Below are 144,179 nucleotides of genomic sequence, written 5' to 3'. Positions count from 1 at the left end.
TTGGCAAATTGTGAGAACAGCAAGAAAACATCTTTCTGTACTTCCAAATGACTAATGGTCTGACATCATTTTTCAATGTAAAGTCTGTACAAATGGTCCTTAGGTTTACTTTTTAAGAGGGGAGGGGCAAAAAACAGTAGGGGAAAATAGTGGATGGTATGGTAAAAGAAATATATTGCAGTTTATTTATGAAGAACAGGAGCTAACCAGGTACAACCAATCTGCTTTAATCAGTGGGTTCAAGTCCCCTGCAAATTCAGACTCAGTGGAAAGGCTAAGCTCCTTCTCTAGGAATGTAAACACTTCGCAAGGTTGGAGTGATCTTTTCACATCACAAAATATATAATCCTCCTAAAGTGGGTCCTTAGAATTTGTGGTTGTTGTGCTTATCAAATAACTGAAACAAATAAATCAGCTTTTTCCTGTTGGGGTCAGTGACTTTGTGATTCTCCTGGGGGATGGAGGGGAACACACGATGCTCATCTGGCATAGTTTTGTGCACTAGCAGACAAGCTGCCCATAATAAACTGTCTCCCGCACATGCTAACATTTCTTTTAATTATAAAACTGTTTTATTATGGAAATATTCATAGGTACTTGCTGTGGACTGAACTGTGTTCCCCCAAAATTCACATATTGAAGTCCTCACCCCCAGGACCTAAGTATGTGAGCATCTGGAGAGAGTTTAAGGAGGTAATTAAGGTTAAATGAGGTCACTGAGGTGAGCTCTAATCCAATATGACTGATCTGTTCATAAAATTAGGGCAGAGATATGCACAAAGGACTAGGAATATGGAGAAGAAGGTCTTCTACAAGCCAAGGAAGGAGCCCTCACACTGAAATCAACCACGCTGACACCTTGGTCTTGGACTTCCAGTCTTCGGAACTGTGAGGAAGAATGTTTCTGTTGTTTAAGCCACCCAGCATGTGGTACTCTGTTAAGGCGGATTTAGAAACAAATGTAGTACCCCCCCAAATGAAAAGAACAGTATAAGGAAATCCATATGCCCATCACCAAGCTTTAATGATTTACTAATCTGTTTTATCACTTCAAGTTTTTCCTAGAGTATTCTAAATCCCAGATATCATATCATTTCACTGATAAACAGTTTTACTGTGACTCTTTTTGGAAAAAGATTTATGAGGCCATTATCTTACTCAACAAAACTAAAAATAATTTACCTGTAACTCAAGTCATGTTTCTATTTCCCCAATGGTCTCAAAGAAGGTTTGTTTACAAGAGTTTAAATCAAAATCCAAACTCCATTTGCATTAGTTACTATTTCTTATAAGTCTTTTATTTTAGAGAAACCCTGGTCTGCCCTTGTGTGTGTATATGTGTGTTACTTATGGGGGAAAAATGGATAGTTTGTCCTGGAGAACACCTTACCTGATTCTGCTGATGTTTCTTTGCAGCACGATTTAATTTATTCACCTCCTCTCCATAGTTTTTTTTTTTTTTTTTTTTTTCCCCCCCCCCGAGCAGACTGAGAGGCTTGTTTAGATTTAGGTTCAATATTTTAGGCAAGAATATTTTATCAGGGTTTGAAATTAAAATGGTGAAAGAACCAAAAGTTTATTTTCTATTTGAAATGCACTAAACTGAGCATGGTGGTGCATGCCTGTTATTCCAATGACTTGGGAGACTGAGGCAGAAGGATCACAAGTTCAAAGCCAGCCTCAGCAATTTAGTGACACCCTAAGTACTTAGCAGCACATTTTCTCAAAATAAAAAATAAAAAGGCAATTTAGTGACATCCTAAGCACTTAGCAGTATACTTCCTCAAAATAAACATTAAAAAGGGCTGGGATGTGGCTTAGTGGTTGAGTGCCCTGGATTCAATTTTTTTAACAAAATGCACTGAACACATAAAAATTGTCCTAGGTAGAGACAGATTGATTTTGCATAACACTTGGACAGAAAAAAGGAAAAAAGTGAAAGAAGCAAAGAATATGCAAAGGTCACCACTTTCACTAAAAATCTATCCCAGAATGGAATTTCCTGACTTCAGGAACAACTACTATATATTTCTGAGGTTAAAAAAAAAAAAAAAAAAAAAAAAAAAAAAAACATTGAATTGTTTTGCTTTAAAGCTATGTTGGTATGGCAGCTGCCCAGTCTCCCAACAAAAGTGTGCCAAGCCCACCACACTTGACCCTTTGGGGGCTTCTTCTGGCTGTGTTAGAAACAGCTGCCTCTACTGTATTAGTCCTTCTAAGCCTTCCCTGTGACTCTGGGTCTTCTGAAGTACTATTTATGTCAGCAGAAGACTGGGAATGACCTACATGTCTACCAAAAGGGGATTTGGTTAATAACTTATAGAATACTAAGTGGTAAATACTACAGCAAATACTGCATGATTAAAAAATTGTTTGGAACTATTTGTGCTAATGTAACACCAATTCTAAGATCTAACATGAAATGAAGAAAGATTTAAAGATTGCATGTAGAGTAGCTACCATTGATATAATACAATGCTTATTATATGCCTGAAATAGTATTGTAAAAACACATGTAAAACTAGGAAGGAAATTTGGAGGATTGGGTAGCTGGTGGGGAAGATAAATTTGCTTTTCACTGTAGACCCTATTTTAGGCTATGTGTAGCAATTACTCTTTTAAAATTTAAGTTCATCAATGGCTTGGAAAATGGGATGTACTGCGTGCTTGTCAGTGATAATAGAGCTGAGTCAGGCGTTTTGGGTTCTTGCTTGTGTTTATCAAGCCCAGGAGATGACAGACAGCAGTGGGGTTTCCATTTGAAACACTTTTCAGCTTGCATTTGACCACTTTGAAGAGGAAAACCAAACAGACTTTTGGAACAGTTTTCAAGAATCAAACGTGTTCTATGTTTCAAAGGACTTTAACTCACAAATAGACCTTTCTCCAGACTGACATTCTCCACTTTGAGAAACTAAAACAAGTAGCTTGCAACAAAAAAAAAAAAAAAAAAAAAAAAGCATAAATTATGATTACTTATGATCAAACATGCAATGTCAAGTCTGGAAGAAAGAAAAAGAAACTTCCAAAATAGAGTGTGTTAGTGTTTCCATAAAACATGCCATGTTATACATTGCAGGGTACCAGGGAAGGAAGTCTATTAATAGAACTGAAAAAACAATAATAAGGGCCCAAGAGGGCCTGGTCATTTTTAAAGATATGAGAGTGAGCTCTCAACTTTATAGTTTCAGAGCTGTTAAAACACCTGCCAGCAGGACTTCTTATTTGTGTGAGATTTTTTTTTTCCATTATACTGTGTGTGGAAAGATATTTTCAAACAAAGTGTAAAAACCATTCAAGAAAACCCAAAGCCACAGTTATGAATCTCGATAAAGTGGTTCAGAAAAATGTGTTTACAGGTATGAAAACATTCCTGTGTGATTTTTATTAACCCTTGAGTTCCCATGCCATGGGGAAACCTAGCTGCAAAGGTACCATCTATAGAAAATAACAGCCGCTTAAGCACAAGTCATGCAAAACATTAAGAAAACACAGCAGGGAGATTTTAAAATAGTTAACCACAGATTTAAATCCAAGCTTCAAACTTCATCCCTCAGGTGACAAGGACATGCACTCATTAAAGGAGATGCCTCTGTTTCTAGGCTCCTGGAATCTCTCTGACTTTAGGTGTCATGGCCCCAGATTATCCTGGAGGGACTGAGTCCTTCCGTGTCTGGATCTTTATTCTAACTGCTGATTCCATGAAAATCCAGCCCAAGTATGTGAACATCTGGGTGGTGGGACTTAGGAACCTTGTGTTTCTTTGCCCTACTAGCTAATTAAATTCCTCATTTGTTCCTTTGGGTTAAAGGATTGGTACTGGATATGTGAAAATATTACGAATTGTTATGATTTTGATGTGAGGTGTCCTCCAAAAGTTCACATGCGAGACAATGCCAGAAGGTTCAGAGGAGAAATGATGATTTTTTTTTAAGAGTCTTAACCCAATCAGTGAATTAATCCCCTGATAGGGATTAACTGAGTGATAACTGAAGTGGTACGGCGTGACTGCAGGAGGCAGGAATTTGGCATGGCTTGTGGGTATATATTTTGGATCTGGAGAATGGAATCTCTCTCTCTCTCTCTCTCTCTCTCTCTCTCTCTCTCTCTGCTTTCTGATAATCATGTGAACTGCTTCCCGCTGCCTCACTCTCCTATGATGATGTTCAGCCTCATCTTGAGTCCCGTGGAATGGAGCCGGCCTTCTATGTATTAAGACCTCTGAAACCGTGAGCTTTCTAAGAAACTTTTTCTCCTCTATAATTGTGCTGGTCAGATCCTTTTAATCACAGCAGCAAAATAGTTGACTAAAACAGAAATGTACTGGCATGGTCAAAGGCTCCAACTGCAACCAGATGGGCTCGTGTGTGAATCTCAGTACTACCACTGGTGGCTAAAAAGCTGATCCTTGAAGGGCTAGGGATATAGCTCAGTTGGTAGAGTACAAGCACAAGGCCCTGGGTTCAATCCCCAGCACAGCAAAAAAAAATAAAAAAAAAAAAAAAAAAAAACTGATCCTTGAGACTAGAGTCAAGGTTGAAAACTGTAAAGCAAGTCAGTGAGTCCAGAGGCTCCTCCCTCTAGACCAGGACCACTCCTCTGGGCCTCTGTGTCCAGCTGGAAAGACAGGCATGTGAACTAGAAATTATAAGAATGATCAGAACTTGAGAGAAATGGGATTTGGGGGCTATGACCCAAATGGGAAAGCAGGTGGCTTTTCAGTTAGGGTAGAGCCTCTGAAGAGGAAATATTCTGAGTCTTAAAATTAAGCTGCCAGGTAGGTGCTAGAGGAAGGCCACTGTGAACAAAGAAGAAGAAAGAAAGAAAAAAAAAAAAAAAAAAAAACAGTAGGTGGGAAAACTCCTAGACCCTGGCACACAGTGTGACAATAACTCATCAATCATCTTGCATGAGTTTGCCACTATTGAGGACTTGGTAACTCCACAAGGCTGCCATAGATGCAATGCTTCTCCTGTAACCAGAGCTTGCCACCCTGTGATTGTAGTAGGTCAAGAAGTTCTCAACCTTCTTCCTCTGTTCTAAGACACCTTTTGCTCCTTTCTTCTCTACCCATCTTCTGCTTCATTCTTCCCAAGAGTAGGGACTATTAATCTGGACAAATTACAGTGTGTTGATTAGGCCATGGTTACTAGGGATCAGGACCAATCTGTAAGGAAGGCATATTATAAGGCATATTATACACATATGCCCTGATTCTAGATATCTCTGCCCCATTCCCATCCCCAGGTATTCCTAAGTATTGCTTGCACTTTCCTAACCGAAGTATAATATTGGATAATCCCTTCTAGTTCAGTCCCTTCTAAACCCAGTTTCCACAACAGGAGTTGTAAGGCGCAGAAGAAACTCCATAAACGATGCCTGGATTGAATAAGGTCCTGGCTGAGAGAAACTCCATTGTCTTGCTTACTATCACTTGTATTTGGCATAGTGCTGGATTGCTGATGCTAGTTTTAACATATTTATGATTCAGGAAATGATTTTCCTATAAAGCCATTATTAGCATCAAAGTTGGCTTATTGACAAATTCCATCTCATACTTTTCTCAACTGTGGAATGATTTGACATGATTGACCTCCATCAATCAATCAGTTCTTTCCAGCAACAAGTCAGCTTAGAAAAAAGTATGAAAAGTATGTCCAAGTTTGTTCTGAGGCACCTTGAACTGGGAACACCTGCTCTTACACAGGCTGACTGGGATTCAAAAAGAACCCAGGTGCTTCATGGTTTGGGGTCTGGGGAAGATTACTGTCACTGAGAGGTGGATCCCAAGGTTAGTGAGCAACCTGAAACAGAACAATCTTTTAGTGGTGCAGATTTCCACAGATGTGGATGGTTCTGGACCAACAGTGGTAGCAGAAACCTTCCAGTTCCCCTGGTGGTCTCCACCTGTAGCACAGGCCGCAGCACTGCAGTGTGACTTTAGGAATCCGTCCTGAAAGCTCATTCCAGATTCTTTCTCTTCATCTTCCTAACAATTCCAAGAAAGCACATAACAGTGTCTGCATTTTGTACTGCAATTGAGGAAAAAGGGGTGAAAAGAGCAGATATGACAAAGGCACAGAACAACAGAAAAGTGGACCTGGTGAAGAGAAGGCATTTCTGGGCTCCTAGACTTATAGTAATACCGACCTCTGTCTTTCTCATGTCCTCCAGAAATCCAGATGGCTCCCCCACACCCTTCTGTTAGCAATCTGCTTGGGTATGGAGATCTACCCTTTCTAAATATAATAATTACTCTCAGCAGACTTACTTTCTTTCTCTCTTTCTCTCTCTCTCTCTCTCTCTCTCTCTCTCTCCCCACCCCTCCATCTCCTGCTCAAATTTTCCTCATATCTTATCACTCCTGACATGTTACATATTTATTGTCTGTGAACTCCTTAGAACACAATCTTCATGACAGCAAGGATTTGTATTCATTGCTGTTTTCTCAACATCTAAAATAATAACTGGCTCACACTAGCTAACAATGGTAGAGTCTTTACCTGTGCTCAGTATCTGAGATGCACTCATTCATCAAATTCTTATGCCAATCAAATGAGACAGATGCTACATTCAGTTATCCACATTTTACAAGTGAAAACACTGAGGCTTAGAGAAGTTAAAGAATTTATCCAAAGTCACGCAAGTTATTAAATGGCAAAGCCTAAATAAAATCCAGGGCAATTTATCCACATGTCCTGCATTCTTCAACACACTCTCTTGCACATAGAAATTTTACCTTTCCAGTTCTCTTCCTCTGATCTCTAGCAAAGATAATGCCAGCACTACCCTTATTTTTGGAAAATATTTAAAATTATTTTTGAGTGATATTTGTAATGTGAAATAGTCACAATATAAAAGGATAATACGTCATAGTGCTCAAAGAAACAAAAGAGACACAAGATATATATGATCAGAGTAAATCCACTCCAAAGATTTTCATTCTCATTTGATTTTTAAAATATCTTTTTTCTCCACTTAAATGACTTCTGAGAAATACTTCAAAATGATCAACTTAGTTGAAAAACTCAAGTCATTTTCAAGGAATGTTAGATTTTTGATCAATCAGCACTTGTGGATATATTTGCCAGGATGTCATGGATGGTATTGAGGAAGGCCTCCCTTCCCCATTAAAAAGACCTCTTGAGCAAGCTTGCTGTTACCTGAAATAGTGCCATTAGCTGTGGCTCTGTTAAAATACATTTCCTGAGAGAGACAGCCCTTCAGTCTTCTCAGTCTTTTATATGACTATATCCAATTATTCATGAAAATAATTTTTTTCCATGGGGAGAAAGAACAGGAGATCCTCATTCCTGAGTGAGGCAGGGATCATAAAGGACAGTGAGGAACATGAATTGGCAGGTGTCCTGCTACTTAGCACATCTAAAATGGAAACTCAAATGAATGTGGCAACAAAAATTTAACTAATTACTGAATTTTTTCTTTGTAGGCTCCGAGAGGGCAATGACTGGACCTGTTTGTTCAGTTTGTACCCTGAGTACCTCATAAATGATCATCACTTGGCAAGTAGGAAAAGCTCAGTCAGTCCCCACTGGGTGGAAGGGTGTAGGGTTCTTGACGCCTGTCTCAGGCTCTTACCTCCCCTGCCTCCTGCCTTCCCATTGTGCAAGGAAAGCTCTGCCTTCTCTCTCCCACCAACTTTCTCCATTGGAAGTGCATTTCTCCTTTCAATTGTCCCAGCAAATATGCCCACAGGGAATTTTATGAAGACTTTAACACATGTAGACAATGAAAGCTTCTTCAAAAATTTGAAAAGCTAGTCATATCACCTTTCATTGTAAAATGTACCATGTATTTATATCCTTTCTCACTATCTGGATTATAAGTCTCACAGGCAGAAGCTTGGCAATTTTGCCTCTTCAATGCTTTTAATACCCATGTAAGTGTTGGTTGGAGTTTCATAAGGAAACTTCATGTTTAAATTCTAGCAAATTAAAGGGAAGTGAAAAAACTATGACACCAGGTACATTATCTTACTGCTTCAGTGTGTCTTAAAACAGGGATTTGAAAGCACTGGGTTAAATTAGTGTAGTTGGCATTAATAACACACTGATCTCAGTGGAATAGCATAATTGATTTTTAAAAACCCGGTAATCCTCATTTATCTGGGCAAGCAGTGTATAATTATACACACATACACTAAGACTTCCTTGGGAAAATTAAGAGCAAAAGTGCATAGCTTAAGTACCATTATCATAGCATTAAAACAGCCTTGCCTTTTCTGATTTAGAAGATCAGCGTTTGTTGGTAGTGAGACCAATGAAACTCAGCAACATAACCCTTTGGGTTATGTTGAAATTTTTATTAATATGAATGCAAACTGCATGATTTTAACATTTTTTTGAGGTCGCATTATTTATTCTTGATATCTATTTTCTTTCCAAGGATCCGTTCTCCCAACAGCCCAAAGCATATTAAGAAAGTGCATAGAGTCCTCCCTGGTCCTGTAGTATACTCAATAAAAGAGAGAAGAACACACCCTTTAAAAGATAATGCAAGTTTATAAAATAAGAACTTAACTCTGGCTTCTTACATCTTGGTTTTGAGGCAGTGCTAGAAAGAATTGTATGTACACTTCACATGGGAAACTATTTGAGAATCATTTTGCTTGTCCGTTCAGGACATTTTTCTAGTTATTAGGGTTACAGAGCAAGGTTGTGCTTTTGTCCATCCTTACCCATCACCACCTTCTAGGAAAACCACTTCCAAGCTTTTCTCATGTGATGTTTAGAACACGTGGAAAAGTCAGCACTTACAGGTGCCAGGCACTATCTGAGCAGCCCATACATGTTTAATCCTTAAAACAAATCCCTGAAGCTGATGCTTCTATTTTATTCCTCATTTGATGATGAGGAGACCAAGGGAAAGAGCTTTCTTGCCCCAGCTGAGAGGTGGCAGAGCCAAGATTCAAACCCAGGCATCCTGCAGTTAGTTTCCCCAGCTCTAAATCCCTGCAGGGTACCTCCTCTTACTTAATAAGCACCTAACAAGCCACTAGATCCTCACGCCACCTCTACTCATGCTGTTATCCTTCCTATTTCTTTTTATTGAAAGCTAACTTAAGGATGATACCAGCTTGGATTCTTCATTTCAACTCAGACAACAAGAAATCACATCCTTGGACTCTCTTTAAAACCATGTTAATGTTGTGTGCTCTGATACTTAAACTATGAGTTATTAAAGACTTATCAGAGGTTTATGTCGCCCTTGCATTACCCTCATGGATTCTTGGGTCCTACTTAAGAGCTTATCATTTTCCCATAAACCAGCTGGAGGAGCAGGGACTATGTCTTGTCACTCTTGAGTGCTGCTCACCTCTGAACCTCATTATGACAAGTCACTTTCTGAAGCTGGCCTGTAGTTCTAGATAAATGATCATATGAAGTTTTAAATAAACATACAATATTTACATTATGCTGTTTCTTAAAATGATTTATCGTCATCTTCTTTCAGTCCTGCTCTCTGGACATAAAAGACACAAGCTTTTGCCGTTTACACAAACCAAATCCTCTGTTTGCTCTGATTAAGCATTCATGGGTCTTTAATATTGTACAGGCTTAAGATTTGGGATTATTCCCTTTGGGAGTGGTGGAATTAAATACATTAGCCTTCAGAGATAAGGGAGGGCACCAGAGTTTAATTGCCATTAAAATAGATATGGTGTGTAACAAAAATAGAAGGCAGGAAAACAGTCTGCATTCTCATTTTCTGCCACGGTGACTTGCAGCCCTCTTGGAAAGTCTCCAAAGCTGATAGCCTGAAAGATGTAGGAAATAGGTGAATATCGTGCGAGAGGGCAAGAAATTTCTGAGTCTCTGAGACTCTGTGCCTAGGAACACATTATTGTGAAGAGAGGGAAACTTGAATTTGCCCACCACAAAGAACTTCAGCTGTCTCTGAACCAGCACAATTATCAATTAGTGCAGTACCATGATATCACCCCAAACTCCCTTACATCTCAGAAGGCATTTCAGAAATGTGGAGAGAGAGACCACCTTCCTTTTTGACCCCAATCAGTGACTGAACAAAGAAGAACTTTTCATAGGTAACTCCAATTGGTGCTTGTTTATTTTTCACTATTTCATAATTGACTAATTAGTCAGTTTTCTTTTTCTATTCATGAATATTGTAAATGGATCTTTGGATCTTGTCACAATTCCTCAGAAGCCACTAGCCATGGGATTGGACAACTTGTCCCGTAAACTGAGATGTGACAGAAATGCTCTTTTAAAAAAGCTGTGTGTGAGTTATATGTATTTAATTTTCATTTAAAAATCTTTAACTTTTCTGGCTATTAAGTTTAAAGCTCGATTGGGAGGAAGAACAAAATGAATTCCTGCCCTTTTGACTGATGAGAATCAAGAGAAACATTTCAGAAAATAGGAGTTTATCAGAATGGGGTACATCCTGAATTAAAAATAAATTAGCCGGCTTCATTTATTTGAAATTCTAGAAACAGCAAAACGAAATCAATCATGACAGAAAGCAGATCAGGGATTGTCTGGGGCCAGGACTGTAAGAGAGGAGGAGGAGCAAGGAACAACAGGAAAGGAGCACAGGGAACTTTTTGGGTGCTGGAAATATTGTAAATCTTAACTGCAATAGTTGCACAGATTCAACTCGTCAATGTGTACACTTAAAATAAGTGCATTTTATTGTATGTCAATTATACCTCAACAAAATTGATTTTAAAAATATACTGGCATGAATTACGGAGGAGTCATGGGAAAACTTTCTAAATCATCTTTTACTTTAATATAAAAGAAAAATAGTTGAGCTAATACTCCAGGAGTCATTAACGGTAGAATGGACTTTTTTCCCCCCAAACAAAAATAATATATATCCATCAACCTTAAGTGCTGCAGCTGACAGGCTGAGCTGTTATTGCCAACTGCTATCTGAGAAGTTTCGAGCTGGCTCTGGGGGCGCAACATCAAGCCTTCTGCCCTCCCCCAGTCCGCGCACAGTTTTCGTTGCTGCAAGTGGCGGCGTGTTCATTCTCAGTAACGCAACACGGGGCAACCAAGTAAGTTGCAAGATGTGCTTTAATCTCCTACAAGAACGTGGAAATACGTATCCATCAATCTCGTGCCCGGTGTGTGTGTGTGTGTGTGTGTGTGTGTGTGTGTGTGTGTGTGTGTCTTTCTTTTTTTTCTTCTTTCCCCAAGTGGCAATTTTGGAGCATTACATGTTTCCGTTCCCCTAGGTAGGAAAGTGTGCGTGGTCAGATCAGTTCCAGCTCCTAAAAGGAAGAGTAATCCTCGAGATCTAGGGGCCAATGGAGGAGCTGGGGTGTACGGGATGCGCGTCAATGGAACTGGCACCGTAAGGTTGCAGCCTGATCCGGAGCTGGGTGCTGCGCAGAATCCCGGGACCCTTCCGCCACCCGCAGGGCGCACCTCCCTGGATACATGCACAGAGTTTGGGTTTTATGATTCAACAGTTGATAGTGAGCATTCCCCCCAGAGGAAAAGCAGCCAGAGCCGAGCCATTTCTTTCTCTCTCTGTGGTCTTGCAGGCTCTTGGAGTGTTTACACTAAATTCCAGGCCCTGGAAGAGAATTTACAGCCTTATCACTGGGAGTTAAAGGCAATGTGGGCTGGGGGGATGCGTGTCTTGCTTGCGCTTTTTCCAAGGCAGACTTTTTGACTTCGTGTAGGCGGGTGGTTATTTTATTCTCTCTCTCTCCTTCTCTGCCTGAAGTTCTTCTTTGAAGATTTCCTGTCATGTTTACTGGGATAATGAGGATTTATTTTTTGCTTTTATTCCAATATTAATGCCAGGAAATGATTTCAATAGGAAAATATTCTCTTTAAAAACCACAAATTAGATGTAATCAATGTAAAGATTGCTAACAGGTATTTCCTTTTATAAAAAACTTTTTGACTATTAAATTGGTGCAAAAGAATATTTAAAATTATTTTATGCTACCATGAATAGGTAGCATAGAAGAATATATCTAGTTCCTTTTAAGACCCTTGAACTCCCCAGGCCAGTGTTTCTCCCTGCTTCCTATCCCTTTCCTAGCCTGAATCTTCCATTAGCAATCCCTTACTATCTTACTATGTAATTTTACCATGTGTTTTCACCTGTAAAATTATATATATTCAAATTATATACATGGTATCATATACATGTTTTTTGTAGGTATTTTTTTTTCTCCAAGTGTCTTTGTTTTCCTAAGAGTCATCTATTCTGCTGCATGTAGCTATAATTCATGCATGTTCATTGCTGTGTTTGTTCTTCCTTTGCTGGTATACATTTGAGTTGTTTCCCATGTTTATTCAAATAGTGCTATCGTTTAATTTTTTTAATCATTTCTCCTAGTTCACACTCTAGAATTTCTCTGGACCTATCTAGGATTGGAATTACTGGGTCATGGGTGTGTACATCTGCACTATTAATACCAAATGGTTTTCTATACTGGTTGCACAGATTAACACTGTCACTAGCCACAGATAGATAAATAGATATAAATAGTCCACAGCTTCATCAATACTTCATATTATCAGGGGGTTTGTTTGTTTGGCAATTTAGTGGTAACAAAACAGATTCTTCTCATGATTTAACTTGTATCTCTACAATTACAGTACTAATGAGATTATACATCTTTTCCTGTTTACTGACTGAGTTTTCCTCCTCCATAAAAAGTGTGTTTTCCTTTGTGCATATCCATGTGTATTGCAAATATCTTTTCTTGATTCATAACTTTTTCTTTTACTTTCTTCATGGCTAATTTTAATGAACGGAGGTTCTTTGGTTTAATGGAATTTAACTTATAAACCTTTGTTTATATGGTTTGTGGTTTTTTGTGTCTATTTTAAAACTCCTCCTTGATTCTAGCTTATAAAGTCTCCTATATTGTCTTAAGAGTTTTATAATTGTCCTTGCACATTTAAGTTTTTAATCCACTGGAATTTATTTTCATATGGGGCAGAAGGTACAGACCAAATTTTGGGAACCATATCAGTATCTAGTTGTACAAGCATTATTTATTCAAAGTTCCTGAAATGTAATTCTGCTGTCATAAACTAAATATCCATATGCCAAAGTAACAATTTGTGTCCTCCCCAAAATTCATGTGTTAAAGTTCTAACTCCCAATACAGTGGTATTTTGAGACAGGACATCTGGGCAGTAACTAGGGTTACATGAGGTCATGAGGGTGGGATTTTATAAGAATAGGAAGGGAGATTGCTCTTTCTCTGTTATGTGAGAACACAGTGAGAAGGTATCTATCTGCAAGCCAGGTAGGGATCCTTACCAGAAACCAAATTAGCCAGCACCTCGATGTTGAATTTCCCAGTCTAAAATCAGTCTCTGAAAGTGTGAGAAATAAATGTTTAAGTCACCAGGTCTATAGTATTTTATTATGGTCTTTCAAGCAGACTAATACACCATTTACAGTTTTCTTTTTGGCTCTTTATTCCTTTGATTAATTTGCCTATCTCTAAGCTAATAAGATATTGAATTAATTATGCATTATAAATTGCTATATATGTTAAATTAAATTCTCTCTCGCCCTTTAATTTTCCATATATATATATATTAGAATGAACTTGTCAATTTCACAGGAAAAAAAAATTAGAAAGGCCTTTGGGACTTTTACTATAATCATATCTAAACATCAACTTGGGGAGCACCAATCTTAATGACATTGAAGTTTCCAATCCATGAACATAGTATATAATATGATTTAAGACTTTTCCAGTGTATTTAAATAAATATTTGACATTTTAGTCTAAAAGTCTTAAACATCTTTTCTTTTCTTTCTTTCTTTTTTTCTTTTTCTTTTCTTTCTTTTCTTTTTTTTTTTTTTTTTTTTGGGCACCAGGAATTTAACTCAGGGGCACTCCACCACTGAGCCACATCACCAGCCCTATTTTAGAGATAGGATCTCACTGAATTGCTTAGCACCTCACTTTTGCTGAGGTTGACTTTGATCATCACAGTCCTCCTGCCTCAGTCTTCCAAGCTCTGGAAAAGTTATATTACTTAACGAGAAATATAGAAATGTAGAAATCCAATTGATTTTTACACATTGATTTTTTTTTTTTTGTATCCAGCAGCTTGTAATTCTTTATCCAATGATTATTTTCTTCTACACAATGATCTTATCTGGGAATCAAGACAGTGTTGTTATTATTCAATCTTTAAAACATTTTTATTTACTTATTTAATTTTACCTTAATTGCATTGGAAAATGCTACTAATACAAGGTTGAGCACAATTAATAATAATCAACCTTGTCTTATTTTTTTACTTTAAAGGAAAACTTTCAATACTTTACAACTAAGTATAATATTTACTATAGATATACTTTATCAGGTTCAGCAAATTAGTTCTATTCCTTCTTTAATAAGTTTTTTTTTTTATTGTTGATGTTTTTGCTTTATTTATTTATTTTTTGTTGGTGGTGGTACTGGGAATCACGAACCAGGACACCCAGCTAAAGGGTTGTTTTTGTTGTTAAATGAATGTGTATTCAATTTTGTCAGAAACTTTTTCATTACTGAGATAATTCTGTTTATTGTGATACATTTCTGTAATTGATTTTCTAATGTTAAGTTAAAGTTAACCTAGCAATCCAGGAAAAACTTACCTTGATTGTGATATATACTTTGTTTTCTATTATTGGATTTGGTCTGCTAATATTTCTCTTAGTGTTTGTCTATCTAATGTTCCAAGTCATTCCTTAGAAGTAAAATACTTTAAGCACTCTCTTCCCAGCCCCAGTGATACTGAACCAGAAGAGAGTTATTAAAACTACATTCTGCTTTGTAACTTCCAAACAAAAACCTTTTTCACAAACATCCTGGAAGTACCACATAAGTTTGGCATTTCAGTCCCCAAGTATATTCTGAATTATTTGAATTTTAAACCTTGAATTCATTATTTGAGCAACTTTTCAAGCAGCATCTGAAGCATCAAATTTCTTACACATTTTCCTTCCCTCCAGGCCAGCCTGGGCAACTTAGAGAAATCCTATCTCAAAATAAAATATATAAATGGTTGGGGATGTAGCTCAGTGGTAAAGTACCCCTGAGTTCACTCCCCAGCCCTACAAGAAAACAAAAACAAACAAAAACTTCCTATCAAAGAAAGGATAGAACTATCTTACTGAGTCTGATAAAGGATAAACATCACACATAATGGTAAACTGTAGAGAGCTTTCCTTTCAAGTTGATTTTATCCTCGTGTGAATTGTGATCAACTTATTTTTGTGCTTTCAAGTGAGTGTTCTTGTTGGATTGCCAGGCTTGCCCAGCTTTTCCTCACAGTTGAACCATTCCTTTTTTGAGGACAGGTCCTGCAGTCTCCAGCCCTCACCTGTTCCTCTGTGGTGGACTTCCCTGGGCCTTCCTGCTTAAGGCAATCACAACCACTGAAAAATTCCAAAACATTTGTCTAGCTTTGCAGTCAGCTTCTCACAAGGGAGGAAACAACACTGGGTTAAAGATGCACCCCCAGAAAACAAAGTAAGTGGCAGATCCCTCACATGAACTCCTGAGCAGTGATTTAGGAGAAGGATTCCGTCTGAACTTTCCCCAGGTGTCTGTCTGTCTACACCTCCAAATGACTTTTAAGAGGAATCAAGCTTTTCACTTTGTTAATTGTTCTTTTGGCCTGGGATCCCTTTTATGGTAATGGGCCGGAGACCTTCCATTTTATTAGAAGTGTCACTAGACATAGTTGTTTGGAAATGAAAATGATTGAACAGGGCCATTATGTGGAAAAATTTTTGAAAAGTGAGGGCATAGCAAAAACAAACACTATTTTAAAACCTGCATCTACTGACCTTGGGAACTGGAAAATCATCATTTTCCAAGTCGTGCTTCACAGCCTGCAGTTGTTCATCTGCACACAGATGAGCAAAACACACTCCCCACTAGGGGCCCCTAAATGGGCTCAGCTAGTGATGGGACTTATGCTCCTGGTCTGAAACCCTGGGCCACACTTCTTGGTTTCCTATGCAGGATGAAGAGGGGGCAGACAAAAACTCCTATGCCCAAAGGATCTCTTTGGGGATCTATGAGAAGCCCTTCCAATTAATTCATAGAGGAGGGGGAAAAACCCATGTTATTGAGATTGTGATTTATAGATGAAAAGTTTAAGATTAGAAACATACGTGGACACCCTATGTAATCTAGAGTATGCTGTTTAACCAACCATAATTAATTATTACAATATTTTGAGTTTGCTTTAAAGTACTCCAGCAGAAGGGGGAAGTGTAGAGACAGGGAATACATGAAACAAGAATGGCAGTCTGTGGGTCATAATTGAAGTTGAGTGATAAGTAGGTGGGAGTTCATTATGCAATTCTCTCTAATTTAAAGAATTTTGAAATTTTCCTAAACTTAATTTTAATTCAGTGATTAGGAAGAAGAGGAAGATATCAAACTTATGTTGTTAACACAGGTGGGCTTTGGTTCCTACCTCTGGTGGGTGCGTTGCTCAGATCCCCTTCAGGAATGAAAGCCCCAGCATCTGGGGCCCTCACCATAGGAAACCCTTGCCACCAGCCTGGGTGTGGATTGTCTTTGAAGGAGAGAAGTTACTTCACCCAAGGCTGCACATTTTTCTGGGGGCAATCTCTGCTGTGACTGACTAATGTGGGATAAGAAAGGCTTAGCTTCCTCATTCCAATACCACACCCTCAGCAGCCCCATAGGCTTGGCAGAGGCCTCCATTGAGACCACACAGCAACTTCTCTCTCTGGCCCAACCTGCATCTGTCCCACCCCTCCATGGGTGCTGAAACCAAGGCACTTCCTATTAAACCTTCTCCAAATGTATGTGTGTTTCAGTGAACCCAAACCTTGACACTATTACAAACCTAGGGTCTAAGAATGTTCGGGTGGCAAGGAACCTAAGCACTTTCTCAAAGCAAATCCCTCGTTTTGCAGGTAAGGGACTTAAACATGGAAGAGCGTCTATGACTTCTCCAGCAATAATTGCTTAACTAGTTGATGCTAGAAATGAAATGATGGAACTTATCATTTCTAACTCCCATGGGCCAGTTCATCACCCTGTTCTAAATAATTCATGGATTTATGTCAACTCATTTTGAAAATAAGTTGCTTATTTGATACTGTTTGATCTTGCATTATATTGACCAAAGGACACCAATGTATCATATATTTTTGACAGCTTGTAACAGAATAATCAATTTAAGATAGTTAGCACAGGCACTTGTTGGGAGCTATGCCATGTGGACTAGCCAAGATGGCGCCTGGCAGCCAGCCAGGAGTTGTTTTGATCACATCAGAGGTATGAGTGCACAGGTGTTCCCGAGTGCGCCTGCTTGCACCTGCTCATGATTGGACAGCTGGCTCCTCGCCTGATTGCTATTGGCGTGGCCCGGCCCTCCGCCTCCTGGAGGGAATATAAGCGAGTAGTGGGTGGGGGTGAGAGTAAGAGCAGCAACTAGCAGAAAGAAGCAGAGAAGCCGTTAGCAGAAAGGAGGAAGAAGAAGAAGCGGCAAGCAGATAGAAACAGCGAGTAGGGGTAGTGGGGGAAGATCGATCGAAGAGCGGAGAACTGAGAACACATCTTTAAGCTGCAAATCACAGATCCCAGTACACTGGACATATCACTAAAGCACCTTAGGTAGACACACCCTTAGTTCACAGGATGTAGGACGCACCTTTGAGCAGAAGCAGCAGAACTAGAAGACATGGATCTCTGAAAGTGTAGTCTCTCTCTCTTAAGCAAAGTCTTTCTCTCCGATAAGCAAAGCCTCTCTCTCTCTCTCTCTCTCTCCTCTCAAAGCAAGTAAACCTCATTTCCTCTATCCTCCATAAACAAGCAAGCAAGGAAGTAGCACAGAAATAGAAGTAGTTTCCAGTCCACCACCCATGGAGACTCGCGCAAATTGTTGCTGCAGGCGGTGACAAATACCCGTGGATTTGGCACCGTGAAGAACCAGCAACAGGCACTTTTTTCTTATACACCAGGAAGAAGAGTATAGCAGTTGGCGATGTCATCAGAAGCCCAGAGTCTTCCCATCTTTCTGCTATAATATGTTCAGTGTGTTGGCTTTTATCTAAAAGTATTTAGAAGGCTGCTGTGACTCCAGACATCACATTCTTTCAAAACAATGTGAAGGCAGAAAAAACTGTTTTATTTTGCTTGTAGTTAAGGGGAAAATCTTTCTCAGAAACTCCTCAGCAGACTTCTTTCTGTTAAACTCCTGGGATCTAATGCCCAGGCTTTCTTGGTAAGGAAGGTTGAGACTCATCCAATTATTTTTCATGAGGTCTTTCAGGAGATGATCCCTGATTACAAAGAAGATGGAGAACCATAAGATCACAAGACACCATTGTGATTGCCCCATCTGATAAAAAGTTTCATCCTCTAAAACCACCTGCTAAACCAAGAAAATGTTTTTATTGCATATAATACCATAAATAAGTACTTTTAAGATAAGTCCTTACCCAGGAAATTTACTTGACTAGATGCAGTTGCTTATATTAAACTGCAAACTTGAAATATGTGTTCTTTTCATAATTCATTGAAACAGGGACACAATTGCTTTAAAACAAAAAGGAATGCATTTTATTTTTCCAGCTTTTTTTTTTTTTTTTTTTTTTAGAAATACACATATACATTGTGGAATGATTACCATGATGAAGCTGATTAACATCTGTCACCTCTCCTAATTGCTGCACACATGTGTGATGAGAATATTTAAGATCTCTCTCAGCAAATTTCAAGTATGCTGTGTAGTAGTATTATCTACATATTATTAAATCCAGAACTTACTTATCCTGCATTACTGAACCTTTTTATCCTTTGACCAGCATCTCCTGTTCTCCCTAGTCCCTCAAAACTACCAATCTACTCTCTAGGACTACGAGATCACATCTTTTAGATTCTACAAATAAGTGGAATCAAGTAGTGTTTTTATTTCTGTGGCTTGCTCATTTCACTTAGCATCAAGTCCTTCAGGTTCATCCCTGCCATCACAAATGACAACATTTTCTTATTTTTTAAGACCAAATAATAACCCATTTTATGTCACATTTTCATTTTCCACTCTTCTGTACTTGGACTCTTAGTGTGATTCCACATCTTGGCTATTGTGAACAATGCTGCAATGAACATGGAACTGCAGATTTCTCTTAGAGATACTGATTTCCTCTTGAAAAGAATGTATTTTATACAATCTAACTAACATAAACCTTTTGCTGTCTCAGTGTGAGTTCTTTACATTTACAATCATGCTTTGATTTATAACACAAAAATATTAATACTGTGAAAATGATTCAAGGGTCTCTATCAATAAAACTTTAGAACTCTCCATTAGGAGAAAAAAATTGCAATTATGAGGCAGAGGGTAAGAAAAGTAAACCCAGAGTTAGCTTATGTATTAACAAAATTATAGACTTGGTGGAGGGAGGAGAAACAAACTAGTAATTTTTAATTTTTCCATCTTTGCTTGACCTATGGCTGAGTGTTCTCTACCATCTGCCACCAGCAGATAGAACTGTCTACTCCTCTTTTGGTATTATCACAGGAGACTTATATTGGTGCTTTGTTATAACTTCCCAGCCAGACGTTGAGTAGAGAGAGCCATTTGTTATATTATTCATCATTTGCTGTATTATTTAAAATGCTTAGCAGCATTCTTTTCACACAGATAAATGATTATTATTTTAGACACAACCACCAACTAGGCAATACCAGCTGATGAAAGTTTATGATATATACAAATACTAATCAGTGTTTTAGCTACAGCTTAGGGGAACTCTTTTCCTAAAGGTTTGATTTTTAAGTCCTCTGTTTTTTAACACTTACTTGACTTAATGCAACATGGATAATGAAATAGAAATGATCCCAACATTTTAACATGAGAACCTGTTTAGACTTTAAACCCATGCATTCAGCCATTCATTATTATATTCAAAAAAGCTTTATTAAACATTTATTCTAAGCCAGGCTTTGTCCTTGTTGGAAAGACAAGCTATTCTCTTTCCTATTCCAGATTTACCTGTTTGTGTTTCATCTTGGATAGCCTTAAAGTTATTCTAGATCTTCTAATCATGTGTCATGATTGTGTGAAGAAAAAGTCAATCAAGGATTAAAACAAAGCAAACAGATAGTATCCAATAAAATAAAGTTGCAGATAATGTCTCGGGGAGATAATCCATTGAAGGATAATTTAAAGTAGTCACTTTTTACAATCCAAATGGTTTTGTTATACTGAGTGTCTGGCTCTGTCCTTGTCAGGGGGCCACTAAATGCAGTTATCAATGAGCTGGATGCCTGTAGTCAATAGATGCCAGCTAAGGGAGCAAACAGGGAGTGAATATTAGCCCAAGAGCTTCCTACCATATTGGAAACTCCTTGAACACCAGGACTCTTGCACAATCATATTCAGGCCTCCTTCAGCACCCACCACAGGGTGCCAGTGCATAAGAGGAGTCACAGATATTGGCAACCCATAATCATGGCATCTTTCCTCGTCTCTCCTCCTACTTACCTTTCTTCCCATCGTCATTAATTACTCTGCCATTGAAAAACTTCATCTCTCTTCTTTTTCTTGTCTTCAACACCTGCCCTAATGCCTGACAAGACCCACAGGTGCTCTTGAACCTTGCCAATGGCAATAGAACTAAATCAAAGTAATACTTCTTGACTCTCAAGGATGCTAAAACCTGACATAGGTTGATGAGAAAGGTAGTGAAGTCATTTCTCTGGAAGGTCTTTCAAAATGCAGAATTATCTAGAATGATTGAGTTATACACAGTGCACTCATGTTCATCACAGAAAATTTGTGTATCTAGGAAGCCTAAAGAAAATACTTACTTCCATAATCACACCATCTAAAAACAGCTATGATTCATTTCTTTTTCTGTTTCTATCTAATTTTTATATGGATCTATCCATATTCTTTCATCTACTCAGTCACTGAATTCTCATTAGGTATACTCTATGGGGAAACAGACAATGAACAATATAAAAAACCAAAATGATGTGGCATGGTAGAGGATGACAAGTATATGCAAAATACTGTACAGGTTAAGGATGGTAGTCAGAGTGGTACTGGGGTAGAGTGGACGGATTGTGATTTTAAATGGAGTGGTCAGGGGAGCCTTCTCCAAAAGGAGATATTTGAATGAAGATGTAATCTGGATCATTTTGAATAGACTACTGTGCAATTTACTTTGATCATAACACTATTCTTTTAAAAAGGCATATTTAATAATTGTACATTATTCTACCTTTGCATTAACATCACTTTATTAAACTCCATGGTTGGACAATTATAGCAATTCTACTTATTTTCTCTGTGGTGTACATTCTTAAATATAAGATTTGTGACAGCTCTGTTAAAGTATTGCAATAGTCGGATAAAACTAAGATTAAGCCCAGGAAAGAGGAGGAAGTATCAGGGGAAGAATATTAACTTTTTGTTAAATGTGTTTGAATATGTTTTTCTACTCACAGTTTATGTTTAATCTGCTTGTGGTGATTAAACATAAACTGTGTTTATGTTTTAAACACATGTTTAAAATGACATGTTTAATTTGGGTTAAATTCTATATATTCATTGTTGAAATTTTGGAAAACACAAAAAAGCAAAAGAAAAAATTAAAAAGTCCATAATCACATCTTTCAAACTAATCTTATATTGGCAGTTTTGTCAAAACATTCACTTACCTAAAAATTTGTATCATATTAAACATGCTATGTCATAATAATTTTAATAAACTGTGACTATTTCTAAATATTATTAAATACTTTGAGTCTATATACATATTATGTATATTCTTTTAAAAATATTTGTTGATGCCCAAATTTGTAAGAAATGTGTAATATTCTTTTTTAACCATTCCATTAACTATTCCCATAAACTGAATTAGCTATAATTATTATAACTACAATCTATTATATTATAATCTATATCATAATTATTTATAAACTGCATTATCTATCATTATTATAAAATCATTTCATATACATCTTTACACACATAGCTTATTTCCCTATATAATAAAGACAAAAATCAGTCACATGTATTTCAAATAGTTTCGCTAGTTTGTTTTCTTTTTTTTTTTTTTTTTTCTTTTTATTGTAAACAAATGGGATACATGTTGTTTCTCTATTTGTACATGGCGTAAAGGCATACCATTTGTGTAATCATAAATTTACATAGGGTAATGTTGTTTGATTCATTCTGCCATTTTTTCCCTTCCCCCCCTCCCCTCCCACCCTTCCCCTCCATCTATACAGTCCTTCCTTCCTCCATTCCTGCCCCCCTCCCTAAACCCAACTCCAACCCCAACACTAACCCTTCCCACCCCCCATTATGTGTCATCATCCACTTATTAGCGATATCATTCTTCCTTTGGTTTTTTGAGATTGGCTTATCTCACTTAGCATGATATTCTCCAGTTTCATCCATTTGCCTGCAAATGCCATAATTTTATCATTCTTTATGGCTGAGTAATATTCCATTGTATATATATACCACATTTTCTTTATCCATTCATCAATTGAAGGACATCTAGGTTGGTTCCACAATCTGGCTATTGTGAACTGAGCAGCTATGAACATTGATGTGGCTGTATCTCTGTAATATGCTGATTTTAAGTCCTTAGGGTATAGGCCAAGGAGTGGGATAGCTGGGTCAAATGGTGTTTCCATTCCAAGTTTTCTAAGGAATCTCCACACTGCTTTCCAGAGTGGCTGCACTAATTTGCAACCCCACCAACAATGTATGAATGTGCCTTTTCCCCCACATCCTCGCCAACACCTATTGTTGCTTGTGTTCTTGATAATCGCCATTCTAATTGGGGTGAGATGGAATCTTAGGGTGGTTTTGATTTGCATTTCTCTTATTACTAGAGATGTTGAACATTTTTCCATATGTTTGTTGATTGCTTGTACATCTTCTTCTGTGAAGTGTCTATTCATTTCCTTAGCCCATTTGTCAATTGGATTATTTACATTCTTGGTGTAGAGTTTTTTGAGTTCTTTATAGATTCTGGAGATTAGCGCTCTATCTGAAGTATGATTGGCAAAGATTTTCTCCCACTCTGTAGGCTCTTTCTTTGCATTGCTGATAGTTTCCTTTGCTGAGAGAAAGCTTTTTAGTTTGAATCTATCCCAGTTATTAATTCTTGCTTTTATTTCTTGTGCTATGGGAGTCCTGTTGAGGAAGTCTGGTCCTAAGCCGACATGTTGAAGCTCTGGACCTACTTTTTCTTCTATAAGATGCAAGGTCTCTGGTCTGATTCCGAGATCCTTAATCCATTTTGAGTTTAGTTTTGTGCATGGTGAGAGATATGGGTTTAGTTTCATTCTGTTGCATATGGATTTCCAATTCTCCCAGCACCATTTGTTGAAGAGGCTATCTTTTCTCCATTGCATATTTTTGGCCCCTTTGTCTAGTATGAGAAAATTGTATTTATTTGGGTTTGTGTCCGTGTCCTCTATTCTGTACCATTGATCCACCTTTCTATTTTGGTACCAATACCATGCCGTTTTTGTTGCTATTGCTTTGTAGTAGAGTTGAAGATCTGGTATTGCGATACCCCCTGCTTCACTCTTTCTGCCAAGGATTGCTTTAGCTATTCTGGGTTTTTTATTCTTCCAGATGAATTTCATAATTGCTTGCTCTATTTCTGTAAGGTACATCATTGGGATTTTAATTGGAATTGCATTGAATCTGTATAGCACTTTTGGTAGTATGGCCATTTTGACAATATTAATTCTTCCTATCCAAGAACATGGGAGATCTTTCCATCTTCTAAGGTTTTCTTGAATTTCTTTCTTTAGTGTTCTGTAGTTCTCATTGTAGAGGTCTTTCACCTCTTTTGTGAGATTGATTCCCAAATACTTTATTTTTTTTGAAGCTATTGTGAATGGGGTAGTTTTCCTAATTTCTCTTTCTGAAGATTCATCGCTTATGTATAAAAATGCCTTAGATTTATGTGCATTGATCTTATATCCCGCTACTTTACTGAATTCACTTATGAGATCTAAAAGTTTTCTGGTGGAATTTCCTGGTTCCTCTAAGTATACCATCATATCATCAGCAAATAGGGATAGTTTGAGTTCTTCTTTTCCTATTCGTATCCCTTTAATTTCTTTGGTCTGTCTAATTGCTCTGGCTAGAGTTTCAAGGACGATATTGAATAGAAGTGGTGAAAGAGGGCATCCCTGCCTTGTTCCAGTTTTTAGAGGGAATGCTTTCAGTTTTTCACCATTAAGAATGATATTAGCCATGGGCTTAGCATAGATGGCCTTTACAATGTTAAGGAATGTTCCCACTATCCCTATTTTTTCTAGTGTTTTGAGCATGAAGGGGTGCTGTATTTTATCAAATGCTTTTTCTGCATCTATCGAAATAATCATGTGATTCTTGACTTTAAGTCTATTGATATGGTGAATGACATTTATTGATTTTCTGATGTTGAACCAACCTTGCATCCCTGGGATGAAACCCACTTGATCATGGTGCACTATCTTTTTAATATGTTTTTGTATGCGATTTGCTAAAATTTTGTTGAGAATTTTTGCGTCGATGTTCATTAAGGATATTGGTCTGAAATTTTCTTTCCTCGATGTGTCTCTGTCTGGTTTAGGAATCAGGGTAATATTGGCTTGATAGAATGAGTTTGGGAGAGTTCCCTCCTCTTCTATTTTCTGGAATACTTTGAGAAGTATTGGAATGAGTTCCTCTTTAAAAGTTTTGTAGAACTCGGCTGAGAACCCATCTGGTCCTGGACTTTTCTTTGTTGGAAGGCTTTTGATGACTTCTTCTATTTCATTACTTGAAATTGGTCTATTTAAATTGTGTATGTCCTCCTCGTTCAGTTTAGGCAATTCATATGTCTCTAGAAACCTGTTGATGTCTTCGAAATTTTCTATTTTGTTGGAGTATAGATTTTCAAAATAGCTTCTAATTATGTTTTGTATTTCGGTCGTGTCTGTTGTGATATTTCCTTGTTCATTCCGAATTTTAGTGATTTGGGTTTTCTCTCGTCTTCTCTTTGTTAGTGTGGCTAAAGGTTTATCAATTTTGTTTATTTTTTCGAAGAACCAACTATTTATTTTGTCAATTTTTTGTATTGTTTCTTTCGTTTCAATTTCGTTGATTTCAGCTCTCAGTTTAACTATTTCCTGTCTTCTACTACTTTTGGTGTTGGTCTGTTCTTCTTTTTCTAGGGCTTTGAGCTGTAGTGTTAGGTCATTTATTTTTTGAGTTTTACTTCTTTTATTAAATGCGCTCCATGAAATAAATCTTCCTCTAAGTACCGCTTTCATAGTGTCCCAGAGATTTTGATATGTTGTTTCTTTGTTCTCGTTTACCTCTAAGAATTTTTTAATTTCCTTCCTAATATCTTCTGTTATCCATTCATCATATAGTAGCATATTGTTTAATCTCCAGGTGTTGGAGTAGTTTCTGTTTTTTACTCTTTCATTAATTTGTAACTTCAATCCATTATGATCTGATAGAATACAAGGTAGTGTCTCTATCTTCTTGTATTTGCTGACATTAGCTTTGTGGCATAATATATGGTCTATTTTAGAGAAGGATCCATGTGCTGCTGAGAAGAAAGTGTATTCGCTCTTGGTTGGATGGTATATTCTATAAATGTCTGTTAAGTCTAAATTATTGATTGTGTTATTGAGATCTATGGTTTCTTTGTTCAATTTTGTTTGGAAGATCTGTCCAGTGGTGAAAGAGGCGTGTTAAAATCACCTAGTATTATTGTGTTATGGTCTATTTGGTTTCTAAAATTGAGAAGGATTTGTTTAACATACATGGATGAGCCACTGTTTGGGGCATAGATGTTTATGATTGTTATATCTTGCTGATTTATGCTTCCCTTAAGCAGTATGAAATGTCCTTCTTTATCCCTTCTGACTAACATTGGCTTGAAGTCCACATTATCTGAAATGAGGATGGATACTCCAGCTTTTTTGCTGAGCCCATGTGCATGGTATGTTTTTCCCCATCCTTTCACCTTTAGTCTATGGGTATCTCTTTCTATGAGGTGAGTCTCTTGCAGGCAACATATTGTTGGATCTTTCTTTTTAATCCAATCTGCCAGTCTATGTCTTTTGATTGATGAATTCAGGCCATTAACATTCAGGGTTATTATTGAGATATGATTTGTATTCCCAGTCATTTGGTTCATATTTAAAATTTTTGACACATCTTGGTTCCTCCTTTATTTGACAGTTCCTTTAGGATAATTCCTCCCTTTGCTCATTTGCTTCTTTGTTTTTTATCTCTTCCTCATGGAATATTTTGCTGAGAATGTTCTGTAATGCTGGCTTTCTTTTTGTAAATTCTTTTAGCTTTTGTTTATCATGGAATGATCTTATTTCATCGTCAAATTTGAAGGTAAGTTTTGCTGGGTATAAGATTCTTGGTTGGCATCCATTTTCTTTCAGAGCTTGAAAAATGTTGTTCCAGGCCCTTCTAGCTTTTAGGGTCTGGATTGAAAAATCTGCTGATATCTGTATTGGCTTCCCCCTGAATGTAATTTGGTTCTTTTCTCTCACAGCCTTTAAAATTCTGTCTTTATTTTGTATGTTAGGTATTTTCATTATAATGTGCCTTGGTGTGGGTCTGTTGTAATTTTGTGTATTTGGAGTCCTATAAGCCTCTTGGACTTGATTTTCCGTTTCATTCTTGAGATTTGGGAAATTTTCTGATATTATTTCTTCAAATAGATTGTTCATTCCTTTGGTTTGTTTCTCTAAGCCTTCCTCAATCCCAATAATTCTCAAATTTGGCCTTTTCATGATATCCCATAGTTCTTGGAGATTCTGTTCATGATTTCTCACCATCTTCTCTGTTTGTTCAACTTTGTTTTCGAGGTTAAATATTTTGTCTTCAATATCTGAAGTTCTGTCTTCCAGCCGTTCTATCCTATTGGTTATGCTTTCTATGGAGTTCTTAATTTGGTTTATTGTTTCCTTCATTTCAAGGATTTCTGTTTGGTTTTTTTTCAATATCTCTAACTCTTTATTGAAATGATCTTTTGCTTCCTGAATTTGCTCTGTTAACTGTCGATTGGTGCGATCGTTCAATGCCTGCATTTGCTCTTTCATCTCATCGTTTGCTTCCCTAATCATTTTAATTATGTACATTCTGAACTCCCTTTCTGTCATTTCTTCTGCCATGCTGTCGTTGGATTTTATTGATGTAACATCTAGATTTGTTTGGGGCATTTTCTTCCCTTGTTTTCTCATATTGTTCAGGGATCAGTGGGTCATTAAGATATTGCAGATTTCCTCTATCAACTTATAATGTCCCTGAAGATTGCTAGTATATCCCCTCTTATCCTTCAGTAGCCTGAAGTCTTGGAGGAAGTTGATAATGCAGAGCTCCACGAAGAAGCTGCCTCTCTAGGGTGGTGACCCTCAGGTGGCGTATATTCCCTGCTAGTGGTCAGAGGTGTCTCCACTTGTTGACCAATGGTCATCCAACGGGGAAGTAGGCTGCGGGCTGAGGCAAGGCCTGTTTGTGCCTATGTCTCTGGCTTTACCGTCCCTGTGGGAAAACCTCCCCCGGCCGGGAAGAGTCACTCGGTGGGGACGTCTCGCTAGTCAGTTGCCCTCCTAGAGGTTCCCCTCAATCTACAACTACCCCCTGGGCTGGGCTGTCTTCTTCTGCAACGATCCCAGGGGCCCGGACCTACGTCCTGGGCCTGGGAGCCTCACCCTTCGCAGGCGAGTCTCCTTAGGCTGCCTCTCCCAGAGAATCTGCCCACCGCCCTGGAAACTTCGCTCCGCCCCTAGGCGTGTCTCTGTGCGGCTCTTCCAGCAAGAAGCCACCTAGCTCCTGGGACCCTGCTCTGCACCAATCGCCTGGCTATGCAGCCCCTCCCCTTAGCCACCACCTGGAGCCCCGTACAATAGCTCCGAGACACAGAGACCCGCCACACACCTCCTCCTCCGGACAGCCGCCCGGTTTCCGACGCAGTCACTAGGAATCCAAATAACTCACTTTGGGTCTCCTCCTCCCACCAACCACCCGTAGCCCTAGGCAGTCACTCCAAGTCCAAGTGACCCGCCCTGTTCCTCCTCCTCCTCCTTGGGGTAGCCCCCCGGGTGTTCAGGAGCGGTGGCTCCGAGACCAGGTGACTCACCACGCTCCTTCTCCAGGCAGGCCACCGGTGTTCAGGAGCGGTTGCTTTTAGTCCAATCAACTCACCACTCGCCTCCTCCTCTGGCAACCGCCTGTGGTTCTGATGCAGTCACTCCCAGACTAAGCGTCCCACCGCTCTCCTCCTCCAGGCAGGCCACCAGTGTTCTGGAGCAGCTGCTCCGAGTTCAAACAGCTCGTCACGCAGCTCCTCCTTCGGCAACCGCCCGCAGCTCTGATGCAGTCACTCCCAGGTCAAACAACAAGCCACGCTCCTCCTCCTCCTCCGGGCAACCTCCCGGCACTCAGGAGCGCTCGCTCTGAGTTCAAACAGTTCACCACGCAGCTCCTCCTCTGGCAACCGCCTGTGGTTCTGATGCAGTCACTCCCAGACCAAGCGTCCCGCGCGCTCCTCCTCTTCCTCCGGGCAGTCCCCCGGCGCTCAGGAGCGCCCACTCTGAGTTCAAACAGCTCACCACGCAGCTCCTCCTCTGGCAACCGCCCGTGGCTCTGATGCAGTCACTCCTAGACCCAAGCGACCCGCCGGGCCTCTCCTCCTCCTCCGGGCAACCCCCCGGTGTTCGGAAGCGGTCACTCTGGGTCCAAACAGCTCGCCACGCAGCTCCTCCCCAGGCAGCCGCCCAGAGCCCCAGCGACTGCTTGAGTCCAAGCGCTGTGCTGAGCCGCCTCCTCTACGATGATCCCAGTTGTCCGTGTTTACCGCTCCAGTGGGGGGAGGGGCGTCTCGCCGAGCAACTCCACTTCACAAATTCCCTGCGTTCCGGGGCTACTGCCCCATCCGGGACGCCTCCCCAACAGGAGAGACTCACCCGGCAGCTTTGAGTTGGTCCCAAGTCTCTCACTATCTCCTCTTTTGAATCTTGCGTCCTGGAGCAGCGTGAAATCTGTTTTCATTTTAGTTTTATTTATGTCGTTTTTTGGCTTAAAGAAATTAAATTTATCAATCCTCTCATTAAGGGCTTATTTCTGTGCTTTTAAGTTTTAAAAGACCTTTAGCACCCTGAGGTTCTTTTCTTTTTTTTTTTTCTTTTCTTTCTATTTTCCTTCCTTCCTTCCTTCCTTCCTTCCTTCCTTTCTTTTTTCTTTCTTTTCTTCCTTCCTTCCTTCCTCCCTTCCTTTTTTCTTCTACTCTTCTCCCTGATGGAATTTATTCTGGCCTATAGTATGACATTTAGTGAGCCAGATCTCTTTCTTTATTTTGGAATGGTTATGACTTTGTTAACCTCGTGTAAGCCGTTCTTTTCTTTCTTTTGTTATTCTGTAAGTCAGGAATGATCTGACTATTCCTCAAAACCACATGCAGTGAAGGTGGTGCTTCTATGGGCGTTCCCTAACAGGGCAGAAGAAACTATGCCCAATCTCTCAAGAAAATGAGACATTGAAAAGGGAAAGAACTGGGCAAGAACTAAGTACATATAATTACAGAATTTCAATAAGATATGCTAGGACAAGGTCTAAATGCATAATTCTAGGGAAAAAACACTTTAAATATAACCTTGGATTTTAAAACATGTTTTCATGGTTCTGTTAAGAGATAAACTAATGAATATTAAAGAGTTTATCTGAGCAAACAATAGTTTATGAATTGGGCAGCGCCAAACCACAAGCAGTTTGAATTCTGCCAGAGGTGGTTGAAGGCAAGTCTTTTACAGGGTGGGTGTGGAAGCAAAGCAGAAAAACAAAAATTATTTGGTTAACATTGGAACAATTGCCTTATTTGGACTACAATGGTGGGAAATTCAAGAAAACATAATGCCCTGCTAGCTGCCTGTGATTGGCTGAGTTTGTTTTGTTTTCTTTTAAATTAACCACTGGTCAGAAAACCAGTCTGAGTTAGGTTTCAATTCTGCAAGAATCCAGGCTGTTAGAGCCTTTTGATCAAATGGTGTCCCCTGTATTCATTTTAGCAGTTCCTTAGGAATTATGCAAATTAGAATCACAAGCTTTAGAAACTTGGTGGCCCAATTAGGACTGTATTAATGAGTGTTCTCACTGCTCTGAGAGTGTAAGGAATGTAATAATAACAGGAACTGCCATTTAGGGGGCACTTATCACATACAAGGATGTCATTTTATTCAATCTTTGTCATACTCCAGTAGAAGTACTGTTATTATTCCTCCTTTACAGATGAGGAAACTGAAAATTAGCAGAGTGGAAGAAAACGTCATCATGAAAAAAAGACTTGTCAGCTTTTTTCTCAGCAAAATTTAGTCAATTCAAAAGTAAAAGTAAGGTCATGAGAAAACACCCTGATTTGATGCATCTTGTTATTTTCTCCAACTTCTCTTCTCCATGGACGTTCTTGGAAAACTTGAACTAGTTTAAATCATCCTTGCCTAATAACAACTAGTAGCAACAAATATACAACACCGTTAATGCTTGCAGTATAAACTTTCAAGGAGGCACAGTCTGTATCTTTGCCATTTGGATGGCAAAGAAGTGCTAAGGGGTGAAGTGCCAGAACTAGGACTTAAAACCATGGCTCCTAACTGCCATCATTGCTTTCCCTGATTTTCTGCAGTGCAGGCTTTAGAGGGATTCCCTATGGGAATTTATTTGATCTGATCCTCGCAGTAATGATTGATCATTATTATCATTATTACTACTAATATCTGACCATCTCTGACCTTTTCAGCAACTAACATACCATATTCTAAATTACTGTTACTGTAATGACTTCAGCCATCAGATGCTTTATTATACATATTGAACATGAAATACTCTAGATGGTTTTTCGTCAGTCCATCTTTTAGTGAATGAGTTATATAATACATAGTTTTCTCATTTAATGTGTCTTTTTTGAGGGTTTTTAAATGTGTCTCTTGTGAAGACATAAGATTATTTTACATGATACTGATGTTAATAAATGCATCATTATAGATCTGATTACTTAATTCATTAAAACTATCTTCATTTTTTGATAGTGCATACATTTACACAAAAGATAGCTTTCCTTTATGTAGATAAATAGAAAATTTTCAATAACTATGTTAAAAACAACTTCCAAGCTTTTCCCAGAGAATAGTAGTTATTAAAGGCAATAATTAATAAAAGGGCACCCTTAAGTATTCATCCTTCATAGATTGTTCAAATGCTACCTCTTTTGTGACCCTCCTCTGAAATATTTCTCTCCTCTGAGCACCATTATTATAGTTTTTAACATTCCACCCTAGTACTAATTCCACAGGTTACTGGGAACAGTACCTAGTTGTACACATGTCTATTTAGATTACAATCTCCTTTAAAGTAGGATGCATGTCTTATTCTTTCTAGCTGATTCCCTGATACAAAGTGCTAAATTGAATGAGAGGTAATCAATAAAGGTTCAAATAGTGAATGAACAGACAAACTGGAAGAGCTTCCAGTGGTTACCTAAGTAGCATATGCCAAACAAGAATGCAAGTCTTCCGAAAAATTGATTCTGAAATAGAACAACTTAGGTGCTTTTAAATACAACTAAAAACAGATTATCAAATCTACTATGGTAGAAACAGGATGTGTGTTGTAATATGGTTATATGAAATTTCTGTAAAGAATATGCATTTTCCAACTATCATTTTAAAATTCCTTGATACCAAGGTCAATAACTTTTTAAAAAATCCATGTGCATTTATATTTGGTAGCTTTACAATTGACTGATAGTACAGAAATAATACTGGTTAAAAAAACAAGGTAATATTTATATGACATTTTCCATCCGGTAATTTCAATGAAATATTATGACTCAAAATATATGTAATCTCAAAATTATGTCTTTAAGATCCCAGGAAGAAGTTCTTTCTGGAAACCTATATGATTATATCACAGCATTTTAGAACATGAAAATACCTAAAAGATCATGTAGTTCAAACTACTTAATGATATTGTTTCTCAATAAATAACATTGGGAAATATTAAGATATTACTATTCAATGCAGTTAAAGTTCTTTCCTCTTCAAAAGGGAATGGCAGGTTCTTGGATATTCTAGAACTTTTCTATACATAAGTACAGATACTCTGACAACACCAATGCAAACAAGCTATGGAGTGGTACTGTCCTGATAAATCTTGGAAATAATTTTCTAGTATCTAGATCAATCTCTGTATCAAATAATTTAAGTAAAGGTTACAGATAATATGTCAAAATCCTCAACCACTTAGATTCAACAAATGTTAACTTTATATTTCTTACTGTTGACTTTCAAGAAATAAAAATAACTTTGGAGACCCTTTGCTGTTGTCACTGCACCAAAGCCTGCTGGGGTTCCCACAGACTGGATTTTGTCACTCGCCCTCATCAGAAATAGAAAAATATGGTATAAATAGGAAAAATGAATCTAATTGCAGTTTGGCCAAATATGGGGAAGGCAACTAATCTGCTTCTGCCCATCTTATAGGAAAGTCACAATTTACAGGACCATTATAATTCACAGGAACCCAAGGCAGGAAACATATATATGTAGATTTAGCCCAGCTACGCCAGCCAGAGATATGTTACAATTTCAGATTTTCAGTTCTTGCTTGTGCGTGCCCAGGCTTTGGGACAGTTCCACAATTTCCTTTCTCAATTGCAGAAAAAATGATTTATTAGGAAATTGGAAGATTATGGCTTTTACTTTTAAAGGGGCTGTTACAGTGTCACTCGCAACAACTGCCTGCCTTTTTCTCTGTCCATCCTTCTGAATGTCCTCATTACTGTTTATATTCCTGTCCTTTAAATTTTTTTTCACATATGTATGTTCCATAAGCAACCAATAGCATTATTTTATGTGTAACTAAATGTTCTGTGATGAAATTGTAACTGGTTTATTAAGCAGTTTCTACTCAGTAAGATATAAACTTCAATCCATTTTATTTTTCTTCACTCTCTCCTTTGTGTTCTGTTAAATCTCTCCTTGACTTTTCCACAACCTCAACAGACGTCAGAACTTTCCAGTCATTTCCAATTCTTAAAAATTCTGCTTAAAATTCCAGTTTCATCCTATTTAGATCTTAGCTCCTTTATGCTACTTTATATTAGAATATAACTTATACATTCCCTAAGATCCACAAATATTAAGACTGCAGCTCAATTCATCTTATGTATTTATCCACCCATGTGATCACCACTCAGATCAAGACATAGAACATTCTGCTCACTCCCAGGAAGTTCCCTGGTGTCCCTCTCCAGGCAGTTTCCACTGCCCAGCCTCCCAACATGTAAACACTTTTCTCATTTCTGTCATAGATTAGTTTTGCCTGGCCTTGTGTTTCATATAAACAAAACCATATACAACGTGTTCTTTTGTGTCTGGCTTCTTTCACTCACCACCATGTCTTAAAAATCCACCCATGCTGTTGCATATATAAGTAGATCATTCTTTTTATTATTGCTGAGTGCTATTCTCTTGTGTGAATATTCACAATTTATCCATATTCCTGTGATAGCTTTATGGTGTTTCTAACTTTATAAGGTTTCCCTGAACTACAAGTCTTTTTATGAACATCTGCATTCAGTTTTCTTGAGAAGGTCAAACTACTGTCAAAGGATAGGATATGGTTAACTTTAACTGCCGAACACTTTTTGAAAGTAGTCAAATTTTATACTGTCAATCAGTAATATATGAAGGTTTCAGTCATGGAAGTCATATCAACTCTTGATAGAATCACTATTGTTACTCATTGTTGTCATTGGCTGGTAGTAGCTCATTGTGGATATTTCCCAAATTTTTAAGTAAGGAAACCAAAATGGCTAATAGAGATTGTTGTTTATAGTCCGCAGAGTATCTCTAGAAGGATGCACAAGAATTGAAATATGCTTATTTTTCTTTGATAAACACTGGTAAGCCCCTGTTTGGCTGGGGCACAAGAATAAACAGTAGAGTTCTCACTCTGCAATCTCCATTTACTTTTGAATATTGAGACAAATAAATGCATAGCCTATTGGGGAAAAAATAAAGATTTATTTATTTTTACAAATCACTCAATTGTGCACTGAGTGGGGGATGTCAACTCTGCTTCCTTCTCAGACAGTCTTGTGAGTTTGATGATTCTGAGTGAGGAGAAGGTGCTTGTTATCACCCATTTGCACTGCTATAATAAAACTGAATTGCTTATGAACAAATTTATTTTTCACAATTCTGAAGGCTGGGAAGTCTAAGATCTGTGCACTGGTAACTTTGGTGTCTGCTGAGGGATAGTCTGGTTCTGTGCTTCTCGATTTTTAAAATGCCTACAAAACATCTAGACATCTTCCAAAATACAAACTCAGAATCAGGAAGTCCTGGTGAGACCAGAGATGATACCGGTGTTCCTAGTCCCACTACCCCCACCCTTGTGTTGAAGATTGAACACCCAAGAAATGCAGAGGCAAGTTAGAAAGCAAGTTTTATTTAAGTAAAGGAAAGCGATAGACTTTTTGAGAGAGAAGGGGCCCCAGAGCTGGGTATCTGAGGCAGTTGGGGGTGTTCTGCCCTTTCATCCTTTCTTCTCATGCCCCCTCCTCCTCTTATCTTGCTTATGTGGCCAAAAAGTGAGAAAGGAGATTTCCAGGGGTGCCTCTCCATATCTGCCCAGAAAGGGAGGAAAGGAGCTTCCCAGGAGGTGCTTCATTAACAACTTCTTGCTGGAAGGAACAATTCCCTATTGGCAGGTAACCTTGGCAACAGGTTGGAAGAGGGGGAAGTGCTTTGGGGGTATTAGTATTTTATTTCCTTTGGAATCAACCCCCATCTTCCTGACCCAATCATGCATTGCCTACACTGCCCTTGGGCACACACACACCCATGAGGTTCAGAAATTCTGCATTAATTGTTTTTAATTGTGGTAAAATACACATAATGAAACTGACCCTCTTGGACATTTTACAGAATATATTTTAGTAGCATTAAGTACATGTGCAATGCTGTGCAACCATTACCACTGTCCATCTCTAGAACTCTTTTCATCTTGCAAACTGCATATCCACAAAACTCTAGCTCCCCACTGCCGCCTCCCTGCCTGGCCCCTGGCAATCAGCATCCGCTTTATTTCTATGAATTTGACTATTCCAGGTACCTTCTATTAGTGGAATCATGCAGTGTTTGTGTTTGTGTGACAGGTTTATTTCACTTACCATAATGTCCTCCAGGTGAAACCACCATTGTAACATGTATCACAGTTTCCTTTGAATCTGCATTTTTAGCAAGCTCCCAGGTGAGGCTAGTGCTGGAGCTACATGGACCACACTTTGGATAGAAAGACTGCATTGAGGAGGTAATAAAACAACTTTGTATTCTGCTGGGGCCAAATTATTCATTTGGGTCAAAAAGAAGAAGCTAATTTGCCTTTTGCCATGGTTACTATTATCTGTCAGCGTGACTGGGTTATGGTAGCCAGATGTTTGGTTAAACCCCAGTGTAGAATGACATTGTGAAGGTATTTTATAGATGAGATTAATATTGAAATTAGTAGACTTTGAGGAAAGCAGGTTTCCCTCCATTAAGTGGGTGGGCCTCATCCAATCAATTGAAGACCTTAAGAGAAAAAGACTGACGTTCCCAAGGGGAGAGAGCATTCTTCTTCCAGTCAGCTTTCAGGCCTACATTGCAACATCACCTCTTCCCTAGGTCTCTAGTCTGCCAACCTGCCGGAAAGAATTTGAACTTGACAGTCCCCACAATTATGTGAGTGTGTTTCTTAAATAAACCTTTTTCTCTCTCTATCTGCACATCCTATTGCTGGTTTCTCTGTTGCACTTGCCTGCTATGGAATCACGCTATATGTTCCATTATGCGACTGTAACATGGTATCATATTTGCATGTTGTTTTGACTCTTGCTTTTGACCGGTGGCCATCCTTAGTATATTCCTGATTTTACCCATGGTGATAGACCTAGGTCTAGTTCAGTGGCTTTCAAAGGTTCATGTAAGTTAAAACCACCTGGAGACTTTGTTCAAATGAGAATTACTGGGCCTCACCACCAGATCTCTGATTCAGTAGATGTGGGGTGGGGGAACTGATTTTTCCCAAGTGATCTTAATGCTGTTGGTTCAGGGGCCATACTGAAAACCACTGTGCTAATTGATTCATTTTAATTGCTATGTGATATTCCACTGTGCAATGGAAGACACGCTATACATTGTAAATTGTATAAAACACTATTTATTTTTTGATGGGCATTTAAACGAGTTCTTATTTCAAAATGGTGTAACGAAGATTTTAGTTTTCTCAGCCCCTTTAAAAGCAAAGCCTCCACCCTGGTGCTGGTGGTGACTAGTCACCAGTTATCTCATTAGCATACGAAAGACATTTTTATCATTCTTGAGATCCTAAGGGCTCTAGGAGCTGTATGGGAGGAAAGGACAGAGACCCAATATAAACTTCACAGCATCACGGGTAGTATTCTGGCTATTCGGAGTCTGTTATGATTTGAATGATTGTCTGCTCCAGAGTTTATACTGAAACGTAACTGCCCAATTCGGCAGTGTTAAGAGGTGTGGCCTTTGGGGGTGATTAAATCCTGAGGGTTCTGTCATCATGAATGGGATTAACACCTGTATAAAAGGGTTCAGGTTCAAAGAGAGCTTTCTCTTGCCCTTTCCCCCTCTATCATGTGAGGACAGAGCCCCCCTTCCCGAGGGTGCAACAGCATCCATGCTTTCTCTTGGAAGCAGAGAGCAGCCTTTTCCAAACACCAAATCCATCTTAACTCTGAACTTCCTCGTCTCAAAAACTGTATAATTTCTGTTGTTTATAAATTATCCAGATGGCAGCACAAATGGACTGAGATAGGAACCTTTGAAATGGCACATGAATTTTAGATGGGTTGTCCTATTTTCTAAACAAAATGTTGGGTTTTGATAGGTATAGCATTGAATCCGTAGGTCTCTTTTGTTAGTATTTGTTAGTATTGGTATCTTAACAACATCTTAAGTCTTTCGATCCATGACCAAGACCATGATATTTATTACTTGCTTTCCATTTTTTGGTTTCTTCTTTAATTTCTTTGTACTTTTCAGCACAAAGTACAGTGTCTTTTACTTTCTTGGTTAAGTTTATTCTTATTTTTTTTATTTTTTGGTACTGGTGATTGAATCCAGGGGTGCTTTACCACAGAGCTGCATCCCCTGCCCTTTTATTAACTTTTTATTTTGAGACAGGATCTCAGTAAGTCCCTGAGGCTGGCCTTGAACTTGCAATCCTTCTGTATCAGCCTCCTGTCTCAGCCTCCTGAGTTGCTGGGATTATAGGCCTGCACCACTGTACCTAGCCGGGTTAAGTTTATTCTCAAGTGTTCTTTTGATGTTATTATAAATGGAACTGATTTTAACTTTCTTTTCATATTTGTCACTTTTATCATGCAGAAACACAACTAATTTTTGCCTGTTGATGTTGTATTTGCAACTTCTTTAAATGCATTTTTAAATTTGTGTGTATAAACATTAGGATTTTCTATATGTTAGATCATGTTATCGTAAACACAGCTAATTTACTTTTATATTTTCTAATTTGGATGCTTTTTCTTTCTTTTTCTTGCCCAATTGCCCTGGCTAGGACTTCTAGTCCTATGTTTAACAGAAATGGTGAAAGCAAGCATCCTTGTCTTATTCCTGATCTGCAAGGAAAACTTGTCTTTCACCATTATTTATTATGTTAGATAGATATGGAATTTTCATATATGACCTTTTATGTTGAGGTAGTTTCCCTCTATTCCTAGTTTCAGTGTTTTTAATGATTAAGGGTGTTCAACCTGGTCAATGTTTTGTGTAAATTAATAACTTTGTAGAATTTGTTTCTTTCAGTTAATATAGTGTGTTACATTGATTTGATTTTGGTTTTGTATGTTGAATCAACTTTGTATTCCAAGACTAAATCCCACTTGGTCATGTTGTGTGATTCTTTTAACATGCTGTTGAATGCTGTTTGTTTTTTGAGTATTTTTATATCAGTATTCACCAAGGATATTGGTTTGTAGTTTTCTTGTAGTGATTTTTTTCTTGCTTTGGTATTAGGTTATAATTAGTTTAGAAAATTTCCCTCCTATTCAGTTATTCTTATAAGAGTCTGAGGAGGATTCATGTTAATTTTTAAAGTATTTGGTATAATTCAACAGTGAAGCCATTTTGTCCTGAATTTTTCCTTCTGGGATGTTTTTTATTACTATTTAATTTCTTTACTATCAGTAATATTTTCATATTTTCTATTTCTTCATGATTCAGTCCTGTGTGTTTCTAGGATTTTTCATTTCCATCCAGGTTAACCAACTTTGTTCATAATATTGCCTATAATTCTCTTTATGTCAGTAAAAGTAGTAGCAAAGTCTTTCATTTCTGGATTTAGTTGAGTCATCTTTTTCTTGGTCAATGTAGATCTAAATATTTGACAGTTTTTGTTGATCTTTTCAAAGAAGCAAGTCTTAATTTCACTTTTTTTCCTCTATCATTTTTCTATTTATCTTGTTCATGCTCTGATTTTTATTTCTTCTTCTTTCTACTAGATTTGGGTTAGTTGGTTCTTTATCTAGTTCCTTAGTCTGTAGAACTGTCAAGTTGAGATCTTTATTCTTTTAATAATATTAACAATCATTGCTCTGAATTTTCCTCTTTGCACTTCTTTCACTGCATTCCAAAAGTTTGGGTATGTGGCTTTTATTTTCCTTTGTCTCAAAGTATTTCCTAATTTCTCTTGTGATTTCTTCTTCGACATATTGCTTATTTGAGAGGGTTTTATTTGATTTCCACGTACTTCTGGATTTTCCAGTTTCCTGTCAGCTATCAATTTCTAGTTTCATTCTACTATTATGGGAAAGGATACTTTGTATTATTTCAGCCTTTGAAAATTAATTTAGATTTGTAGCTTTGGTGTGAGCTCTATCTTGAGAAACATTCCATGTGAACTTGAAAAAAATGTGTATTTTACTGTTGTTGGAACAAGATTGTTTTGTGTTTTGGGTCTATAGTGTCACTCAGACCAGCAGTTTCCTTATTGATCTTCCATTTGGCTCATCTATTCATTATTAAAATGGGGTAATGAAATCTACTATTGCTATTTATTTCTCCCTTTGATTCTGTCAGTGTTTGCTTCACAAATATGTGATCTCTGGTGGTTGGTGCATATGTTTATGATTTTTGTTTTTAATCCTTTAGTCTATAGGTTTTTTTTATATATATATATACACATATATGTATATATATGTATAGATATAGGATATATATATATATAGACAGAAACTAAGGGAGATAAACTAAAGAGTTTAATTCATTTATATTTAAAATAATTATGGCTAAGGAAGGGTTTACTATTGTCATTTGTTTTCTGAATGTCTTATGTTTTATTCATATCTTATTCTTATTTGCCTTTCTTTGTGCTTTTATAGTGATACATTTTGATTATTTTCTCATTTTCTTTTAGGTGTATTCTATAGACATTTCTCTGTGTTTATCATGGGACTCACATATAACATCCTAAAGTTATAATGATTGATTTTAAACTGAAAGCACCCAGAAACCACCCTGAACACAGGAACTCACACAAGAAACTTCATTAGCAGACAAACTGTCTGCTCTTAAGGGTGAAAGAGAGAGGGCGAGAGAGTGAGTGAAAGTGAGAGAGAGAAAAGAGAGCAAATAGCAGAGGAATTACCCTTAAATAGTGAAAACCTGTGAGCTAATTGGACCAATGACTGACAAGAAAGTTAACAATCTGGATTATAATATGGTGTGTGGGGAGGGGGCAGAATTGGGGAGAAATAGCTGCAGGCTTATTCCTTACAATAACAATTTAACTTCAATTACATACAAAAAATCCTTGTCCTTTATAAATGCTCTCACCTGCAATTTGTCACTGATGTCACAGATTGTCTTATTTAGTGTTACCCACAAATATAGCTTTATAATTTTTATATTTTTGTCTTTTAAATTCTATAAAAGCATAAAAAGTAGAAATACAAAATTACAATAATACTGGTTTTTATATTTGTCCATGCATTTATTTTTACCAGAGAAATTTTTATTTTCATATGGCTTTACATTATTGTCTAATATCCTTTTATTTTAATTTGAAGAATTCCTTTTAGCATTTCTTCTATGGCAGGTCTAGTGGTATTAAACTCCCTCAGCTTTTGTTTCTCTGGTAATGTTTAATTTCTGCCTCATTTTGAAGGATAGTTTACCAGACACAAATTCAATTCTGGGTTAATAGTTCTTTTCTTTCAGTACTCTGAATATATTATCCTACTGCCTTCTAGCCTATAATCTGTCTATAGAGAAATCTGAGAATATTATTTAGGAGTCTTTTATAATTAACTATAGTCTTTTTTTCTTTCTCTCTTTATTATTATTTTTTAAATTTATCTTTTAATATTTTACAGATTGCATTTTGATTCATTGTACACAAATGGGGTACATCATTTCACTTCTGTGGTTGTACATGATGTGGATTCATACCATTCATGTAATCATACATGTACATAGGGCAATGATGTTGTCTCATTCCACCATTTTTCATACCCCCCCCCTCATTTCCTTCTACATAATCTAAAGTTCCCCCATTCTTCTCTCACTCCCCACCCCCACTACCCACATTATATATCATTCTCCACTTATCAGGGAAAACATTCAGCCTTTGGTTTTTTGGGCTTGGCTTATTTCACTTAGCATGATATTCTTCAATTCCATCCATTTATCTGCAAATGCCATAATATTATTCTTCTTTATGGCTGAATAGTATCCATTGTGTATATATACCAGAGTTTCTTTATCCATTCATCTGTTGAAGGGCATCTAGGTTGGTTCCACAATCTAGCTATTGTGAACTGAGCTGCTATAAACATTGATGTGGCTGTGTTACTATAGTTTGCTGATTTTAAGTCCTTCGGGTATAAACTGAGGAGTGGGATAGCTGGATCAAATAGTGGTTCCATTCCAAGCTTTCTGAGGAATATCCATACTGCTTTCCAGAGTGGCTGCACCAATTTGCAACTCCACCAGCAATGTAAAAGTGTGCCTTTTCCCCCACATCCACGCCAACATCTATTATTGTTTGTGTTCTTGATAATAGCCATTCTAATTGGAGTAAGATGAAATCTTAGAGTTGTTTTAATTTGCATTTCTCTAATTGCTAGAGATGTTGAACACTTTTTCATATATTTATTAATTGCCTACATGTCTTCTTCTGTAAAGTGTCCAGTTCCTTGGCCCATTTATTGATTGGGTTCTTTGTATTTTTGGTATAAAGTTTTGTAAGTTCTTTATAGATTTTGGAGATAATCTTTTCCACATGCACTTCAGATAGAGCACTTTTCTCCCACTCTGTAGCTCTCTCTTCACATTCTTGATTGTATCCTTTGCTGAGAAAAAGCTTTTTAGTTTGAGTCCATTCCATTTATTGATTCTTGCTTTGATTTCTTGTACCTTGGGAGTCTTGTTGCGGAAGTCTGATCCTAAACCAACATGATGAAGATTTGGGCCTACTTTGTCTTCTATTAGGTGCAGGGTCTCTGGTCTAATTACTGTGTCTTTGATCCATTTTGAGTTGAGTTTTGTGCAGGGTGAGAGATAGAGGTTTAATTTCATTCTAGTGCATATGAATTTCCAGTTTTGCCAGCACCATTTGTTGAATAGTCTATCTTTTCTCCATTGTATGTTTTTGGCTCCTTTGTCTAGTATGAGGTGACTGTATTTATGTGGTTTTGTCTGTGTCTTCTATTCTGTACCATTGGTCTGCCTATTTTGTTGCCAATACCATGCTGTTTTTGTTACCATTGCTCTGTAGTATAGTTTAATGTCTGATATTGTGATACTTCCTGTTTCACTTTTTCTACTCAGGATTGTTTTGGCTATTTGAGGTCTTGTTGCTTTCAAGATTCTCTTTGTCTTTGACTTTGAACGAGTTTGATTTTTCTGAGTTTTTTCTTCCTGGAATTAATTTAGTTTCTTGTGTTTTTGTATTCATGTATTTCCTCAAATTTGGAAGTTTTTAATTGTTACTTTTCTTTTTTCTTTTTCTCTCTCTTTTTATTCTTTCTTTTTGGTACTGGGGATTGAACCTAGGGGTGCTTAACCACTGAGCAACACCCTCAGTCCTTTTTATATTTTTATTTTGATACAGGGTCTCACTAGGTTGCTGAGTCTGGCTTTGAATTTGTGATCCTGCTGCCTCAGCCTCTGGAGCCACTGGGGTTACAGGTGTGCACCACTGCATCTGGTTTAAGTCATTATTTTTCAAATAAACTTTTCTGTTTCTATCTCTCCCCTTTCTGGAACTCCCATAATATGTATATTGGTATGCTTGATGGTGTCACATAAGTTTCTTAGGTACTGCTTAGGTTTCTATGTTCTTTCTTCTTGATAATTTCAATTAAGTTCTCTCCATGTTTGTGGGTTCTTTCTTTTGCCTGTTTGGCTCTTCTGATGAGCCCTGCTAGTGAATTCAGTTATTGTACTTCTTAGCTCCAGAATTTCTGTTTAGGTGAAATTCTGTTTGGATATTTTTAATATTTTATCTTTCTGTTGATATTCTCATTATGTTCTTTATTGTTTTTCTGATTTCCTTTAGTCTTTGCCCACAGTCTCTGTTAGCTCTTTAAGTGTATTTAAGGCAATTTAAAAATCTTTGTCTAATAAGTCTAAAGCCTGTGTTTCTGCTGAATTGGTTCCTGGATTTTTTTTTTTTTTTTTTTCCTTTTAGTGGGCCTTTTTTTTTTTTTTTTTCTCATACCTTGTGATCATTTGTTGAAAACTTGGCTTCTCTCAATTTTAGCCAACTGATGAAAACCTTACTAATTAGCCTCGCAAAAAGAGTTAAGATCTTCCCATGGCTTTTCTGGGCATGTGTCTGCCCTAGGCCTCTGAGTGTGCTTTCTCCTCCAATTACCTTATAAACATGGCTACTTTCATGTGTGTTAATTTCACAAGTCCCACTTCTGCTTTTCCTTGGGAAATTAGATGTTCTCTTGTATAAAGATACCCATAATTTCTTGCCCCCAGGCACCTACAGGTCTGTAATTTTCACATGCCATAGTGGCTTGCACTGCTTTCAGCAACCTCCAACCTGGTATCTAAATTATGCCACCATAGCTCCACAAGATATGGCAAGGAAGTGCCACTATTTTCCTTCTGATCCAAGTGAGGCAGCAGGAGTTGACTAGTTTCTTCCTGACTGCATCACTCTGCCACAGGAATGAGGTACAGTGAAGGTGAACAAGGTGCTACAAAATCTAAGGTTCTGGGAATGGATTTTTTCTGATTGGCTGTTCACTTGGTTGGTGCAGACGCTCGATTTGTTTCTAGAGCACCCACCAACTGATTTCAGACAGTCTGTTGTTTACTTGATGTTTTCATGAGGGAATAAGAGCCTAGAGTTTCCTAGCCCACCATTTTACTATAGCACAAAATTTGATGTTTTCATCATTCGGATTTTATAGAGATCTTTTAATTTGTTTTCCTGTCTTTTCCTTTGGTGCCTGCAATGAGAAAACATTTAAATAGTTTCTAGGTTGAAGTCTCTTTTTATTTTCTAGTTTTCTTATCAATTTCTAGTTTTACTAAAGATCCTACTTTCTATATTTTTATTGTTTAATGTTTTACCTGGCTGAATATATATACTCATTTTTTTTTTCTGAATATTTCAAGTGAACATGAAGGTTTATTTTCTGTTCTCTGGGTAAGGAATGCATATTTACAAGTTATCTCTGTTAATAATATTTAGATCTACTTTATTCACCCTTAATATAAAAAAGGAAAGATCTTGCAGGCACAGAGAAGCAGAGATCAGAAGATACAGAAAGGGTCCTAGTGGTGATTTCAAGGCCATTTTACCATTCTTCATTCCTGTCAAAGTGTTATTATTGTTGTTGTAGTTGTCATTCTGCATCATGCTCGGGATAGAACCCAGGATCATGCATGTGCCAGGACTGTGCTCTACTACTGATCTATACCCTCATCCTCCCCTGCTGTAGTTTTCATGTGACAAATGTTTCCCATTTGACACTCAGGCAGTTTCAAGCTGGATTTCTGTCACTTATAGCAAGACCATTGATTATGACAATATTCCTGCTCATTAATACTTTCCTTGGGATTTCCGGTGCCAGCCCAAGCCCTGCAGACACCACTGCATCCCACAGGGTCACCACCACTCTGTGGATCCCCGTCTACCAATGCATTGGGACACCTCTGTCACCATCTTGGATTATCCCTGATGCCATTGTCACCATCTGTAGTTAGGGCAGCTTCCATCCTGGGACACCTGTTGGAGACTAGAAGTTCATTATCATAGTACCTACAGTTTAGCCACTGCTGCTGCCACCAACTTGGGACCTGGCCACTTACATCCAGGGATATCAGCCAGGTCCTGAAAGATCATTACCAAGGGTCCTGCAGACTTGGTTTCATCTGAGGTATCCCTGCTAGGAGTGGTAGTAGCCACCAGCTTGCTGCAGAGGGAGGAGAGAGCATTGCAAGGGGTTAGTAGGTGGGAAAAAGGTGTGAGGGCATCTTGATCCTGGCTCCTTCAGCCAACCAGCCTGGCACCTACTGGGAACTCAGAGACAACTCGGGAGCACTTGTTGGGACCCAACATCAGTCTGGTCCGTGACTCCACTGAGCACCTGGTTCCATCAGTTTGGCAACCAACAGGGCCCTTGGCTCCTCAGTCCCGAGTTCCCAACCATCCCCTGGCCACCAATGGGCCCAGTGCCTGCAGCTATGTGGTTGGCACACAGTTTTCAGTGCCTGGTCCTGATTTGCCCAATACAGAACAACTTTCCAAGATAGGCACACTGGTCCTGGCGCTCAGCCCTCAAGACCTCCAGGGAGAGAGGCTCCTGAGTGGGAAGACAAAAGGGCAGGGACGGGAGAGATACAATTTGGAGACTAAATTATAGACCAGGAGTTGTGGGGTCCACAAGTACAGGAAGGTGCCAAGACCAGGCTCCTATGTCACATGCATGGGCCCCAAAGGAGAGTCCTGGGGTGCAGTCTTCCGGAGGGACTGGTAATTACTATACCCTGCCTCCAAGAGTCCCGCCTCCAAGTCTAATCCTCCCACCTTAATATCTCTCCCCATCCTGAGGATAGAGTTACCAACAAACTCCAGACAAACCCACCTACCAGAAGAGAAGGGAGACAGAGAAGATATTGAACTCCAACAGAAACAATTGTTCAATTTTCCTTCAAGACTCTTTTTTTCTTTTGTTCATATTTTTTCTTTTTTCTTTTTTCACTTTCTGCTCTCACATCCCCATCTTCTTTGAAATCAATTGCCTTTCATGCATTAGGCTACTGTAGGCTGGGGGGTTTGAATCTTATAGTTTTGTTGTAGTTTTTTTTCCCTTTTTTTCCTCTTCTTTATCTGTTTCCTCAGAGTCTCTTTCTCCCATTACTCATGCTAAAAAACAACTTCTTTTGATTCCACTTTTCACTCTTCCTAAGATCTAGTACCTCTATATTCTCACTTCTTACCTCCTTAACATTACATCCTACACTCCCCATCCTCTTTGCCCATCATTAGAAATTATACACCATATTGCAAACCTATTGTTATGCTGTAGCTACTAATCAAACTCATCATCTCTGTTTATTATGACAATATTGTTAACATCTTAATAGGGGTTATTTGATTTAAGGCTGCATATTGTTTGTATTGGGTGCTGATAATATTGATTTCCCCTCTAAAGGTAAGATACTGGAAACCTTCAGGGACACTCTAAACCTATAGGGGGGAACTGTAATACCTTGGATCCACACTGCTAGAGGGGAAGATGCATGAATAACATAAAAAACAAGGGAAGAAAGCACCCCAAACAAACCAACATGCTATATTAATAGAATCCATTGATAGTATGAAGTAGAAGAAATGTCAGAAAAGGAATTCATAATGTACATAATTAAAATGATCTGTGAAGTAAAGGATGATATAATACAGCAAATTCAGGTAACAAAAGTTCACTTTAGAAAACAGTTAAAAGAGCAAATACAGAAAGCAAAAGATCATTTCAATAAAGACAGATTCTGAAAAAAAAAAAAAAGAAATCCTTAAAATGAAGTAAACAATACACCAAATTAAAAACTCAATAGAAAGCATCACCAACATACTAGATCACTTGTAAGACAGAACCTCAGATAACAAAGACAAAATATTTAATCTTGAAAATAAAGTTGACCACACAGAGAAGATGGTAAGAAATCATGAATGGAACTTCTAAGAAATATGGGGTACATGAAAAGACCAAATTTAAGAATTACTGGAATTAAGGAAGGCACAGGATACAAACCAAAGGAATGAACCATCTATTCAATGAAATAATATCAGAAAATTTCCCAAACCTGAAGAATGAAATGGAAAATCAAATACAAGAGGTTTACAGGACACCCAATGTACAAAATTACAACAGATCCACACCAAGTCACGTTATAATGAAAATGCCCAACATACAAAATAAAGATACAATTTTAAAGGCTGTGAGAGAAAAGTATCAGATTACATATAGGGGGAAACCAAGATAGATATCAGTAGTTTCCCAGCCCAGACCCTAAAAGCTAGAAGGACCTGGAACAACATATTTCAAGCTCTGAAAGAACATGGATGCCAACCAAGAATATTTTTTTTTTTTTTTTTTTTTTTTTGCGGTGCTGGGGATTAAACCCAGGGCCTCGTGCTTGACAGGCAAGCAGTCTACCAACTGAGCTATATCCCTAGCCCCAAACAAAGAATCTTAAATCCAGCAAAACTATCCTTCAGATTTGGTGACAAAATAAAATCCTTCCATGATAAGCAAAAGTTAAAAGAAATTACAAAAAGAAAGCCTGCACTACAGAACATTCTGAGCAAAATATTCCATGAGAAAGAAATGAAAAACAACAATGAAAGTCAGTAAAGGGAGGAACTACACTAAAGGAAAAGTCAATCAAAACAAAAACTAAGTCAACTTAAAAATAAAAAAATAAGCCAAAATGACCAGGAATACAAATCATATCTCAATAATAATCCTTAATGTTAATGGCCTAAACTCATTAATCAAAAGACACAGACTGGCAGATTGAATTTACAAAAACACTCAACAATATACTGCCTTCAAGAGATTCATCTCTTAGGAAAAGACATCCACAGACTAAAGGTGAAAGGATGGGAGAAAAAAAAAAATGTTACACACATGGACTCAGTAAAAAAAGCAGGGTTTTCCATCCTCATATCAGATAAAGTGGACTTCAAGCCAAAGTTAGTCAGAAGGAATAAGGAAGGATATTTCATACTGCCTAAGGGAACCATAAATCAACAAGATATAACAATTGTAAATATTTATGCCACAAACAATGGAGCATCTATGTACATCAAACAAACTCTTCTCAATTTCAGGAATCAAATTGACCACAACACAATAATACCGGCTGACTTTAACATACCTCTCTCATCACTGGATATATCTTTTAAACAAAAACTGAACAGTAAAACCATAGAACTCAATAATACAATCAATAATTTAGTCTAAAGAGACATATATAGAATATTCAATCCATCAATGAGCAAATACACTTTCTTCTCAGCAGCACATGGATCCTTCTCTAAAATAGACTATATGTTATGCCACAAAGCTACTCTTAGGAAAAACAAAACAAAAAAAATAGAGATACTATCTTGCTTTCTATCAAATCATAATGGAATGAAATTAGAAATCAATGATAAAATAAAAAATAGAAACTACTTCAACACCTGAAGATTAAATAATATGCTATTGAATGATACATGGATAACAGAAGACATCAGAGGGGAAATAAAAAAATTCTTAGAGGTAAACGAGAACACCGATACAACATACCAAAATCTCTGGGACACTATGAAAGCAGTACTAAGAGGAAAATTCATTGTTTTCAGCTCAATTAAAGAATAACAAGTCAACAAATAAATGAGCTAACATTACATCTCAAAGCCCTAGAAAAGAAGAACAGATGAATACCTAAAGCAGTAGAAGACAGGAAATAATTAAAATCAGAGCTGAAATCAATGAAATTGAAACAAAAGAAACAATTGAAAAAATTGACAAAACAAAAGGTTTGTTTTTTGAAAAAATAAAATTGATAAACCCTTAGCCACACTTATGAAGAGGAGAGAGAAAACTCAAATTACTGAGATCATGATGAAAAAGGAAATATAATGGCAGACACTATTGAAATACAAAACATAATTAGGAGCTACTTTGAAAATCTATATTCCAAGAAAAAAGAAAATCTCAAAGATATCAACAAATTTCTAGAGACATATGATCCACCCAAACTGAATCAGGAGGACATACACAATTTAAACCAATCAATTTCAAGCAATGAAATAGAAGCCATCAAAAGCCTACCAACTATGAAAAGTCCTGAACCAGACATATTCTCAGCCCAGTTCTACAAAACCTTCAAAGAAGAACTAATATCAATACTCCTCAAATTATTTCATGAAATAGAAAAAGAGGGAACCCTTCCAAATTTATTCTATGAAACTTGTATTGCCCTGATACCAAAAGCAGACAAAGACACTTCAAGGAAAGAAAACTTCAGACCAATATCCCTGATGAACATAGACACAAAAATTCTTAAGAAAATTCTGGCAAATCACATACAAAAGCATATTAAAAAGATAGTGCACCACCATGAAGTAGGGTTCATCCCAGGGATGCAAGGTAGGTTCAACATCTGGAAGTCAATAAATGTAATTCATCACATCAATAGACTTAAAATTAAGAATCATATGATTATTTCAATAGATGCAGAAAAAGCATTTGACAAAATACAGCACCCCTTCTTGCTCAAAACTCTAGAAAAAATAGGGATAGTAGGAACATACCTCAATATTGTAAAGGCTATCTCTCCTAAGCCCAAGGTCAACAAGATTCTAAATGGAGAAAAATTGAAAGCATTCCCTCTAAAAACTAGGACAAGACAGGGATGCCCTTTTTCACCACTCCTATTTAACATCGTCCTTGAAACTCTAGCCAAAGCAATTAGACAGACCAAAGAAATTAAAGGGATATGAATAGGAAAAGAAGAACTCAAACTATCACTATTTGCTGACAACATGATTCTGTATTTGGAGGACACAAAAAATTCCACCAGCAAATTTCTAGAACTAATAAATGAATTCAGCAAAGTATCAGGATGTAAAGTCAACACTCATAAATCTAATGCATTTCTATTCATCAGTGATGAATCCACTGAAAGAAAAATTAGGAAAACTATTCCATTCCAAATAGACTAAAAAAAAAAACTTGAGAATCAATATAACAACATAGGTGAAAGACCTCTATAATGAAAACTATGGAACACTAAAAAAAGAAATTGAAGAAAAACTTAGAAGATGGAAAGATCTCCCATGTTCTTGGATAGGCAGAATTAATATTGTCAAAATGGCCATACCACCAAAAGTGCCAAACAGATTCAGTACAATTCCAATTAAAATCCCAATGATGTACCCCATAGAAATAGAGAAAGCAATCATGAAATTCATTTGGAAAAATAAGAGTCCCAGAATAGTCAAAACAATCCTTAGTAGGAAGAGTGAAGCAGGAGGTATCACAATATCAGACCTTAAACTATACTACAGAGCTCTAGTAACAAAAAGGACATGGTATTGGCACCAAGATAGACAGGTAGACCAATGGTACAAAATAGAAGACACAGGGACAAACCCACATAAATACATCATACTAGACAAGGGTGCCAAACACATACAATGGAGAAAAGATAGCCTCTTCAACAAATACTGCTGGCAAAACTGGAAATCCATATTCAGCAAAATGAAATTAAACCTCTATCTCTTGCCCTGCACAAAACTCAACTCAGAGTGGATCAAGGACCTAGGAATTAGACTGAAGACCCTACACCAAAGAGAAGAAAAATTAAGTCCAAATCTTTTATCATGTCAACTTAGCACCAGACTTCCTTAAGAAGACTCCCAAGAAATAAAAGCAAGAATCAATAAATGGGATGAATTCAAACAAAAAAGCTTTTTCTCAGCAAAGGAAACAATGTGAAGAGAGAGCCTACAGAGTGGGAGAAAATCTTTACCACACACACACTTCAGGTAGAGCACTACTCTCCAGAATCTATAAAGAACTCAAAAAAACTTAACACCAAGAACACAAATAACCCAATCAACAAACGGGCTAAGGAACTGAGCAGACATTTCACAAAAGAAGATAAACAATCAATCAACAAATAAATGAAAAATGTTCAATATCTCTAGTAATTAGGGAAATTCAAATCAAAACTACCTTAAGATTTTATCTCACTCCAATTAGAATGGCAATTATCAAGAATACAAGCAACAATAGGTGTTGGCGAGGATGTGGGGGAAAAGGTACACTCACACATTGCTAGTGGGATTGTAAATTGATGAACTACTCTGGAAAGCATTATGGAGATTCCTCAGAAAACTTGGAATGAACCAACTATTTGACCCAGCTATCCCACTTCTTGGCCTATACACAAAGGACATAAAATCAGCATACTACAGTGACGTAGCCATGTCAATGTTTATAGAAGCTCAATTCACAATAGCTAGATTGTGGAACCAAACTAGATGTCCTTTACTAGATGAATGGATAAAGAAACTGTGGTATACATACACAATGGAATATGACTCAGTCATAAAAAAGAATAAAATAATGGCATTAGCAGGTAAATGGATGGAGTTGGAGAATATCATGCCAAGTGAAATAAACCAATCCCTAAAAACCAAAGGCCAAATGTTTTCTTTGAAAAATTGATACATAACAGGATGTGGGGAGGGGTTGAGGGAAGAATGGAGGAAGGTTGGATTATGTAGAGGGAAATGTGTGGAGGGGAGGGGGCAAGTGTAGGAAAGATGGTGGAATGAGACAGACATCATTACCCTATGTACGTGTATGATTACACGTATGATTCTACATCGTGTACAACTAGAGAAATGAAAAATTGTACTTCATTTGTGTACATTGAATCAAAATACATTCTGCTGTCATGTATAACTAAATAGAATAAACAATAAAAACATGCTTTCCCTGTTTTTAGTGTTTGCCAATCTGTATTTTCTCATCTTTATTTCTTCAATTCTTTCTTCTTTTCCTTTCAAATTAAATATAATTTTGCAAACTCCTTCAAATTATCTGCAAGGAGAGGCAAAGTATAAATGTGTAAAAAATATCAAAGAACTTCTGATAGATTACTTTTTAGCCTCTGCTATAGCTGTTGTAGTGGTAATTTGTGACGTATAGAAAAGGTAATTTGATTTCTCGATCCTTGGCCCTGATGCCAATCCAATAACAAGGACACTGTTTTGAGAAAAAGAAAAAAAAAAAAAAAGTTTACTGCTTTCCTCACAAAAGAGAAACTTTTATGCCAAAGACTGAGATTCTGCCCATCAGAGGAACAAGGGGCTTTTATAGAGGGTGTCCCTCAATTGCTGATGCTGGCATCGAACTTGCGATCCTCCTGTCTCATCCTGGGATTATAGAACATTCAGCTTTCATTCCTTCTTCAAATGATGGTGGCACAACAGGATAGAAATGTGACAGAGTTGGAGAATTGGAACATTTTTTCCTGGACAGCTGTCAAATCTGCAGTAGGTTTGACATCTGTTCATCCACAGTGGAGAATCTCTAAAGGCTCTTTAAGGAAAAGACAGAACAGAAGGAGTGAGTTCCAGAGACTCTTCCCATTGGATCAAATCTCTCTTTCTTCCACTCTTTTCTTCTGGGAAATGAAAACCCAAAGTTTAAATAAATAATAACCAAACAAATCAAGGATCGATAAATGGGATGGTATCAAACTAAAGCTTTGCTGAGCTTCTACTCAGCAAAGGAAATAATCAAGAACGTGAAGAGAAGGCCTACAGAATGGAAGAAAATCTTTGCCACATGCACCTGAGATAGAGCATTGATCTTTAGGCTATATAGAGAAATCAGAAAACTTAACACCAAAAAGACAACCCAATCAATAAATGGGCAAAGGAACTGAACAGACACAGAAGAAATATGGTCAACAAATACATGAAAAATGTTCACCATCTCTAGTAATTAGAGAAATGCAAATTAAAACTGCACTGAGATTTCATCTCACTCTAATCAGAATGGCAATTATCAAGAATACAAGCAACAATAAGTGTTGGCAAGGATGTGGGGAAAAAGGTACACTCATACATTGCTGGTGGAGTTGCAAATTGGTATAGCCACTCTGGAAAGCAGTATGGATATTCCTCAAAAAACTTGAAATAGAACCACCATTTGACCCAGCTATCCCACTCCTTCATTTATACCCAAAGGACTTAAAATCAGCATACTAGAACAAAGAAACCATAGATCTCAATAACACAATCCATAACTTAGATTTCATAGACATATGTAGAATATTCAATCCATCAATGAGCGAATACACTTTCTTCTCAGCAGCACATGGATCCTTCTCTAAAATAGACTATATGTTATGCCACAAAGCTACTCTTAGGAAATACCAAAAGACAGAAATACTACCTTGTATTCTATCAGATCATAATGGAATGAAATTAGAAATCAATGACAAAATAAAAAACAAACTACTCCAACACCTGAAGATTAAATAATATGCTATTGAATGATACATGGATAACAGAAGACATCAGCAGGGAAATAAAAAAAATTCTTAGAGGTAAATGAGAACAAAGATACAATGTATCAAAATCTCTGGGACGCTATGAAAGCAGTATTAAGAGGAAAATTCATTTCATGGAGCACATTCAAAAAATGAAGAAAAAGTCAACAAATAAATGACCTAACACTACAGCTAAAAGCCCTAGAAAAAGAAGAACAGAACAACACCAAAAGTAGAAGAAGACAGGAAATAGTTAAAATCAGAGCTGAAATCAATGAAATAGAAACAAAAGAAACAATCGAAAAAATAGACAAAATAAAAAGTTGGTTCTCTGAAAAAAATAAACAAAGTTGATAAACCCTTAGCCACACTAACAAAGAGAAGGAGAAAACTCAAGTTACTAAAATTCAGAATGAAAAAGGAAATATCACGACAGACACTATTGAAATACAAAACATAATTAGAAGCTATTTTGAAAATCTATACTCCAACAAAATAGAAAACCTTGAAAACATCAACAGGTTTCTAGAGACATATGATCCACTCAAACTGAATCAGGAGGACATACACAATTTAAATAGATCAATTTCAAGCAATGAAATAGAAGAAGTCATCAAAAGCCTACCAACAAAGAAAAGTCCGGGACCAGATGGGTTCTCAGCTGATTCTACAAGACCTTCAAAGAAGAGCTCATTCCAATACTTTTCAAAGAATTCCATGAAACAGAGGAGGAGGGAACCCTCCCAAACTCATTCTATGAAGCCAATATTACCCTGATACCTAAATCAGACAGAGACACATCGAGGAAAGAAAATTTCAGACCAATATCCCTAATGAACATAGATGCAAAAATTCTTAACAAAATTTTGGCAAATCGCATACAAAAATATATTTAAAAGATAGTGCACCAAGATCAAATGGGTTTTATCCCAGGGAGGCAAGGTTGGTTCAACATCTGGAACCATCACCATATCGACAGACTTAAAGTTAAGAATCACATGATTATTTCAATAGATGCAGAAAAAGCATTTGATAAAATATAGCACTCTTTCATGCTCAAAACTCTAGAAAAAATAGGGTAGTAGGAACGTTCCTCAACATTGTAAAGGCTATCTATACTAAGCCCATGGCCAATATCATTCTAAATGGAGAAAAACTGAAAGCATTCCCCCTAAAAACTGGAACGAGGCAGGGATGTCCTTTTTCACCACTTCTACTCAACATTGTCCTTGAAATTCTAGCCAGAGTAATTAGACAGACCAAAGGAATTAAAAGGATACGAATAGGAAAAGAACTCAAATGATCCCTATTTGCCAATGACATGATTCTATATTTAGAGGAGCCAAAAAATTCCACCAGAAAACTTCTAGAACTCATAAATGAATTTAGTAAAGTAGCAGAATATAAAATCAATGGTCATAAATCTAATGCATTTTTATTCGTAAGTGATGAATCCTCTGAAAGACAATTTAGGAAAACTACCCCATTCACAATAAAATACTTGGGAATTAATCTGACAAAAGAGGTGAAAGACCTCTACATTGAGAACTACAGAACACTAAAGAAAGAAATTAAAGAAAAGCTTAGAAAATGGAAAGATTTCCCATGTTCTCGGATAGGCAGAATTAATATTGTCAAAATGGGCATACTACCAAAAGTGCTATGCAGATTCAATGCAATTCCAATTAAAATCCAAATGACATACCTCATAGAAATAGAGCAAGCAATCATGAAATTCATTTGGAAAAATAAGAGACCCAGAATAACTGAAGCAATTCTTAACAGGAAGAATGAAGAAGGGGGTATCAAAAACCAGAACTCCAACTATACTACAGAGCAATAGTAACAAAAATGGCATGGTATTGGCACCAAAATAGACAGGTAGATCAATGGTACAGAATACAGGACACAGACACAAACCCAAATAAATACAATTTTCTCATACTAGACAGAGGTGCCAAAAACACACAATGGAGAAAAGATAGCCTGTTCAGCAATTGGTGCTGGGAAAACTGGAAATCCATATGCAGCAGAATGAAACCCCTGTCTCTTACCCTGCACAAAACTCAACTCAAAATGAATCAAGGACCTTGGAATCAGACCAGAGACCCTACCCCTTATAGAAGAAAAAGTAGGTCCAAATCTTCATCATGTTGGCTTAGGATCAGACTTCCTTAACATGACTCCCAAAGCACAAGAAATAAAATCAGGAATCAATAATTGGGATAGATTCAAACTAAAAAGCTTTTTCTCAGCAAAGGAAACTATCAGCAATGTGAAGAGAGCCCACAGAGTGGGAGAAAATCTTTGCCACACATACTTCCATACTTCAGATAGAGCACTAATTTCCAGAATCTATAAAGAACTCAAAAAACTTTACACCAAGAATACAAATAACCCAATCAACAAATGGGCCAAGGATATGAACAGGCACTTCACAGAAGAAGATATACAAGCAATCAACAGATATATGAAAAAAATTCAACATCTCTAGTAATAAGAGAAATGCAAATCAAAACTACCCTAAGATTTCATTTCATCCCGATTAGAATGGTGATTATCAAGAATACAAGCAACAATAGGTGTTGGTGAGGATGTGGGGAAAAAGGTACACTCGTACCTTGCTGGTGGGGATGTAAATTAGTGCAGCCACTCTGGAAAGCAATGTGGAGATTCCTTAGAAAACTTGAAATGGAACCACCATTTAACCCAGCTATCCCACTCCTTGGCCTACACACAAAGAACTTAAAATCAGCATACTACAGAGATACAGCCACATCAATGTTCATAGCTGCTCCATTCACAATAGCTAGATTGTGGAACCAACCTAGATGCCCTTTACTAGATGAATGGATAAAGCAACTGTGATATATATATATATATGTATATATATATATATTCATCTATATATATATATAATGGAATATTACTCAGACATAAAGAAGAATAAATTTATAGCATTTGCAGGCAAATGGATGAAGCTGGAGAATATCATGCTAAGTGAGATAAACCAATCCCAAAAAATCAAAGGCCAAATGATCTCTTTGATAATCAGATGATGATACATAATGGGGGGTGGGAGGGAGGCAAGAAAGGAGGAAGGATGGATAGAGGAATGAGGAGTGGAAGGGGTAGGGGGAATGGAAAAAATAACAGGTTGAGACAAATATCACCCTATGTACATGTATGATAACACAAATGGTATCACTCTACTTCATGTACAACCAGAGAATTGTTTTACCCCGTTTGTTTACAATGCATCAAAATAAATAAATTTTTTTAAATCAGCATATTACAGTGACACAGCCACAACAATGTTTATAGCAGCCGAATTCACAATAGGTAAGATATGGAACCAACCTAGGTTCCCTTCAACAGGTGAATGGACAAAGAAAACGTGGTATATATACACAGTGGAATATGACTCAACTATAAAGAAGAATGAAATTATGGCATTTGTTGGTAAATGGATGGAAATGGACAATATCATGCTAAGTGAAATAAGCCAATCCAAAACAACCAAAGGCCAAAATGTTCTCTCTGATATGAGGATGCTAACACACAATAAGTGGGGAGGGGAGGGAAGAGCAGAAGTTTATGGATTAGACAAAGGGGAATGAAGAGAAGGATGGGGGAATGGGACTGGGAAAGACAGTAGAATGAATGGGACATCACCTTCATATGTTCATATGTGAATACACAACCTATGAAACTCCACATCATGTAGAATATTTTATATTCCAAGTATGTATAATATGTCAAAATACGCTCTGCTGTCATGTATATCTAATAAGAACAGATAAAAATAGGCAAATTAGAAACAACTAAAAACATTAACCTAATAATGTTCAAAGATTGGTTTACTTAGTGAAATACCTTCCAAACGTATTTTCCCTATTTGTTCTTTATGCTAGATTTTAATAAATACCTTAGAGATGCCAAAAAGAAAAAAAGGAAAAAGAAAATGATTTGATTTCAAAATAGTTAAAATAAGTAATTTCAGGTATAGTAAATGGTAAACCTCAGTTATTTAGGATCTTCACTTATGCGGAAATGTGTATGCACTAATATGGCCAGACAGCTATGTTTTCAATACAGTGAATAGTATGTTACAAAGTTAATACAACTGAAAAGACAACCAAGAGGGCTTGACAGTTATTATTTCAATGTTGGTGTTTTTTAAATTGACACAGTATCTGTATATATTGGTGGGATTCAATACAATGTGTAATGATCAAATCAGAGGAATTAGTATTTTCATCTTCTCAAATGCTTATCATTTCTATGTGTCAAAACTTCCTACCCTCCTTTTCCATTTATTTTGAAATGTAACTTATACTCTTGTAGATGAATTATCCTACTGTCCTATAGAGTGCTAGAACTAATTCCTATTTAACTGTTTTGGTACCTGTTATCTAACCTCAGTTATACTGCCTCCCTCCCATCCTTCCACCCTTCTTTTTCTCTAGTGATCACTATTCTACTGTCTTCATCTACAAGGTCAATGTTTTTGGCTAGAGTGAGAACAGGAAGCATTTGTCTTTCTGTGGCTTGTCTCAATTTACTTAACTCAATGTCCTCCCGTTCCACCCACATTGCTTCAAGTGACAGGATATCAGTTGTTTAACAATTAAATAATATTTCATCGCATATATGTGTTGCATTTGTATCCATTCCTCAGTTGATTCACTATATTGGCTATTGTGAATAGTGCTACAATAAACGTGCAAGGATAGGCATCTCTTGGATATAATGATTTTCTTGTCCCTTAATATATATCCAATAGTGGGATTGCTGAATCATATAGTAATTCTATTTTTAGTTTTTTGAGGAACCTCAATATTATTTTCCATAGTGGCTGTACTAATTTACAATCCCACCAACACCTTTCTCTTCATCCATACCAGCATTTGCCTTCCTTTTTATTTTTTATAGTAGCCATCCAAACTGGGGTGAGATTTTACTCATGGTTTTGATTTGCATTTTCCTGATGATTATTGATATTGAACATTTATTTATATAATTACAGGTCATTTGTATAATTCTTTTTGGGAAATGTTTATTCAGATCACTTGCCCATTTAAAAATCAGGGTTTTTAAAAGAAATGTTGAGTTTTGTATATATTCTAGATATTAATCCTTAGTCAGATGAATAGTTTGAAGACAATTTCTCCCATTCTGCTTGTTTTCTCTTTGCTGTTTTTTTTTTCCTTGCTGTACAGAAACTTCTTAGTTTTTCTATTTTTGCTTTTGCTTTTGGTAGTTTACCTGTGCTTTTGGTATTCTATTTGGTATTTATTGCCTGTACCAATGTTTTGGACAGTTTGCTCTGTTTTCTTGTAGTAGCTTCAAAGTTCCAGGTCTTACATATAGCTCTTTGATCTATTTTGAGTTGATTTTTTTATATGGGAAGAGGTAGGAATCTAGTTTTATTCTCCTGCACATATGTAGCCAGTTTTCCCAGTATTACTTATTGAAGAGATTGTTCTTTCTTCATTGTATATTCTTGGGGCCTGTTTTATTTTTTATTAAATTTTTTGGAGGAGGAAAAGTGTATTTGGTACTCAGAGTTTCAGTGGTCTCAGTCCATAGATGGCCAGTTCCATGGCTCTGGACCCAAAAGGAGAGTGTGGAAGAGGAAGACGAAAACATCTTTAGACAGGACAGTCAAGAAACAGAGCTTGGTGCCTGGTTTAGTTAGCTTTTGCATCACTGTGATGAAGAGCCAATAAGAACAACTTGTATAAGGAAAAGTTTATTTGGGGCCCACTATTTAGAGATACCAGTCCATAGATGGCTGACTCCATTGCCGTGGGCCAAAGGTGAGGCAGAATATCATGGGGGAAGGGTGTGGGGGGGTACTGCTCAGCTCACGGCAGGGTTAGGAAGCAGGTGGGGAGTATGGAGGAGAAGGGGCCTTAGTGAAGATGTGTCCTTCCAAGACACTCCCCAGTGACCCACCTCCTCCAGCCACATCCCATCTGCCTACAGTTACCACCCAGTTGTTTAAATCAGAATAGACTAATTAGGCTACAGCTCTCATAATATAATCATTTACCTCTTAATATTAACAGGTGCTTTGGGGGGACACCTTATATCCTAACCATAATAGTGCCTATGTTTGTGGATTAATTTCTTGATTCTTTATCCTATTCCATTGGTCTATGTGTTGGTTCTTAATGCCAGTACACACTGTTTTGGTTACGATAGCTCTGTGGTATGTTTCAAACTCAAATATTGTGATACCTCTAGCTTTGTTCCTTTTGCTCAGAATTGCTTTGGCGATTGGGTCTTTTGTGGTTCCATATGAATTTTATCATTGTTTTTTCTATTTCTGTAAGAATGTCATTGGTATTTTGATAGAAATTTCATTTGATCCATGTTTGAAAAAGTAACATCTTTATTTGGCTGAAAAGTTTTGATATGTATATATAAACCCATAAAAACATCACCTCAATCAAGACAATTAACATATTCTTTGCCCCTGACTTTTCTTGTACCTTTTTATAAATCCCCCATCCTGTTCCTTGCCTTACCTACCACCCCAAAACTAATCAACTACTGATTTACTTTGTCACTATAGATTAAATTTTCACTTTCTACAAATGGAATATTTTTAGGGGGTGTTTTAGTCACCTTTTTCACCACTGTGATTAAGACCTGACAAGAATAAATTTAGAGGAGGAAAAGTTTATTTGGAGGCTCACAATTTAAGAAGTCTCAGTCCATGACAGCTGGCTCCATTCCTCGGGGTGCAAGGTAAGGCAGAACATCATGTCAGAAGAGTGTGGCAGAGGGAAGCAGCTAGGAACATGGCACCTAGAAAGAAGAGAGAACTTTGCTCAATAAGGGCAAAATATAAACCCCAAGACACATGACCCCCCCATGACCTACCTCCTCCAGCCACACCTTATCTGCCCATAGTTACCATCCAGTTAATCACTGATTATGTTATGGTTCTCATAACCCAATCATTTCACTCTAAACCCTTTTGCATTGACTCACACATTAGCTCTTGGGGGATACCTCATAACTAAACCATAATGGGGGGAGCTTCTTTCATTCTACATAGTTATCTTGCAATTCATCTTTGGGTTGCATTTATCAATAGCACATTCCCTTTTATTGATGGGTAACATACTGTTATATCACTATACCAATAGTTTTACCCATTCATATGTTAATGAGCATTTGGATGATTCTCAGTGTAGACTACAAAACTTCCATGAATATTCATCTACAAGTCTTTTTATGAGTATATGCTTTATCTCTTGAGTAAACTCCTAGGAATAGAATGGTCAGTCTATTTAGTTTATTTAATTTTATTTAATTTTTTGCAATTTTTATAGTTGTATTAATTTGCATATTGATTGGATTTGAAATGCCTCCCAAAAGCTCATGTGTTGAAAGCTTGGTCCTCTGTTGGTGGCACTACTGGTACATGGTTGAAACCTTGGGTTGGGGCTAGTTGGAGAAAGTAAGTCACTGGGTGTGTCCTGCAAGGATATATCTTGCCTTGGGCCCCTTCCTTGAGCTCGCTTTTTGCTTCTGTCAGTCATGAGGTGAATAGCTTTGCTCAGCCACACCCTCCCTGCCAAGATGTTCTGCCTTACCACATGTCCAGAAACAATGGAACCAAGTGGCCATAGTCTAAATTCTCTGAAATGGTGGGTTAAAGTAAATCCTTCTCCTTTTTTTTTCCCTCGGGTATTTTTCACAGCAATGGGAAACTGACTAACACATTGCATTTTCCTAATGACTAATAACATTGAGCATCCTTTCCTGTAATGACTGGATATTCATGTATGTTTTGTAATAAAGCATTTTGTCAAATGTTTTCCTTTCAGAAAACTGAGTTGCTTCTTTACTTTCAAGAATTCTTTGTAAAACACTGGGTATAGGCTGGGAATGTAACTCAGTGGTGGAGTGCTTGCCTAGCTTTGCAGGAGTTCCTGAGTTCAATCTTCAGTAACTAACACACACACACACACACACACACACACACACACACACACAATCGTGCATCAGATATATGAGTTGTAAAAATTTTCTACCAAGTTGTGACTTGCCTTTTCATTCTCTAATTATTTTTTTGTTTTTTGAAGAACAGAGTTTTTATATTTATAAAGTTCTATGTATCAATTTGTGATTTTGTGGATTGTATTTTTTTCAGATTTGTGAAATTTTATTTCTTAGAATTTTTTTCTTATTAGTTGTAGAATGTGTTTTGATATATTATACATATATGAGTATAACTTCATTCTGCTTATACATGATTCAGAATTATATTGGCTACGTAATCATATATGCACATAGGATAGTGCATATATGATTCATTCTACTATATTTCCTATTCTCTATTCCCCTTTGTTAATCCAATTAACTTCTACTCTTCCCTACCCTCCCCCTTATTGTGAATTAGCATCTGCATAGTAAAGAAAAAATTCAGCTTTTGGATTTTTTTGGGATTGGCTTATTTCACATAGCATGATATTCTTCGGTTCCATCCATTTACCAACAAATGCCATAATTTCATTCTTCTTTGTGGTTGAGTCATATTCCATTGTGTATATATACCACATTTTCTTTGTCCATTCACCTGTTGAAGGGAGCCTAGGTTGGTTCCTTAGCTTAGCTATTATGAATTGAGCTGCTATAAACATTGATGTGGCTGTGTCACTGTAGTATGTTGATTTTAAGTCCTTTGGGTATAAACTGAGGAGTGAGATAGCTGGGTCAAATGGTTGTTGTATTCCAAGTTTTCTGAGGAATGTCCATACTGCTTTCCTTAGTGGTTGCACCAATTTGCAATCCCACCAGCAATGTGTGAGTGTACCTTTTCCCCCACATCCTTGCCAACACTTATTATTTCTTGTATTCTTGATAACTGCCATTCTAATTGTAGTGAGATGAAATCTTAGTGTAGTTTTAATTTGTATTTCTCTAATTGCTAGAGATGGTGAACATATTTTCATATATTTTTTGACCAATCATATTTCTTGTGTGTTTGTTCAGTTCCTTTGCCCATTTATTGATTGGGTTATCTTTTGGGTGTTGAGTTATTTATATATATATATATATCCTGAATATTAATGCTCTATCTGAGGTGCACATGACAGATTTTCTCCCATTCTGTAGGCTCTCTGATCATGTTCTTGATTGTTTCCTTTGCTATGAAGAAGGTTTTTGTTTGATACTATCCCACTTATTGATTCTTGATTTTACTTCTTGTGTTTTAGGAGTCTTTTAAGGAAGTCAGTTCCTAAGCCAACATGATGTAGATTGGGGCCTACTTTTTCTTCTCTTAGGCACAGGGTCTCTGACCTAATGCCTAAGTCCTTGATCCACTTTAAATTGAGTTTTGGGCAGGGTGAGAAATAGGGGTTTAATTTCATTTTGCTACTTATGGATTTCCAGTTTTCCCAGCACCTATTTGTTGAAGAGGCTATCTTTTCTCCAGTGTATGTTGGAGAAAAGCCTTTGTCTAGTATGAGATAACTGTATTTATATGGGTTTGTCTCTGTGTCTTTTATTCTGTACCATCAGTCTATGTGTCTTTTTTGGTGCCAATACTATGCCATTTTTGTTACTATAACTCTGTAGTATAGTTTAAAGTCTGGTAGTGTGATGCTTCCTGCTTCACTTTTCTTGCTGAGGATTACTTTGGTTCTTCTGGGTCTCTTATTTTTCCAAATGAATTTCATGACTGTTTTTTTCTATTTATATGAAGAATGTCACTGAGATTTTAATAGGAATTGCATTAAATTTGTATAATGATATTGGTAGTATGGCCATTTCCACAATGTTAATTCTGCCTATCCAAGAGCATGGGAGGTCTTTTCATCTTCTAAGGTCTTCAATGTCTTTAGTGTTCTGTAGTTATCATTGTAGAGATTTTTCCCCTCTTTTGTTAGATTGATTTCCAAATATTTTGTTTTGTTTTTTTTTCACTCTCTTTGGAATGGGCTAGTTTCCTAATTTCTCTTTCAGTAGATTCATCACTGATGTATAAGAATGTAATTAATTTATGGGTGTTAATTTTATATCCTGCTACTTTGCTGAATTAATTAGTTCTAGAAGTTTCCTGTAGATTTTTTGGGGTCTTCTAAATATAGAATCCTTGTTGGCAGCAAATAGGAATAATCTGAGTTCTTTTCCTATTCCTATCCCTTTAATTTCTTTGGTCTAATTGTTCTGGCTAGCATTTCAAGGATTATGTTGAATAGAAGTGGTGAAAAGGGCATCCTTGTCATTTTCCAGTTTTTAGAGGGAATCCTTTCAATTTTTCTCCATTTAGAATCATGTTGGCCTTGGGTTTTGCATAGATAGCTTTTACAATGATGAGATATATTCCCTACTATCTCCAGTATTTCTAATGTTTTGAGCATGAAGGGGTGCTGTATTTTATCAAAATCTTTTTCTGCATCCATTGAAATGATCATATGATTAACTTTAAGTCTGTTGATGTGATGAATTACATTTATTGATTTCCAGATGTTGAACCAACCTTATATCCCTGGGATGAACCCTACTTAATCATGGTGCACCATCTTTTTAATGTTTTTGTATGTGTTTTGCCAGAATTTTCTTAAGAATTTTTACATCTATGTTCATCAGGGATATTGGTCTGAAGTTTTCTTTCCTTGAAGTGTCTTTGTCTACTTTTGGTATCAGGATGATACTAGCCTCGTAGAATGAGTTTGGAAGGGTTCCCTCCTTTTCTAGTTCATGGAATAATTTGAGGAGGATTGGTGTTAATTCTTCTTTGAAGGTCTTGTAGAACTTGGCTGAGAATCTATCTAGTCCTGGACTTTTCTTAGTTGGTAGGCTTTTGATGGTATCTTCTATTTCACTGATTGAAAATAATCTGCTTAAATTATATATGTCCTCCTGATTCAGTTTGTGCAGGTCATATGTCTCTAGAAATTTATTGAAGTCTTCAAGATTTTCTATTTTATTGGAGTATAAGTTTTCAAAATAGTTTCTCACTATCATCAGTATTTCAGTAGTGTCCATCGTGATAATTCCTTTTTCATCATGAATTTTGTAATTTGAGTTTTCTCTCTCTCTTCATTAGTGTGGCTAAGGGTTTACACATTTTATTTATTTTTTCAAAGAGCCAACATTTTGTCAATATTTTGAATTGTTTCTTTTGTTTCAATTTCATTTATTTAAGCTCTAATTTTAATTACTTCCTGTTTTCTACTGCTTTTGGTGTTGATTTGTTTTTTTTTTTTTTTTTTTTTTTTTTTAGGGCTTTGGTATATAATATTAATTATTTGGTTATTTTCTGTTCTTTTAATAAATGAGCTCTTTCCTCTTATAACTGCCTTCATAGTGTCCCAGATGTTTTGATATATTTTGTCACCATTCTCATTTACTTCTAAGTATTTTTTATTTTATCCCTGATTTTTTTTGCTATTGATTGGTCATTCAATAGCATATTTTTAATTTTATCATTGATTTATAATTTCATTCCACTAGGGTAGTGTCTTTTTTTGTATTTTTTTTTTTTTTTTTTTTAGGTGCTGGGGATTGAACCCAGGGCCTTGTGCTTACAAGGCAAGCACTCTACTGACTGAGCTATCTCCTTTTTTTTGTATTTTTATGGAATATTTTGCTGAGAATGTTTTGTAGTGCAGGACTTCTAGTTGCAAATTATTTTAACTTTTGTCTATCATGAAAGGTTTCTATTTCATCTTTAGATCTGAACCTTAATTTTGGCGAGTATGTATTCTTGGGTGGTATCCATTTTCTTTCAGAAATTGGTTTATATTATTCCAATACTGCCTAGCTTTGAGGGTGCAGATTGAGAAATCAGCTGAAATCTGAATTGGTTTCCCCTTAAACATAATCTTTTCATGTTATCCCATATTTGGGGAGTTCTGTTCATGGTCTCTTAACATCTTCTTTCCATGGTCAACTTTATTTTCAAGAGTATTTATTTTGTCTTCATGCCTGAAACTCTGTATTTCAAGTGGTGTAGTCTGTTAGTGATGCTTTCCATTGAATTTTTAATTTGGTTTGTTGATTCCTTCATTTCAAGAATTTCTGCTTGATTTCTTTTCAAAATGTCTATCTCTTTATTGAAGTGATCTTTCACCTCCTGGATTTTATCTCTGATTTAATTTCTTATATCATCCTTTACCTCACAGATCAGTTTAGCTATGTTCATTCTAAACTTCTTCTCTGACATTACTTCCACTGAGGTGTCAATGGATCCTATTGGAGCATCTTGGTTTGTTTGTGGTGATGTGCTTCCTTGTTTTTTCATGTTGTTTGTGTGTCTACCCATCTAGCAGTGTGAGTCTGAGGCAGTACAGTTTCTACCCTATATAGACTTCTAGTGTCCCTGAAGGTTTTCAGTACCTTGCTTTTAAGGGGGAAACAAATAATAACAGCAACCAATGCAAACAATATATAGCCTTAAACCAAATAGCTTGCACTAAGATAATTACAGTTTTATTGCAATAAAAGAAATGATGTGTTCAGTTATTGCCTACAATAAAAACAGTAAGTGTGCAAAAGGGTGTACAATTTCAAATGGTGAACAAAGAGAACAGATGTGGTGTAGAATGTGATGTTTATGAGGAAGGAGGAGAGAAGAAAGAAGTAAAAAAATTATAGGATGAGTGAAAGAATAATGGAGGTTCAATTGTTAGCAGGAGAAAAGAGAGAAAGAGAATCAAGGGAAACAGAAGTGAGGAAAACTATATATAAAGTAAAATTTTTAAAAATTAAAAATAGAAAAAAGTAAAAATAAAAGAATACAAAACAAAATTGAAATATACTATTCAGATATCCCAGTCCTGAATAGATGGATGCATGAAAAATAATTGGTTTCAAAAATGGTACAGATGTGAGAGAAAAAAGAAAAAGAATAAAAAGGATCTGGATGAAAAATTGAACAATTGTGTGTGTTGGAGCTCAGAAGTTTCTCAGCTTCCCTTCTTAGCAGTTAGGTAGAGTTATCTAGAGTATGATGCTAGAATGAGAGTGTTAGTCCTGGAGATGGAACTCCTGGAGGCATGGTATAGGCTTAGGTATGCTCCAGTCTCTTCACTGAATGCTAATTGGTCTGGAGATTTTAAGTCAGCACACCTCCAGGGCCCAGAAATTGCCAGTCCATGCTGGAAGACTGCACCCCAGGAATTTTGGGGTTCCACTTGTGTGGTACAGTACCCTGTTCTTAGCCCACTACATCACCTGTGGACCCCATGATTCCTGGTCTCTGATTTAGTCTCCAAACTCAACCTCTCATCCCTGCTCTTTCAAATTCTTGGTTAAGTGTTTCTCTCATAGCAAGCTGGTCCTACAAGCAGCCAGATTGGAAGGGAAGCAGGAAACCAGGTGGGTTTCCACACCCAGTATTCTCCTGTGTAAACCTCTCTCCATGACTGATTTTTTTTCCCGATCACTTAGGCACACTCTGTCACACAATGTAGGTGTGCCTGACTTGTTTTTCATGCCAAACAAATCTGCCAGAAATTAGCTGTCATTGCTGCTGTCCCTCATACCACAGCTGTAAAATGGTTCTTTCCATTGTCTTCTGCACATTGCTGGAAAAGATGGCAGTTTATTTTCCATACAAGGATATTGTGCAGCCCAGCTTATTGTTTATTCAGGCAGTGACTCTGATCTCTAAACTCTCTGTACCCTGCCATGTTTCAGTCCTCCCAAGAATGGGGGTTCCCTTAATTCCCATATTGCTTTACTGTGTTCACAGAGGAACCATTGTGGATTGTGTCTTCAGCCACTGGTGCAGCTGTGGGGCTGGGGATTTTTTCTTTATTTAATTATATTTGATCTCCCAAGTCCCTGAGTTGAGTGTCCTATTAAGTTCCAGTAATTTCCCCCCTAATTCTTGTTCATTCACCCACCTTGCTGAAAATGTGCCTCTCTGCTTTTCTTGGTTTCATACCACGGAGCCACCAGGGAATCGATGTCTCTATTCCACCAGCTTCCTCCTCCCTCTATGGATTGTACTTTGGTATCATGTAAGATAATATCAAATGCCAAAGTCACAAAGGTTTTTTTCCTGTTTTTTCTAGAAGTTTTATAGTTCTAGATTTTTACATTTAGACCCATGAACTATATTTAGCTAACTTTTGTATTATAGAGTGAAGTGTGGATCAAAATTCAGTCTTTGACTTATGGATATCAAATTTTCCAGAATGGTCTGTCAAAGACAATCCTTTCTCTATCAAATTGCTTTTAAATCTTTATAAAGAAAACCCAAACAAAAACTCCCCAAACACTGTCCATATGTAGTCTTGATTACTGTAGTTTCATAAATCTTGAAATCAGGCAGTGTTAGTCTTCCAGCTTTGTTGTTTGTTTTTGAAGAAGCTTTGTATCTCAATGTAAAGTTTAGAATTGGCTTTTCAATTTCTACAAAAAGACATGCTGGGATTTTGACAGGGATAACACTGAATCTATAGGGTCAATTTGGGAAGAAGTGACACCTGAACAACACTGACTCTCTTGGCATATGAATATGGTATGCTTTACTAGTTATTTAGGTTTTCTTTAATTTTTCTCAGCAATGTTTCTTAGGTCTAAATGACTAGGTCTTTAATTTGTCATGTTTATTTTTAAATGTTGCATATTTTTAATGCTATTGCTTGTGGGTAGTTTATAGAAATAGCTGATTTTTTTGTATCTTTCATACTGAATTTGTACTCTGCAACCATGTTAAATTCACTTATTAGTTCTAGTAACTTTTTGTAGATTCCACTGGGTTGTTTTTAAACAGTCAAGCATATCCTCTGAATAAAGTTTCACTCCTACCTTTACAATGTGGATGCCTTTTTCTGCCTTATTTCAATGTTTATTAACTTCCAATGAAATATTGAATACAGTGAGACAGACAACTCCTGCATGATTAAATGACATTAGCTGTAGGGTTTGTTTTTGTTTTCATAGATATAACTTATCGGGATGAAGATGATCCTTCTATTCTTAGATTGCTGGACCATTTTTATATAAGATGACTGCTAGATTTTGTCAAATGTTTTTTCTCACCTGACCACTAATAACATTTGTCCTTTTCTATTTGGGTTGTTACAATTAAATGCCAGAGGCACATTTCTCTTTTTCTTTTATGGTGCTGGGGATTGATCCCAGGACCTCATGCACGATAGACAAGCACTACCACTGAGCCACATCTTCAGTTACCAAGGAGGGTGAGGCAGGAGGATCACAAATTTAAACTTGGCCATGGCAACTTACTGATACCCTGTCTCCAAACAAACAAACAAAAAATGTTGGGAATATAGTTCAGTGGTAGAATGCCCTTGGGCTCAATCTCTAGTACTGGAAGAACTAAACAAAACAAAACCAGAGGCTGAATAGTTTATAAACAAGAGATGTTTATTTTTTAGAGTTCTGGAGATGAGCAAGACTTGGTTTCTGGTGAAGGCATACTCTCTGTGCATAGATGGAAGCTTCTAGCTGAGTCCTTACATGGAAGAGAAGGAAGCTGTTTGGGTGATCTTTAATAAGAGAAGGTCACCAGTTCTATTGCCAAGGATCCACCTTCATGATCTAAGCCCCTCCCAAAGGCCCCATCTCCCAATGCTATCACATTGGTGACTAGATTTTACTATAAGTTGGGAGACCCTTTCATACCATAGGATCACTTCCACCCAAAATGACTATTGCCACCTTTATGGAATACATTGGCCTGTGGATTATTATTATTATTATTTTTTTCCATTTTGAGACATGGTCTCACTAAATTGCTGAGACTGGCCTCACACTTGCTATACTCCTGACTTAGTCTTCCAAGTGACTGGGATTACAGGAGGGCTCCACTGCACTGGGCTGGCTCCTATGGCTTTTAAGCCACTTTAGAATCCAGATGGGTTTGCCTATACCCACCCCCTTCTCTACCAGTCTTTTGCTAGCTATTTTAGAAGCATAGGTCAATAAATAGACTTTTTTTTTTGTCAATTCTCTCACATTTTACCTCTGCAGTTTCAGTCAGTGTGGTTAGCAACTAATCTGCTGAAGTTTATTAAAGACACAAAAATTGTTTCTTTGGTTCAAAGAAGTTTGACAACTTTTATCTCAAATTTAGTATCTAAATTTATGAAATTTATGAACATCTGACATAAAATAGATAACATGCATAATAATAATAATAGCTTTTAGTAATATTGAAAGTGGAAACTGTTTTGTCTACACTGCATAACAACAACTGAAATTATCAGGTAGAACAATGAGTGTGGATGACATGAGAAGGAAAATGCAGACATGTTCTTTCATTCATTCTTCTCTGATGATTACAGGAAAGCAGTGGAGGCCCACTGTTACCTCATAATAATGAAAAATATAAATCTCTAGCTATCATAATAGAAGAACAATATTAACACTTTATACATAACTACAAAATTTTACTAAATCACTTCCTCATGGTTGTAAATAATATATATGGGTTGAATGGATGAGTTCCTCAATTTATTTGACCTCGGTAAAATAAGGAAATTATTCTTTTACTTGGTAGAAGGGCACACCTTTGGGAATTATGCTAAATATGCATATACACTGAAAGTAACATTAAAATGCCTATTGCACATATAGAGCAGATTTCCAGTTCCACAGTATGTCAAAACATACTCAGTTGACAACTGCTTCTATACATATTGCTGAGTTCATGCACATGTTCAAAAGATACAAATAATGACACTGAGGTTCACATGACAATATGGGGCAAAATAGTAGTAGAACCAGTGGAACCATCTCACCACTTTACAGACCTCAGAAAGAAAAGGAGACCAAAGAGAAAATGGGCTGCAAGCTCTTCCTCCCTCTCCCGCTCTGTTTTTTGTTTGTTTGTTTGTTTGTTTGTTTCCTCCAATGAATTTCTAAGTGTTTTCTAAAGAATCTTTTAAAGACAAGTTCTGGGGGGAAAAAAAAAGATAAGTTCTGGTTATCATGTTCCTGATAAATACTTAGGAATACAAATGCAAATTTTTACTGGCAAAAATAAAAGTCTGTGGGTTAAATTACTTCTGAAAACTTTTTACACAACGATTTCCTATTTGGTACCTTTATTTTCTTTGTGCAAATTTTACAAATTTTAGTTAGTTACCTCAACAAACTTCTGCCAGAAACCAAGACAAGACCATTAATCTTATCTGCCAACTAGGAAGCAACATCAGAAATTGAAATTTCCCTCCTTAAAGCAACAGTCCGGTAAATACATTAAGCAATTTGCTAAACCACCTTCTCCAATCTAAGCAGGATGACTAAATTATGTGCTGAATATTAATGCCTCAAATTCTTGATTTGACATATCATCTTCAGGGCATCACATTTTGTACACAGTCTGAAATCAAGTAATATATTATCTCTTGAGATTTAGAAGTTCTCAAGAAAATGTAAATTTTAGTAGCCAAATCATTTTCATCTTTGCAGATTACAGAAGCAGAAATGAAGCTAGTGCTTTAATAATGCTTTTAATTATGTTCAATCTGTTTGCTAATGTGAGAATTTGCTGAAGAATTGAATAATATATTGCAACCTACTAGACGTAGGCTATTACTCTCCCTCACTATTGGATCAACATTCACTAAAATGTGCAATGATGTCAAAGTAGGATTTTTGCAGTAATATTTTGTTTGCCTTAGCCAACTTTTAATCTAAACTATTGGGGAAAAGTCAGCACTCATCCAATATGTCTGCAAGCTTTTGACTAGTTAACATGTTAAGAAAGGGCTGTGTTGTCCAACTATTAGATAAGCTTTTTGGCAAAGAAAAAATATTTGTCTATGAATCTGTGGGTGAAATGTTTCCAAAAAGAAATTATAAATGGCTCCTATTTTAGGTCTCTTCTATTATGAATGACAGGTTTAACATTCTTAGAACCTTAAGAATATAATCTTAAAAGTCTTTAAAATCTTTAAAAGCCTCTAGGGATTACTGTACATTAATGAATCAGAGTCAGTAAATTATCTATAAATTAATCTTCCTAAACAGATTTGCACCCTTTTCAATTTGAAAGCTAAACTTCTGAGTCTCCACTTCAGCAACTTCATATCTGAAGGGCCTACATCTGTAAAAACATTTCTAATGAAAACACTAAGACAACCCCCAGAGAAGCAAATAAAATGAGATTTAAGTATATAGCAGTCCTTCCACAGTTACATTCCTAACAATAGTAGATTCTAATTTGATGCCAAACAGAGGTTATATAACAAAATCAGTGAGCATAAGCAATCTATGTTGGTCTTGTGGCTCTATTCTTTAATTCAACATCTGAAAAGAATATAAATTAAAAAATACGTAAAAGTTATATAAAATGTTATATAGTATAGAAATTAATAATAGAAAAATTATACTTTTATAATGTTTTCAATTTTAAATATAAGATTTTGGATTCCTTTCATATGAAATATCTAGAATAGGCAAATTCATAGAGACAGAAAGTAGCTTAGTGGTTACTAGGGCTGGAGTAGGGAAAGATGGGGAGTGACTGCTAATGAATACAGATTCATTTGGGGGTGATGGAAATGTTTCAGTGGCAATAGTGGTGATGATGAACAACCTTGTGAACATACAAAAAAATGTAAACATACAAAAAATACTTAAAATGGTGATTTTTTAACTTGTATATAAATTATAACAATTTTTTAAAAATCATATTAGGAGGCTGGGGTGGTAGTTCTGTGGCAGCATACTTGCCTAGCACACATGAGGCCCTAGGTTCAATCCTCAGAACCACATAAAAATAAAATAAAGGTATTATGCCCACCTACAACTAAAAAAAATTATATATATATATATATATATATAGTTTAAATATATATATATAATTTTTAAAAAACCATATTCGGTAGTCAGTCAACTAGACACAATGCCAGTGAAACCATGTTTTTAAAGTCCATATATAGCTACCAGATGGCCCTTCCTATAGACTGTAAGAACCAGATGAGTCCATTCTGAATTGGTTGTAGACAACTAGTATGTACTAGAACAGTCTGTGAATTCAGATTCAGGCTGGGAAGTATTGTATGGGGCAGTATGAAGGGCAGAAAACTTGTCTCATCAGTCTAGATTGCCTCCTCAGTTTATGCAGAGCCCCTATATATCCTTAAATCATACACAAACACCCACATCTGCTTACAGCAACAGGAACTCGGATCCAGACAGAAATTATGGATATCTGTAAAGGAACTCTTAGTTTAATGTGGACATAGTATTATTTACACTTTACAGGCATGATACATGATACACCCCCTCCCGTGCAGTACATGCCAGTCTTAGATGTGGTAACTTACAGATTTTCTCCACGAAAAATAATCATAAAAATTTTAAAGGTGAATTTTATTCACCTCAAAATAAATGAGGAAAAGTCTCCTGTTATATGTAACAATTAGGAAATTCGTTTACCCACTCAGTATTCATCATACTTGTTAACTCAGGCACCAACAACAATTCGGTGTAAATATATAAAATGTCATTTACAAATGGGATGACCATCACTGGAAAAGTACAAAAGGTTTTTAAAATTTCAGACTGTCCTAAGTATCTGTAATGTAATTACTTGAGAAGAAACAAAAATATAGTGACTTGAAACAGGAAAAGTCAAGCACTTTCCCCAGTGTGTTTAGAAACAAAAATAAGAGACTACTCAAGACCTCAAAAGATGCATACAATTATGATTTTATTTGTTAAATTACAATAGCCAAAAGATGGCTTTACAGAAGGCAAAATAAACCACACTTACACTTTAGAAAAGTCCTTTTTGTTTCTTTAAATCTAAGGCCCCCTCTAGTGTTTGAAAAGTTACAAGCATCACACGATATAAGTGAAGGGTAAATAGTCAACAGGATTTTACTGAGACCTTTCAAAACAAAAAATATTTTTTTGTTCCATTCATGTGGCCCAAAAATCAATGAGAGAAAATATCTAACCATAATTAAATTTCAAATTCCTGCTATGATTAATTGATTCATTCTCCTCTCATTCAGTAACTTTTTTCTGTTATTTATTGCTGGGTTGTTTTTAGAATATTGATACACTGCTTATAAAGGGAAAAAAAATCTAATATGCACAGGGACTCTAGTTTCCCAAACAAGAAATGTACTTTGTTGAAAACAACAGAAAATTAGTTTAATGGTATCAAATTGCTGATTCTGCTTCTATTGAATATTGGTAAATGTCATGTACTTCCTAAAGTATGTATTTATTATTTGGTAATTAGAATATTTAAACTACTTATTGTAAGACCCAACCTAATCTGTGAATTTGCTAGCAAATTTTCTTCAGTACTGTGTAAAAAGAAGTGGACAGTGTTCCTTTGAGAATAAATGTTGGCTCTGAAGAATATGATGCAAAGGAACTCTTAAAAATTTATACAGACATGACACTACATAAATCCAATGACCTAATTTCATGTGCTTTTGAAAAACTGATTAAAATTAGAGGGAGTAAAAAATAGTTTAGTTTCACGGTTTTAAAGCTAAATTCTTTTGTGTCTGTTTCCATATTCTACTACAGAAGGTTTAAAAGCTCATATTTCTATCACTGGAAAATAAAAAGAAATCTCTAACAAAAGAAAATAGTGCATTCTTGAGTAGGAGACTGACAGAGAAGATCATTTTAAGCTATTCATGTTCTTAAATGTTGAATACACTGAAAGTTGAAAATTCTATAGTTCATCAAGCAAGTTTAATCTGTATTAACTGTATTTAAACAAATGAATAAGGTCACCCAGTAAGATACATGGCTTCTCTGCATTGATACTGCTTGTTTTCAAATTTGTCATCTGCAAATATTACAAGTTAAGAGAAAATGGTCATCTAAAATGAGTTAAATAAACCCAGCTACATTTACAATTGCCTCAACTTTTAAGATATCTACATTGAAATGGAACAGGACACAGCATTTTTAAAGTGCAATGTATACTCTTTTGGCGCATCATGAAAAATTATATAACTGGAAATTACTGCAGTCATTTCTCCAAGAACAAACTTAGTGAAAAGCTGTTTTGAAAGTTAGTCATCAGATTATAAACTGAGAAACACTGAAAAGTCATTTAAAATGACTATATAAAATGCAATTATAAATAAAACTGGTATGGGAGAGGTAGCATAAAGTAAGTTCAACCAAATAAATACTATACAGTAACATACAAAATTATGCTTATAAAAATTGAAAATAGCATTTTAAAATACCCATTTTCCCCACTTTTGAGGGCTTTACAATGAAATTAAAATTTAGACCCAGAGTCTCTATAAAGATTTTCCAAATGTTATTAATTACTGCCATTGTTTTTAGCCAGAACCTCTCTGATCTGTCGGTCGAGTTCACTGATTATTCGATCTTCATGATTATACACACCCGTTCTCATCAAAGTATCCCTTTCTTCTATTAGTCGAGTCAAATAATCATCCAAACCTTCTTCCAGCACAGGACCATGTGAACCATCCATTTTTCCACTTGCAATCTCTCTGGAATCCTGCTGTTTTTGTTCTTGTTGCCTTAACCTGAGAAGTCAAGAACAAATGCCACTCTAGAAGGCAAAAAATACTGTTTCGATTTTCTTAACAGCATATTTAAAAACAAAATGATTCAGTGATAAAGTAAGTTTTGGTAATACTTTCAGGAAGAAAACAAAAACCAATGTATCATTTGGCTAGTTGGAGTCAAAAGGCAGTTTAAAAAAACAACAGTTTTTTGAATTATAAAATGCATGAAAACTCTAGAAATTTTAGAGCTATATAAAAAAAAATCTGCAACAATCTTAATCCAGAGATCATAAAAATGAGTAACATTTTTCTGTATTTTCACTTTTAAAAATGTACATATGTACTTTTAAAATTTTTCTAAAAATGTTAATGAAATATATGCAATGCCTTCTACTATTTTCTCCTTATTTTTTAGAGTGAATGTTTTCCTACATCATTAAGTTTTCTTTGAAATGGCTTGAAAATGTTCCATGATCTATATGAACCTTTAATCATCCTTTATTATCTTTAGATTTGTAATTAAAGTGTTGTTTGAACATTAAATTTTTCTCTAAATTCAATCAACAAAGTTATTTATGCCAAAAACTTTTAGTGGATACTGCCCTGAATCAAGAAGAAAAGTCCATACTATCATTGAGCTTATTTTTAATTACTCAGAAAGTAAAATTCCATAAATGGTTCAAAGGGCATATACACGTGAAGGTTCTATATGGATGTCTTCTAGTTATGTTTTTAATGACTTCATTTGGAGATGAAGACAGGAAGCAGGTTCTAGAATTTGGGTATTTTCAATAAAATACTGTTGAAAATGGGGAGGGAATAATATACCAATTTTGGATATGGAATATATTTTAATTTAGAATGTGTAATTAGGATTCACTTTATAGTCCTTGAAACATGTTTTAATTGCAACTATTCCTAAATTCTGTCTTGCTAAGGTAGAGCAGTTGAGTCTAAGTCCCCGCTTTGACATGGTCTTCAGAATAAATAAGCATTTAAGAAGCAAACCCCCTTCTGAAGTTGCAAAGGGGTGGGAGGGAGGGAGGAAGAATCAGTGAGGAATGAATCCTGCTCTGAAAGAGCAGGAGGACTGGACCCCAGAGAGTACATGACAATGGGCAACAACTTTGAAACATGCAAATGCTACAGTTCCTCAGAAAAGGAAAGGAAAGGAAACTGAAGTATACAGTCCAAGGACACCAATATCTTCATCTGTTCTTACAGAAAAAGTCTAAAAATGGAGGGGCACTATCTGAGACTCAGGTGGGAAATAAGTGGCTAATGAGGTACTGGTACTAATTTTTTCCACCGATTTTGAGCAATGCACGTGGACAGGTAAGGGTAGAAATCTGAATAGTTGTTTCCTCTATCTGAATTCCTATAGCCACCTTGGAGGAAGGAGTCCTTTAGGCAAATTAATGACACACAATGTTGCACTATGTACCACAAAGTTTAACCACTTCCCACTTCTGTTTTTGCATAAAGGATAGATGCAAATTTTACAAAACTGATAAGATTATCCCTATCAAATATTTACTAAAATGAAAAAAGCACAAATCATCAGTCATGATTACAACAGAATTTTACAACCACATAACTGAAGAAACAATGAAAATTATCAAAGGAAACTTGGATGACGATTTTGACAAACGTGCTATGTCTGGATTCCACTCACATACTTCCTGCCACTAGGAACCTTCTGCTTTGTAGAACTGCTGTGTTAAGAAAAGTTCCTTCTTGTATTGAACTCAGCATTCTTCTTTATACTTTTTTTCTGTCCAAGAGGAAAATCCTACTTACTTCTTTTTAATACTGTAGCCTTCCAGATATTTGCCCAAGAGTTCTCTTCTCCACATTCAGTACCCCCCACTCTCCTAACCAACTGAATGACATTACATAAAGTTGCATGCTACCCTGACCACATCCACTGTAAGATTTCTAGGTAGCTGATTTCCCTTAGAGTGCATGTTACATTGGAAAGAACACCTTAGAGAGGATTTTTGCAGCGCTGAATACTGAACATTATTTCTGTTACTGTCCATAACTACACCGACCTTTGGCAGCTAAGCCACACTGTTAGTAACGGCCACTTAAATCCCCCTGGGCTTCCTCATATGAACTGCTTTACTGTCTTGCCTATCATGTAAGTGATTTTTCTTTTCATGTGTACAAAGACTTGAGTCTCTAATATATTAAATTTTGTTAATTTCCCTGAATCCTAATATATGAAGACATTAGTTATGATTTTTCAAACTTGACAGGCAAAAATGCTATCTTCACTTAAGTCACTAAAACAGTGCTTAGCACACAGCAGTTTTTTTGGTTTCCATATTATCTCTATGACAGCAAAACTTTGGAACGCAAGAATTATGTTATAATTCATTAATGTACAGCATCTTCCAAGTCTACAATACTAAATAAATATTTGTTGGCAAATCTATGCCAAAGACCATTACACTATTTTCCCCATGAACATAGCTATAACAAGTCTATTTAGCTCTTGTATTGCCATTCATAGCACTAACACTTCAAAATTATTTTGGGGTAACTATTTCAAGATTATTCCTAATATTGACTAAGAGGAGTTCTAAAGTATAAGAAATTTCAAATTTAATTATGAACAGCGGTGATATAATGACTTATTTAATGAGCACTTACTGTTTGTCAGGAGCTGTTTTAAATGCCTTATGTATGCCTTTCCCACTTTTTATATCTTTAAGACAATACTTTGAAGAAATTTTAATCCCCATTAAAGATGAAAAAATAAACAGAAAGACAAATAACCTTTTCAAGGTCATGCAGCTAGTAAATCTTAGAGCCAGAGTTCAAATCTTATTCCAGAGACAGTATTTTTAACTACTGTGCTATACTGTGATTCTCTGTAGTATCATTTTCATCTTAATCACAACTTTAACAGTGTTTCATGTTTAAAAAAAGTAACTAGGCAATAGTACAAAAATAAATTACAGTAGCTACCTCTTATCCATAGTTTCAGCTACCCATGGTCAACAATGGTCCAAAAATAAGAGCCTAGAAATAAGTAATTCATAAGTTTTAAACTGCATACTATTCTAAATAGCATGAAATCTCAGGCTGTCCAGTTCAACTTGTCCAGGACATGACAAGTAAATTTTATTTATTACCTGCCTGATTCTATCCTTCCCAGCACGTCAACTGTCATGGTATCCCAGTGTCTGTGTTCAGTAACTCTTTCACGTAAGCCTAGCCCTACCACAGTTCTCATGCCATCTCCCTCACTTCATCTTATCATGTAGGCATTGTGTCACCTCACATCATCACAGGAAGGATGAGTATAGTACAATAAGATTCTTTGAGAGTGAGACCACAATCACATAATTTTTATTATAGTATACTGTTATAATTGTTTTATTAGTTATTAATTTCTTTACTATTCCTAATTTATAAGCCTTATTATAAATATGTATAGGAAAAAACAGTATACGTAGGGTTTGGTACTATCTTCTCTTTTGGGCATCTCTTGGGTGTCCTGGAATGTACACCACTTGGATAAGGGTGCACTACTACATAGCTTTCTTTCCCCCTGTATAGCTGTATAGTATTTTTGGAGGGTAATTTGGAGGGGAGGGTGCTTTTTGGCTTAATCTATCTAGTGCATTTATGTTACAGCATAGCACACCTTGTTGGCTTGGACTGCCAAAGCAAAATACCATAGACTGAGTAGCTGAAAAAACAAATTTATTTTCTCATACTTCTAGAGTTTAGAAGTCCAAGATCAAGGTATCAACATGGTTAGTTTGGTATCAACATGGTTAGTTTCTAGGAGACCACTTTCTTGCTTTGTCCTCCCATAGTAGCAGGGAAGGAGGGAAGAGATCAAGCAAGCCCTCTGGTGTCTCTTCTTATCAAAGCATTAATCCCATTATGAGAGCCCCATCTCCAAATTACATAACATAGGAGGTTAGGGCTTCAACATATGAATTTTGGGGGACACGATTATACACACATATATTCAACAAAAGTATTCCATAATATCTTTATGTATAAAAAAATGCAATTACCATATAAGTGGGTTCAGGGCTTTATTCAGAAAATAAATGAATAAACATCAGTTTCAAAGGGTAAACTCTAAGTGCCAAGCTTATTGGGCTCAATTTGAACTACTGTTCTCTTTTATTCAACAAATATTTATTTGATGTCTATAATGCTACAGACTTAGAAGATGTTAAACATTGGTGAATTTTAACACGATCTTGCCTTCTAAAATTTTGCTGTCATATACAGCATTGAAACCAAAGAAATACTACATGCTACACACTGTTTTGGTGGCTTAAATATACCATTTTTGCCTATCAGATTTGAAGAGCATACAAAATTTTATCTTAATCAATGTCTTATTACACTTTATATAGGATCTGCTTTATTCTTGAGGAATCTAAAGTTATTCCCTCCCTGGATCAAATAACCCAATTAAAAGGTTATTCTATTAGAACTTTTGTATTTGGAAGAGGAAAAGAATCTTTTAATTATACCTGTTCAATTCATTTCTTATATCCAACAATTCTTGTCGTTCAGTTTTTACTGTATCTTTTTCCTCAGCAGCCAGGTACCGCAGTCTCATCTGTTCCAATTCCTCTTGCTGTTTTTTAAGACGAGCCATTTGACTTTCTTGTTCTCTCTTGAAACAAATAAAGAAAGAAGCCAGATACCTAATATCAGGAATATATATATTTCATGTGACTCTGACTTTGTGATTATAAACCAATTTGAGAATAACCATGAAGCAGTCATGCACTGCCAACTCTGGTCATATACAATCTAGAAATGCTCAAGTTTTCTCTAAATACTCTACTATTTCTTTTTGCTATCATAATCATTCCATGGCCCAACTGGTGAATGAGGTTAACTGAATATCATAGGATAAACAGAAGGTGAAAGCAAGAAAGTGGCTGATATCAGCACAATGAATTGCCACAGGGACCAGTGGTAAGATCAGTATCTAAGAAGTGGTTATACGAGGATGTACCTACAAAAATTTAATAACTGTCCCTGATCATTAATTCCAATCCCATCTCAGTTAATATGACTTTCTACCCTTTTCTCCAGGCTCACACAGAAATCTATACACATATACTTTTTTTTTTTTTTAAACAAAAATGGAATGAAACAATATCCTCATCTTATATATTTAAAAAATGAACAATTCCTCCAGATGAATAGATAAAATCTTTTAAAAATAAATATGTAACATTCCACAGAATGGATATTCTATGACTTATTCCACCAGTCTCTCAATAACAGAAACTTTCAGTACTACAAATAATGATACACTAAAATACTCTATCATTTAATACAGTTAGTTCATGAATCTTTCTACATATTTCTTTAGAGACAAGTGCTTTTCCCTCTTTAGAACCTCAGGGAGGAGGGTGAGTCAATAGATATGGGTCATATATTTTTTAAAATAATTTATTTACTGAATTATAACAAAGAATACCAGAACATAGTGTATGTTTTGCTGATTTTTCGCAAAATGAGTCACTCACAAAATCATCATCCAAATGAAAAGAACTTCAGAAGTCCCTCTGTGTTTCCTCCCTGTCGCTAATATTACTCTCACCTTCCCAAAGATAATTGTTACCCTCATGCTAACATCACAAGTTTAAGTTTTGACTGCTTTGAGTTTTGTATTAAATTATGCAAGATATATTACTTTGTGTTGAGCTTCTTTCACTTAACATTGTTTTTAAGATTCATTTCTACTGTTCTGTGTAGTATAATCATTCACAGTATTATGTAGCATTCCACTGACTAAATATACAATTTGTTCACTGCACTGCTGAAGGATATTTGGGAAGTTTCCAGTTTTGAATTATAAATAATACTGATGTGAAGATTACACATGTCCTTTGGTACACATTTTGTATGCACTTCAGATTGGGTACATACCTAGGATTCAAACTTCTGAGACAGAAGGTTTGAAAATTTCAGCATTAGTATATATTGCCAAATTGTCTCCAAAGTAGTCATGCTAATTAATATTCTCTGAGTGTTCCAGTGCTCCCTACTTTTGCCAACACTTGGTAATGTCAATTTTTCTTTTCATTTTAACCATTGACAGGTTATGTTGTGGTAGCTGAGATTTTATTTTACATTTTTTCAAAGACCAATGAGATTGAACACATTTTAGTAATTTTAATGGCATTTGGATTTCTTTGTTTATAAAGTTTTTATTCAAATGTTTGGCACTCCTCCCTATTTTGGCTATTTTGTTTTTTCTTTCCTTTTCTGAGGTACTAGGGCCTGAACTGAGAGACTTGTATATTCCAGTTGTTCCTTCCCTGAGCTGAGAGCCTTGTACATTCTAGGCAAGTGCTTTTACCACTAAGAATATACACTACTTTTGGAAATTGTTTTCCAAAGTGGTTGAGCCAATTTCCAATCAGCCAATATTAAGTGAAATTTTAAAAATGAACATATGCTATTTCTAGCAATTCTTTTAAATATAAATACTTTAACTCTTACTTATACAAGAAACATTCAGTGTTGTCTTAATATAAGAAAGCCTAGAAAAAAGCATGTGCACTAAAAGAAGACTGTATGAAACATGTAATTAAACAGAATGATTCCACATACAAAGATTGAAAACATGCAAAATAAAGAGGCAGTTACAGATATCTATCTATCTATCTATCTATCTATCTATCTATCTATCTATCTATCTATTTATATCAGGGATTGAACCCAGGGGCACCCAACCACTGAGCTACATCCCCAAAATTTTTGTATTTTGAGACAGGTTCTCACTGGGGTTACAGGTGTGTGCCACCACATCCAGCTTCAGGTATATTTTTAATATACCTTGTGTTACAAAATTAAAGGCAGATTAATAGTACAGTGGTCACTTCTACAAAGAAAGAAGATACAGATGAGAAAAGCAACAGAGAGGGCTTCCAAAGCATTCATAATGCTCTCTTGCTTTAACTAGAAGGCTGGTGGGGGAGGGCATAAGAATCCTGTCTTTGGAATGTATTTCACTTAAGAAGTTAACTATTTAAAAAGAAAGGAAAAATATCTGGACAATATACAAGAAATTATTATTTCTGGTTGAAGAGGAGAAAGAGTATTGGTGACTTTTATTGATGTGCTGCAAAATTTGTACTTTTAAAAATGAGCAAAAAGAATGACTACAGGCAGCAGAAGGAATAAAAGTCAATTATTTAATTTAGTTCATTTATTTATTTTGACAAAACCTGAAACATTTTTATTCTAAAAAAACATTTAAAAAATCTTTAAAATGTCCCGATTTTTAATCGGGTATACAGTACTAATAATCATACACATGTGAAAATTAGAGGTTAGTGAAAGAAACCCTTTCCAGGTGCTCTGGGTTAAAGTCTCCTCAATCAAGTGAGTATAATCTTTATTTTGCCTTGGCTGCCTATAAATCCAGAGAGGAGATGTAAACATACATACACTAGACTAAACAGCGGCTAAAAAGTGGTCACTACTTGCTCTCCCACTCACACATACCATGTAAGTCTGTGGGAAAAAACTTACAACTAAACTAAGGAACTCAAGTAAAGTTTTCTGAAAATAACCCAGAGCTGACAAGTCAGTAGGAGGGCCTGGATGGTTTCAAGACACAGTTTTTAACCAAGACTTGGACCTCCAACTGTTTTCTTAAACAAAGATTTACATCCTATCCTTGGCTAAATTACTTATAAATTAATCAAATTAATTACTCTGAGTGGATAAGCAGGAGGCTGGACAAGATAGTGCTGATGTCAGTCGATGAAGTCTGTGTTGTTTTAACTAAATATAATCAGCTTAGTTTTAAACAGATCTACTGTGCACAAATATGGTAAGAGACCCACATCCTACCCAAAATCTGAGTTCTGTTTCCTGTCCTAGAAACAAACATACCTAGTTTTAATATATCTGACATAATAAAAATATTAAATTTTCTGCAACAACAAATTCATATTTTATAACAATGATTCATTTATCTAAAAAAGCAGTGGTTTTTATTCTGCTTACAAAACTATATACTAATGTATTCAGAAATGTTTTTAGGTTAATATATAATTATTTAGAACATATGGACTAAAGCAATCAACTTAGGGATCTGTAGATCAATTTAAACATTTGTTTGATTTTAAAATATTTCTAAGTCCATTTTTACAAAGAAAGAAAACTAAATTGCCCTCTAAATGTCTAACAAGTAGAACTTTTAATTTTGTCCCAAGATACCACACCCAGAATGTAAGGATATCATTTCCTTATTTTATGTTATATTTATTTATATTTTACAGCTGCTGCTGTACCAGTTACAAAAGAAAAGCTTTGCAAAGCTTACAACTTGGAAACAGACTTTTATGGTTATGTATCAAAAGAAAAGTTTTTTCTAAATAATTAGAAGGTTATGATTTTTTAATTCACAAATTGACTATACTAGGTCACCTTTGAGTAATGGAAATCTCTGTTTAAACATTCTTTTGGCAATGGGCACCAAGAATTAGATCTTATTTCCAAGCTTCACCAGCTGGGTTTTGTCATTAACATTTATTAACAATCTAAGATATGGCTTTCACCATTTAATCTGTACTACACAAATGTTTTGTATGGTCCTCCAGAGGGTTTTGATGTGACAAATTACTGGCAGAGATTATAGCCCCGTGGCTGTTCACCAGAGGTAATGTAGAATTAATATGGGACTAATCCAATTTAAACAAAAAGTTGCACAAACAATTCTATGAACAAAAGCAAATAGATAATTCCAATTTTATATTCAAACACAATAAATGTGTTTTTAATAAAAAATGGGGAAAATTTTTGAAGTAATTTTCACACATATGAAATGTGCCAATTTGATGAAGTTGTTAATTTTAATTTTCCAAAAACAGAGGCAGTACACAATTCACTATGGAGGTCCCAACATATATTACTTTTCTTCTTAAATTAATGATTACTAGTGACCTAAAAATTTGTTTACAATGTTGTTTCTAAAGCAGAAATTCTGTGGGATAAGGAATAAAATCTCACTGATCTACAGTGAGAAAATAATTAGAAAACATTTATGAACATTGCACTCAAAGATTGAAACTGTTACTTTTATTTTCTTCCATGGAATACGGGTATAAGTTTTGGAGAACCACTAATTTAACACAGTTTTCTTAATATATTTATAGTAACTGAAGAGAAAGAGGACATCTGAATTTTTGTGACACCATCTCTTATTAGTAAAATATAGCTAAAATTACTTTACCAAAGATTTTTGAGCTACAGGGTAGAAAATAAATAGGAAGAATAAATAAAAATTGAACCAAAGGGAAATATCCAGAAGATAACAAAATGTATGAGGATGCATACATCAGAAAGGAGTTCCTGACTGGGAGCCTTTCATACTAAATTTCCTTTTAAGAAAGATTTTCTCAGTATCTCAGTGTTAAGTAAACAAAGAGGCATGATTTTCAGTGATTCTACTCAAACATTAGTTACTTAAATTTTCAAAACTACCTTAGTGGTGAAAAACAGTGTAATCTCTAATATGCACATGTGAACAAGACTTAAAAATCAATTAAAGTAAAAAAATTCTTGCAAGGATATTTCTTAATAAGAAATGTTCAATTATAAGTGAAATTGTTTCAGTACTTATTAATGGTTAGTCATTTCTCCAAAGGAAATACCTTAACAGTTAATGCTGTTCAACTATTTTAGTAATGCCTTATAATTAGTTACCACTGTATTAGTCCCTTATTCACTACTCAACTTCTTCAATGGCAGACACTATCTTCTGCATCTTCCCTATTCACTCTATTTTAAAACTTGAAATTATTTCCTATGTTGTGTTATTTCAAACATCTTTCTTCTTAAGATGCTTCTCCTTTAGGTTTGAGGGGCAAATGCAGGGGTAATTCACTTGTTCCATTGTTTTTAATCACACATGCTAACATCATTTGCATTTTCCATCATCCTGTTGTATTCTTGTTAAATATCAATCCTTCCAGAAGAGCTTTAAGTTCCACATGAGAAACAACAGCTATATCCACAGCATCAAGCACTGTGCAAGGTTCATATAAGGCCCTCAATAAGCACACGCTGAATAAATGAAGGAAGAAAAGGAAAGAAGGAAGGAAATGAACAAAGGAATTACCTCTATACGTTCTTCAGACTCAAATGTAGTCTCATTCCTCTATATCCAAACATCAGGAAGTTCACCTAATGACATTATTTAGACCCTAACATGGTTTTGCGCTCATAAGCTTTCTATAGAATGTCTATCAAAACTACCGTTCAAACTACTGTTATTACTTGAACTCTATCCTACCCCACTTTCTTACCACACTGTAAGGCAACACTCCCTGTTCTCCATATATAAAAATTTTAAAGTATTGTTAATGCTACTATTTCTTTGAACTCAGTGACAAAGTCCTCTAATATTTGTTCTGTTTATCAATATCCAAAAGTTACCTTCACTTAGGTCCATGGACAAAACCAAAACCACTACATAACAGCTTTATGACTCCTCTTTAACAACAGTTACCATTTATTTATTGAACACATACTGTTATCAAACACTTGTATTTACTGTTTTATAGATGCTAATTTAATTCTGTGAGCAACCTGTGAGAAAAATTTTCTCATTGTATAAATGAGGAGACTAATCAGATACATTAAATAACCAAAGTCACAAAGGTAGTAAGAGATAAAGACAACATTCACCCTAGCTCTCGACTCTAGGGCAATGTTTTTAAACTACTACAAATGCTGCTTCTGACAGATTTTGTATCCTATTACTTTCAAAGCTATTCTCATCATACATTTCCTTGTTCCTAATTCCAAAAGGACTCCTCCTAATTGTACTAGACGTAACCTAAATATCTTGGCATCAGGACATTGTACCAGCTTCTCCCTTAAAATCACTTCAGTTCTCACTATTGGAGCTAACAGCCATTTTCCTTGATAGGACATGCCAACTCATGACTACATCTGCTTCAATATTCTTTTCAGAAATCTGTCTTCCATGGCTCCTATGGACCACAATCATGATATTATGAAAGAGAAAGGGCCTGGATTCTAGTCAGTGACTTCAATCCTAGCTCTATCACTTAGTACTTGTGAATACAAAAGATCCTCTGAACTATACATATAATGCAATTTCAGGCCTCAGTTTCTTCATCTATAAAATCAAATAATATTACCTGCTATATAGAAGGTAACTTTGTTATGATTAAGTTTAGCACAGGGCATACTAAATGCTCTATCAGCATCATTATAATTGTCTTTACTGTCTCTAGTTGCTATATTCTTCATTAGTTTTCCATCTTTCTCCTTAAACATAAGAATTCTAGGGTCTATCAGCACAGCTTCAAATATCACCTCTGCAAAGAATTCCATCTCTTAAGTCCAATCATACTCCTAACAACTTATGCATATTTCTTACTGCTTACAGAATTTTTCTGTAAAAATTAAAATGTCCACATTTGCAAATCTTATCTCCTTCCCACACTTCAAGTAGCATCTTAACAATTTTTCCAAAACTGGAAACTCTTTCCAGACACTACAGCTTGCACCCTTGGCATAGTCTTTGGCAAGAATCTTCTTAAAGTTGCATTCCTATTGCTATCACTTAAGTTCAAAGCCTTATTACCTGAAATAATTTCTAAAATGGGCCCTCCTGTTTTGTAAGAACAGGCTTTGCTTCCCCCTTCAGGCTTCTTTGCTAAAATCATTCTATTCATTGTATTTATATTTCCCCTGTTACTTTCCTAAGTCACACCCAATTTCTCTATTTAAATCCCATCTACTCATCTCTACAGGTCCATCTTAAATATCTCCTTATCTACAAAACCTTTCCTAAGTACTATTAAATAAACATACTTTCTCTTCCTGAGTACTCTAAGGTTTTTCTCCCGCATCTTACTATTGGGCAGTAAGGTTACATTTATAATTATTTCTTCCTTAATATTAAATTCTAAGCTCCCTGAGGGAATGGCCTATGTCTTACTTATATCTTTATACCTAGGATAGTACCTTGAATACAAGAGATCCTCTGTACTATACATATAATGCCCATTTTTAGTCTTGTCAGCATTAAAATAATACATGTTAAGCACTCCTAAATCTGAAAAAACAAACTTCAGAATGTTCCAAACTGAAATTTTTTCAGAACTGAGATAAGGCAGCCTGACAGTAATCTGTGAAGCTGGCAAACATTAGCATAATACCACAAGAATATTTAATAGTATTTGATGGCTACAGAGCCATATTAAGAAAAATACCAACCTGAAAAACATTATATACCAAATTTCATTCAGAATAAAACTGACATATTAAAGAAGAGCAAATTTAGAGTAAATTAATCATTACTGATCCTTAAAAGTTTTAGATTAAGTAAACTTCTTCAAAATAAAAATATTACCCATATTTTCTCTCATCTTACTCATTTGAAGAAACTATGTCCCAAAATAAGATTACTTTCTCATGAAGCTCACAGTATTTGTTGTCTAGTAGCAGGAATAAAAAGTAAGTAAGAATAATTCAGGAAACTATCAAGGTTTTAAACCCCTAAAATTAGCAAAATTTTCCTATGATCCTGGTTCTTAACCAAAATACCGTATCTTCCTAGGAATGATATTTTAAATATTTTGTAAGATTTGTGAAAATATTAAATGTAAGTTATCCTTAAGTTATCCCCTTCCCAAGAGTATTTCCAGGGAAAAGATTAGTACTAAGGAGAAACAAGTCAAACTAAAAGAAATTATTTCCAATTTCTTCTTGAGAAAAGGATAGTTGGCAATTAAAAATAAATAGATTTAGGGCTGGGGAGATAGCTCAGCTGGTAGAGTGCTTGCCTCGCAAGCACAAGGCCCTGAGGTCGATCCCCAGTACCACAAAAAATAAATATAATAAATAAATAGATTTAAAAGTTTCAGTTTATAGGCCTTTTCTTCCTCTGGAGATAACCCACATTCTCCCTTGAATGTGTATTTCTTGCTTTACCCTAAAAGCTTCTCCCTCTTCAAAGAGCCCACATTCTCCCTTGAAAAGTGCCTCTGCTTCCCTAAATAAATCTCTATGTCTACTGAGGAGAGAGGGAAGTTTCAGTTTTTAATTTATTGAATACTTTAAATAAAAAGTTCCTAATCTCAAACTATAGTACTGAATATTTAAATGCAGACACCCGAACATAAAAGATGTTGCCAAACATGCAAACTTATAAAGAAACAAGAAGGAAAAAGACATAAAAAGAGTAAGCTATGAACTACATACCTGTTTAAGTCTGGCAAGTTCTTTCAAAGCTCGTCCCCACTGCTGCTTGTAATGCAGTTTAGACTTGGTTGCAGATTCCAACTTTCTTTCAAGTTCAACCTAACAGTGATTAAAATCGTATCAAGTGAAACACTATACCACTGTGTACAATCACTGAAAGATAATATATACAAAGGGTCTGGCTTAAGAAAAGAGTTTATATAGTGTAACATACGACATCATCTAAAACTGTTACATAATTTACTATAAATATTATGGCACATGAACATTTTCTTGTTTAAAATATAGTCTTACTTTTATTGCCTTACAGCCTATACTAAAAAGAACTGAATTAGTCTTAACCTCCAGTTACTATAAATGTATTTAAACATGTATATTACATTGAGTAAAACTTAGATTTTTTTTTTTTTTAATAAAAAGCAGTTCTAACTGTTGACATTCCAATTTAGATAGCATTCTAAATCTTAAAAACCAAATATTCCTTTTGGAGGCCTATCATTATGTGGAATTTGGTCTTATACTTAAGAGAGCTAGTAGAGATACTTTTATATTTTGGCAAAACTGTGAACACTGGAAACAGTGAAATATTTTATTACAAAGCAATTTACTGAGAATACAAAGTAAAAAATATTTTAAGAATGTTAAACTCAAGAGTAAGAAAAATGTTCCTTAGTAACACACATATAACTTTTATTTTCTATTTTTCCTCAAATGTATAAAGAAAAACACGACAGTGATTCAATTTAAAAATATGGTTATTTATACTTGCAGCAGGCAATCTGTTGTGCATGAACTGAAGCCAACTTGGCTATGTTTTGGAATGTACTCACTTAGTGTTTCAGACCAAGTACCAAACAAATTCATGTAGCCAACAGACAGTTTTACTATTAAGTGATAATGTAATAATCTGCTTGAATTACAGTAAAACACTGTTAATCTGAACTGGTCAAATTTTTTTATATCAAGTCTAGTTTTTCCCATACATACAACTCCTAATGTTTCACAAGGAAACAAAAACAGAGATACTATAAAAATTCCAACTTCAGAAAACTCATATGAAAATAAAATGAAAGAAAAAGCAGACTGCCAAATTTCCTTCACAAAAAGACCAGAACATTCTCTGCAGTAATATATGACTACATGAAGTCAAGGTCTTTTCTGCTTTACAAATCCCTAGTGCTTGGATTTAGATGTGTTGACATTTCACAACTAGACTCAAGCATCTTAAGTTGAATAATATTGCTGAGATTATTGTAGATAATCTCTTCCACTTATGCCCCAAAGATTTATATATATTACTTGGTAATTTAACAACAGGCTATATCTCAGAATAGAAAAAAATCTTTTTATAACTATGGGATAAGAGTAGTATTCAATAATAAAAGATCAGGTCCATAAGTATTGGATGGGCCCAAGGATGAAGTTCAATGGACCAGTTCAATCAGAAAAATATGTCTGAGTAGGTTCTACAAGTTTTACCATAAATACTTAACAAATTCACAGTTGCATAGTTATTTATACTAACTTAAAACACATGTATAGTTGTATGTATAACTTTTTTTTCTTGAATAAAAAACCTGTAGCTAGCAAATCTGAAGTACAAATCTAATTAATTTCACCGAATCAGTGATCCCTAACTTTTGCTTTTCTTTAAAGATATAGATGCCTCCATGAGTCTAAATATATGGTCCCAATTCCAGAAAAATGCCCATAAGCAAAATTTTGATATAATTACAAAGCATTCAAAGATCTTGAATAAGAATCCTTATTATAAGCAGATTTGAGACTTCCAGAAGGCTTTGCTTTTATATTTTTATTTAAGGTTTCCTTGGTTCATAGCTGAAGTAATGTTCTCCTAAAAGGAAAATCTGGCTCAGCAACTAGAGTCAATTCAGAAACTACTGAAAACCAGACGCACAGAGCAGTATTCATTGGTTCCAACTTCCCTGTTTCCACCCTTGGTATTTCCACAATTCCAGCTTTCTATTAGAGGTATGGCACTGTCTTTGTCTCTAATCTCCTATTCCCAGGTCTAATCTGTCACAAGGAACTACAGATTTCTTCCTTGAAATATTTTAATTTTTATTCCTAGATATTCCTACTGCCACTTCCTTAGCCTACACTTGTCTCAACTCATCTTGACTAAATGAGAAAAGTGTTCTTATTTCCCAGGTTCAAATCTATCTACAAGTACTGAAAGTCACTATAAGACCAATTCACTATTTAAAAAATCTACTATAGTCACTATTTGTCTATGGTATTAAACATACTTTTCTGCCTAGGATTCAAGGTATATCAAAATATAATTTCTATACTAACTGCTCAACCTTCTTTCTTAGTATTCCTTCAAACCCTCTACTCCAACCAGGTTTATGTCCCTTAAGTCCTGTACTCTCTTCATCCTAGTTTCTTCCTGAGCCTAACAATTTCCTTTCCTTCTCTTCTTGCCTAATTTTTCCCCCCTCAGTCCCTTTTCTTTATTTTATTTAAGAAAAGATCTAAAACATTATAAAACTATTAAGAGAGATCATGCTTTTGTTCACTGAAACCTACATACATATCACAAACATCCCTGTTTTTGATAGGTGCCAGAATTTTCTCTCAGCATTCAGATGGCAAGACATTTAAATGTCATCAACAGTGCTCAAACAATGAGATGTATTCTCACTTATCATCCCTTTAAATAATTTTTTTATTGAACAAATTCAACGTTTTAATCTTTGCAATGAGTAATAATGATTTTGTACAATATTACTCAATTAAATATGTAACCAATATGGTTACCCTAATGTTTTTTTAATTATTTTTTTTTTTTACTTTTACAGACTGCATTTTGATTCACTGTAGGTTCAGCGCAAATTTCTACCTCTACATGAGGTTGTTGTAAAACTACTAGATACAGAACATCAAATAGTTCATTGTCTGAATTGCAGAGTTTCTATCACATTCCTTTGTAATCTGATCATTCATGGTCATTTACTGCCCTTAGTTATCTCTCTAATATTTAAAAGTGAAGTTCCAAAAGGATAATACACTTTCACTCTCTTTTATCTTTCCTGTTTGCCTGAAGAGTGGGCATACAGTAGATACCAAATATTCTTGAATAACTACATAAATTTTAACCTTTAAACATCCTTTCAGTATGTTTTCTCTTTTCAACCTCAGAATGCCCTATTAAGTTATATGCTTTCCATATTTTTTTAAAGTCCCATTATTTTCAAATTACGTAAAGTAATTTCCTAGGTAAAAGAAAAATCAAACTTACTAATTCACTTCTTATATCATCAAAGAAATCAAGAATTACACTTAGGGGCTGGGGTAATAGCTCAGTGGTATAGTGCTTGCCTAGCATGTATGAGGCACAGGGTTCAATACTCAGCACCACATGAAAATAAAATAAAGGTATTATATCATCTACAACTAAAATATTTTTAAAAAATAACTTTATTTAGTAAAATTATATATTAATATTAATTTATTTTAGGCCTTTTCACTGAAAATGTGATTATTTGTATTATATTAAAAAGAAGAGGCAATCAGAAAAAGAAAAAAAGCTCTCAATCAGACATAACTAGAAGTACAGAATAACTCAGATACTTTTTCACTTAGGTCTTCCTTTTTGTGCTTTCATCTCTTTGTTACTACTTAAGAAATAAGATTCTGCCCTCTTCTGGCTCCAAAAAGATTTACAAAAAAATTTCAGAAGAGTGGAAAAGTCTTGTTTTATAGGCATTATTAAACATACTTGATGAATTAATTCATGGGGTCTAATGCAGAAGTAGTTCAATTATGCATCTCTCTCAACAAGTTCATGGTACTGGTAATATTTTTAATATGTTTAATTTATTTTAATCCTGTTAGTAAAATAGTGTAGTTAGAAAAAAAAATTTAAGAATTCTTTAAAATTTATTTCTATCGTGGATATTACCTAGTCACACAATTCATGTTCAGAGATGACCATCTGTTCTCTGAACTTCCTCAAGATAAAGTAGGTACCAAAAAATGTTTCCATTTTCACATCTTGTGAAAACTGATGAGATAGAATCCAATGATTACTTCGAATATTTCTGATGGATACTACAGAAAAAACACCTTCATAAGGAAATACTTTAATACTTGATTTTATCAAAAGAGGAGTGGGAAATGTTAAGTTAGACTCAAGTTCACTGGTAGAGAAACAGAGAAGGTGAAAAATAAATGAAGTGATTGTCCAAAATATGTAAGAAATAGACTCTAACAGCTTTGCAATTAAATGAATGTGGAAATAAAAAGACTTAAAGATAGCCTGGCAGTTGACAGGCTGCAGAAACTTTAAGTTCAGAAACATTAGTGGAAAACAGCAGGGGAGCTGACCAACTTTAGTTTTGGACATTCTGGGTTATCTTACAGAGTTTTGACCTCAAAGAATTCAGTAGGTCAAAACTATTTTCATAACACTGCTAGGACATTAGCTGTATTTTCCACTTACATTCTTTTTATGAGTATACAGTGGAGTTTTCCAGAGGCTATATATTGTATGATATAACAATAGATTGAATACAAGAGCAGATATAAGAATTCAGCTTTCTTCTATTATCCAGACACTAAAGAGATTAGCAAAAAGGTAAAACAATGTCACTCATAACAGTTTTAGAAAATAATTATCTTAAATGAAAATGATCTATGCTACCATAAACTGGGTGGTTTTAGACGAATAAATATTTCAAAACTATTCTAAATTTTAATTTTTAACATAGTAGTTACCAACAGATACAAATTTGCCTTGGAATCCTCAATATTTTTAAATTATAAGTTATTCATTGGTAGATACATTTTTTTTTAAAGATGTATAAAGGGTTCTAAGTGCAAAAAGTTTGATTACTACTGTCCTAAGGCATTCATGAAAAGATTCTGAGTAGGCAATTTAGAGACTGGTCTTTTCTTCGTATACATATTTTCTACATACTAGTTGAATTTTCTTTTTAAATGTAAAGATCAAGTTCCTCTCCTACTTAAAACTCTTCAATCATATCTCATTATTTAAATTTTATGTTTGTAAGTAAAAGATGAATGTTAAGTAAACAATGTTCTAGGTTCTGTACTATTTTGCAACTCTTACCTCATTTAATTCTTTTATCAACCTTATAAGCACCATTTTAAAAACATGGAAATAAGTACAGAGAAATAAAAGAACTTGCCCAAGGTGACAAAGTTACCAAGGTGGCAGAACTAGAATGATGCACATCTCTACTGAATTAAGAATGAAACTTAAACTTGGCATGCCTTTACAATGTGTATTTTAAATCTCACCTTGTACTCTGTCCCCACCATTCTCATACTTTAGGCTGGACTTTTTCCTCATTCAATCCAGGCTAAGTCTCACCTCAGCATCTTTGAAGGTGTTCACTGGACACGCTTTCCTTACCTCTTTACATCACTGACTTCTCTTCTCACAGATCAAAATAAATACCCTGTAAAAACTTAGGTTGTCTGTTGAACATTACACATTATGCCTAGCCCCTGTATACCCCATTTGTGGGGAAATCCAATACAAATTAGAGGTAGAGTCTGGCTTCTAACCACAGAAAACAACATAGGATCCTCTCAATCAAACAGAGCTAGAGTGCAGGTGTGTGATTTAAATGAATACTCCAGTCTAGGACACAGAATCTAGAGAGTAGTGATATACTCACAATGGCAACCACAAAACAGTTTTCAGCAGTATGAACTTATAATAGCGATCCACTTTTGCTCTGAATATAGTCCTTGCTGCTCTATCACTAAGACTTATTTTTAAAACTTATTTTCTCTTCTTCTATCCCTGCTCCTCCCTAATCTCTTGGGAAAGAGGATTACCCTTCTTCCCCATCCTAGGCAGAGTTATATGTCCTTAAGCACACACCCACGACAGGAATGAAATAATTCAGACTTGGGGGATGGCATCAGAAGATCTCAGAAATGACTATCTCCCAAATTAACAAGTTAATTAAAATTCTCAACCGAGAACATGTGGAATGTAGACTTTGAATCATCTCTCTAAAAGCCCCCTGTTCCCCTAAATGGGAGATCACAGTCTCTGGGATAGGAGTCCCCTGTGCTTCTCTTTTGTGAGCAAAGCATAAAACTTATTTTTCCTTTTTCTCAAAACCATGTCCTCATTATTGAACTGGCATTAGGGACAAGTACTGAGATTTGGTAACAACATTAGAATGAGAAGATTCAGGATTCTGTGACAAGGCAGTGATAGCACTCATTAACAGGGCCATCCTAAGCAGACCATTTGAGGCAGGATACTGTTTATGACTTGGCTTCTCTTAATTCTTGCCCATATTTTGAAACTTCTTCATTCACTTGACAGTTTGTGAATTTCTTTATTCCTAAAGTTAGTTCTGTTTGCAACTAAATATTCTAATTAACATAAGCTATAACTGATATAAACCAAAAAATTCAATTATTAACAATGTCATATGCCTCAAATTCACTGATGTGTTATTTCATATTAGAACAATACAGTGGAACACTACATTGCATACACACTTATTACTCATCAATTTTATAAACTGATTACTTGGATTAGTTAAGCTGTCAAACATTGACATGGGTACCTTTTCCAAGGTAAGAAGGTTTATTTCAGACTGTAGATGGATTTCTGGTTTGTTGCTTTGCTGATCTTTGAACTGTTGAAACTCTTTCTCCAAAACCTTATACTTATTTTCAGCATCATTAAGCTGTATTTAAAAAAAAAAAAGATATTTGTAGCCACTTAAAGACAATCATAAGCAAAGTTTAATATTATAGAATCCAATTCAATAGTGTCTTTTTCTTCTTATTCTCAAGCATATCCATAAGTAGAAAATACATAAAGCATAAGAAGGGCAATGAACATCTTCAGTAATTAAAAATACAGTATATCAACTGATCAAAAACTTTTTATAGGTAAAAAAATTGAGAATCAGAGCTAAATAACTAAAACAATGCCAAAGAGCTAGTGAACTAATCGGTAGTGGAGGCAAAAGTAGAATTCAGATCTTTTCATTCCCTAGAATAAGTTTCTAAAAAAAGCTATTAATACTTTTAAATTAATAGAGAGGTGGGGGTTGCCTTATCACTATAATTTCCCTTTGAACAGTTTCAAAATATTTTTTAAAAACTGAGGGTATAGGGCTGGGGCTGTGGTTCAGTGGCAGAGTGCTTGCCTAGCATGTGAGGCACTGGGTTCAATCCTTAGCACTGCTTACAAAAATAAGCAAATAAAATAAAGGTATGCTATCCATCTACAACTACAAAAAAAGATTGAGCATATACAGATGTTCTTTTAAAATCTAAGGTTTTTAAATTAAATGTAAATAAGGATCATTGAAGACATCTTCCTTAACAAACTAAAATGACTCCATCATTGGACATGACCTATTATTTCTTCAGATTTAAGACACAACTGACATTGAAATACTGAGAACATTTGTGGCAAAAATGGAACTTAAATCATCACTGACGAAAAGTTCTCATCAGGACATATCTAGTATGTTTAGGTAATGAGTTCCATGAATAGTTTCCATATAACTGAAGTTTAGCGCTTTTAACATCCAAAGTTGAAGAGAAACATTGTAAAGTGTCTCTCTCACTTTTCTGTTTCAAACAAAAAAACATAATAAATACTGCATTTGGTAGTTTCTTCACCATTCAGGGGTATTATCATAAACAGCTATTGTTACAATCAGGTTGTAAAGCAGCAAGTTATTAAGGCATGTTGGGTTCTTTTTCCTTTGTTAAGTGGTTCATCAATTACAATGATTTTGGGTTCTGGTACCAGCATATTTCCACTTAAATACAGATACTTTAACAGCTCTCACTGATAGTGTGTTTAACTGACTCTTCTATCTATTTAGAATTGCATACATAATATGTTACCTAGTGAGAGTAATATCCTAAAAAGTTTTCCTTATACATAAGGTGTGAAATGTACATAGTCCTGGACTTGGCAATTTGGACATCCTGGAAATTTCTTGTTTCCCCCAGTTAGAACACTGACTGAAGAAGAGAGGTGTGTCCTGGGTAATTTTTCAAAAAAAATCAGTTCTTTCCACAAAGGATCCTCTTACAAAAACGTAAACTAATTATACCAATCTTGAACAGGGTACAGATTTACTCTTCAAGGACTTTCCTGATGATTCTAATACATAGTAAGAGCTTTTATTCTAGACAGCAAAACCTTCCTCATAAATAGAAGAAAAGCATTATTGGTGACTCCCATAACAGTTGCCCACTTTTACAACTTTTTCACCTTTTAAATTAGAACTCCAAAGTAACAATCAAATTTATATTTACCACTATGTAAATAACATTTCTACAACTGGTCCTGAGCTGCTATGGAAACTACTCTTCATGCTAGAATATAAATGTGAACAACCCAGTGTATTGTGTCTCTGAAGTCAGATATTTAGTAGAAAGTAAGTCTTGAGCTTGGACAAAGTTCAGCAAAGCTTGGGCAACTTCAGTTAAGAACCAAATTTCAGGTCTGGGGTTGTAGCTCAGTGGCAGAGCACTTTTCTCAGTGGCAGAGGAGGAGGAGGAGGGGAAGGAGGGGAAGGAGGGAAAGTAGGGGGGAGGAGGGGGAGGGGAAGAGGAGGAGAGGGAGGAGGGGAAGGAGGGGGAGAAGAAAAACAAGATTCAACTTAAAATAAATTTGAATCAGTGTAATAAATACGATAAATAGTCCAAATCACAGTAAATTGTATCATTAGTGAGCTATTTCTAGCATGCAAATAAACTCTAAGTGTAAGATGATGACAACCTGTTGCTGAAGTCGGCGCTTATCTTCTTCTAGCTGCTTGACTTTTAACCTTTCCAGCTCTACTTGGTGAATGCAGTCTTCTTTGGCCCTACGGATACAGTCCTGAAGTTCTTGCAGGTTCCGTTCACGTTCTGATTGCAGTTCCTTTTTCTCTCTTTGAAGCTAAAAACAAAAGCATCTTTAAAAGAGGCTGACCTGTTGAAAGTTGCATTACACTGTTGAATAGTCTATTATCCATATATTTAGTCAAATGTTCAGAATATTTACAAATTTATTTTCACAACCCTTTTAGTTATCAATGTTTATACTGATTTTATAATTTTCAATCATCATTTAATACTAATAAGAAAGTATATAAAAAATCCATATACAACTCGTATAAATTCAGTTGAAAAGGCCCTAATCACTTACAATTCCCACTGGAATAAAGTCCTATTTTATTATATAAGCAAATGTGTTCAAGTTTAATTTATTTTATTAGAAACGTCTAATTCTATGCCTATCACGTAGGAGATATATTTAAAATTAAACAACTAAATCATTAGGAAATTTTAGAAACTATATAATGGCAAGATTAATTTGCTAAGAAAATTTTAAGAAACATAGAGAAGGAACACACAAATTTAATGTGAGAAAATTCTAGTTATTTTAAAGCAAACTTTACGGAATTTTTTAAGGGTAAAACTTAGTTCAGACCCAATAAATGTTAATGTATCATATATTAACCTCTCATGCCTCCTTGGAATCTATAATCTTGAATGACAAGAAAGAAGGAAATTCCCTTTTCTCTGGAAATAAAATCAGGATTACATGCCTCCAAGTTTATGCTATATTTTATTTTTCTAGTCTGCAACTATGGAATTCTTTCTATAATTTTAACCAAAAACCTCTACTATTGTAGAAGTCAGCCAAAGTTGAATAAAATATAGTTAACTAGTTTAAGGAAAAATTTTCTAACAGTTCCTAACATTCTAACATTTCAAACATACTTTACCTACTTGAAATTTTCCCTACAATGTCTGAAGAACAATATCCAGAGCAAAAAGAAGTAAATGGTATGAACTTCATAGACTGAAATAAGAACACAAGACAGATGAATGAAGTACCTCTGATTCTGCACTGGCAAGCTGTTGTTCTCGCTTTTCTAAGTCAATCAGGGTTTTCTGAAGTTTTCCTTCTAAAATACTATATTCAGCCACCTAAAATATAGTTAAAGAAAAGTTACCTTAACTCACTTTCCATATTCAAAGCACATGCAAATTCAAAAATATATATTATTTCACTGAAATAAAATCTGAAAATAGGAAATAGTCAAATACATGAACCAATCCAAAGCAGAAATTTCTTCTACCCTAAGAAGGGAGATCATCATGTTTATGTTTGCCTATCTCTAGTGGTATTCAGTTTCACAAGGAAGCCCACTTTTCTACTGGGCAAAACCAGACTGTTAGTAAAATCTTGTGCTTAGTCAAAACCTAGCTTCTTAAAATTTTCTAGTATTCCTTTGAAGCCCTCTCAGTCACTTATACTCTCTTTTCCTGGAACTAATCCACTTGCTAGATCAGCCAGTCAGTTACAAGTCAGTTCTATTCATTCAAATCTGACTTTTTACTATATTCTAGTCTGAGTTCCTGATTAGGCCCCTAAACTAGTACCAATTTCTTTGAAGTTAAAGACTGCCTTTAAGGAAAGTTCTGTTCAGGATAAGAGGCCTACCTTCTTGGCCTATACAGGACGTAGGACTCTCTTGGCTTTCCTTCAATTTAGGCTGATCACTTTTTACTAGAACTTTCTAAAACAAATTTTCTGCTTTTGTTACCAACTAATCTCCAGGTCCTAGGCCCCATCCCGATTTTCTCTTTCCAGTTGACAATAAATCCCTGATTTGCACTCCTTAGAAGCCTACCCTTTAATCCTATTTTTCTATCCTTGGAAAGAGAAAAGAAAATGTTTCTTCACATATTTGAGCCTGGGGACAGCCATTACACGTCTCTTCCTAATTTTTTTTTCTTCTTCAAGATAAACACAAGTTTCAACCATTATTCGTATGTTATGACTTCTACATTATCTACTCTCTTGAATTTAATGTAGGGTTGAGGTTCTTGACAAAGTCCTAAATGTGATATCCAGATGTGACATCACCAGTTCAGCAACCAAAGACCATGTATTGCCAAAGACTAGGAAAACTCTCAAGCGGGGCGTGGTGTGTGGGGGCTGAGGCAAGAGGATTCCAAATTCGGCCAGCTTCAGGAAATTAGCAAAGCCCTATGCAACACAGTGAGACCATGTTTCAAAATAAAAAATAAAAAGGACTGGGTATGTAGCTCCATAGTGAAGTGCCCCTGGGTTTGTTCCATTGTACAAAAAAAAAAAAAAGAAGAAGAAGAAGAAGACTAGGACAACCCAAGTCTACTGACTTATCTAAAACTGCCTTTGCTAACTGAAGATCCTAGTTACATTGTTAATGTTTTTTTAAGTTCCTAGGAGTTGTGCTTGTTTGTAAATCTGGCATAAGCATGCTCTTTGTCCAAAGGACTCTCTTAAACTAACTGCAGAATGTGACACCTTCATTTGATTACTTAGGCCTAATAAACCAACCCATCAGGATTATTTCTATATTAATTCTATGAACTCTACCTAAAAATACGTTAAGCATGTCTTCCATCCTTAAACAAATCATTAATACAAACACCTAAATATGTGTATTTCAGAGTTGATTGTCTCTTCTTGTGCAACATAACCTCCTGGGTGATCTCATCCTCCTACTACCATCACATATACCAAGAACTTCCAAATTATATTACAAAATCAAACCACAGCCCCAGGCTGGGGATTTAGCTCAGTTGGTAGAGTGCTTGCCTTGCAAACACGAGGCCCTGGGTTCAATCCTCAGCACCACAAAAAAAAAAAAAAAAAAACACAGCCCTACCACCCTGGTATTTCAGGTTATAGACCTAAATTACCTGTTGAATATATCAACATTTTTCATATATCTCAAACTCAAAAATATATAAAAACCTGAAATCATAATCTTCTTAACTAATATTTATTATATATCTAGCATATATAGGGCATAACAAAATTGTGTGGAAATGATATTCTCAGGGAAGGACTATATAAGCATGTGAATATTTAATATAATTTTAATAGTATGCTATTAAAAAAATAAAGCAGAGTTGAGGGGACAGTTAGTGCCCAGGGACAGGAGAGAGGCACTACTTTGAATAGGTAGTCAGAGAAGGCCTCACTGAGATTATTCTAAGTAGACACCAAAAATTATCTCTGAAGGAAGAGAATCCATAGATTCTGAGGAAAGAGGTAGCTTAACGTGTTTGAAGAACTATAAGGAGGCCAGTAACAGGACTAACCAGAGATGAGGTGGGACAGGAAGCTAGGGTACAGATTATATAAGGTCTGGAAGGTACTGGTAAGAACTCTTAAGTTTTATTGTGTGAATGTCAGTAGGATGAGTTTTGAACAGTGGAGTACATAATTCTGTCTTAGATTTTAAAAGATCTTGGGCCAGGATAGATAAAATAAGGTATAGGGGCCAAGAACAAATGAGAGATACCAATGTTAAGAAGTAACTAGTAATCTTAGGAGCAAGGCCATGAAGGCTTGACCTAAGGACAGTGATGGAGGTAATTGTAAAGGGTTAGTTTTCACAATACATTCTGAATATGAAGCCAACAGGGTTTGCTAACAAACTAAATGTGCAATGATGGAGTCAAAGATGACTTAGTTTGTAGCCTACACAGTTAACTAGAAGGTAATGTCATTTATTAAGATGGTGAATTAATAGGAGCAAATTTACAGAGGATGTAGATAAAAACTTTGATTTTAGATATATTAATATATATGAGATGCATATGAGACAGCAAACTGGCAATATAGTGAAGGTTGTCAAGTAATGAGGTGCACAGCAGTCCAAGAAAGAAATCAGAGATGGAAGCAGGTAAGAAGGAGTGGGTGTGTATAATGCATATAATTTGAAGAATGAAAAGCTGATAGAGTGGATGAGATCATCAAAAGAGTATAGAGAGAAATAAAGAAGGGATTCCAGGAATGTTCTCTGGAGCAAAACAATATTTAGAGGTTGGATCTAACATAAAATAACATGAAAATTGGGAAGGGGAGATCACTAAAGTCTGCAGAATACCAGAAGAGTACAATCAAGAAAGACAAGTAGAGGAAGTGTTTTAGAATGGAAGAGATGAAACTGGATGAGGGTGGCTTGTTTGATAAGAGAAAAATTGTGTGAACTGATTAAGAGAATGAACTGACTACAGAAAGGAGGATTGCAGGGCAGCACCAAAGACTCCTTAGTTAAGGCTGGAGGATGTAAACCATTATCATCTCTTCTCCATCCATTCCCTCTTCTCTATAATCCTATAGCTATAACCTTACAGACTTCATTTTCATTTATGAATAGTTCTCCCAGTTTCCCAGAGTTTAGTTTCACATTCCTTTGTTCCATCCACCATTCTTCCATCAGAATGACTGTTCAAAATAAAATGTGATCACCTCACTTCTTTATATAAAGATCTTCATTAAAAAAGGAAAGTTTCTCAAATCTCTACTTTTATCAAGCAGGGTTCATCATCTGAACCACTGAACATGAAAAGTGAAGTAAATTATTTTGTCTGTCTTCTAAAAGCCTAGATGCACAAGAGAAAGTTAATTCATTACCAACAACAGATGCCTTAGGACATGAGGGCTTCATTCTCTCAGAAACCCTGGCTGGAAAAGCCTACACAGGATCTAGTCTGAACTCTTTTAAGTAGAAAATAAGATCATTCAGACTCTGACCCTTCAATCTGTCCTCCCCTCTCCTCACATTCAACTACACACTATTTTCTTAATGCAGACCCTATTTCAAACTTTTCTGCCTTTGTTCAAGGGAATGTCTATATTTGGAATGCCCTTTGGGTCTACTTGGTGATGGCTACTAAATTTCACCAAAGTGAAAACATATCTATGAAACACTTAGTCAAGCTCCCTTATGTATGACTGATGTCTTCCTCCAATGTGAGTACATGCTAGCTATCTTCAGCTATTTGATGGGTGGTCATATGTAAGACAGAGTTAAACACTATCTCAGAGGTTCCAAAAGGCAGAACAGGAACCAGGTGTGTACATAAATAACTCTTTCAGGTGAATTTTCAAAACATTAATGAAGTCATACACTGTCTCAAAAACTTTAGTTGAACAAAATAAAAATGAATAGAAAGGGGTCAATCAGGAGGACATCAACAAACATGTCAAGAAAGACAAGTAGAGGAAGTGTTTTAGAATGGAAGAGATGAAACTGGATGAGGGTGGCTTGTTTGATAAGAGAAAAATTGTGTGAACTGATTAAGAGAATGAACTGACTACAGAAAGGAGGATTGCAGGGCAGCACCAAAGACTCCTTAGTTAAGGCTGGAGGATGTAAACCATTATCATCTCTTCTCCATCCATTCCCTCTTCTCTATAATCCTATAGAGAATCAGAGAATTTGGCTTTTAAAGATTTCATCACACTGAAGAAAAAAACTTGTTTCTCCCTATTGACTTGAATTTTAAAGTCCATATCATATGTTAACACATCCTAGTTCACAATATTCTTTCAAAAATAGCACTTAAAAATAAAATATTCAATGAAGTAGACTCAAATTGCACTTAGGTTGAAAGAACATGGCACGTTCAAATCTACCTTTTCAGTCACTACTTATTAGGCAAGCATCATATTTTCTGACGATTTAATAATTAGCCAGGAGCTCAGGAATTCAAGCTGAAATGGTCAAAATAGTTATATACAAGAAAACCAAATAAAACTTTTGACTAAAAAGATCATTATTACCAAAATGACAATGAACCAAAAATAATTTGCTTTTTTAAACCTCATTACATTAAAACCTTTTTATATTGCAACAAAAAGTTCAATTATGGCTTTTGTCAGAATTTTAGCAATTTTATTAACTTTTCAAATTGGCTTATCATTTGAATTTTACAAACCTCAATAGTGGGAAAAAAAACTTAACAACATAGAAAAAAGTGGTTCAAGAATTAACCTACCTAGTCTTCAAAGGATATGTAAAAAATTTCAAACATTAAAATATTATATAATTCCCTTTGATTTAATTAGTACAACATGAGATCTGGACCTATTACTTAATATGAAACTCATATATTAAAGTAATAATAAAATTAGTATAGTATTTAAAATATGTGTGAGGGCTTTTAATTCTCATTTTGGTTATTTGAACACTACCTAAACATGGAGATTTTGCAGTAGTCTTATCTTTTTCTTTTAGCTTTTTTCAATGATTACTGGTTATTCACATTTTTAATGACTGAGAATTAAGTTAGAAAAAGCTGAAATGGTAATTTTAAAGTCAAAGGCCCACAGGACTCTGTTTACCCAGAGTTCTCCTCTATAAACCCAAATTGAACAATAAGCAGCACAGGACTATGATCCCCAAGAGACAGTGAGGCAAGCTTATTAATAACTATAGCTTATTGTCTGGAGGCAGTTTCTGGACTGAAGCTCAAGAATAGGCAACCCAAACAGAGTCTTGCCATCTTGCTGAGTCGAGGAAAGACTAGAGAATGGAGAGGCAGAGGTAACTGGAATTTGTGAGGAAAGGAAGAAGATGCAGAGTAAGCAGTGGAGACCTGCAGTCATCCCCTGAAACTTGAGGTAGTAGACTGATTAATCACTTATGAGAGTATTTTTGAAGTCTTAAAATTTAATATGTATTTTTTGAATCAGTAATACTATGCAAATTTCAAAATCCGAAAAGTACAAAACACCTCCTGCCTAATCCATCCATTAATTTCTTTCAACACACACCAAGGATAATTAGTTTCCTTTCAAAGATCTTCTTTAATGTAGATGCAAGGTATTATCATTAATATTCTTACTTCTCCCCCTCAATTGTTATACAAGTTTTTACCTTTTTTTTTACTAGTGATTCTCTTTCTCGGTCCCTTACTTTCCATTCTTCTGCAAGAGCCTGCATATGAGCCAGTTCTTTCTGCTTCAGCTACAAAAATAAGAAAAGGAAAGTCACCCCAATAACCTCCAAATATTTAAAATAAATGAATCAGTTGTCTTAACTAATACTGATCAATAATTTATTCATTTACTTTTACCACAGGCATCTTAAATTATTATTAAAAAAATAATAGAGGTTGCTTGAGGCATGTAATACTATATAAGTCAGGAAAGCATAAAGCTAACAGTAAGTTCTCTTTTCTAACTCTTGTTTGGAGACTGAAGGTGCCACACTCTGGGTATACTAAATGAGAATTGGAGATTAAAGGAATAACTTTCATTCTTAACTTTGCCTAACAATGACAGACAAAATTGAGAGAAATCCTTCTGAGTGGCATCTGCCAAACTGTTACATTTCAACTATGTTTTCATTGTCAACTGACTATATTGTTGACATTCAAATAAACTAGAAGGAATATGGAGAGAAAATCCTGCCTTAAAGAGGGAAAAATGTAAGAGGGACACAAAAATACATTTTTAAGTAAAATTTACAAAGCAACCTGGTTTTCAAAAATGTCTTCCTGCATCTCCTTCCACATTTCTAGCTCAAGTGCTGCTTTGTATTCTAAGGTTTCACGTGGTTCTGTCTGGATCTCTGAATTACAAGGTGCTGGAGGAAGAGAAGATGGCTTCTGTTGTACAGCAGGTAATCCCTAAGGTATGAATGAAAAAGCACATTTCAACAAACAAAAGTATAAATATTAGATCTCTTTTAAGGAATAATATGACAACACTTCATTATATTTACCTGAGATGAATCAGAGACAAAAATTTCACGCATTTTTACTAGTCCATAATCTTCTAGAGTCACTGTGTAAGATAGATCTACTATTCTATTATTTGATCTACAAATGAAATAAGAAATATTTTTAAATTTGTGAATACCTTTGTATTAACTTTTCTTTTTATTACCCCAGAGCTGTAGTGTTAAGGAATAAGCAACATTTCTTAAACCCAACTCTCTTCCTGCTTAAAAAACAGCAGCCTCTAGGAGCTTCAAGATCTTCTATATTTGTGATTTTACTTGATCATCACAAACATCCTACTAAGTACCTACCTATATTTACTATGAAATGACTTAAACACATGCACATTTTTTTTGCACATTGTTTTTGAAAAACTATAAAAGGCAAAATTTAAAATCTTACTGTCCACAGGTAATTACTACTAATATTTATTTCCTTCTTTGATTTATGTATATGTAGATACACATACAAACATGCACACCGACAGTCTGTCCTTTCTTCCTATTTTTAACAGGAACATTTTCTCATGTCATAAACATTATTTCAAAAATGTGTGGTTTTGATTTTTTTTTTAGGATTGAACCTAGGACCATGCATATTCTACAATTAAGCTAAATCCCTAGGTAAAACTTTTATATTCTAAGGTTTCATGTGGCTTTGTCTAGATCTCTCAAGGACAAGATGCTGGAGGGTTTTAAATGTGGGTTTTACGCAGTACAACATGCTAAATAAGTTTTCCTACTCTTTATTGCATAATTTATTCTGAAATCTTTTGTCTACTTTTTCTGGGATGTACACACTCATATAAATGTTTTTTTTTTTTTTTTTTTTTTGCTACTGGGGATTGAACCCAGTGGCATTCTACCAGTGAATGACATTCCTACTTCTTTTTATATTTTTTATTTTGAGACAGGGTCTTGCTCTTACAGAGACTGGCCTCAAACTTGTGATCCTCTGTCTCAATCTCCCAAGTAGCTGGGATCACAGGCATGCACCACCACACCGGGCATGTATATGTCTTTTACAGAATATATGCATTATTTATCCCAGGTTAATTTCCAGAAGTATAAATTATTTGGGCCATAATGAGGATCTCTCTGTATCAAAGAACTGCAGGTAATATTATCATTAAATAATAAAAAATAAGACAAAATATTAGAGAGGAATGAAAGCTTTGTTATTGTTATTGTTATTGCTTTTTGGTACTAGGGATTGAACCCAGGGGCACTTAACCACTGAGCCACATCCCCAGTCCTTTTTATTTTTTATTTTGAGACAGTGCCTCACTAAGTTCCTGAGGGCCTCATTAATTTGCTGAAGCTGGCTTTGAACTTGTTGAGATCCTCCTACCTCAGCTTCCCAAATTGAGGTAGGAGGCTGAAAAATATCAAAACATATGGCTTTTCTCTAAATCAAACATATACCAGTCAAAGAAAACTTTAATAGATGAATCTCATACAATTAGAATTCTTAATTAGCCAACTTTAAAATTTTCTTCTCACAAATCTCAGAAGAAATGAATAAAGTAAAATGAAGCACTACTACATCTGAGAGAAACTCCTGAGCATATCTGAAGGTCTCACTTAGTAAATTTGCAAAAACTTCTGTCTACAAAGCAAGACAATAAAAGCAATATTCAAAACAGGCAGACAACATTAAAATAATAGCTATAATGATTAAAAGAACACTAATTTTTAAAAGATATTTTTCAGAAAGAGGACTCAGAAGAAAAAGAACTCAGTTAACCAAATATTTGGTTCTCCAAGACACCTGTTCCTACACCTTCCAAGTGAATAAAGGTTTTGCTAAATCTTTCTGTCTCTGGAAGTGGCCACGGATGGAAAGAAATAAAAAAAAAGAAATTTCAAGATCTCAAATTTTTGCAGAGTCTTAACTTCTTCATTCTCATTATGCTTTAAAAACAAAGAAAATAGTATACAATGTTAAATTAAATGTTAATTTTTATTAATTTAAAAAAGATAATTCAACAAATATGTTGATTAAAATATATGAAATAATCCGAGTTTTTCAATGTGGCAATGAAGTTCAGGGCAAAAAAAAAAAAAAAGACTGTCGTTTTGGGGATTGAACTCAGGACTTCACACATGCTAGCTACAGAGCTATATATCCCCAGCCTACAGTAATTTATTTAAAATACTGACTCTGAAAGAGAAGGAAATAAAAGATATACAAACAGTAAAAGAAGTCATCAAATGAGCAGCTTGCAGATAATATGATCCTATACTCAAAAGATCCAAAAAAAGACTTATAAAGCTGATAAAGAAATCCTGCAAAATAGCAGGATACCAAACCAAAACAGAAAATTCAATAGCTTTTCTGTACATCAATAAAGAATCTGGGAAAAAGAAATCAGGAAAACAATTATAATCACAATAGCCTCAAATAACAATAAAACCCAAATAAACAAATAAATGAAAAAAAAAACCCAAAACCTAGGAATAAATCTAACCAAAAAGATAAAAGACAGCAATCATGAAAATCACAGAACACTGAAAAAAGAAACAGGAAAAGACACAGAAGATGGAAAGACCTTCCATGTTCATGGAGAAGCAGAATTAAATTTGTTAAAATGGTCATATTGCTGGGTGTGTTGGTACACACCTATAATCCCAACAGCTCAGGAGGCTCAGGCAGAAGGATTGCAAATTCGAGGCCAGCCTCAGCAACTCAGCAAGGCCCTAAACAACTTAGTGTGACCCTGTCTCAAAAAAAAACAAAAAAACGAAAAACAAACAAACAAAAACCAGGTTGGGGTGACCTGTCTTAAAATTTAAAAAATACATAAATAGGTTGGGGATGTAGCTCAGTGGGTAAGTGACCCTGGGTTAAATCCCCAGTACATATATATATGAATGCCATATTATCAAAAACAATCTACAGCTTCAAAGCAGTCCCATCAAAATGCCAATGATATTTTTCACAGAACTAGAAAAAAAAAGTCCTAAAATTCATAGAGAAGAATTAAAGACCTAAAATAGCTAAAGCAATTCTGAACATAAAGAACAATGATGCAGACATCACAATACCAATTTTAAATTACACTACAGAGCTATAGTCACAAACACTGTATGGTTCTACACGAATGGAAAAGAATAGAAGACTCAGACACAAACCTATACAGATATGATTATCTGATCCTCGACAACATTTGCTTTCACCAACATCTTTTAAACAAATGGTGCTTGGAAAACTAGATATCCTCATGTGGAGAATGAAACTAGATTCCTATTTTTTATCCTAGAAAAAAGACAATCCAAAATGGATCAGATACTTAGGAATAAGACCCAAAAACTCTGCAAATGCTAGAAGAAAACATAGGAGCAATGCTCCAACATAGAAGCTCAGGCAATGACTTCCTTAATAGGACTCTTAAAGCTCATGAAATAATATCAAGAATTAAATAAATGGGATGATATCCAATTTAAAAGCTTCTACACTGCAAAGGAAACGAGTGTGAAGAGAAAATCAACAAAATAAGAGAAAAACCTTTGCCAGCGACTCTTCTGACAGAGGATTACTATGCAGAATATATAAAGATCTCAAAAAAAAAAAAAACAAATAACCCAAACAATAAATCGCAAATGGACTAGACATTCCTCAAAAAATTAAAATGGCCAAAAAATATATGAAAAAATGTTCAAGATCTTTAGTAATTATAGAAATGCAAATCAAAACTACACTGAGATTTCATCTCACTGTAGTAAGAATGGCAATCATCAACAACACAATAAATGCTGCCAAGCAAGTGGGGGAAAATGAACATTTATACACTGCTGATGGGACTATAAAATGTACAACTATGGAAATCTGTACAGAAGTTCCTCAAAGAACTAAGAATGGAACTGCCATGACCCAGATATATCACTTGCTGGTATTTTCCAAAGGAAAGTCAGCATACTACAGTAATGCATGCATGCTTATGTTTATAGCAATGCAATTCACAACAATCAAGTTATGGAACCAGCCTAGGTGTCCATCAGCAGATAAATGGATAAAGAAAATATGGGATATGTATACAACAGAGTTTTATTTAGCCATAAAGAAGGACAAAATTATATCATTTGCTAGAAAATGGATGGTACTAAAGAGCATCATGTTGAGTAAAATAAGTTAGAATCAAAAGTAAAGGGTTATATATTTTCTCACATGTGGAAGCTAGAGAAAAAAAGTTAAAAAAAAAAAAAAAAAAAAAAGGAAAGAAGCCTCATGAATATTGAAAGGAGACCAGAGGAGTTGAGAAAGGGGGTCAGGAGAAAGGGAGGTACTAGGGATTGAAATTAATCAAATTACATTATGCACATGTAAAAATGTCAAAATGAATTCCCACTCATGTATAATCATAATAAACTAATAAAAATGAATAAATTTGAAAAAAAAAACTGCCTCTGACTGCTGACATATATAATGTTCTCAGACTTTAGATTGGAGGCAAAAATTGAAATACTCTTAAGTGGAAAACAGTACCTGCCATTTTTAATGCAAAATTATGTACAAATACATTATAAACTTAACCTTAAATAACAAAATAAAAGAGTCTGAATTTAAAACTTTAAAGAGAAGAGAGGGAAAATACTTAGCAGTCTCAATAAGAATTAGGATACTGCAGTAGTGAAAATTTTTTTAATTTTGTGAAGGAAAATGGGCAGCAGGAAGCTAATCAGTAAAGTGAATACAAACCCCACAAGTCAAAGAATAAATATCAGCAAAAAGAGGATATGAAAGCATAAAGCTGTGGCATGTTAACATCACATGAATAGAAGGAAAGTGAAAATCAATTGTGTGAGATGCATTACCCTTGTGCTGCTATAATAGGCACAGTTTCACTGTAAGTTTGACGCCAACACTGTTCACCATTAGAACCTAAAAAACGCGTTTTTTCTGAAGACAAGATGTTAGAAAGCTGGATTCTCGCGATTCCCAGGAGTAAATCTTTACTCATTTTATCCTTGTGCCATAATTCAACCAGTAATGGAATCCTAAGGAAGAGAGAAACATGAGTTCATACCTATCAACTCTAAAGTTTTTTCTGAACTAAAATTATAAATGCCCTTGATGTAGTAAAATATGTTTTTGTTTCCTAAAAAGTTATTTAACACAACTGTTAAAGGCTCAATTCCACAGGTAACAAATATGAAGTACAATTGTGTTTTCTACACCTCTTTCTAGGCAATAAACTCTTTATACACTGTCCCACAAATGGTTAGATACTTTGTATCTACCCTTCATTCTTCCTGTACAAATTTGGATTGTGATACTCAGAAAATAAGACATTTCACACCTTTTGTTCTCACTTTTTTTTTCCCCACAAATTATTTCAGTTAACTAGATTACAGACCTTCAAAAAAAGCAAATAATACACCACAGTCATTCAGTGACTCAATAACCAAAACTAAATATTCTTAGTTACTTATCAAAGTTCTTATTTAACAAAGTTCAAATATCTGAACTCAAACAGATAAGATATAAAAATCTGAAAACAAGGCCCTAAACAACTGAGTGAGACTCTACCTCAAAAAAAAAAAAAAAAAACACAACAATAAAGGGCTGGGGATGTAGTTCAATGGTAAAGCAACGTGGGTTCAATCCTCAATATCAAATAAATAAACAAACCATGTAAAAGTGATGTAGAAGCACAAACGTCACAAAAATTATCTATAAATGTGTTTCTTGATTCTCAACCAATGTAGATTTAAACCTCTATAAATTCTTTCTTTTGATAAGTTACAAATTTTCAAGAGTTTTCAATAAGAAAATACACACAGTATATACATTACCTTAAGAAGGTATCTTGCAGCTGGTAAGGCATAGTTGCAAAATCAAACGCACAATAAGACTGGGGAAGAAAAACTTCCATGTTTTTCCGAACTTCTATAGGAGGGTTAGTCATAATAGGAGCTGCACTTCCAAAGAAAGGGTATGAATACCTATAATTTAAGAAATACAAAGAAAGTCTTACTGTATAGTCTACAGATAAGACTTAAAAATAGTTTGGTTAAAAAATACAATATGACTACTTAGAGAAAGTAGAATTTTTAAAATTACAAAATGGTAGGAATACTGAGTTCCCATTTGCCTTAGAATTCCTTGAAGGTATGTATCCTTTTTCATATCTCCATTTCCAGAAAGAAATAAGCAGTTTCTTTCATTTAATAAACACTTAAGAAATGCTTGCAAATTTTAATTTCTAAACCTACTTTCCTTTATATAATGTCCTGATCTTTTATGGGCTAAAAAGCCCTTAGTCAACTCCAAAAGGGATGAATTCATAGTAATTTATCTTTGAACAGAGAATCAGGATAAAAACAACTCAAATTATGGATAAATCAACAAGTGACATTCTTGCTCTTGTCACAAAATCGTACTAGGGTAAGCCAGAGGTAGTAGTGCAAGCCTTTTTATTCTAGCTACTCAAGAAGCTGAGACAGAGAATCTCAAGTTTGATGCCAGTTTCAGTGACTCAGCAAGACCCTGTAACAAAATAAAGAACTGGGATGTAGTTCAGAGGCAGAACACTCCTGGGTTTACTCCCTAGTACAGTAAGAATGAATGAATAGCTAGATAAATAAAACCATACTAGGTTAAATGGAAGAATGCCTGACTTGTGCTGAACATACACTGAATTTAAAGCCAAACATAATGATATTATAATGCTCACTTAAATTTTATCCTGTATGTCGTTACTCATACATGAAACTAAAATTTAAATCCTACTAGAAAAAAAAATCATTTTTCCTACAAAAAGATCCTATGCATTGATCCAATACCTATAAAATTATATTCACTGAAGTCAATTCACCTCGGAGAGTTCACATCCTAGATTTCAACCCCTACACCCCACCATAGGATCTAGGGATTAATGAGGGAAAAAAAAAATCCAGATTGAAGGAAATCCTGCAGATTAAACTTTTTGACCAGTAGGACTGGTATGTCTTATTTCATAAATGCTATTACATAGCTGCAAACTACAATTTCATAGTGATGCAGAGCATGATAACATAAAATGTATCAAACAAAAAATTAAGTGGCATTTAAAAAGTGCATTAAAATGAATCAAAGACTGAACAAGCATCCAGTAAATTTATGTAGAGTATAAAATGGGTTGTAGTTATTTACTTCCTGTTTAGAATATTATTTCTTCTTTGCCAAGAGAATGACTACTCTCCCTCATATTTTGACTTATCTCTGAATCTGTCTTCTTTACTAAATTGCTGTTTATGTGGCTCCGGTACCTCTAATACCAGGTACCTCTAATACCTCTAATTGTTGGCATAATGTAGGCACCTCATGGTTAAACAAATGGTCCTGATGACAAGAAGTAAAAGCAAATATTAACATTAGTGCTTTCACAGTGGATTTGTACAATGCTCACTCTCATAGTCATCTAATTTTGTGCCTGTTTCGACACTCCTGGCCACATTTATTTATAGGCAGATTTAGATCAGATTCTCTAGTAGCAGCAAAAGAAAGTTCTCAGTCAAAGGGTTGAAGAGAAAAAAAGACAAACTAGAGAATAAGTAACAAGGCCAGGTCCAGTGGTGCTTTCCTATAATTCCAGCAACTCAGGAGGATGAATCAAGAGGATCTTAAGTTCAAGGTCAGCCTGGGCAATTTAGCAAGATTCTAAGCAACTCAGCAAGACCCTGACTCAAAATAAAAAATAAAAAAGACTGAAGATGTAGCTTAGTTGTAAAGCATCCCTGGGTTCAAGCCCAGTATCAAAAAATTAATGAATTAATGAATTAATAATTCTATTTCTAAAATAGAGAAAACAAACCCTTCAACAAAAGCTATCTCTTTAAGAGAAAATCTTTTCTCAGTCTTCAATTCCAAATAACAACACTTTAGTAATGATGGTTAGCATTTAACAGGTAAACTGCAAAATGTAAACTGAGATGGAAAGGCTTTCATTCTATTAGTTCTTTTCACCTCAGAGCTACGACCTTTGATTCCATCTATTATTCATGCCAAATCATGGAGAATTTGGAAACAAATTGAGAAGGAATCAAATAATTGAAAAATATGATACAGGTATGGGTTGATTTAAGCTCTTGAAAACCATGTATGCCTCAAATAACAGCAGGAAGCAATGGACAGTTGCTGAGATTTGTAGGTATGGCAGTTCAAGATAATTGACAGATCTCACTTCAATTACAGAAAGACCAAAAATTGGATTTCAAATGCTAATGTTTGCTTCGAAGAAATTTATGAGAAGGAAAAACTACTCCAAATACATTCTTATATTACATTTAATTTATATTTCAGTCATGAAAACCTTAGAAAACATAACATTATTAGAAAAAAAATACTGCAGGCCTGGAATGTGGTAGAGTACTTGCCTAGGATATGCAAGGCCCTGGGTTTGATCCTCAGTATCAAACACACACATACACACAGATACACAGGAAAGGCATTTATTTAGCTAAATAATTACATATATAGCAATTCTTTCTATTGACCAGTGAGCAAGTTTCACTTCTAGCTCACTAAGCATGGTTTTTAGATTCAGATCTATGAAATGTAGGTTTTAGGAATAAAATCTCTCACTATAACACAACTTTATAGAAAAACTAGATACTATACGACCATTATTTTTTCAAAGAAACAAACAAAAACAAAACTTTAAAGTTCAAGAGCCATCTATTTTAAATGGCATCATCAATAAATTATCATCAGCACCTACTCATCATACCAGAATAGGTAAGACTGTTACCTCTCATACCACAAAGTCACTCTGGTTTAAGTTTAAAGTTATTAGAATATAGACTTATTCCCTTCCCTGATTTAACAAGAGTTATAATTTCTTTTATAACATTTTTCTTTCTCTATGACTTCCCAAATAGAGGAAATATATCTCTCCTCAAACAAAATCAAATCACACCTTAATATGCAGTTGATTGGGAAACCAGTTTCCAAGCCATGGATACTTCTTAAGTCTATTGAAAAGCAAAAATGATGTGATGTTGCTGGAACAGCAATCTTCTGTCCCGAAGCTGTTTCTGAAATATTGGATATAGCCACTGGCTGTGTCAGTGGAGCAGGTACAGAAGAACTAATGCCTAAAATGAACATAAAATTAATTTTAAAAAGTTCAGATAATTTAAAGCTATCATCTCATTTACCTTCAAGCAAAGAATTTGACTATTTTATTTTATGAACTTATGAACTAAGGCATAAGTATCTAAAAAGTGGTTTATCCAAAATTACGTAGGCTTTTATTTCCCATTCTAGAACTGTACAAAGAGAGAGCTTACTCTCAACAAATGTTGCAAAACATTAAAACACACAGAACTGAAGCAATAATGTCTGACTAACACCTAGAAGGCACTTATTTCTAACAGGCAACTACACAGAACTGAGCATCTATCTGAAGGGTGGTACTTGAGATTTACTGTAAATATAAAATTATATCGCTTTTTACGAAGCAGTTGTGCTTATTTCAGACTTGGGCTGGGGTTGTATCTAGAGCACCTGCCTAGCATGTGTGAGGCACTGGGTTTGATTCTCAGCACTACATTTAAATTTTTTTTTAAAATTTTAATATTTAAAATTTTAAAAGGCTAAAACTTAAAATGATAGAAATATCTAATCTAATCCTACTATAGACAGAGATGTTTAGTAAGTGGTCCAAGTCATATTGCTACTTGGTAACACAACTAAACCTAACTTCTAACTTCTAATCCATCATTGCTTATATTACTAATTGTAACTGTAGACCCTTATGCAATGAATGGGAAATTTTTATAAAATTAGATACATGCATTCTCAGGCCCTGTTTTTATGGTCAAAAACAGTTTACTGTAAGAGGTGGTTAAAAGCTCTTTTTTCTAAAAATTCCAGTGAATAAGAGTTTAACAGTATAAAATCTATTTGAAACAACTATATTCTTTATTTTCTTTTGAATAGGTAATTTTCAATGTAAAGGTAAAATGAAAAATTCTCAAATTAGCCAACTATTACAAAGTTAAATAGATTGCAATTTTATTTTTTACTTGTTCTTTTTAGCTATACATGACAGTAGAGTGTATTTTGAAATTGCAATTACTTTAAATGAAATTTTTGATATTGCCACATATTATTGATTCTTTAAATACTCCACAATTCTGGGCTGGGAATGTGGCTCAGTGGTAGTGTGTTTGCCTAGCATCTGCAAGGCCAGAGGTTCAAACCCCAGCACAACAACAAAAACAAACAAGCAACAACAATAAAAAACCTCCACACTTTTCACTGGAAACCCATGAAAGTTCTCATAGCAATATATTAATGACTATAACATACAACCCCTAAAAGATAAGTGAAAAGAATATCTTACTCTTCAGATGTGGTTTTGTATCTTTATCATATTGTAAGCTTTCCACTTCACTTTCTGTTGCATCATCTTTGGTTGGAGGGGTCTGGTTATGAGGTGGAACAGGGGATCCACGTGGTGATTTTGGCCCAGTAACTGTGTTCTCCTTTATAGGGGTTAAAGCTCTCTTCTTTGAATGCTCTGATTCATGTCCACTCTGGGTCTTTAATTCAATTAAAGACTAGAAAAAAATTTTAAACAAAGTATAATTTGCAAAACATTTTCCCTCATAATTAAGCAAAAAACCTGGCCTTGTTTAATATATATATATATATTTTATATGTTTATATATAAGATATATAAATGAGCTTCCATTCCCAATTTGGATATTCCTAGTCTATTTTTCTTCACAATTTGTAAATTTCCTTATAGTATCTAGGACTAGAAAAAGGGAGGATGAACAGGAAGGAAATATAATATCCAGCACTGAGTAAAAAATGCATCCTAATGGATAAGGGATATTTGAGAATAAAATTCAGGCCTGAGTGACCTTGGGAATGATGATTCCTACCAAGGAAGTATAATGGAGGGCTATAGCCTTAAGGAGAAAAAAACAAATGTCTAGTATGATTTTCTTTCCTTTGTTCCATTCCCCTCTGAAAATGTGCATACAAATATATTATTTTCCCTTACTATATAAAATGCTTGGAAAACAGTATTCTGAAGAACAATAAGCAATCACTACATAAAAATATTTTTAGCTCTGATATATATGTGTGTATATTTGTAAAAATATATATATATATATATATTTAACTCATTTCAGTTTTTCTATCTTTAATTTACAACCTACAAATAGATTGATTCTTTGAAAGACTTTTGACATTACAGGTGATTCTATGGACAGACACAATTAAAAAAAAAAATACATTCAAATAAATGCCCACCTCTGTTGTAGAAACTGCCTACAGTATCAGGACTACAAAGCACTGAACAATTGGTATCAACCAAAAAGATACCTCTAATGCAAATTCACAGAAACCAAGTTTTAATATGTTCTCTTTTATCAGATTTTCCTTTCTATTATAGTAAATGGCTATGCTAGGGTTGGGGGAAAATGGTTCCCACTAGGAACCAAAGGCCAGGAAAGCTCTGAGAAAGTTACTTGTAAAGTAGAAACCACGGCACTTTTCTGAAAGGTTTATTAAAAAGCAGGTATCATATAATGAGGCCACTAATTCACAACAAAAATATTCTTAATGCTAGTTAACTCTTTTCAGGTTTAACCTTTATCATCATGAGTGACATTAGAGAAGCTGGGGGAATGGAAGGAAGGTCACTACTTGCCTGGGAATCGATGCCTTCTCTTTGCAGAGCCACAGATACTCCCACAGTTGGGGCTAGCTCCAGAGGAATAGGTGCCAGTTTTTGTTTGGCTCTGTTTGGAGGGTCAAGGGTAAAAGCACCCTCAATTGTAACTGGGTGCTGGTTGATTTCTGTACTGCCTTTTTTCAGTAGTCCATTTAAAGGTATTTCTGTACTTCCAAGTGACTGGTCTCCACAGCAGAGATGGATCTATTATGAACAGGAAAAACAAAATAGGGCTTTAACTTTCTCTTTTCATCTAAATGCCATAAATTTAACAAAAAGTTAATGCAGGCTAACTCTGCATGAAGTAATGAATTCTCACAAGATTGTTAAAACTGGTGATAATATGAATACACCATAGTGAATTCCACCTCATGTACAACTGCAAGAATGGGGTCCTAATTAGAATAAGATAGATTCCATACTTGTATAATTATATCAAGATGGACTCTACTGTCATGTATAACTATAAAGAACAAATAAGAAAAATTTTTAAATGTGATAAAACACAAAGTTTACTAGTAACTCAGTAACAGTTATTTCCTTTTTTTAATTTCTTTTTTTAATCATGTATGCTTATCACTCTTTTTTTCTGTCTTTTTGGTAAGCTATGGTTACTTTAGCACTTGACTAAGGAATTTTATACGTGGAAATTATATAATAAAAAATGTGTATGTAAATTTAAACAAAAAATACTTCACTTTTCTATTTCTACTTTAAGATAGAGTTCTAAAAAATAAGGCATCAGATCAGCTTGATTTGGAATTTTAAAATCTCAAATAATTTTGTTATTCAATCCTAAAACAAATGTTTTTTCATTTTTCTTATTTTTTTGACTTTTTATAAAATGGAGGACTAGACAGTTAAAGGTAAAAGAATACCTGGGGGAGAGAAGGTACTGCTAATCAATGAAAGCTAAACAAGAGTTCAACTTATATTACCACCTTTTGAAAACTACAAAATAGACTGTCCCTTGTATATGTTATATAACTATTCTTTTCCCTTACTAAATTAAGGCCTCAGAAAAGAGTATTCTAGAGAGCAATAAGCAATCACTACATAAAAATATTTTTAGCTCTAATATCAGCCGTGATAAAGTCAAGACACCTATGAATTAGTCTTAATGTTAAAAGGTGCACTATTTTTATAACTTAAATGTCCTCCATTAGAAGCAAATTATAAATCAATACATTTGATAAGGATTGATATTAGATACAGAATAAGATTTCAACTGCTTTTTCTTGAATCTCATTATTTTATATAGTCTTCAGTGTTCTAGAAATCTTGAGTTTAGCAAAATCATCTTTAAAATTTAGTATTACTGCCAGGCACAGTGGTGCATGCCTGTAATCCCAGCAGCTTAGGAGGCTGAGGCAAGAGGATCAAAAGTTCCAAGTTTGAGACCAGCCTCAGCAACTTAGAAAGACACTGCCTCAAAATAAAAAAATAAAAGGGCTGGGGAGCTCAGTAGTAAAGCAACCCAGAGTTTAATCTCCAGTACGACCCCCAAAAATTGTTTTTTAATTTAGTACTACTAAAATTTCTTAATTCCTCTTTTCACCTCCTGCCCAAAATGCAAGCCAAATCTAATGACTGAAATTACTTTAAACAAATAACTATCTTACCCTAAACACATTTCATTACCCCACTTTAGTCTGATCAAAAGCAACAATTGTAAAAGATAAAAAAGTAACTTTCACTAGGTAAGTTTTATTTTTAAATAGAATGCAATTTAAAAAGAGGTACCAAAATTATGCATGGGCAGGTTTGGAGTATTATTATCTCTGATTTGAACAGCATTAAAGTAAATTCTGAAATCTAGATAAAGTGATCACACTGCAGCCCACACCTACCATCTCCCTCACAATAAAAGAAACCTTGCCTGTGGCCACAGCTCTTGGGTCTAGGTACAGCTTTTTAATATACTGAAAACGTATATACTCTTTCCTCAATAAGTGATTAATTGGTATCTCCTATTATTCTGGAGTAACTGTAATTTCAATGACATCATGACTTAGATAATACCTAAAAAATTAAAATATATGGCAGAAAGAAGACCTGCACTACTAAATAGGGTAGGAAAATGCTTTAAAAGCCATCTCCAGTTAAAAACCAATTGGTTGTAGTGCTTACCTGTAATTTAGACTGAAGAGCCAGATAAACACGAAGTATTTCTATACTGCTACGTATTCGAACAGATGCTCTCTCTGGCTCAAAGTTTGGGTTGATCAAATCGTTGAAGGGTTCATTTGTAACATCATTTCCCAGTAAAGAATAGTAAAAGAAAAACTCAGGCTGTCTTTCTGGAAGTTTCATGGTACATGGAATTAACTGAACATTTAAGAGGGGAAAAAAAAGAGTATTACTTTTAAACCATTCAACTTGTGTTTGATACTCCTAAACTATTTACTAAAATACTGACTTTTTAAATACAATCTTAAAATTAACCACTCAAAAATTCTAAATATCTGCCAAATTACTAATTTCTACTAATTTTTAAAGGATCATCTTACAAAAGCACAAATTAAATGACTTAGTAGATTTAGGTTGTTTTAAAGTTTTCATTTTATTCAAGTGATCCATGAATGAATATGTTAAAAGTTCTTTCTAGAAGAAAGGTCAAATATTTTAAACTAAGCTTTCCTTATTTTCAATTACTTTTTTTCATCTTATCCTATTCCACCAAAAAAAAAAAGAGGCTCCACTTTATAAAAAAAAAAAAAAAGTTTAAAAAAAAAATGCAGGTTATTTAAATTTAACACCTTACACAAGGTTCTTTGAACTAAAAAAAAAAAAAAGCTTACAGACCTATAAATTAACAGCTCAAAAAAAATGTCTTTTGTACTACAAGTGTTATTTCTGAGAGTTGCTAGTTTCATGGCAACAGGTAACTAAAAGATGTTATTCCTGTCCTATAAAATATAAAATATCTGCTGACAGACTAAATCTTCACAAGAACAATAAACTATAAATATTAAATGTGTCCATCAATAGGAGATGACTTAGGTCATCATAGGTGTCATACAGTATAACTGCTAAACGATATACTGACAAAAATTACCTAAGACATTTGGTTTTAAAAGTTAATAGTTCATACGGTTTGTGAAAATAACCAATTACAGTAGAAAAGTACATGTGTGTATGTATAGCATATACAGCACATGCAGCACCTATACAACTATAAACATATGAACACAAATTCTGGTGTCAGACCCCCAAACCCCAATTCTGTCTGGTTCCATCAATAACTTGTTGCAAAACTTTACTTAATTCCTCTGTGCTCCCATTTTTTGTTGTTGGAAGGATTAAAAGAGATAATACATGTTCCATGCACCAATCACCTAGTAGTTTTTGTATGAAAATGGGAAAATATCTGGAGAAAAATACATAGCCCATAACAATGACTAGAGACTTGTTTTTCATAATCAGAAAGCAAGTGTTAAGAAAACAAAGGTAGACTTTATATGTTTCATGGTACAGTTAACTTTAATTCCCACTATGGAAAAGATTCTTTTAAAAAATTTTTTATTACCCCACAATTTAGAGACTATGTTTTTTTTACCCTTACTTTACAATACTTAAGAAAGAGGTAAGGCTATCACCATCCAAGTTTATACATACAACTTTTTAAGTAACCTGTTCTCAATAACTGATTTGCATCTGAAAAGGTATGTTTATCTCTATATGCTTTCTCAAATTACCTTTGTCTCAGTTGAGAAGAAAAAAACTAAGTGGCTAGTTTTATCCCAAATAACAACAATGTAACCATTAAGCAGCCACATTTCCAATTTTTCCCTTGCTCTCTGCCTCAGGAAACCACTAATCTGCTTTGGTCACTAGGAATTTTTGCCTATTCTAGATATTCACATAAGGCAGACTCCTAATTATCTGATCTGACATGTGGACAAGAGTGGCCTGATGTAGTTAATTAAAAAAAAAAAAAAAAAAAAAAAAAAAGAGGCAATGGACCTTCCTCACAATCAAGGTGGTGCATTAAGCTAAAGCAATCCACCAATAGAGCTTTATGAGAAGAAAAATAAAGAAACTGATGGGGAAAACAAAAGCATATGTGTCAACAAGGAAATGATAATACCAAATTAAAGGAGAAAGAGTAAACATCCAAAAACCACTTGTATTAAAAATTCTTTTAGTGTGAATTTAGTGTGACAAAGTAAACATGTTTCCTGAGAAAAACTGTAAGTGATCTCAAAAGTCAAATAAAAATGCAATCACTAATTGCGTATTTCATCGGGGAATGTACATTATGTGGGCATTTTGTAGCTTTAAGAAAGTAAATTAATAAGGAGTGGGGTTGTGGCTCAGTGGTAGAGAGCTTGCCTAGCATGTGTCAGGCACTGGGTTCGATTCTCAGTACCACATAAAAATAAATGAATAATTAGAACAAATTAAAAAAATTAAAAATAAATGAATGAATGAATGAATAAAATAAAGGTCTATCAGCATCAAAAAATTATTTTTAAAAAAAGAAAGTAAATAATATAAAATTTAGCCAAATTCCCAATTTTAAAGATACTAAAGTATTTCAGGTGCTATAAACCAGCACAATGTCAAGAAAAGTAGACTTGTTGTTGAGAAGTGCAAAAGAATAAAAGTTAATTTTGTGTCAAGCCAATCTACCAAAAGCATCCTGGCACATTCTTGCTGGGTGTGTCAAGATTGCAAGGTCCTGACCAGTCTTGCCCAAGCCATGTCCCATGGATATAGCTGGTAACCCTGGGAAAAAAAGTGACATTGTCTTCCTGGACTAAGAACAGGATTGCATTCCCCAAATCATCTTCCTCAGCAGTGACAAAATCAATGTGTGCCTCCGCATAGCTCCCATATGGGACTTAGGGTAAAGGGAACTACAGAAAATATAGCTATATTCATGTTGCTTGCTTTGTTGAAAGTAATAAAGTCCTTTGATTTTTAACTCAAAATCTCCTATCTTTTGCCAGCATCATGACAGTCACAGGATAATTTTAGCTTATAAGCAAGGTGAAAAATAATCCCAGACCTGACAGGCATTAAATATTAATGAGACAAAGCGTTTCTGACACTGAATGTCTCCAAAACCACATTAAAAAAGTAAATTTAAATGGATTCTGCTGTCATGAATAACTAAAAAGAATAAATTTAATTTTTAAATTAAAAAAAAGAAAAGCAAATTTAAGAAATTCTTTAGTCAGTACTTACAAGGTCACACAGTACAATGGCAAACAATGTTTACTGATGGTCATTCTCCTAAACCGAATATATTCTGTTATAACAAGACATTGAAATCTATTCTTTTCCAAAAGCAAAAAAAAAAAATGTTTTATGAAATGAAAGAAAACATTTCTTGAACTAACTTTTTTTAAAAGTCTACTTGCAAATATTTTTAATACCTAAAGGTAGGATTTTAAAAATAAAATGGTTTTCAAATCTTCACAAATCACCAATCTGAGGAAACATCTCACCTGCTCCAACTGGGTGGCAAACGCTATGGTCACTGACATAATGAAGGAGTCAGTACAATACTCTGCTGGTCCAATCTGATGGTACCCTCCCTCTTCATTCAGCACAGCTACAATATCCTTCGGGTCAAGTCCAGACACGCTGGGAGGTACTTTACAAAGAAAAACACAATTAAACTAGCTTATGCTTTGCCATAAACCATTATAAGATTTTAAAAGATGATTATATTTTTAAATTTACTTGGCAATTTTCATTGATACAGTTAATATCTCAAATGGTTTCCTTTAATTCTTATAAACTCTCCAAAGAAATCTTATTTTTTCATTATTTTTATTGGTTCATAAGTTATATACATAGCATTAGGATGCATTTTGATATAATTATAAATGCATGGAATATAATTTGCCCCAGTTCAGTCCCCAGTATTACCCTTCCCTCCCCACTACCATTCCCTTTCCTCTATTCTGATCTATTTATTTAATTTTTTTTAAAATTAGGGTCTTGTAGATATACATAATGATGAGTTTCACTGTAGTATATTCATATATGTACACTGGAAAATTAGTTCGGGTTCATTCCACCATTTTTACCCTATCCTGTCCCTCCTCCTTCCCCCACAATTACCTTCTTCTATACCCTTGATCTTTCTTTTGACAGAATTCCCGCCTACCTCCCCTCATTTTAGAATACCTTCCACAGATCAGAGAAAACATTCAACCTTTGACTTTCTGGGTCTGACTTATTTCATATAGCATTATAGTCTCCAATTCCATCCATTTACCAGCAAATGACATAATTTCAATCTTTTTAATGGTTCAGTAATACTTCATTGTGTACATATATCACATTTTCTTTATCCATTCATCCACTGAAAAGCACCTAGGTTGGTTCCAGTTTGGCTATTGTGAATTGTGCTGCTATAAACACTGATGTGGCTGTGACCTTATACTATGCTGATTTTAGAGCTTTTAGAAATATACCAAGGAGTGGGACAGCTAGGTCATGTGGTAGTTCCACTCCTAGTTTTTTGAGGACTTTCCATTCTGCCTTCCAGAGTGGTTACACTAATTTCCAGTTCCACTAACAATGTATGAGGGTACTTTTCCCCCCACATCCTCACTAACATTTATTATTATTTGTATTCTTGATAACTGCCATTCTGACTGGAATGAGATAAAATCTCAATGTGGTTTTTTTGTGTGTGGGTCGGGGACAGGAGGAGTAGACCAGCAATTGAACCCAGGGGTGCTTAACCTCTGAGCCACATTCCCCAGCCCTTTTTTATTTTTTGAGACAGGGTCTCACTAAGTTGCTTAGGGCCTCACTAAGTTGTTGAAGCTGATTTTGAATATGTGATCCTCCTGCCTTGGTCTCCATGAGGTTTTTTGTTTTTTTTGTTTTGTTTTGTTTGTTTGTTTTTGAGAATATTTTATTAGTTTCCATGTGGTTCTGATTTGAATTTCCCTAATTGATAGAGATGATTTTTTTCATGTATTTATTGGCCATTTATGTTTCTTCTTTTAAGAAGTGCCTATTTAGTTCTTTTGCCCATTTGTTAAGTTATTTGCTTTTTTTGGTGTGAAGTTTTTTTGAGTTCTTTACATATTCTGGATATTAATTCCTTATCTGAGGAGCAGGTGGCAAAGATCTTCTCCCATTCTAAAGGCTCTCTCTTCATACTCTCCATTGCTTCCTTTGCTGTGCAGAAGCTTTTTGGTGTGATGGTATCCCACTTAATGACTTTTAGTTTTATTTCTTATGTTTTAGAGGTCTTGTTAAGAAAGTTAGTTCCAGTGCCAAATGCTGTGTTAGGACTACATTCTCTTCTAGTAGTTGCAGAATTTCTGGTCTAAGTCCTAGGTCTTTAATCCACTTTGAGTTGACTTTTGTGCAGGGTGAGAGATAGGGGTCCAGCTTCATTCTTCTGCATATGGATATCCAGTTTTTCCAGCACCATTAGGTAAAATGACTATTTTTTCCCCAGCATATGTTTTGGCACCTTTAGTATCAGATAACTGTATTTCCTTCTATTCTATTCCACTGTCTGTTCTGGTGCCAGTACCATGTTTTTGTTACTATGGCCCTATAGTATAATTTGGGGTTCAGTATTGTGATGTCTCCAGCATTGCTCTTTTTGCTCAGGATTGCCTTGACTCTTCTGGATCTCTTCTTTTCCCAAATGAATTTTAGTACTGTTTTTTTCTAGTTCTGTGAAGAATGTCATTGGTATTTCAATGGTAAATGCACTGAATTGTATAATGCTTTTGGTAGTACAGCCATTTTCACAATATTAATTCTGCTGTCCAACCACAACATGGGAGGTCTTTTCATCTTTAAAGTTCATCTTCAATATCTTTCTTCAGTTTTCTATAGTTTTCATTACAGAGGTCCCTCATATTCTTTGTCAGATTAATTCCCAGGTATTGCTTTTCTTGTTCGGCAGATTAATGGAATAAAGGAAAGTAACTGATTTATGTATGCTGCTGCTTTACTAAATTTGTTTACCAGCTGTAGAAGTCTTTTGGTGGAGTCTTGTGGGTCCTATAAAGATAGGATCATGTCATCCACAAACATATAATTTGACCTCTTCTTTTTCTATTTGTACTCCTTTAATTTCCTTCTCTTGCCTAATTGCTCTGGCTAAAGTTTCAAGGACAATGTTGAATAGGAGTGGTAAGAGAGGGCATCCTTGCCCTGTTTTTAGAGGAAAAGCTTTCAGTTTTCCTCTGTTTAGTCTTATGTTATGTTTGTCATATTTAGCCTTTACAATGTTGAGGTAAGCTTCTTCTATTCCGAGCTTCTCTAGTGTTCTACACATAAATGGGTGCTGTACTTTGTAGAATGCTTTTTCTGCATCCATGGAGATAATCATGTGATTCTTGTCCTTAAGTCTATAATGTGGTGCATTACATTTCCTGATTTCTGTCTGTTGAATCAAACTTGCATCCCTGGAATTATACCCACTTGATTGTGATGTACTATCTTTTTAGTGGGTTTTTGTATGCTTTGGCAATATTTTATTAAGAATTTTTGCATCTATGTTCATCAGGGATATCAGCCTGAGATTCTCTTTCCTTGACGTTATCTTTATCTGGCTTTGGGATCAGAGTGGTATTAGCTTCATAGAACAAATTTGGCAGTGTTTCCTCCTTGAAAGAAACCTTGTTTAATCTTATTCTTTCTGTACATAAAAACCATATTCTGAAATAACATTTTAAAGAACTTCAATTTAACAAACCACACATAAAGGCATCTAACCAAAGTTTCCTATTGAACCTAAACTGAAATGAAAAGAATAAGCTAGAGTTGGCTGAGAAGGGTGACTGAGAAAGAGAACAGGAGAGTGAAAAATGTTCTAGATGGAGGAACAATATGCAAAAGACACAAAAGTAAGAGAAAGCATGTAGCTAAAGAATCACAAGAGGTGTGGTGTGCTGGATCATGAAAGTGAGCACTGATGTATAGAAAGAGGAGTGGCTGGAGAGATAAGCAGAGGCTACACTATGAAGGGTCTTCCTGAATGCTACATTAAAACGTAGATAGTTGTGTAAAAATAAAGGAAAACCACAAAATAATTTTGAGACGAGACTAATATAATCAAATAAGCTTCAATATGAAAAGACTACAGAGACAAGAGTTTTTCAAATTGATTTAAAGAAAAAGATAAACAACTAAAAAACAAACACTATCCAGTGCTGGGGGGAAATGCAGGAAAATGGGCACCCTCAACAGTACTCGTACCACCTATTGGAAGGGTAATGTGTCAGTGATTATCAAAATTATATGAATTCATATTCCATAAACAAGCAATCCCTCGTCTAGAATTAATCCTAAAAGTGTGTGTTTACTGTAGCCTTGACTGAAAATAGTGTGTTAAGAATCAAGATACTTATGTCACACAAACCAAAGTTCCAAATCAGTTGTCATTTACTAGTTGTATTGAAAAACAATATGATCCATTTTAGTCTCTATTTTTATTTCTGCAAAATTTATATGTGAAAGCCAAATGGCATAATATTTGACACATGTAATAAAGGTAGCTATTACATGAAAAGAACAACAGAGTTAGAAGTTAAAATAATATCTATGAGAGCTTTCTCACTGTCAGGAAAAGGTTACAAATATGGAAAGAGAGAAAATGAGCAATATATTTGTGGTGCAGGACTAACATTTAGAGAGTCAGTGTAAACTCCTACTGTTCAATATCTATAGATAAATATAAATGAAAAGGTTTCTATGAACTATGTTTGAGTATGTCACCTGAATGATTTGGGAGTTGAAACTTAATGGCCAATGTGATAGCTTAAGAGGTAGGGCCTTTAAGAAGTGATTAGGTCAGGATGGTTTCTCCCCGTGAATGGGATTAAAAACTTTATAAAAAGGCTTGATAGAAGGAATTCCTCTCTTGCCTTCTCCAGTGTGAACATACATTAATAAGGCCCTCACCAGATGCCAATGATTTGATTCTGGGATTTTCCAGCTTCTAGAACTGCAAGAAATAAATTTCTGTTCTTTATAAATTATCCAATTTGTGGAATTCTATTATAGCAACACAAAAAGGAATAAATATAAATGTATGTATGTTTTTATTTGTAGATATATATATAGATACACACATTCCCTAAATGGAATGAAAGGGTCTGAGGGCTGTGATACCTCAACAGCAACTGGCATACCTAGCACCTGGATCTTGACTTCTAAACATTGTTTACTAAAAGAAAAGAGGGCTCCATAGAGAAATAGCTGAATTCAGTACTAAAACAGGGAACATACAAAATGAGCCTAGAATATCCTCCTTTGTCAGAAAATATAAAAAAGCTCAAAGAATAATGAAAACAGTCAAAAGGAAACAAGCAGCCTGAAAGGGCTGCTCAAAACTGTGACAAACATCAGAATGGTTAAAGATTATAAAATGCTAAATAAAAAAGAAAACTATAAATCCATACTGTTATCAATAAATGAAACAAGTGAAGTTCTAATGAAGAATAGGGTATTTTCATAACTTCACAATTTTGCCTACAAAAGATTTATTAACTGCAAAGGAAAAAAAGGATAAGTTTATAGTTGAGAACACTAGTACAAACACATTAACCATGTAATCAAAGTGAGTACCATCAGTAACAGGACCAGTCAAATTGTGTGCTACCTAATAGGACGCAATCAGAACATGATATCACTTCTGTGATATTCTTGCCAAACACATATAACCTAAATCTCAAATCAGACAAATTCAAGTCAAGGGACATTCTGGAAATTAACTAGCCCATATCTTCAAAATTTCAAGGTCATGGAAAGATGAAAGATCTATTTCTGATTAAAGCAAAACACACGGCCATGACAATTAAATAAAATACCTGATTCTAAATTATATCCTTATCCTATAAAGGACATTACTGAGACAAGTGGTAAAACATAAGTGGAATTATATGATAGTAACAATGTTTCCTTAATGTAATAAGGTTAAATGATGTTAATGTATCAAAGTTATTTCCCAACTTTGATGGACATATCATTATGTAGGAAAAATGTATTCATGTTCTAATGAACATGTCTGGCTTTCAATAAAACTGCAAGACATACTAAAAGGCAAAAAAAAAAAAAAGAAGAAAAAGAAAAAGGAAAAAGCATCAGAACTAAAGTCAGATATGACAGAAATATTGGGATTATCAGACCAGGAATTTTTTTTAAAAACATGATTAATATGTCAAGGCTTTATTGGAAAAGGTTGACAAAATACAGGAACAGATAAAGTAGGCAGATATGAAATGTGCAAGAATCAAAGAGAAATGCAAGAGATCAAAAACAATAGAAATGAAGAATGCCTTTGATGTGTTCATTAGTATGCTAGATATGACTCAGCAAAGAATCTCAGAACTCGAGGATATGACAAGAGCAACTTCCCAAACTGGAAATCAAAGAGATAAATACTGAGGGGAAAAAAAAAAAAAAAAAAAGAACATCCAAGAATTGTATGACTACTTTAAAAGGCATAACACACATATAACAGGGATACCAGAAAAAAATAAACAAAAACAAGCAATATTAAAGCAACTGAGAATTTCCCCAAATTAATGCCAAACACCAAGTCCTAGATTTAGGAAACTCATAGAATACCAAGGAGGATTAAAAAAATAAGTAAGTAAAACAAAATAAAAACAAACAAAGAAAAACCCACCTGAACCCCTACAAGTAGGCATATCCTACTCGAATATCAGAAAAAAATCTTGATATAAGCTAACCTTACAAGAAAACCTTAGTTTTAGAGGAGAAGAGATAAGAATTCCATCCACTTTTAGAAACCATGCAAGCAAGAAGAAAGTGGAATCAAACAGTTAAGGCGATGAGAGAAAATTTCACCAACTTAGAATCCCATACCTGGTAAAATTATCCTTCTAAAGTGAAAAGAAAATAAAGACTTTCTCAGACAAACAAAAATTGAGGGACTTTATTGCCCATAGACATGCAGTGCAAGAAATGTTAACAAGTTCATGGTTCAGTGATAGAGCATTCACCCAGCACCTGTGAGGCACTGGGTTCCATCCTCAGCACAACATAAAAATAAATCAAGTTACCAATCCCTAGTACCAAATTAAGAAAAAAAAAAGAAAAGTTGTTCTTACAAGACAAGGAAAATGATGAGGGTCAGAAACCTCGACCAACAGAAAGAAATGATAAGCATTAGAAAATAAGTGATGATAAAATAAAGTTTTTTATTCTTAATTTATTAAATAGTTTGTTCAAAATAACAATATAATCCTAGCAACAATTTGCTCAATTATGTATAGTTACATGTTTGTGTATATACTTACATAGATGTGAAATTATACCAAAGATAAACAGATAAGAGAGAAGGATTAGTTTTGTTTTGTGGCTATAAGTTACTTGAACTACCCGTGAAGTGGCATAGTGTAATTTGAAAGTGGATTTGAACTAGCCATAAATCCAATGGCAACAAGTTAAAAAAAATTTATAAAAAATTAATTAAAAAAAACCCAGAAGTATAACTAATATGCTAAGAAAGGAGAGAAAATTAAATTGTATAAAATTTAAACCAGAAAAAGCAGAAAAAGAGTGGAAACAAAAACAGAAACAAGAGCAATTAATTAAACACACAACAAAAGTGGTCAATATTAATCCAACTGTATCATTAATCTCTTTGAATGTCAATGGTCTAAATGCACCAATTAAAAATAGATTGTCAGAGTAGATTACAAAATAACACCCAATTATATGTTGTCTATAAGAAATTCACTTTAAATATAAAGATAGATTAGTAGTAAAGTAACAGAGAAAGATATACCATGCTAATAAAAGAAAACAGAGAAAGATATACCATGCTAATAAAAATAAAGTGGGAGTAGTTATATAAATTTCACATAAAGCAGACTTCAAACCAAGGAAAGTTTTCAGGAACAAATAGGAACACTACATGATGATAAAGGGATGCCTTCTCCAAAACATAACAATCCTAAATATGTATGCACCTAATAATAGAGCATCAAAATATATGTGACAAAAACTGATAAAAATGCAAAGAGAAGCAGCTGAACTCACTAACAGAGCTGGAGTGTTAAACACTGCACTCTCATAAATGGACAGATTCAAAAAATGCAAAATCAGTAAGAACATAGCTGAACTCAACAATACCAAAAATCTACTGGACATAATGAGTATCTACAGATGACTTCATCCATCAATAGCAGAATACACATTCTTCTAAAGCTCACAAGAAATACTCACCAAGACAGACAATATTCTGGGCCATAATACATATTATGTCATAGAATGTCTGCTCTTAAGACTACATGGAATTAAATCAGAAATCATTAACAAAAAAAGATAGTTGAAAAATCCCCCAAATAATTGGATTAAACAACACAATTCTAAATAACACACATGTCAAAGAAGAAATCAAGAGAAATTTAAAAATATCTTGAAATGAAAATGAAAACACGAGAGAGTGGGACGTCTGGCTTCTGAGCGGGAAACTTCTTTGCACTAGCGACGAAAAAAACGAATTAAAAATCGGTGATATTGAGAAAGGCAAGAAGATCTTTGTTCAGAAGTGTGCCCAGTGCCACGCTGTGGAAAAGGGAGGCAAACACAAGACTGGGCCAAATCTCCATGGACTGTTTGGGCAGAAGACAGGTCAGGCTTCTGAATTCTCTTACACAGATGCCAACAAGAACAAAGGCATCACCTGGGGAGAGGACACACTGATGGGAGTATTTGGAGAATCCCAAAAAGTACATCCCTGGAACAAAAATGATCTTCGCTGGCATTAAGAAGAAGGGAGAAAGGGCAGACTTAATAGCTTACCTCAAAAAAGCTACTAATGAGTAACAGCCACTGCCTTATTTATTACCAAGCAAATGTCTCATGGCTTTTTTATGCGCACCATAATTTAAGTGATGTGATACACCAGAATTCAGATCATGAATGACTGACAAAATTATTTTTGTTGGACAGTCCTGATATAAGTAAAACTGACTTGTAGTTAAACTAATATTTTGGTTATACTCCCACTTCAGTAAATTCTATCGCTTTCCCCTTTTAAAGTTATGGTTGGACTTAATTAGTAATGTTCAGTATTTCACAAAAATGGTGAATGACATCTGAAAACTGGTTTATATTTAGGTTTATATAACTAATTATGTGAATGTGTTTAAATATGGGGGAAATCCCTTCACTCTAAGAACCAAGCATGATTCAAATGTGTTTCCATTTGTGTTTGTTAGCCTATTAAAGGCAATGTTTGAAGATAAGGAAGCAGTGTCTATATTTTTGTTGACAATACCAATTTAATTAGAATTCCCTGTATCTCAAATGCTGTCTTTTCCTTATGAAAAGGCATTTTAGTGTGACTTAATATTAATATTAACATTTTATAATATTAAATAAAGAATATTTAACACCTCACAATTCTGACATTTTATAGTTGACCTATAAGTTCAGATGCTTTTAAGTCAGAATTCAGGATTGTCTTTGAAACACACAATACTATGGAAAATCTATGTGTTTGTAGTGGTGCTTTTTGCCAACTTATTAGTTGGAAGAATTAAGATAAAGGAGATATACTATCAGTATGAATTTGTCAAGTATGTTACCATAAGATTTATGATAATTAAAAACAATCACAGATAGTGAAAAATAAAAAAAAAAAAAGAAAATGAAAACACAACTTATCAAGAGTTGTAGGATGCAATAAAAGTGATACTTAGAGGTAAATTCATGGCATTTAATGCATATAGTAGAAAAGATCTAAATCAATCATCTAAGCTTCTACCTTAAAAAACTAGAAAAAGAATGGCAAATTAAGACCAAAGAATACAGTAGAAAATAATAAAATCATAACAGATCAATGAAAGACAGGAAATCAACAGAGAAAAATCACCACAACAAAAGTTGGTTGTCTGAAAATATTAAAATTAATAAGACTCCAGCCAGGCTAAATAAAACAGAAAAAAAGTGAAAGGACACAAATTACTAGTATCAGAAATTAAAGCAGGTACATCACTACAAATCCTATGAATGCTAAAAGGGAAATACAGAATGCTATGAATAAGTCCATGTCCACAGATGTGATAATCCAGAAGGAAGGGACCAATTCCCTGAAAGAAACAACATGCCAAAAGTCACAAAAGAAGAAACAAACTGAACCAATAATTAATAGCTTTCTAAAATATTAAACAGGTCCAGATGGGTTGTACTGGTGAATTCTACCAAAAATTTAAGGAAGAAATGATACCAATTCTCCACAATTTCTTTCAGAAGACAGAAACTGAGAAACTATTTGCTAACTTATACTACAAAAAAAGAGAAACTATAGACAAATATTTCTCATTTAGCATACATGCGGTGACTGCTGGTTAGATGGAGCAACAGGAACTCTCATTCATTGCTGGTGGAAATGCAAAATGACACAGCTACTTTGGAAGACAGTTTAGAGATTTCTTAAACTAAACAGTCTTACCACATAATCCAGCAATCACACTCCTTGATAAGTATCCCAGTGAAAATATACTCACACACAAAAAAATGTATACAAATATTCATAGCATCTTTATTCAAAACTGCCAAAAGTTAGAAACAACCAGAATTTCCTTAAGTAGTGGAAAGGATATACAAACTGTGGTTGATATAGACAATGAAATGATATTCAGCCCTAAAAAGGAATGAGTTATCAAGCCATGCAAAGACATGGAGGAACCTTAAATGAGCTTAGGTTATTAAATTACTAAATGAAAGGAGGAACTCTGAAAAAACTACAAACTGTGTGATTCCAACTACATATCCTGAAAGAGGCAAGTTTTTTGGAGATAGTAAAAAAAAAGTAAAAAAAAGATCAGTGGCTAACTTAGTCCATTTTCCCTTGCTTTAACTGAACACTTGAGACTAAATAATTTATAAAGAAATTTATTTTTTATTGTTCTAATGGCTAGGAAATCAAAGCATGATGGGTCTTACTGAATAAAGACCGTACTGATTAGAACTCTAGAGTTCCAAGGTGGTGCAGGGTGGTAAGAGAGCTCATAACAGCCAAACTGACTTTAATAACAGATCTATTCTTCATGATAACTAACCTACTCCCTTGACAACCCATTTATCCATGAACAGAATTATACCATTCATAATGGCAAGATCCTCATGATATAATCACCTCCCAAAGATTCCAACACATGAATTTTGGGGGATACCACCAAACCATTACCAGGGGCTTTGTGGGAGGAAGGGTTGAAAAGACAGAGCACAGAGCACAGGGCAATAAAACTGTTCTATATGATATTATGGTAGATATATGACCTTTAACACATTTATCAAAACCTATAGACTATACAATACCAAGAGTGAATTCGAATGTAAACTATGCAGTTTTGGTGATAAACAATGTAGGCTCATCAATTGTAAAAACACCACTCTGGTACTGAGTTGACAGTGAGAAGTTGACCTGTAAGGGGCAAGGGATACATGGAACACTCTCTATTCTCTAATTTTGCCATGAAACTAAAACTTCTCTTAAAAAAAAAAATATATATATATATATATGCACATATATAAATTAAAAATATATGAAGGTTTTATTAAACTACAGTTGAATTAGTAAACAGAATACATACGCATTTGGAGGCTTTCCTGTATTCATCCTAGGAAGAAAATTTTCCTAAATTGCATATTTTTAACAATACAAAATCCTTCCTTTTTCTACTATATATCAAATAAGGAAAAGAAAAGGTTTTGTGTTTCTAAGATTTAAAAACAAGAACTAAGGGTAAGAATGGAGGAACTTTGGATTGTGTAGAGGAAAATGAGGGGAGGGGAGAGGGCAGGGGAAGGAAAGAGTGGAATGAGATAAACATTATTACCCTATGTACATGTATGATTACAAGAATGGTATGACTACATTGTGTACAACCAGAGAAATGAAAAGTTGTACCCCATTTGTGTATAATAATCAAAATGCAGACCATAAAAATAAAATAAAATAAAATAAAATAAAGAGCTAAGGGCAACAAATGCTACATGTGTGACAATGTCACAATATTTGATGCACTAGAGTAAAACCAGCTTATACGCCTACATATACCACCCTATGACAGCCCTCCTTGCCTCTTTCCCCTCAAACCCACCATCAAAAGTTCTAGTCCATAGTTTAACTTCTCACAGAATGCCTTTTGAGATGATGCACAAACCTTTTCCATATCGAGGTGGGGCTCCCTTTGCTTTAAAACTATCCACTGGTGCCTTTGTATCGGTTTCCAAAGCAATGCTTATCTGTATCTCAGACTTGAACTTGGTGTATTTATTACTCAGTAACTGGTACCATTTCGGTGCCTAGTGAATAATAACAAAGCAGAAAACATCTTTAATAGCTAACAGGGAAAAATGTGTATTAGAAATTTTCCTTAAGGTTTTAAATAAGAGCTGGGCACAGTAGCACAAGCCTGTAATCTCAGCTATTTGGGATGATGAGACAGGAGGATGGTGCATTCAAGGCCAGTCTGGGCAACACAGCAACACCCTATCTCAAAAATAAATAAATAAATAAAATACTATTAATAATAATAATAAATGGAAAGGTAAATTTCCTATTTTTTATTTTTTGGGTATTTTTTTAGCATTCTTCTCTTTGGAAAAAAAAGTTTTTTCACATTTTCTTCAGAAAGAAATCATTCCTACTCAGGAAGTCATCAACTGAACTTCCCTTTGAAAAAAAATACTTAAAAGTTTAGATTGCCTTCCTTGCTTGAATTCCTATGCTTCAACCGATAAAGTATTAAAGGAAGAAAACATAACATTATTTCTTTATATCTTTAACCTTTGTATTTCCAATCTCACTTAGTCCTTTACATAACAAAAGACTCAATTTTCTGTTACATCACTCTTCCTGTTTCACACTTTTTATTCTATCTTTTCTCCCTGACACATTGCTGCTTTGACAATGCTTTCCAATTATTGCAGGAATCACTAGTCAGCAGGGACAAAATTTCAGCACTAGAAAATAACATTCTCACTCTGAACATTGTTATAAAAAGGCATAATAAAGGGGCTGTGGTTGTGGCTCAATGGAAGAGCACTAGACTAGCATGTGTGAGTCACTGGGTAACACATATAAATAAAATAAAGGTCTATCAACAACTAAAAAATATTTTTTTAAAAAAGGCATAATAACTGGTGCTTACGCCAATCAAAACCAAAAATGGCTATTTTATATCCAAGTTATGTTTGATAAGAAAAATAGGAATAACTAGGCCATACACTGTTTTAAACATACAACCTAGTTTCTTAAAGATAAAAATGCATAATATAATCTGTTGCTATATTTCACATTACAGATATTTTCTAATTTTAAATATAAACCTAAACAATAGATTTTTAAAAAAATTTTTTAAGTTGTCGATGGACTATATTTATTTTTACGCAGTGCTGAGAATCAAACTCAATGCCTCACACATGCTAGGCAAGTGCTCCACCACTGTGTCACAAATCCAGCCCTAAAAAATAGATTTTTAATCACTTGAAGAATTTATATTTTTCTAATATGCAACTCAGAACAACAAATCTTAATTTTTCTGTTTATTTTTATTTTCAGAGAATTAATTTATTTTGAACTTCAAATATTCTGCTAACCAAATTCAAATATTTCTGCTGACAAACAGAAAAGGATAACCAAGAATTTGGTTTCTATAAAACATTTCAATTTTCATCCATTTCCCCTTAACTTTGATCACAAATATGTGGACAAACTGTCCTAAAGAAAACTACATAAAGGGATGAGGAAAAACAAGAGCACTTAAAGGCACGATCTCTTTCCTTAGCTGTCTCGTCCTAAGAGGGTTTATCTTCACTTCAAGCTCTTTTAATGCATTTTATGAATGATTCCAAATTTGGGCTGGGCCCACTGGTTCATTTGCAAATATCACGGCTATCAGCAGCAAAAATGTTAATAACATAAATAATGTCTTCACAGAATGCTATCTTAATCAAGAATGGAGGGAAAAAAAGAAGGGAAGAGTTTAAAGTAAAAGAGAAAAAATTTTTAAATGTTTATTTTTCTTAAAATTGTGACTAACAAAAACATCAAAAAAATGAAAATTTCTAAAATCAATCTCATACAAAAAGATTGGAGAACATGTAAAAAGACATAAGAAATATGTTCAATAATAAAAGCACTAACTTTTTAAAAAACAGTACCTCAGGGAGAGGAGGTATTGGTTGTTTATTTCAATAAAGTTCACTTACTCTGACTTATGACAAATTACTTAACACTTATTCAGTTTCCTCATTTATAATACGGGAGAAATAACACCAATGTAATAGGGTTGTTCTGATGTTACCATTCAAAGTACTATGAAAATTTTCTGGCACATTAAAAAACAACAACAATAATTCTGTTACTCTTAGATAATGAAGGACATAAGGATTATTGATAGCAGACTCAAAAAGACCAATAAAAATGATAATTTAAATTGAAAGTAACTTAATTGAAACACACTTAATGTTATGTAACCAATACCCCTGCCCCTGGTAAGAATTTGCAAGGAACAGGAAGCAGGGAAACTAATTAGGAAGTTATTAGGAAAGTCAAAATGAGAAATTATGGTGGTTTACGTTGGGGTGGCAGTAGTAAAAATGCAAAAGAGTAGATCAAGAGGGAGAAAAAACAACTGGAATGAGTGCCTATGAAGGAGGGAAAAAAGAAGTGTGAAGGAAGATCTCTGTATTTCTAACTAATATATCCTGAAGGACAGTGGTGATGAGTCACCCAAGCAAGGAACCCTGGAACAGGACCACCTTTGAAAAGAAAGCTCAGGAGGTAAAAATGTTACGCATGAGGTAAGAGCTATTTGCATATAGATTTGAGCTTAGAGATAAGTTACTTTGAGAAAGAGAGTTCAAAGGGATGATTAAAAGGTTGGGATTTTCTAAATCAAACTTATAAGCTAAAACATAAGAACTGTCACACTAGTTCAAGGCCATATGGTTGTATTGCCCAGTATACCATGTTCTTTTTCATTAATTTGTATCTATTCAAAGTAATCAGTTGTCTAACAAACATCAAAAGAGCAATACCTGCTTTGTTTCTTGAGCAGTTCTTAAGTCCAGAACAATATAACCTATAGTTTCCTTGGCTGAAGATAAAGGATCCAGGGCAAAACACTGGAGTTTGATAGGCGTACGCTGTAGCCTGTAACATAACAATTTATGCAATAATAAATTCTTTTTCTTCTTAATATTGAACTGACTTTTTATTAGCCTTGAAAAGATTACCTATTTTTTTTAAATATTATCTATTATTATCCAGATAATTACAAGTTTGTTGGGTCAGGTACATCTAATTTATTTATTTATTTATCTATCTGGGTATGTGTGTGTGTGTGTATAATATATATATATATATATATATATATATATATATATATATATATATATATAAACACATACATATAAACATATACTTTTTGTGTGTGTGATGGTGGTACTGTGGCTTGAACCCAGAATGTCTACCACTGAGTTACATCCTCAGTCCTTTTATTTTCAGATGGGATCTCATAGGCTAGCCTTGAATTTGTGATCCTCCTGCTTCAATCTCCTGATTCACTGGGATTACAGGTCTGCACCACCATGCCTTGCTCTATTCTTTATTTTAAAAAATTTTTCAACTGTAAAGAACATTAATTATATCTACTTATAAATATCAACTAATATACAAAACATCAAAATTTTAGTCTCTTTTCCAAGAGGCTATCATTCTAGGTCAATGTTTCCTAAGCTTCTGTAATGTATAAACCCTTCTCAAAGTCAAAAATTATCATGAATCTTCAGAACTGATTGATTTTAAATTATCTTTCTTATACCCCATTGTCAAATACAAAATAACACACATATGCACTTACAGCTTTTTTACAGCTAAAAAAAAATAGTAAATACTATAAAATCAATCTACTAAATTTTAAATCAATAAAAAGTTAACATATGACAATAGTCTGTACATATTATATTGATTTCTATAGCATGAGTTCTGTTTTAGTCTGGAACCCCTATACTTACTCATGCATTGAAGTGAATAGATTTTGTCATCACTTTCGTCTGGTAGAAATACTCTTTATGACTGCACTTATAAATTCAATTTATCTCTGGTCAGCAGGAGTTGGTGGTACATGCCCATAATTGTAAGGACTCAAGAGGCTGAGGTAGGAAGACTAAAAGTTTGGTCAGACTCAGCAATTTAATGAGGCCCGTAGCAACTTAGTGAGACTCTTGTCTCAAAATAAAAAATATAAAGGGCTGGGGGATGAGGCTCAGTGCTTAAGGGCCCCTGGGTTCAATTCCAGTACCAATAAATAAATAAACAAACATCTCTGGTACTTTCTCAGCCTATAACAATTAAAGTGGTAACAACTGGCACTAACACAACTACAAATGTGGGCCCTGGCATATCATAGAACTCTAATCGGATATCCTAGATGCCATGAAAGGACATACAACATTTTGATATTTTCTAAGAATTTAATATCCCTTTAAATAAATCCATGGACTGATATAGTAACAGAAGTAAATAAATAAGTAAATAAATTTCTCCTTGCTTTCCTTTTTCTTTCTTTTCTATTTTGATATGATTTAGTACTGAGAAAGAGCAAGTATTGAAGTGATTGTGCTTCCCAGAAAGAAATATATTTTCAATTCTTTAATAAAGTATTGCTGTTCTTAACTGTTTCTGGTCAGAGTTCATTAAAAAATAAGATGCTATAACCTTAAGTCCATTTTGTATACTAACAAAGTATCTACAATCAAATATAAAATTAATTAGAAAGAACCCCTTATATCATTTCTTTCATAACTTTTCATTGGATCATAATATATATTCTTGGCAAACCAGGTAAAGACATAATGAACTAACAAGTTATGATGAATTTCAACTAATATTTGAAAGGTATTATTAAGGTACTTCCAAAATATGTAATTCTTCATACATTAGAAGGAAAAAAACAGCTAAGTTTAAAGTAGTAGTTAAATGCCAAGGCTCTGGAGATTGCCTGGCTGGGTTCTACCATAACCCAATTGACAGACTCAGGGCAAATTATTTAACCTTTCAGGCCTCAGGTTCCTCATCTGGAGAAATAATAATGTCAACTTCACAGAGTTCTTCTAATGTGTAAATGAGTTATTGTAAAGTATGATGAATTTTTTCTGGAATGTTACAAAACAATAAATATGATTATTACTATTACCTAATGAAATACAAATTTCATAACAATCTGAAAGAGACCTACAAAGATACTAACAAATTGAAAATAACATTCACCTGTGTTGATGAAGAACTTTCCTATCAATTTCCCATGCTAACTCAGTGGCAAATTCTGGCTGGTCAGTATGGTCCACAGGATCAGTAGCCAACTGTTCTCCATCAAACTTTGCTTCTACTACAAGCATATGCTTTGGACGTTTAGGGAAATGGCGACCTGAAGAGACAAGACTAGACAGGTTAATTGGAAGTGTACAAAATCAAATAGGATCACTTAGTATGTGTTTTTAAAATTGATAAATGTTAAGGGTGGCTGACTTATACATTGCATAAAGTATCTCAATAAGACATATACTCTTTCATAATTCATAAGAAACATGAATCAAATTGAAAGCTATAAATTAGTGTTTCTTAAATATGAATGTGCATATAAATCACCTGGGGATCATGTTAAAATGCAGACTTGTAGCAGATAGCTCAATCCTCGACCCTGATAAAAATCCAATAACAAGGACAGCTTTGAGAAAAAGAAAAAAGGTTTATTGGTTTGCTAGCAAAGGAGAACACAAGGGACTCCTGTCCCAAAGGTTGTGATTCTGCTCAACAGCAGGAATGGGGCTTTTAAAGAGGTGACTCAAAGGCTACATTGCACATGTTCTCTGTCTGGAGTTGTAATTCACTTGTTGATTTGGGAGAGTTATTTCTGAGATCTTCTGGTACCATCCCCAAAGTCTGGATTACTTCATTCCCATGGTGTGTCTGTACTTAAAGACAGATAACTCTGCCTAGAATGGGGAAGAAAGGTAATCCTGTTTCACCTGAGATTAAGGAAGGGGAGAGATTAGGGAGGAATAGGCAGAAAGGAAGGGAAAGAAACATGTTCATTTTAAAAATAAGTTGCAGTGGCAGAACAGCAAGGGTTATATTCAAAGCATAAAGTGGACCACTGTTACACTGGTTGAGTTGGTCTAGTTGGGGCCTGAAACCCTGCAATTCTAACAAGATCTCAGGTGATCTCGATGTTGCTATTCTTGGTTCACACTTTGATTAGTAATGATCTCAATAACATCTGGAATTTAAGAGTTAAAAATATAATTATAACATTACTATAAACATTACTATATTATACTTCTTTATAAAGAAGTCATTTGAAGAGTTGGGAAATAAATTAGCAAAAACAAATTTACCTGTATCTTAATTTTCCTGTCAATTCATTCAAGAATAATCACCAAATTAGCTAAAGCAAAATAAGCACATGTATTCATTCTATTCTCAAAGACTATATTATTATCAGGAAATATTTAAATATTGTATCTACTATATCAATTTCATTTGCATAGCCTTACACCATTTCTTCAATGTTTATTGAAGGCATATGCAGAGCCAGATATTAGATAATAGGCTGCAAAAAGAGTAAAACAGTACCTGCTCAAGGAAATAAGGGTCTTTTTTTTTAATTTAAATTTTTGCTGTTGTTTTTACAGACTGAATTTTGATTCATTGTACACAAATAGGGTACTTTTCATTTCTATGGCTGTACACAATGTAGATTCACACAATTCATGCAATCATACATATACATAGGGTAATACTGTCTGTCTCATTCTACTATCTTTCCTTCCCCCCACTGGGAAATCAGGCACTTAACTGAGGGTTTAAACAAACTTGAAACACTGAAAAGAAGAAGCTGAAGAATCCAATGAAGAATCCTTAAGAATCTTACACTGAGTCAACTAGTCCTCCTGTTTATAGTTCTGTGAAGAGGATCAAGGTTAGGGTAAGTTTAACCACTGTAAATAAATCCTTACTGCTACTCATCCTGACTTGAGCTGCGTGGTTAGGAATTAAGTTGGTTAGAAGGGCCTGGACTGTAAACCTGTGCGTTTCAGTAGGAGGCTCTTTTGAGACTAACTTATTAGGAATCTCAACACATGTGGCCTGGTTCTTATGATTAGCACTCAAAGGCCTCTCTCTGGACCTCATTTTCTGCTACTCTAAAAGATCATTATGTTCCCCATATACATTAAAGAACTTACATTTTCAGATTATCATACTAATAACCTCCAATAAGCTTGAGAACAAAGGATATGCAGTGGAACAAGGCACCTGCCTCATCCCAAGGAAAACAAATACACTGAGAACAGAAACCTTACCTTTGATCCATGGATCTAGCACTCAGCTTAAATGTTTCTCATGGTAGAAATTCAATTATTTTGTTTTGAATAAAGGGCATTTCTAAAACTTTAGCCAAGAAACTACAAGCAGTTCAATATAACTAAGGGCAGAGAACATATAAAATTGAAAAGGTAGGCAAATGTTCTACCACATAGCATCATGTTTGCTATACTAAGAAGTATAGATATTATCCTTTAGTACATTGAAGGATTTTAAGACAGATTTAGATATTGGAAAGATAATTGTCAAGAACCAAGACACTGTAGACGTTTCTGGAAAAGAAGGAAACAAGTCCTTAATCTAGGTACCCATAGTGGAAATCATTCATTCAAAAGTTTATAACAGCATCTCTTAATATTTGGAAAATAAAAATCAATTAAAAATTGGTGATCATTTGGAAGTTAGGGATGGGAAAGGAATCAAGGACGATTATAAGATTTGAGGCTACATTGTGCCTAGGATGAATGAAAATATAAACACAAAATAACAACGATTTTGTTGTTGTAAGGAGAATCACATAAGTGTTTTAGGTGTGTTTGTGGCAACAACCTCACACCTCTGATATCGAGTTATCCGAGTTATCTTCTCTGCACAGTGCTACTAAACTGAACTTAAAGCAATCTCCTATTTATAACTATATGCTGGCAATCTATTTCTTAGAATTTTAATTGTAAATTTCTTGGTTTTCAAGATCCTTCAAAGTCTATTCATTCTGGCTATACAAGTCTATTTCTTACCATGATATGCATAAATATTCACCTTACTTATCCCTGGTTTTGCTGCCTTCTTAATCGATCCTCCTATGTTTTCATTCTCATGTTGGCTTGGTTGTCCAGTCTCCGGAATGACTTTCTTCCACCTTCACCCACCTAAAGCTTACTTATTACTCAAGGCACTTCATCCACTACTTCTACCTCAAAACCTATATTTACAGTCCATAATGCATGTTTTAGTTTAACAACAGTTTTACTGAGATAATTCATTCACCCTATAGTTTGCACATTTAAATGTACAATTTAATGGATATTAGGATATTCACAGATATGTGCAAACACTACCACAATTTTAGAATATTTTTATCCCTCAAGAAAACCTGTGTATCCTTTAATAATCATCCCCTAGTTCTCCTTTTCCCACATATCACATGTTCTTAATATAACATTAGGTTCAACATATGGTATTCTGTGCATTAATTTGATCTCCCCTAGTAGATAGATCCTTACCTCCTCAAGGGGAATTATATTACTTTCGTTTCTTAATAGCACAGGACACAGTTCTAAGTCTAAAAGCTTTAGTTAAATAAATGAAAAGGTGATTTCAGTCCCATGTTTTTAAACAGTAATCTAACAGTTAACATTGTGCCAACTCTTTAGAGATTTTGGTCAGTCTCCTGTTCCAAACTCAAAAATTAGGTTTACACTATTTCCTTGCCTCTCACCCCTAAAAGAGTATCAGACTACTACAAAATATCCTCTTATGAAGGAAAAAAATATCCAGGCACAACTCTAGTTCAAGCAGGATAATTGCAATTTCAAGGCCAGCCTCAGCAAATTAACAAAACCCTAAGCAACTTGGTGAGAATTTGCCTCAAAATAAAAAAGGTGGGGATGTAGCTCAGTGGAAAAGCCTCCCTGTTCAATCCCCAGACTCCCACCGCCCAAAAGACTTTTCTTATCATTATATTCATAACCTGTCCCAATTTACATATAAACTCCAAGGCCCTCCAATTGCAATCTGCTTTCCAACCACAGTGAATTTAAGCAACATTTATTAAATGAATTTAAGGAAGGGAAAACATACCTTGCTTTTCCATAATTTAAGTGCTTTTTACTCTTTCCTTGACTCAGAATGCCCATCCTTACTTTTCTCAGCTGACAAAATCCTAAACATCTCTTACAGATTAGACTCAAACCAAAATATGCCGCCTCCTCAGGTAAACCTTCCGCAGCTTCCCCAGAGGTGGACATTCCCACTTCCACATCCCAATGAATTATGTTGCACAGTCTCCATCATACACTCTGAGCTTTTAAGCCCAGGACAGTCTTATTTATGCATTGCCAGCACAGTATCTAGCATTCAATGAGTCTCCAATAAACAACTGTCATTCATTCAAACAAAACTTCAAATATATAATATGCCATGTTAACAACGATAATCCCTCAAGTCCTCCATCAAGACTGGTAAAGGGAACAGTCTCTGCAATAATTCTGAAAAGGTAGGAAGCCTATATTCACGTCAATGGCAAAGTTCTTACAAATGGCATTACCTGGAGACTGCTGAACAGAACGTGCGTTCCAGGCACGCTTTCCCCTCACATATAAAAGCCATCGACATGCTGCTTCTGATGGAAATCGGTTTTTTCTACATTCTCTGGGGCTACGACTAGTCTCGCTAAATATCACTTATTCCTAATAGCTCTCATACTCCCTTGAGTGACTTTTAAATCAATTGCCTACCAGACATCGCTACGTACAACTTTGAACAAGTCTTTGGGGACCACAAAAGCAAAGATGAAAGGGCTCTTAAGGTTAACAAATCCTCGTTCCACACTACTCTTTTTAAAATTCAGGAAGCAGCAGTTGCAAAAGCAAGATGCGAGGCCGCTCACCTTCTAGGATGGACACGACGATGAGCAGTTGGTCGGACTTGGAGACCATGGTCGTGGTTGGCGGCCAGAGGCGGGGTCTGCTAGGTCTGCTAGGGGCAAGAGGGTCCTGGTGAGTTACGGGTAGTAGGCGACCCCGGGAAGGGCCCCCACTGCCCGCCCGCGCCCCTGGTGCCAGGACCCAGCTCCGCGGCCCAGACGAGCCGCCGCCTGCAGTGCGCCGGGATCCCCTGCCCCAGGCCGCCAGCCCAGGACCTAACCCTGCCCTGACTCGAAGGAAACCCCGCTCTGCAGCCCCGCCCGGCCCGATCTGCGGGTAGAGGCGAGCCCGCCGCCCCGGGACCTTTTGCCGCCTGCTTAGCCGCTTTTCAAACGCCCGGGCAGCCGCAGCGGACGCCACCGCGCCCCTCTTCCGCCTAGCAACCGGGCCCGCAGGCCCAGTGCCTGGGGAAGCTGGAGGACAAAGGGCGATAGAGATCAGGGCAGTCGAGGATAGAACGCCCCTCGTCCCGCTTCACCTCCCGCCCTTTAACGTTCCGCTGCAGAACCCTAGGGGAAAGACTCGTTCACTATCTCACAGCGCCCCCTGCTAGCCGGACGGGGAGAGGCGGGCAATTTGAGCAGGACGGGTTGCGCAGGCGCACTACTGCTGTAAAAAGCTTCCTGATGTTACGTAGTGCACTTTAACGAGTGTGAGGGTAGCGTATGCTTGCTTTATGCCGCAGCCATAACGGGAGGAATATATCCGTAGGAATTAAAATTCGAACACTAGCTGTTTTTCAGGCACCTGACGTCAACGCTGCTTAAAAAGCTAAGTTAGAGAAAAATGACTTAAGTCTAAACTCTTAAAATCCTTAAATAGCCCTCTCGGACCGCCTCAAGCTTCTGCCCTTTGAGAAAATAAGTAGCGTTAATACGGTAGCTACTGTAACCTTTGGCGCTGACGTAAACTCTCCGCGAATTTCCTGTACCTTAGAAATCCCCCTAAAAAAAACAAAAAACATTGTCACGTGGGCAAGAAAATTTAAAGGCATAGCTTCCACCCCTTGACCACAAGGCAACTAGCAAAATCAAACCCAAAATATTAAGGCGTGGATATACTGTCTGCTCCAGCCTTCTTAACAAATAGTACTGGGAAAACTGGATAACTATGTGTAGACAAATGAAATTAGATCCCTGCCTATCACTTGCACAATTGAAACGAATCAAAGACGAAGGAATTAGACTAGAAACTTCACAACCGCTAGAAGAAAACATAGAGTCAACACTCCGTCATATAGGTGTTGGCAGTCGCTCCCTTAACAAGACCTCCAAAGAGCAAAAAATGAAACCAAGAATTAGTAAGTGGGATGCCATCAAACTAAAAAGCTTCTGCACAGCAAAGAAACCATTAAGACCTTGAAGAGAGAGTCTACAGAATGGGAGAAATTCTTGGCCAGCTAATCCTCCGATAGGCGATTAATAACTAGAATACACAAAGAACTCAAAAAACTTAATACAAAAAAAAAAAAAAACTAATAACACGATGGACAAATGGGCAAAAGCACTAAACAAACTTCTCAGAAGAA

At 35.2% G+C, this 144,179-nt stretch overlaps 1 protein-coding gene and 1 pseudogene across 2 annotated transcripts; one reads left to right on the top strand and one right to left on the bottom strand.

Moving 5' to 3' along the window:
* Positions 1-72,324: 72,324 nt before the first annotated feature.
* Cep120 (centrosomal protein 120) lies at positions 72,325-143,089 on the bottom strand. 2 transcript variants are annotated; one of them, XM_047555631.1, is made up of 21 exons: positions 142,955-143,089; positions 142,615-142,700; positions 137,892-138,048; positions 135,659-135,773; positions 132,778-132,919; positions 121,090-121,238; positions 117,764-117,961; positions 115,610-115,837; positions 114,287-114,503; positions 112,856-113,033; positions 109,752-109,901; positions 108,771-108,953; positions 103,959-104,055; positions 103,711-103,863; positions 103,110-103,199; positions 97,279-97,371; positions 96,173-96,334; positions 93,987-94,109; positions 87,403-87,501; positions 78,660-78,805; positions 72,325-74,166 (listed from the first exon to the last, which is right to left on the bottom strand). In XM_047555631.1, exons 2-21 carry the CDS (start codon positions 142,661-142,663, stop codon positions 73,935-73,937), a joined length of 2,961 nt encoding a protein of 986 aa, XP_047411587.1. In that variant the 5' UTR covers positions 142,664-142,700; positions 142,955-143,089; the 3' UTR covers positions 72,325-73,934. The 2 variants fall into 2 exon arrangements, with proteins under 2 accessions (XP_047411587.1, XP_047411588.1); XM_047555632.1 differs by lacking the exon at positions 142,955-143,089 and having other exon boundaries at positions 142,615-142,936.
* On the top strand, positions 124,803-129,458 carry LOC124986914 (cytochrome c, somatic-like; annotated as a pseudogene).
* Positions 143,090-144,179: the final 1,090 nt, after the last annotated feature.

Source organism: Sciurus carolinensis, chromosome 6 (assembly GCF_902686445.1).
Source record: "Sciurus carolinensis chromosome 6, mSciCar1.2, whole genome shotgun sequence".
Lineage (NCBI taxonomy): Eukaryota > Metazoa > Chordata > Mammalia > Rodentia > Sciuridae > Sciurus > Sciurus carolinensis.
Note: the sequence above shows the minus strand (reverse complement) of the source record. Positions and strands in the feature narration are given on the sequence as shown.

Bases quoted from the DNA above. Each gene is read 5' to 3' on its own strand.
- Cep120 (XM_047555631.1), bottom strand. From the start codon at position 142,663: ATGGTCTCCAAGTCCGACCAACTGCTCATCGTCGTGTCCATCCTAGAA. The intron at 135,774-137,891 runs GTGAATGTTATT...GTTATGTTACAG, and splicing joins AAAGTTCTTCATCAACACAG to GCTACAGCGTACGCCTATCA. The intron at 97,372-103,109 runs GTAAAAACTTGT...ACTATATTTTAG, and splicing joins AATCACTAGTAAAAAAAAAG to GTGGCTGAATATAGTATTTT.